This window comes from Zootoca vivipara, chromosome 3, assembly GCF_965207765.1.
Source record: "Zootoca vivipara chromosome 3, rZooViv2.hap1.1, whole genome shotgun sequence".
In the NCBI taxonomy this organism is placed as follows: Eukaryota; Metazoa; Chordata; class Lepidosauria; order Squamata; family Lacertidae; genus Zootoca; species Zootoca vivipara.
This window is the reverse complement of record NC_142586.1, coordinates 15,160,344-15,304,522: the sequence shown is the minus strand read 5'-3', so window position 1 is coordinate 15,304,522 and position 144,179 is coordinate 15,160,344. Positions and strand designations below refer to the sequence as shown.

Below are 144,179 nucleotides of genomic sequence, written 5' to 3'. Positions count from 1 at the left end.
GTCACAGCTAGAAAACCCCTGGCAGATGGCCATCCAACCTTTGCTTTAAAAACTTTAATGAGGGTTATTCTTAATGGAATTTGCTCGCTTTCCATTTGAATCCATTTCCTTGCTTTCTATTTGCATCCATTGATTCAAGTGCTACCTTCTGTATTGCAGTGATAGATAAGGATGCCTGTGGTTTTTGAAGAGAAGTAAATACACACACACACACACACACACACACACACACACACACACACGTAATCACCAGATGCTGCCTGGCTATATTCTGAACCAATAGAGTCACATGAATCTGTGGCTTAGATTACGAGGACAGAAATGGAGATAAGGGGGACCACGTTCGCCACCTTGAGCTTCTTGGAGCAAAGGTGGGTTGGAAATGTAATGAACAAACAAATGAATAATAAATCCGCTACATGAATTGTTAGGGACCTGGTTTTGCAGGTTTAGAAGCCCCACTCTGCACTTGGCATTGATCGGTGGGTAGCAGAACCCCAAGAATTGTCGTATAAAGAGTGTGTGCTGTACAACAGTGTATAATTATTTTCAAGGAACAAATACCTTGCACAACTCTTAGCAATGCCTTTATGGCAAGACTGGTGGAACTTTTTCAGCAGTGCAACAGATCTGTCTCCCTGAACTGCACAGGGTGTTGCATTCCAGCCTGGCAAAAGCCAGTGTTTTCTAACCCCCACCCCCATTTCTCTATCCTCGGTAAGGAAGAGACCTTATAACAGTTCTTTTATTATCTTTATTATTTACATTTCCCTTTTTGCTTCTCTTTTTCCATAGATATAGAAATGAATGTGAGTATCAGCAGATGTTGAAAACTACTCTTGAACGACTTAATAAGGTAAGTTCACAATATCAAAGGCTATCTGCTTCCCCTCGGCCAATGTTTCTTTCATCTGGTGTTTTGTGTTAGCAACCATGGCATGGGCACTGCTCAGTAGCTGCCACATGGCACATGTATCACCATTTTGAAGTTGACATGCTTATTTAAGGTGTAACAAACTGCATTTTTCTAACAATAGTTAGTTTATTTTTCTGAAAAATGCATAAACTGTCCTTTTTCCAAAAAAGGATTCTAGGGCAATAATAATAATAATAATAATAATAATAATAATAATAATAATAATAATAATAATAATTTTTAAACAGAAACAAACTACAAACCAACAATACAGTACAACAAAAATAACGTAACGGAACGTAATCTGAAAATATAATCTTTTAAAATGCTTCATCAAATCAAAAACTTCTAACCTGGTGCTGTTGTTGTTTAGTCGTTTAGTCGTGTCCAACTCTTCATGACCCCATGGACCAGAGCACGCCAGGCACTCCTGTCTTCCACTGCCTCCCGCAGTTTGGTCAGACTCATGTTGGTGGCTTTGAGAACACTGTCCAACCATCTCATCCTCTGTCATCCCCTTCTCCTTGTGCCCTCAATCTTTCTCAACATCAGGGTCTTTTCCAGAGAGTCTTCTCTCCTCATGAGGTGGCCAAAGTATTGGAGCCTCAGCTTCACGATCTGTCCTTCCAGGGAGCACTCAGGGCTGATTTCCTTCAGAATGGATAGGTTTGATCTTCTTGCAGTCCATGGGACTCTCAAGAGTCTCCTCCAGCACCATAATTCAAAAGCATCAATTCTTCGGCAATCAGCCTTCTTTACGGTCCAGCTCTCTCTTCCATACATCACTACAGGGAAAACCATAGCTTTAACTATATGGACCTTTGTCGGCAGGGTGATATCTCTGCTTTTTAAGATGCTGTCTAGGTTTGTGCTGGTGCTGAAAAGAATACAAATTTGACCCTAGGTGCACTTCTCTCCAGAGGCTATTCCATATCTGGAGCCACCACAAAGACCCTCCTCGCTTTTGTACATACATTTTGTACTTCTGTTCTGAATATGAAGCAAAGTTTCTCTCCATTAACTGGTCACACAAATATTTCATCTGCGTGAGATGCTTTTGGAGACTATCTCCAACTTTCAGCTTCAAATTAGAAAACCGATGGAAATGCAACAAAGCGCTTCCTGCTACTACTCTAGGATGAAGGTCATAGTACACCATAAGCTGGTTCAGAAGGAGGCGATCCTTCAGTTATCGGGGCCTTAAGACATTTTAAGCTTTAAAGGTAAGCCCCACACCTTGAATTGGGCTGGGTCATGAACAGAAAGCTAATGTAGTTCATCTGGAACACATGTTTCAGCCCATCGTTCATCCCGGACACTGAGATCCTAGGGCCTTCTGGCGGTTCCCTCACTGCGAGAAGTGAGGTTATGAGGAACCAGGCAGAGGGCCTTCTCGGTAGTGGCACCCACCCTGTGGAACGCCCTCCCAGCAGATGTCAAGGAAATAAACAACTATCCGACTTTTAGAAGACATATGAAGGCAACCCTGTTTAGGAAAGTTTTTTAAGGTTTAATGTTTTATCATGTTTTTAATATTCTGTTGGGAGCCGCCCAACAGGGCGGGGTATAAATATATTATTATTATTATTATTATTATTATTATTATTATTATTATTATTATTATTTGACATGGCTCCATCTAACTAAAGAAGCCAGATCTTTGGCAGCCAAATTCTGCACTGGTTGGAGTTTCCAGATGCTTTTCAGCCCCACATATAACACAATATAGGAATGCAACCTGGATTACTGTAGCCAGGTGGGCTATTTCTACTCAGGAAAGGATGCAGCTGATAAACCAAGTAAAGCTGGCAGAAGCCACTGAGGCATCTTGGGTCTCTAGTGATAATGTCAAGTTTAAAAGCATTGCCCCCAAGCCGTATACCTGCTCCTTCAGAGGGAGCATCAGAAACCACAAACTCATAGTGTTTCCAACTTGTTGGGGCAGTTTATGAGTCTTCCTCCATCCCATTGCCCAGATACTAAAGTAAGGCCAATCGAAGAAGAACTTGTGGATCCCGCAAAAACAAACAAGTAAGAACTGTGCAGGTATTATGAGGGCATGTGCATGCACACAGAGAAGCAAACAAACACACCACCCTTCTGAGTAATACCCCTCCCCACCCTCTGACTATACATAAGGGTCTGGTGACTTCTGTTTCAGTTTATCTGAAGAAGTGTGCATGCACACGAAAGCTCATACCTATGACAAACTTAGTTGGTCTCTAAGGTGCTACTGGAAGGATTTTTTTATATATCCAGAGCTGTACGTAACTAGAGGGTTCACTCTATATATTTATATATTTTTAGCTTTTATAATACAAGTTCCTCTTTAAAACAGGTGACCCACAGCATGACTGGCAACCACCTTCTTCTCTTGGCAAACTGTTCTCATCTCAAAGAAAGTTTTCCACAGTTCAATCCCTCCTCCCCTTTGGCATTTATGTGCACATAAAAATCTCTTGAATCATCAGCTCTCCTCTGAACCCCCCTCATCCAAATATCTGCTATGAGCAGTGCCGCTGTCAGAAGCAGAGGTGCAACGGGGTTGTTGCGCTGCGCAGGTGCAGAGGGTAAAAGAAACATAACAACAAAATTGTGTATTGGACATGTGGCTGTGGCGACCATGGGCTCATTTGCTTGCCAATGTAATTCAATCGAGGAAGTAAACACTTTCCTCTGACATAGGCTGGCCTGTCACAAATAGTAAATATCAAATGCTTAATGCAATTCCCACGATGGCAGTTCACAAACAAGCCATTAGATGAAATTTGCTGCTAGAGAACATTTGTGGATCAGCCTGAATAAATATCAAAAATGCCCAGATGCATTTGCTTCTGGTGCATCTGCAAACACAAAAAGGAGTTGCGCGGTTCAAATTAAAAATCTGTGGTACCAGCTCTTAGAAAGGGCAAAGCAATGAGCATATACTGTCACCTTTTTGAGAGGAAGATCACAAACACATGGCTACATTTGTGCACACAAAGAGGATGGAAGCAAGCCTTCCAGGGTTTTTTTTTCTACCTGTGCATCATACAAAACAGGTGCAGAATAGGCACTAGAGAAGGACAGGATATAAATCTCTCTCTCTAACTGAAATAAGCTGTTTATGTTTTTGCTTGCAAATCTTCAGCTCTTCTTAACCTTTTGTTTTTCTTAAGAGGGGGGGGAATGCTGCCTAATATATACATTTTTACAAAGCAATGTGCCCTAAAACAACACAGTTTCCCCTAAAACAGTGTGTTATTTTCACTAATATGTGGATTCCTCAGTAGGGTGGGTCATAACAAACTTTTTTTGGAAAATGTTTCCTCCCTTGATCTTATATCAGGCGTCTGGTATACACATAATCAAATTTCAAATCTGGGACAAATCAGTTAATATTTAGACCCTGCTCCTACAGATTGAAATTTTGCCTCACTACGAGTGATAAAAACATAGGAATTTGACTCATTTAATTCTCAGTATGTTGAATTGTGAACTAATAAACATAAATTTTAGGTTTTATGTAGAGCAATAATGGTTGCATACTATTATTTTCTGCAACATTTATTTAAGATAAAACATGTTGATAATTTACATGAAAAACCAATGGTTTTGAACAAATTATATGGAACAATTAAGCAAACGGTGTACTAAACAAGTAAACATAAACAATAAACAATAAAACACCACTCATATTATGTGTTGCGTCGAAACATCACATTATACTTAATCATTTAGGTATAAATTGTACTAATAATTTTTAATACCCCGCCCATCTGGCTGGGTTTCCCTAGCCACTCTGTGCAGCACCCAACAGAATATTAAAAACATAATGAAACATCAAACATTAAAAACTTCCCTAAATAGAGTTGTCTTCGGACGTCTTCTAGAAGTCAGATAGTTGTTTATTTCCTTGACATTTGATGGGAGGGCGTTCCACAGGGCGGGTGCCACCACCGAGAAGGCCCTGTGCCTGGTTTCCTGTAACCTCACTTATCACAGGGAGGGAACCACCAAAAGGTCCTCAGAGCTGGACCTCAGAGCTGAATGATGGGAGTGGAAATGCTCCTTCAGGTATACTGGGCCGAGGCCATTTAGGGTTTAAAGGTTAGCATCAACACTTTGAATTGTGCTCGGAAATGTACTGGGAACCAATGTAGGTTTTTCAGGACCGGTGTTATATAGTCTCGACGGCCACTCCCAGTCACCAGTCTAGCTGCCGCATTCTGGATTAGTTGTAGTTTCTGGATCACCTTCAAAGGTAGCCCCACGTAGAGCGCATTGCAGTAGTCCAAGCGAGAGATAACTAGAGCATGCACCACTCTGGTGAGACAGTCTGCGGGCAGGTAGGGTCTCAGCCTGCATACCAGATGGAGCTGGTAGACAGCTGCCCTGGACACAGAATTGACCTGCGCCTCCATGGACAGCTGTGAGTCCAAAATGACTCCCAGGCTGCACACCTGGTCCTTCAGGGGCACAGTTACCCTATTCAGGACCAGGGAGTCCTCCACACCAACTGCTTCCTGTCCCCAAAAACAGTATTCTGTCTTGTCAGGATTCAACCTTAATCTGTTAGCCACCATCCATCCTCCAGACAGGACATTCACCACTTTCACTGGTTCTGATTTAAAAGAAAGGTAGAGCTGTGTATCATCCGCATACTGATGAACACCCAACCCTGATTATCTCTCCCAGTGGCTTCATGTAGATGTCCATATAGTGCCAGTGGGCTCATGAGTTCACTGCTTTGCTGCTGATTCATCTCTCAAAAAAGGGATGGTAAAGAACGCAGAAATGTTGAGCCAATGGCTGGTCGCTGGCTTAGAATGTTCTGGTTGTGGTCTGTACTAATCTCATTTGCTCACAGTGCAGATAACAAGGCCCTGAGCAAAAGCCCATGCTAAGTTTTTATCTTTATCATTCCTGGCACATCAGCAGACCTGGCCAGTTCTGCATTCCATGATATAATGGAAAGAGCAAGCATCTACACATTTTTGAACAGCACAGCAGACACTTTGGATTAGCTTGTTGGGCCATGTCACAAATGCAGTTCTCTTTGAATGGCTCCCCATCACATGTCCTTGCCAGGAATGTCCCTGTTTTGCAACCCCTAAATATGGTGGTTCTGTCTGAACACTGGCAGCTGAGCATTTGAGGCAGATAGCACATCTTGGGCCAATGCTTGCTGCATGTGATTGGCTGTGCATGTGTAAAACTGGAACAGTCATTGATGGATTGATTTTACTTACATGCAACTTTTCCACAGCAAGCTGTGCCCAAAGCGGTTCACAACAATCAGTCAAAACATTAAATCAGGGAACACTGGAAATACAAAAATACAAAATACAGAACGTGTCAGTATTTTTTTTTAAAAAAAATGTTTTTATTACAGGAAGCTGATGAAGCTTTGCTGTGTAATCTGGAACTACAGATTGAATCACAGTTCTTGCAGGATGATGTTAATGCTGCAAAGGACAGATACAAAAAGGTAATTTCTGTGAGCTAACAGTGGAGCTTTGATTTCTTCTGAGTTTTCTTTGCTTGCCAAGAAGTGTAGACAACAGAGAGTAGGCTCTTGACCAGGCACCCCCAAACTTCGGCCCTCCAGATGTTTTGGATTACAATTCCCATCATCCCTGACCACCATAGCTGCTAAGTTCCGGCCTGAGAAATAAGGGACTGGATCGGAAGTAGCAGACCGGAAATAGAGCTGCCGCCATTTTGGAACTGGGCGGAGCATGCTCAGAAGCTACTTTTGATGCTGCTCTGCCCTGTTCCAAAATGGCCACCACACCAGAAGTCACGCTGCAGCCATTTTGGAACTGGGCAAAGCAGCATCAAAAGTCGCTTCTGAGCATGCTCCGCCCAGTTCCAAAATGGCCGTCGCGCCAGAATAAACCGGGAAATCCCTTTTTTCAGCTGGGGACAGCTGGGAAATTGGGGGTTTCCCGGGGAATACGGGAGACTTGGCAGCTATGCTGACCACTGGTCCTGTTAGCTAGGGATCATGGGAGTTGTAGGCCAAAACACCTGGAGGGCTGCAGTTTGGAGATGCCTGCTCTTGACTATGGCTGACAAGGGACCTTCAGCCAATGAACAAAGTTCTATCTCCCATTTTCTTCCCCCTCTATTTAGGGCACCTTCATAGCAGATTAAAAACCATAGTAGATACACGGTTGTGGCTGGTCAGGCCAGGACATTTGGCTACCTGAAGCAAAGGAGAAGATGCAGAGGTCAACCAGATTGGCAGTTGAAACTTGCCTCACTGGGTGACAGGACCTGCAGGCAGCAGGGTAGTTTAGAGGATATAAGGCAGGCGCACACAGCTCTGTCTCCCAGCGGAAAGGTAACACCGGCATTCTCAGTAGCAGAGGTGGAAGGACTGCCACTTCTTCCCCATATACTGCTTGAGGCGGCTGCCTCACTCTGCCTAATGGTCGGGTTGTCCCACCATTGCGTGCCAAGGCCCTGTGACCCACATTTCCCTTATGGACAATAATTACATGGACACAATTATTTTGGCTTATGGGTTCAAATAGGCCACAACTTTATTGGTTACCGATGTGACTGGTTTGGCTTAGGGGTCAGCAAGGTTTATCTTGCCTGGGCCAGATCCGTCCTGCAGAGATCCCTGCATGGGGTGGGGATCGCGTGTGCGCGAGGCCACACACACATACTCCACGCACGATTTCCGGCGCTGCAGAAGTTATTTCCGTTGCCACACTGCGGCGGTTTAGCGTAGTACGAGAGCAGGCAGCTCGGTTCAGGGGCGGCTCATGGGCTGGTCAGACGACCGGGTTGTGGCATGGTCCTAGCCTATATACAGGCATCAGACAGAATCCACACTCCCGTATCCCTTGTACCAGATACTCTTACTGAGGAGGGGCAGGTGAAGGCTACAACCTCCCCTCCATCCAAACAAAGGCTTACTCAATGCCGAACCTTACAAAGTTTTGACGATTGCTACCAGGTAGGCGAAAACCAAACGGCTGGTGCCAATTTGCCAAGTGGAAAAAAAATTCCTGCCCAGCCCCAACAATATGGTGGCCAGCAGCCGTCCATAGCAAGGTCATATTGGAGCACAGCATGAAAAGAGGGTGGGCGGGCCAGGAGATCCGGCAAAAGGGTAAGAGAGGAGGTCCTGCCTAGCTGCGCCGCAATTAAACTCCCACAGCCGCGCCCCCTCCCGGTGCTGATTGGTCAGCGGGGCCAAACAGGGTGTGGCCCCGCCCAGCGCTGGTGACGCAGCTGGGACGACACGGCCAGGTGATCCTGGATGCCTGTCCCCAATGCCGCCCACTGGGAAAGGTGAGCGAACCTAGCCAATAGCAATGTCTGATGATACAGTAGTCTAAACTTTCTCTCATGGCTTCCTAAAGGAGGGGAGGGAAAGAGTTGAGAGGGGAGACCCTCGAACGGAGATCCTGCCTTTGATTCTTTCGAATGTAAATCATTTTGCTCTGCCACAGAACCTCATGGAAATACAGACCTATGTCAGTATTTTACAGCAGATCATGCAAACGACTCCTCGCGTATCCACCATCGCAGCTGGAGCCAGTGAGGTAAGTGTTTTATTTCACTGACAATGTTTGTGGCACGTTAAAAGAAATGATCCGAAGGATCCGATTTTCAAATAGTAGTTAAAGGGTAAAAGAAAAATGGGGTGATCAAGGATTGGTGAAACAATGTTTGGAGGATTACATGGTTATTCTTGGTGGACAACCATTGCACAGCAGTATATTGCTGTTTTTTAAAAAATAAATTTTATCTTTGCATTTTCTGTTTTACATAAAATAATGAATTAAATACATAAATATATAATCCCTTTTGACTCCCCCACCCCCAATTGTGGATCTTAATGTCATGATTTTCCCTTCTGCATCTCTTTCATAACTCTGTTTTTATAAATCCTTTGTAAAGCCATAGCTCAAACTTTTACTACAAGTTTTCCATCAACCCTAACAACGCGCATTATTGTTTACAATAGCTTTTTCAAACAAATTATAGACGTTCCCCCTTCTTTATTAACGACCTCATCTTCCTGGTTTCTCATCTTGTAAATGTTGCCATCTCGGCATAGTTCGTCAATTCTGTCTGCCACTCTTCTTTAGCCGGAGTTGTACAATCTTTCCATTTCTGGGCTAAGAGAGTCCGTGTATCCGTGGTAATAGTTCTGTCTGGTCCTTCAGGATCTCTGGTCCTACAATAACTAATAGAAAAGCTTTTGGTTTGTTAGACTATTGTATATGTATTGTATGTTGTATATTGCTGTGCTTTGATCTCAGCGCCATCGTCTCTCCCTGCCCTCATCTCCCCTCTGAGTTGAGCTTGCAAAAGGACAGCTTCCACCCAGTGGCGGAGGAAGGGGGTGAGGTGAGGTGGGTGACATTGCCTCCCTCCCCCCCTGGGACACTCGCCGTGGGCAGCTCCCCTTGGGACACTAGCCCCACCCCCACGGGTGGCTAGCCACGCCCCCAGGAAGTTAGCTCTGCCTCTGCTTCCACCAGTCCAAGGAAAGTGACACACAGCCAATGTCTCCCAAACCACACCCACCAGCTCCCACCTTTTCCATACAAAAACCAGGTTAATGCAATCCACACGCCCCACCACTGATCATACTGGGGATCCATCTGGATCTTTCACAAAAGTTGGACTTTTTTGTGGTAGAAGAAAAAACAGTGTGCGTGTACACTATTCTGAAATACAAGCTGCATAATGGTAACATTGTGTGGCAGCATGCAAAAAATCAAAAAATCAAAACAAAATTCAAAAAAACGGCAACCCAGAAATTGTAAGTGGCAAACTTGGAAAGGCCCAAAGCTTGCATTGCTTGGCTTTTTCTCTGGCTTCACCTATTGTTGGCCTCTCTGCCTTATGGGTATGAAGGGGCATTCGCCACCACTGTTCATGATGGAGTGATGGAGATCATAGCCAAACAATTGCTTGCAGGGATGGATCAATTATCTGAAGCAAAGGTGCTCAGAAATGTGAACGCCCTTGCTCAAATTTGGGGGCCTCTCTTATGCTGGGTGACCCACCTGCCACAGTGTCATCCTTCCCCAAGGAAGGAATTTTTGGCTTATTTCCTTGTATCCTCCCTTTTCTCCAAGGAGTTCAAGGTGGTGCACGTGGTTCTCCCTCTTTCTGTCTCATCCTCACAGCAAACCCTGTGAGGTGGGTTAGGCTGAGAGACAGTGACTGGTCAAGGCCACCCTGTGAGTTCCATGGCTGTTTGGCCCCTGTCTCCCAGGTCGGTCTGTCCAGCACTCGAATCACTGCACCATACAGGGGGAGTGAGTGGCAGGCATTTTAAAGGGCATATTGTCAATCAGTCAAATATCCCTTCTAGGTTTCCCAAGGGATTGATACAAACAACTGGAAATAAGGCAGTTCCGTGCATCTAAATATGTCCTTCAGTGAAATCAAACTTGTTCTGTTTCACTTTCCAAGAGCTGCCCTTTGAAATCCTGTAAATATTTCTTGCTTGTACATTAATGGTCTTTTGCTATTCTTCATTTTACCATGATGTATATCCCTTCAAATCAAGTGCAATTTCTGAAAACCGCATGACTTTGATAGCATTCCTGCTGGAAGCACATGGCCTAGTCGTGCTCTTTTCATGTCCCTTTCCATGCATAATCAGATTTTCAGTGGTACTTGCACACAATCCGATCCCCCCCCCCAACCCTCCCTCTTTCTGCTTTCATCTTAGGAGAAGCTGATAACTGAGAGGAGGATTCCGATTCTTCAAAGCCAGTTAGAAGAATACAAGAGCATCCTATGTCAGCTCCAGGCTCAGAAAATTAAACTGCAGACTGAGGTACCTCCCCCAGAAATACAGTTGTGTTAGGCCTGTGTACACACTCCAGTTTAAACCACTGAGCCTCTTGGGCTTGCGCATCAGAAGGTCGGCGGTTCAAATCCCAGAGAGGGGGTGAGCTCCCATTGCTCTGTCCCAGCTCCTGCCAATCTAGCAGTTCGAAAGCACCCCATTGCAAGTAGATAAATAGGGCAGGAAGGTAAACAGTGTTTACATGCGCTCTGGCTTCCGTCACGGTGTCCTGTTGTGCCAGAAGTGGTTTAGTCATGCTGGCCACATGACCCGGAAAGTTGTCTGTGGACAAACGCAGGCTCCCTCGGCCTGAAAGCGAGATGAGCGCCTCACCCCATAGTCGCTTTCGACTGGACCTAACCACCCAGGGGTCCTTTACCTTTTTACCTACACACTCCTGTTTATTCTGCATCCAGTATGCCCCCCAAAAAGTTTTGGGAACCTGTGTGTACATGCTGTTAGCCACAAACCATGTCTACCCTGTGGTTTCTTATGAAATACTGTGTTTTCATGCATCCCCCTCCCCACCTCCAAGCCAGTTTTGATCCAAGCCAATAATCTGCACACCATCTGGGATAATTCTGCATCAGTTTGTAAGATGACTGCTTGGGTGTGTGCGACATTTTAACACAGCTGCCTTCACAGGCGGGAGTTAAAGAGCTAAATTCACAGGGTTTCTCCTGGTAGCTTTTTTGAACCAAAGCCAGGTGACATTCTCATCAGAGAGAGATGGGAGGTACAATAAAATTTTAGCTCTTCTCCAGCCCCTGTCTGGAGTGCTCTTCTTCAGGACTGTACCTGGTCTGCAGTGTGAATGAATGAGTTCAGTATCTTTCGTTAAGGCCCCAGTGGAAGAATATACCAAAGTCAATAGCTAGTATGGGGTCAGGGGAAAATTATCCTGTCAAGTGATACATTATTCCTTTCATCCTCCTCCCCACTTTCTCAGCAGACAAATGACCCTGCAAAACGGGGGGGGGGGGTGTATTTAGCCCAGCTTTAATGTGAAATGCTTTCAACATTTCAAAGCACTACACTAGTGGCCAAAATTGTAGAAACCTTTTGGGGAAAGTGTATTTCTGAGGTTTGGTGGCTCACAACACCACTTCTTTTTGGAGTAATACCATAAAATTATATATCAACGGAAATATAATTTAAGGAAGAATGTAATGCAACTAAGTTTGTTCAATGATCTGTATTCCATAAAAAGGAAACACAACTTGCTTAGGTTGATATGCAGGAGCTTTCCTTCATTTAAATGTAGCCAGTGAGTGTGAGTGTTTAGAGCAGGCATCCCCAAATTGCGGCCCTCCAGATGTTTTGGCCTACAACACCCATGATCCCTAGCTAACAGGACCAGTGGTCAGGGCTGATGGGAATTGTAGTCCAAAACATCTGGAGGGCTGAAGTTTGGGGGACGCCTGGTTTAGAGAGTATACGAAAAATTTAACTCATTTACTTAGCTCATGCATTCATACCCAAACATGTGCAAGGAAGGAAAAGCTACTATCAGGGCAACTGGATTTAACCCAGTTCTCCCAATGGAGGGATGTAAAAATTGGAGTCCCCCAAGTATTGCTTCTCAACTTGCTCATAATACCAAATTGTTTGTGGCGTTCAAAACAAAGAGGTATTGCAAGGAACTCCAAATTGTTCTCTCCAAACTTGGAGAGCAGGTAATAAAATGTGAAAGACAATTCAATGTAAGCAAGTGTAAAGTGATGCAAAACAAACAAACAAACACCCCACATCTCCTTATTTCACACATACAGTCCCAGGGTCTGAATTGGTGGTGACTGACCAGCAGTGAGACTTGAGGGTTCAATGAATATACTTACTCAGGGTGCAGTAGCTGTGAAAAAGGCAAATGCCATGCCAGGGATTATTGGGAAATAGATTGAAAATAAAAACAATGTCTATGATGTGGCCACACTTTGGATAATGTGTACATTTCTGGTTGCCTCACTTGAAAATGATATTGTAGAGCTGGGGTGGGGGTGGAGTTCAGAAAAGGGCTGCCAAAAAGATCAAGGAGATGGAGCAACTACCCCCTACGAGGAAAGCTTACAGGCATTTGGGGGTTTTTAATTTAGAGAAAATGTGAGTAAGCGGAAACATTATGAAAGTGTACAGAATTACGTGTGGTGTAGAAAAAGGGGATGGAGAAAAGTCCCCCCCCCCCATCATACTAGAACTCGGGGACATCCAATTGTGCTGAATGTTCTAGACAGACAAAATAGAGTACTTATTCGTTTAGTGCACAATTAAACTACGGAATTTGTGCTCCCGCTTGTGGTCTCTTCATTGGCATCTGGCTGACCACTATGAAAACCAAATGCCAGGCTAGATGGGACACTGGACTGATTTGACAGGACTGTTCTTATATTATTATGAGCTATGAGGGTCCTTTGCTTTGCTTTTTGTTTGTGGGGTTTTTTGGGGGGGGAGTACCCAGCCTCATCCAGCTCCCCAAGTCTAGTGTTTGAAAATATATTCCAAGCTTTTAAAGAGGTACACCTTAAAGTAAAATTAAAGGTGAATTCATCTATGATGTACTCTTCAAGGCTAGCTGAGTGGTGCCCATAGAACCTTTAAAAAAACAAAGAGTTCTTGGAGCAATAAGAAAGGAATAAAATGTGTTCACAGCAGACAAAGTCTTTGCTTTTCAAGTGATTGATCGCCACCTGGTGGCAAATTTATATTCCACCAAAACGCTTTTTGGCGAAGGATTTTTGCTTCACCTGATTGTCACATAACCAATTCTGAAAAATACTTGCTTCCTCACCTGTCCTTGCCTCTAAAATTAACTTTAGTTTTTGCAGTCAGGTCAAATCACTGCATTCTAGAGTTTGTTTTGGTAGCCGTGTTTTCATCAGAACGTCATGTGGCAAAGTTTTGCAATGAAACTCAAACATAACCCGCCTAGTGTAAATAGCCAAAGCACAGCCCCTGTCTTAAAGTCAGTGAATTTATGACTGAAACAGGCCAACAGTGAACAGCTAAGAGGGTACCAGTGCAAGGCTTTCCAGGTGAGAAATGCTCAAAGCCCTCTCTTTCATTTCATTTCTTTTTTTAACAGACAACAATGCTGGAACAGGCTATTAAAAACACCCAGGAAAGCTATGATGATGAGATTCAGTTGTACAATGAGCAGATCGACACTCTGAGAAAGGGCATCGAAGATGCTGAGAGGACCTTGGAAAAATACACCAACGACTGCCGCCAGCTCTCCATTTATAAGCAGTCTCTGGAGAGTGAACTTGAGCGCTACAAACGTATTATTGAAAATGAAGAAAGCAGGTGAGAGATTTTGGGGGAGCTGTTCATGGGTTCAGTATATTGCCGTGTCTTCAAAAAGCCTCTTTCAAACAAACAAACAAACAAACAAACAAACCAAAAATCACATTTGACATTTCCTATGGAATTGGTGGTAGCTTGGTTAATATTAACACCAAAGCAGGACCGGCCCTGCTATTAGGCAGTTAGGTGGTTGCCTCATAGAGATGATGCAAAGAGCAATAGGCAGAGCTGCATGTAGCATGTGCTTTAGGTAAAGGTAAAAGGGAAAGGACACCTGGACGGTTAAGTCTAGTCAAAGGCGACTAAGGGGTTGCGGCACTCATCTTGCTTTCAGGCCAAGGGAGCTGGTGTTTGTCCACAAACAGCTTTCCAAGTCATGTGGCCAGCATGACTAAACCGCTTCTGGTGCAACAGAACACCGTGATGGAAGCCAGAGCGCATCTGTTTACCTACCCGCCACAATGGTACCTATTTATCTACTTGCACTGGCGTGCTTTAGAACTGCTAGGTTAGCAGGAGCTGGGACAGAGCAACGGGAGCTCATCCTGTCGCGGGGATTCGAACCGCCAACCTTCTGATCGGCAAGCCCAAGAGGCTCAGTGCTTTAGACCACAATGCCACCTGCGTCCCATGTGCTTTACCATTAACACATCCACAGACTCAGGTGAGTCTGCTGCCCTCAGGTGTGCAGTCAACTTCTGTGTGCAGAATGGTATTCCATGAGATCCCGTGAAATATTGCTGTGATGAAAGCATCTTCTTCTGTTCCTAATAATTCTAGCCAGTAAGGTGCTCGGGGAAGTGAGCATTGTGGAATGTGATGTCATAATATTCTCCATGTACTCGGCTTGAGGCAACACACAAGAATAAAAATAACTTATTTGGAAGATGCCCATACATTATGTAGAGAAATAAAGATCCATAATTATGTAGATGCTGTACCTGTTTTGTTTGACTTTGCATAGCCTTCATTCTTTTTCAAGGCGTTATTTCGCTAGGCATTTATTATAACTTGTTTCCCTCTGTTCCAGGTTGAATTCTGCCATTGTTGGAACCCCCGTGACACTATTTTCACAAAGCTACAAAACCACACAGACCCCAGCTCTTGGATGGAAAGGTAATGACCTAAGGCTAGGAATGGGGAAGGAATTAGATTCAGGTGCCTTTCAGGGCAAGCCTATATTATTATTATTATTATTATTATTATTATTATTATTATTATTATTATAGATTTTCAGTTTTATACATTTCAATAATTTTACAATCATTTTAACATTTCAAAACTCAACTTCCTCCCCCCTCTTTCTGCGGTTCTTTAAATTTGTTTATATATATATATATATATATATTCTGCATATTCCAAATTAGCTTAATTTACTCATTTATTCATCTACTTTAAATATATATTCTTATATAACTGCAGGCTAGTACAATAATCCTGCCAACATTCCTATCTGTTTACAGTTTATTTGTAAATATTCCATAAACCATTTCCATTCTTTTATAAAAAGTTTGTTATCTTGATTTCTTATTTTTCTGGTACGTTTTGTCATTTCTGCATATTTTGTGTCCATTCTTCTTTTACTGGGACTGCTTCTTTCCATTTTGGGGCAAGTAACATTCCTCCCGCTATAGTCACATACATGAATAAATTTCTATACAGTTTGGATAGTTCTGTCCCTATAATTTCCAAAGTCAGGGCAAACCTATTTAATGTAGTTACCCTCTCACAGTTCCCCAAATCTCTACCCACTCACTGCACATGCATTAAACATCTATGGCCAGCAAAACAAACTGCAGAGCATGACAATTGCCTGGTCTTTGCCTGCAGAGCATGACAATTGCATGTATAGTGCAATGAATGCTTGTGCTATTTGAAATGATGACTGAACATTATTATGGCCTTGGCCCAATATATCTCAAAGAGCGTCTTCACCCCCATCATTCAGCCCGGACACTGAGGTCCAGCTCCAAGGGCCTTCTGGCGGTTCCCTCAATGTGAGAAGTGAGGTTACAGGGAACCAGGCAGAGGGCCTTCTCAGTAGTGGCACCCACCCTGTGGAACACCCTCCCATCAGATGTCAAGGAAATAAACAACTATCTGGCTTTTAGAAGACATCTGAAGGCTGCCCTGTTTAGGGAAGTTTTTAATGTTTGATGTTTTATCGTGTTTTTAATATTCTGTTGGGAGCTGTCCAGAGTGGCTAGGGAAACCCAGCCATATGGGCGGGGTATAAATAATAAATTATCATTATTATTATCTTCTTTCTTCTTCTTCTTCTTCTTCTTCTTCTTCTTCTTCTTCTTCTTCTTCTTCTTCTTCTGTTGGATCTCACACAATGGCTATGTTCATTTCTCCTCCTTTCCCCTTCTCCACAGACATTACGTTGGTTGCTCAAGACATCACCAGTGCAAAGACCAGACAAAGGAGTCTGCCAAAAAAGATCTCAAGGAGGAAGGAGATCACCGCTAAAGACCTCGGCAATGGTGCTCCATCGGAAAAAAGGTATGACCGGCCTTTGGAAGGCCTTGATCACGATCAGCTGGATTTCAAGCACGAGGGATTAATGATCACAAGCGAACATAGGCAGGATGAAGTTGAAGACGCGGAGCAAGAGAAGGCTGCAGAGGATGTGCCTGATGGAGCACAGATAAGCAAAACTTTTGATAAACTGTGCAACATAGTGAGAGAGAGGATCAGATGCTACCAGAGACCGGAACCCAAAAGCGACTTCTATACTAAAGGGCGGTATGTACTTGTCACCGGTGAGGGAAGTTACGATGACCCCTGCTTCTACTCTTCACCCATCCCTTCTGGAGGTGGAATCACTGTCTCTGACAGCGAAGGTACGATGCCCAGTGGAGGTGTTGTAGAACCAATATCAGAGCTACCAGAACCTCTTGAGAGCGACAAAGGTAAACCCGAAGCCCAAGAAACACAAGAGGGGCCCAAGATGCCGGAAGACCTGAAATATGAGTATAAACCAGAAGAGGACAAAGTGAAGGAAGATGTCTTTGAACAGTGGGGGAAGCCTGAAGGGAAACGCGAAGAGCCAGCAAAACAGCCGGGGATCGAGGAATATGGGCCAATGACCCCAATGGGTCCGAGTGACAGAACTGAAGCAGGCGTATACATAGGCAAGGGGTATGGCAGGGCAGGTGGCCTCTCTTTTAAGGAGCTGAGCCCACCAAGCACCATGAGTTACGAGAAAGTGGAAGTGGTGGAATCCATCGAGAAATTCTCGGACGACAAAATTCAGACGTACGAAGAAACCGCCATGATTGTGGAGACCATGATTGAGAAGACCAACAAGAAGAAGCTGGGAGACAAAAGCTCTTAATGAGCATCTCCGAAGCTGCCAGTTTGTCCAACTGTCAGTCATGAATGTGGTGTGCTCCTCAAGGCTTCTTGCTGCATAAAGTTATCACTAATAAGGCCAATGGAACTATTCCAGAGTGAGTGGGTTTGAGGACCGTAGCCTAAAGGCCATATTTTGCTTGCGTTCTTCCCAACCCCTTTCCATCTTTGGATGGAATGATAAAAAATAGTGGGTTTTGTTGCTTGGAATGAAGCTGGCTTGTCCGTTAACAGCAAAATATTGGATTACATTGTTACACTTCTGAGATCTTAAACCCGATTCATGAATTGCCTGCTCTAGTGTGATCTGCTCAGAACAGACCCAATTATTAACCATGGCGGTAAAACATGTACACTCCTGGTTGCACAATGACTTCTCATGCTAACCCTCAACAACAAGAATGGCTCTAACCACAGGAGAAGACAGCCACACCACATAATGCAAGGTATGAACCCCAAACAACTGGGTTTATTTAACTACCACGGCCACCCAGGTCCTAAACAGTTGTTTTGAATTTGGGTCTACTTTTAATTTCAAGCCAAGTTGCCGCCAATCCAGTAAGGGAGAATCAAATGCATCAAGATGGTTGTAATCAAAATGTATAATCAAGGTGCCCACCTAGACTCCAGTGAAGTGGATGAATGCAAGGGGTGCAGTGAGGCAAGCACAGCCGCTTCTATGGATGCCACCAGACTTCTGCAACTGATCTGCACTGGGGCCAGTGCCTTGGTGTCATGGCATCTGTGTGATTGTGAAATGTCCTTATTGGAATCAATTAACTTCCCTACTGAAGTGTTTCTTGCGCCATACTGATATCCGTCTTTCTAATTATATGGTACTCCAGCTATGTACGGTAGGATGGGGACATGTAGCTGAGTTTCATTTAATAAATATTTTGCCTTCCATAGACAGTGTTTTTCAGAGGATGGGTGTTGACATTTAACCACAAAAGGCAGATTGGGGGGGGGGGAATTCATTGAAACTTATTACTAGGCTTCAACTAGGCTTCAAACGGCCTTTGTTGTTAAGAGACACCTAAAATGTAATCACTGGATGTGGATAGAGATGTAATACATTCAGGGGAAGGGGATCAGGCTCCTCTTTTTTCTAGGAAAGGGGCACTCAAACATTTTCAGCTTTAACTAGGTGTCGGGTGTGTGTGTGTCATACAAATGAGACTGACTTGTATGTACATCACAATAGACTCAGATAGACTCACAGCCCTGGTCCAGAGGTGTTTTCACACAATATTGGCAAGGATCTCCCATCAATAAGCAGAGAATTGATGCTGTGAAAGGAGAAGGGAACTTAGATTCAGTTCTTCCTCCTACCTCTTACCTGCCGAACAAGTGATTGGCACACTTAGACAACATCAGTGGACTGTTCAGCAGCGATGATGCAGGAGCATCTCTTGCCTATAGGTGGGTACTAAATGTAGGATTCTTACCAGTGAAGCATCATGAGTCAGTGCTTTTGGGAAGCTGCTGAGGTCCCAGTTCACCAAGAGGGGCCACTCCTGATCCAACATAACACAGCTGTAACAACTAGATTGTGCCGTGTAGCAGTGCAAGGATTAGGTTCTTATTTCTCTGTGTAATGGTGAAAGGATTGGGTCCTCCTGGCAGCACAAGCGAACCTTGGGGGTCCACTCTGGTATGGACACACTATGCCACACTGCCACTTACAGCAGTGACTGCTTTTGAGTTTGAGTTGAGTTGAGTAGTTCAAAACAGCTTGTTTGTGTGTCGAGGCTTCCCAGAAAATTACCTTAAATAACTCACAACTGACAACAGAATTATGGTTTGGTTTTTGGCAAATAATTTAGGGCCACAACTTTATTAAATACACAATTTTTTAATCCGAGTGTTGGCTTAGGCTTTTGGTTATTCCCTCGTCCTTCCTAAAGAAGGACTATCCCCATCTGTCCAACTAGGACAGGACTCAATCAGCTGTCCCCTTAGGACAGGACTCACCTCATCTGCCCCACGTGGCAGGACTCACATCAGCTGTCACCATAGGACAGGACTCACCACTGTCCGCTTGGACAGTTCCTGCTCCGACTTCCGCATGGAAGTCAAGTAAACATACCTGGGAGTGAGGAGGTGGCTGCGCCCAGTCATTCCCTCCTCACCTTCACCAAGAATGTTCCTCAAGGCTCTTGCTCTTAAAATTGGGCCCACCATTCCCGCCAATGGCGGGATGGTAAGGACAAGAGTGTAAGCCCCGAGATTCCTTTAACGGAATACTTCTATATGGAGCAAACGGAGGTGAGGGTAGGCATCCGTGTGCCACCCGCTCTACCAACCGATTAACCAACCAAAAGCCTAACCACCAACCTAACAAGTTGTGACAATTTGCTAGCGCAGTAGGCGAAAACCAAAAGGCAAAGCCAATCAGCCAGTTGGAAAAATTCCTACTGACCCCTGAATACAGGCGGCCCCGAAGGCAATAGCAATGTCGTGCTAACCTGCAAGAAAGAAAGGGCGGGTGGGAGGGGTTCAAACGCCAGGCAAAAATGTGACCAGAAAATGGTGGACGCAGTTTTAAGAGGGGCCCCAACAACCAATCAGATCCTAGGAATTTGCATACGCACGCCCCCCATTACTCAGCATGAGCTGTGGCCTTACACAAACCAAACCCTAAGCTAAATTTCTTAACAGCCCTACCACAATCCGCTTTATATTATATGATATAAAGCGCTTTGTCCTCTGGATGTGTGAGGTGAAAGCTGAAGAGTCCTGTGCCTTTAGATAAGTTTTTTTACTGGAGGCAAAGTGCTGTGTGCACAATTTGGGGTGAATTGTGGAGCACAAGGGGCAAAATGGGGCAATAGCTTCACATGGCAGTTCTCAAACGGTGGATCCAATTTCACCCAGGAATATGTGGCCAAGTTGCTGGCAATAAACATAGGAAACCGCCACATCTAGTTCAGCCTTGTCTACACAATGACTGGCCGTGGCTCTCCATGGTTTCAAACAGGGAATCTTTCCCAGCCCTTTCTGGAGATGCCAGGGATTGGGACCATATTCTGTACGCAAAACAAGTGCTCTACCACTGAGCGATCACCCTTCCCACAGGGCTAAGGAGCCTTCTGTCAGCAAGTAAAATTGACAGGTGGCCCCTGGCTCCTGAGCAGACAAAACAGTTGTGATGATTTCCCTGGAAAGAATTCTTACAATTGTCAGGTTGCATTCCACAGGATTGGACTTGCCCCAAAGCTGCACCCCACAGAGTACAATGGCTAGAAGACTGCTCCCATCTCACCCAATGGTCTAATCCAAGGCTTATTAGTGCACAGGGAAGCTCCGGTGGCATTTCCTGCCTGTGAAAACCTTCTCCACTTCCAGGGAGGCAGTTTATTTGAACATGTTTGTGAAAAGGGCAGTCTACACATGCAAGAACACTGTGCATGCATCTGATCCAATACAGCCCACGCACACAGCCCAAGGAAGTCAATGGGAAAACTCGACTGGAGATTTTGCCCATGTCTTGCCCTTCCAGGTGCTCATATACGAATGAATTATTGAGAAATTCTGAAAACCTGGTCATAGCATTTGCAAGATCACACCATTCGTATTTTGGGTTACCTAGTTACAGTGCTTGGTTTGCCCATTGGGTGTTGTTCTCAATCACTAATTTAACCAGTTTTCTAAACTTACAAGAACTATGCAGCTGAGGACTGCTAGGATTGCTCCCTGTGTTATTTCCTGATCTATAGGTGACCTCCATTAAGCAATGATGTACTAATAGGGACCTCAATGAAGCTGCCTATTGTGTTTTTTCTTATTCTACTGCTTAGACAGAGTTGTCTGTCTGATTTACATTGAAATATATGTCAACAGTGTCTTCAGTGGAAATTAAAAGACTGCATAAAGAACCTGCCAGTTCTCATTTACATTTTTCAGATTCTTTTCCTACGTGCATGAAACTTTGCTCCGAAATGGGGCCAGTTCAAAGCTGGTTCCAGCACTATACACAGTAGGTTTGTGATCATATATTCTTGACCAGAGGTTATAGCCAGTCAAAAAGAACATAGGAGAGAGATTTTCTGGATCTGACCTAGGCCAGCATCCTGTTTCACAAAATGGTCCATTGGACAATAGCCTTCTTCCACTGTTGGGTTTCAGAAGCATGCTTTTTCTGATCCTGAGGGTGTCATACAGTCATCATAATTAGTAGCCATTGGTAGCCTTGAATTTTTATGCCATTCAACTTGCTGGCTATCACCACATTTTATAGAAGGACACTCCATAGACTAACCATGTGCAGACTCTCCTGACTCCCTGGCAAGTCCACATGTGTTTGTTGCAGTCACACCTCGGGTGAACTACATATTACACAAGACCAGGGGTCAGCAAACGTTTTCAGCAGGGGGGCGGTCCACTGCCCCTCAGACCTTGGGGGGGAGGACTATATTTTGAAGGGAGGGGAGAATGAATTCCTATGCCCCACAAATAACCCAGAGATACATTTTAAATAACAGCACACATTCTACTCATGTAAAAACACGCTGATTTCTGGGCCGTCTGCGGGCTGGATTTAAAAGGCGATTGGGCCGGATCCAGCCCCCGCGCCATAGTTTGCCTACCCATGCACAAGACAATCCCAACATAGCCCTTATAGCTGGTCTAAAATTAAATTGCTTTTGCACTCAAATTTCTAATGCAAAATATATAACGGTTTCACCACAGAGACACCAAGAGAGATGATGCTCTATATACAAAAGTGACCAATGAATGATTTTGATGATCCACAGAGGTTTCATATGGATATTTTTTTAAAAAAACCCATAAAGGATGAAATTGAGCCCTCTAGAAATGCATAGGCAAGGGCCATGAGCTCAAGCAGAAACTTCATTGCCACCCTCTGGAACCAACCCTGGAGATAGGAGGGACATCAATGTATCACTGTGCCTCCTGAATCTTTCCCACTGAGTTTGTCCAGCAAGTGATCATGGCTGATGGTAGTAAATGCTGCTGAGAGATCAAGAAGAATCAACAGAGCCACATGCTTCCCAGCTCTCTCCCAGCAGAGGCCACCCTCCTGCAGGGATAGTCAACTTAGTGGTCTCCAGATATTGTTGGACTACAACTCCCATCACCCTTGATCATTGGCCTTGCTGGCTGGGAATCATGGTAACTGTAGTCCAATAACATTGGGGGGGCACTACATTGCCTACCTCTGTGTTAGGGTTATCAACACAGTTTGGACTCAAACTGAAATGGATCCACATAATCAATTTCTATTTAAGTACCTAGAGTGGGACCCACCATATTGTCTCTGTCTCTCCAGGGACAGAATTTGGTGAATTTGGTGTAATATGGCAATGTGTGAGGCCAACATTTGGCTCCCCAAAATGGATCTTCTCCATTATGGATCTTCTCAATTTCGCACTCCCTCAGCTCAGCACCCTGCTCTCTCTCATAAAGGTAAAGGTAAAGGGACCCCTGACCATTAGGTCCAGTCGTGTCCGACTCTGGGGTTGCGCGCTCATCTCGCATTATTGGCCAAGGGAGCTGGCGTATAGCTTCCAGGTCATGTGGCCAGCATGACAAAGCCGCTTCTGGCAAACCAGAGCAGCACCTGGAAACGCCGTTTACCTTCCCGCTGGAGCGGTTCCTATTTATCTACTTGCATTTTGACGTGCTTTCGAACTGCTAGGTTGGCAGGAGCTGGGACCAAGCAACGGGAGCTCACCCCGTCACAGGGATTCGAACCGCCGACCTTCTGATCAGCAAGCCCTAGGCTCAGTGGTTTAACCACAGGGCCACCTGGGTCCCTGCTCTCTCTCATACCTTGCCACAAAAGGGGATAGTTGTGCTTGAATGTTATTACAATACTCTGGATGCAAATAAGTGTTTCTTAAGGAGTGGGTGTGCCACCGCCTCCTTTAAGTCATCGAGGACCACTCCCGGTTTCAAGGAGTCATTAATCATTGGCTAAGACCCCCTGGCTTGCTGGGCAAGGACTGAGAATCCAGGTGTCTCACCAGACCACCTTATGCATCATATCTACAACCCCAGGATAGATCAACCGCATCTGATCCCAGACCACACAATTAGGCTCCAGAACTTCAGTTTTAGATATTGTTTGTTAAAGGACAATGTTTGCTCTGTGCAAAAAAAAAAAAAGCTTGATAGACTTGAAGAGATTGTCTCTGAGCACAGGGAAAGTTTCATAAAGCTTGACTTCCAAACAACCCAAACCAGTACTCATGCATCTGGGCTTCCACACAGCAATTTTCATTCTACAAAGTTAACAAGTGTGATACCACATAGTTTGAGCAATGATGATGATGGGATATGCTGCTGTACAACATCTTTTTTTATTTTACTCATATTATAAAACGTTTGCACGAGGCTTTAGAAGTTAACAATGTTCACTGCCTGTAAACAAAGCCTAGGACACCCACTTTAAAATAAATAAATTAGAATAAATTATTATTCTTTTGCATCAGCAATACAACAAAAGGTACGCATTTTATTCTCGGTTTCTACTCTGATGCAAATAATAAAACAAAAACCATCAAATTAAGTCTGTCATATAGACCATTGTTAGTAATAATATCAAAATGTGCTGTCACTCCTTAGAGTTATCTTTCAGTTCAGGTTTTGAAAATATGTACACCCATTTAGTAATTTTGCTGTTATATAGGATATTTAATGCTCAAACAGAAAAGGGGAAAGTTACATCAAAGCAATGGCATCTATACATTTTCTTAAATGAAGATCCGCTTCATTTAACATTTTGAAGATCATATCTAAGATGCGAATGTGATCTTTGCTTTTATCATAAGTACATGTATCTTAGAAATACATATATATGTATATATATGCAATATATTCTTACTCTTATGTACAATTGAGTGTGTATATATAAATATATAACATATGATGGGTTGATGTGATATTACACATTCCATATATACTATAGCTATTGTTGGTTACTTTAGTTTATATATTTAAATATATATGGCCTCGGCCAGCAAGGGAGATCAGAACAGCTGATGTATCACAATGCCGATCTGGAGGTGCACCCCACTAAACTTGATGGAGATAAATGATGAACATCTCCCTGTGGGGTCTCTGCTTTCGTCCGGAAAAGTGGCACTAGAAGCTGGTCAAAGGCCATAAGAGCAGAAGCAAATTCTGCTTTCAGATTTGCATGTCCATATGCTCATTTAGGTTTGCTTTGTTTTCCCCCAGATTCAGATCAAAATAGGCTGACCCCAAAGGAAGTATTTCATTTACTGGCTCTAGAGTCAGCCTATAACCATTTAACTCAACGAACCCCCTATCCGCACAAAGGCTTTGTCTTGTTTTCCGCCAAGGCTTTGAGCATGTGATTAGAAATAGTCATACAGTGGAACCTCGGTTTATGAACACCTCGGTTTACGAACTTTCGGTTTATGAACGCCGCAGACCCATCTGGAACGGATTAATTCACTTCCCATTACTTTCAATGGGAAAGTTCGCTTCAGTTTATGAACGCTTCAGTTTATGAACAGACTTCCGGAACCAATTACACCCATGCTTCAGGTTAAGTACGCTTCAGGTTGAGTACTCCGCGGACCCGTCTGGAACGTATTAATCCACTTTCCATTACTTTCAATGGAAAAGTTCGCTTCAGTTTATGAATGCTTCAGTTTAAGTACTTCGCGGACCGTCTGGAACAGATTAATCCACTTTCCATTACTTTCAATGGGAAAATTCGCTTCAGTTTATGAACGCTTCAGTTTATGATAGACTTCCGGAACCAATTGTGTTCATAAACCGAGGTACCACTGTATATGAATGGCTGGTGAAGATGATGGACTACGCCGAAATGGCGAAATTGACGGGGAAAATCAGAAGCCAGGAAGAGAAGGACTTTAAAAAGGAATGGGGAAAAATTATAATGTACCTAAGAGAACGCTGTAAACAACTAAAAACTTTGGCAGGATTCGAGTAACGTTTGTAATGTACTAAAAATAAACTAAGGTAAAATGGGCTAATATAAGAAAAATAGAGAAAATAAGTGAAGCAGTGGGAAAAGATTGAAAATGGTAACCATGGAAGGGTGGAGGGGAGTCAAAGGATTCAGGGAATCCTAAAGGAGGATGGGGATATTTATTGTTTGAATTTAAATTTGCAATGTAAAACTCAATAAAAAAGATTTTTTTAAAAAGAAATATTCATGTATATGAAAGGCAAATCTGCTCATAGAAGGGACTGGCAGCCTTTTTATTCAAGGTGTTCTGGTTGTTGATAAGAAGAGTTTTCCTGTGGTTCTTCATGGGATATGGACTGCAGTTATTAAAGCTTGAATGTCCATGCATGTATCTGAGGTTAGAATTAGCCTCATATTATCCTTTGGTTTGTTTTAAGCTTACCAGCTTAAAAGGTTTACACATATCTATGCTTTACCTCTGTAAATGAACAAACAAAAAACTCAGAAGCACTCAAGCAAACATAGCTCTTGTCAATCAGCATACATTTCTGAAACTTATTGTGTTCCTCACTTGTGAAACTCTTTATTGCATTCCATGTATCTCCAATGGCTCCAAGACTTTCACAGAGCTCTGTGCATGCAAGGGCTTTCCTTTTATTTCTGGGAGAATTTTCAGTGTAGAATGTTAAATGCACACAATGGACATTATTAAGCATCACACAAAAAAGAAAAAAAGAATGAGAAGCTTCTATGCACAGATTATGTGCGGTTTCTTCAGCACAAATAACTCATTTGCAGGGCTGGCCCTACAGCAAGGCTGGGTGGCGCAGGGCGTCAGGGCGCCGGGCTGCTAGGGGGGCACCGCGCTGCTGCGCCTGCGGTAGCCACACTGCGCACTGCACCCACCAGACAGCCGCGCTGGGAAACAGGGTGGGGTGGGGCGCCAGAGGGATCTTCTCACCACAGCACCAGGGCGCCAGATATGCTTAAGACGGCCCTGCTCATATGTTTCTTATATTATCTTCCTGACTAAGTTTAAGCTGCACATTTTTACATATACCATAAAGAAACAGTAGAATTCCCACTGCCCAGATCCGAGTAATTCCAAATTTTCTGGTGTACGTATTCCCTGCTTACATGTCTCTACTTATCCTAATCTGGGATCCACAGCCTTCCTAATTTATTCAGACATATATTTAGAGACACCTTTTTAGATATCCAATACAGTCTAAGATAAGTTTGACTGTACTAGAACACATTCTGGAGACTTGAAAGAGAGAAAAAGGAACCACGGTTAACAGCAGCGCTATTTTTCTAGAAAAATAGGTGCCAGAACTCACCATGAACACCTCCCTTGTTTTCTTTGAATGGCAATGGTGCCCATCTGAGAGGTGCCGGAATTGAATTCCGGTGAGTTCCAGCTGAAAAAAAGCCCTGGTTAACAGTTACGAGAAAATAATTCATTTGCAAACTAAGGAGCAAAAACATGCTTAAACTCATGTGATGAGAAATATGCACACAATTCCTTTTGACTCTGAGATACGCCTCTGCATCACACCTAGAACAGCAAGAAACAGCTGTAGGTTTTGCTGGAGTCAAGGCAAATCTCAATTAAGCAATGAGAAAACTGGTTTATTGTCAAGATTGCTCCCCCCTTTATGACACACTGGGCAATAGATATAAGACATAATATAGATTTGAATCTCTGGGGGAACTTTGGAAGAGCAATCTGAATTCGCAGCATGTTTTTCTTCGAAGGAGAACTCCCTGAAAATGATTTATAGATGGTATTTAACTCTAAGCAGACTTGCTAAAATGTAAGTCCGAATCAGATAAGTGCTGGAGATGTAACGAGGTTGAGGGTATGTTTTATCATATGTGGTGGCCTTGTAAAAGGGTAAAAGAGTATTGGGAAATGACATATAATCAACTGAAAAAAAATGTTGAACAGCCTTTCCAAAAACAAAAACAAAAAAACAGAGTCCTTTTTTTAGGATAATTCAGAGGGAAATTCCTAGGTGTCAAAAAAGACTATTTAAGTATGCTACTACAGAAGCCCGTGTTTTGTTAGCCCCAAAATGGAAAACGAGCGAGGTCCCAACCAAAGAAGAATGGCAACTTAAACTGATGGAATATGTGCAGCTTGCAGATTTAACATATAGAATAAGAGAACAAGAAGAACATACATTTAAAGAAGACTGGGAAATGTTTACTGAATATGTGGAGGGAAATTGTGTTCATTTAAAAACGCTGGTAGCATTAAGATAAATCCAACAGTGATAAGTTTTGATGGATGTAACAATGGATTACTGAATGGTTTAGTTCATGTAAAATATGCAGGGATGTACAGTATGCAAAATGAACCATGGAAAGAGGAGAAGAGAAGCCATTGATTTAAGGTTGTCTAAATTAATATTTTGAAATGTAATTTAGAAAAATTAATAAAAATTATAGAAATATTGCTCTCCCCCCACCACCACCCAAAAGAAAGTGTCACAGATGGCTTCTAGTTACTAACACATTTTCAGTAAAATACTTTATGCTGAATCACATCTCTTTGCAGAAGTCTGTTAAAAAGCTAAATTCGAGGAGAGCAGGGATGTGCTTACAGGCCCCACTTCTTCCATGGTGTCTTTGTCACCCTCCAAAGACTGAAGGAGAAAACTTGCAGTGGGGAGCTGGGGAAGTTTTGGCTTTCTGGGGGATTTAGAGGAGAGGAAATTCCATTGTCCAAGCAGAAGTCCTTGCATGAACAGGATGACTTTGTTGGATGCAACCAAATGAGCATAGGCCACCTGGTAATGTACAGATTTGAAATTTTGGCTGTTTCAGAGCAGCTCTTACAAGTTGCTCTTTGCTGGAGTCACCCACCACCGTGGCGACATCTGTGTTTAACTTGCTTTTCCGGAAAGGCCAGAGATTTTAGATGATTCAAGTCAGGCTCTTATAAACCGCAAACACTAATGTAAGTGGCGGCATGATTTTAATTCCAAGGTCATGTGACAGCCAGAACTATGAACTTTTAAGTCTGCTTTGACTCCACAGGAGACATTTAAGCACACGTGTCACTTTTCCCATTTAAATTAATAAGACCCCAAAGAGCTTAAATTTGGTTGAAGGGTGCCACAATTATCCCCTCAGGTTATAAATGAGTTTCCTAATATATATCCCAATCAAAAAGTAACGTTATGAGATGCACCATGATAATGAAATAGTGACAACCAGCCAGCCTCTTCATCGGTGAAGTGTGTCTGTCTTTCTCATTATTAACATTCAGGTGGGATTTAAACACCTTCCTGTCCACTTTCCTGTCCCTTGATGGCTGAAATATACCGTTTCAGTGGCAACCCTGGCATTTTCAGCTCTGAGGATATTTGATTTAAATGTTTTGTATTGTTTTGCTGTTTTATTGGATTATTCCTTCGGCAGCAAATACATTTTAAAATTGCTTTGCATAGCTGCCAAGTCTCCCGTATTCCCCGGGAAATCCCCTTTTCTCCAGCTGTTCCTAGCTGAAAAAACGGATTTTTTGTTTTTCCCCGGTTTATTCTGGCGCGGTGGCCATTTTGGAACTGGGCGGAGCATGCTCAGAAGCGACTTTTGATGCTGCTCTGCCCAGTTCCAAAATGGCTGCAGTGCGACTTCTGGCGCGGCAACCATTTTGGAACTGGGCAAAGCAGCATCAGAAGTCACTTCTGAGCATGCTCCACCCAGTTCCAAAATGTCGGCAGCGCTACTTCCAGTCTGCTACTTCCGGCCTGGTCTCTTATTTCTCCGACAGCAACTTGGCAGGTATGTTGCTTTGTCGTACTGAAGCATCTTTGACAATGTTTTTGGAATTCGGTGGCACCAATTCATTCTTCAGTTCCAAAAAATTCAGATGAAGTTGTGACTTCATGATAATTCCTAGAATGCAGCACACCAGGGACTGTGAGGCTGCTAAGGACCCACAGTCCAATACAAAAGCAGGAGGGAGTGGTTTAAAGGCCTCTCAGCACTGGTATCCCAAGAGCCATTGGGATGGGGGGAAGGGTATGGCACAGACCACCAAACTTTGCTTGGATCTTCACACACACCCCACCGCTGCCACCACCTACAACAGTACGGTCTGGCAGCGAGGGGCTGTGCTTTACCTGTTCCCATGCTGGAGCTGCCCTGCAATGCCCTAGCAATGCCCAGGGGCTGGGGTAAGAAGAAGAAAAAGGAAAAGGACCCCTGGACAGTTAAGTCCAGTCAAAGGCGATGGGGTTGCGGCGCTCATCTCACTTTCAGGCCAAGGGAGCCGGCATTTGTCCACAGACAGCTTTCTGAATCATGTGGCCAGCATGACTAAACCACTTCTGGCACAACGGAACACCATGACGGAAACCAGAGTGCACAGAAATTCCATTTCCCTTCCTGCCACAGCGGTACCTATTTATCTACTTGCACTGGCGTGCGTTTTTTTGAACTGCTAGGTTGGCAGAAGCTGGGACACAGCAATGGGAGCTCACCCCGTCGTGGGGATTCGAACCGCCCACCTCCTTATTTGCAAGCCTAAGAGGCTCAGTGGTTTAGACCACAGCGCCACATGTAGCTCAACAGCCCCATACAGATGTAGAACAGGAGTATCTCAACACCACCCTCTCTGCATCATTCTGGAGCTTTTGTGGAGTGGGCAGTGGCGGACCTACATTTTGGGGGCTCTGAAGCTTGACCAGCAATGAGGTCTGGGTAACCATGGCTATCTTCTTCAATGGGGTTGTTCCTTGGCAGGTCACCAAACCTTTACCACATCTGTGCTACTGAGTCTCAAACTTTGGGATTGTTGAAATATATACCCCAAAAAATTAATTTAAGTCGTGCGACTTAAATTGGGTCTACTAGATCCGAAGCTTTTAAGCAATGTGGGCTAAAGTTGCTTCTGCGGCCCCTCCAGGATTAGGGGCCCTGAAGCTTAAGCGTCATCAGTTTCATGGTAGATCTACCCCTGGGATTGGGGTGGCTTCATAGTGACTCAGCAGTTTTAATCTGAAAGGCATTGAATTGTGTTATGTATATTGGCGACCTTCTGCACAACCTGATCTACCTAAGAGAGCTATGATGAAGCAAGAGGAGACATTGATACTTTACCACCCCTGCCCCTCAAAATGCAGATTGATGAATTTCTCCAGCTGACAGTGCCACTAAAATACATACAAAGATCTGGGAGGAGAATCAGTATTGGGAAACACATTAGAACTCTGGCTTTGTCCTCAGGTTCCAAACTGTTTTTTCCAGTGAATACATGTCTATTCAGAAGTAAGACTCACTGAGTGTAATGGGACTTAGTCTCGGGAAATCAAGTACAGTCACACCTTGGATCCCAAATGCTTTGGTAGTCGGACATTTAGGTTCCCAAACGCCGCAAACCCGGAAATGAGTGTTCCAGTTTGTGAACCTTCTCTGGAACCGAATGTTCAATGGGGGGTTCCATGGCTTCTGGTTGACTGCAGGAGCTTCCTGCAGGCAATCAGAAGCCGTGCTTTGGTTTCCAAATGTTTTGGAAGTCAAACACACTTCCAGAACAGATTCCGTTCGACTTCCAAGGTACGGCTGTACTGGAGTCTTAAGTGCAAAATACCAGTAGCATAAGGCAGGATCTGCACTCTGTAATCTCCTTCAGTTTATGAATCTGTTTTTGTTTTTTAAAACATGTGTTTGAACATATATTGGGCCCAACTACGCTATTCACACTTTTTTAAAAAAAGCATGCTTAAATTACCCACATTTTTGGGGGGAGGAAACAAAACCACCATGAGGCCCCAACCAGCACTTTTGAGGGCAAATGTTCCTCAGCAGAAAATTGCTATGGGTCCCCATTCTGGATCAGAACCCCACCGTTGCTATTCCTTCCAGTCAAAAGTGGTGAATTAAAACATGCTATTATTTTTTTTAAAAAGCACGAACGATATTGCAGGTAATTTGGTCCTGTGACAACTGGTTTTGTTTTGCCACGATTACAGCTGCCGTGGCAGTATTTCCATAAGTCAGAACTGCCAGTTTTGAACATTCCACTATCTAAGCAGATAAATAAAATGCCAAGTGATGTGTTCTCTTCAAAAACAGTAAGAGGAAAGGGGTCACAGCTTGCTTGGTTGGATACTTTTCACATGACATTTAAAAACAAAAAAAGAACACCCCAACCCCAGATAGTTTAGTTACAGTCATTCACACTTACAAAGTAGTTGGTAGATAGTAATAATAGTAATAATAATATATTTGTGGCTCAGAATTCAAAAGTTTTCACTGTAATTAAGTTAGACAATGCAGATAATGGGGGGGGGGGGAGAACCAGGGAGTTAGGATAATGTTCTAAAGACAATAACTGGAATATGCCTAATGTTTAGGGAAGGAAGTGGGGAAAGGATGCTGTCTGACATGCAAAGCAGAGCTAGTTCTTGTTCAATATACTCTTCAAGCTTCTCTCTACAGCTTCATCTAATTCTTCTTCCAACTCTTCCTTCTTGGACATGGCCAATTTAGACTGATAATCTTTTACTATTTGGTCTATGTAGGGTGCACTTTGAGTTCCATGTAGCATTAATGTCCACTCCTTGAGGACTCCCTTCTGAGGCAGGAGACCAACAAACCCAACTTCCAGAACCCAAGTACCCCTGGGGTCTTCTCCCCAAGAATGTGTTGTCATGAAAGGCCATTTGTCAAAGCCCACCTTGGAATCATCATCTCTGGGACGCCGACTCAGCAAAATGGATTTCGTCCCCATCGGGGATGTCATGTTGACATTCAAGTCCCCTCTCCTGGTAGAGTTCACTGTTATAACGGCCTGGACGTGTTCAAGGTATCGGACAAAGTTCTCCTTCCCCTCACAAGCATCAGTCGTAAGAGTCAGAACCAACTTGCCACTGGATGGTATTTTCCTGGGGTGTACAAATAAATGAGATGGTTTTGAATGCCACGTTTTTCATAGCACGTCTGTTTACAAGAGCATATTCACTACGGTTTTGTGCATGAATACAGAAAGTATTGCAACAAGATCATTATTAACCAGAGAGTGGCACAGTTCCATATAGCTAATGGTTAAATCAGGCATCGGCAAACTCAACCCTACAGATGTTTTGGGACTACAACTCTCATCATCCCTAGCTAACAGGACCAGTGGTCAGGGATGGTGGGAATTGTAGTCTTAAAACATCTGGAGGGTTAAATGTTGGTTTTTGAAGACTTCAAAACAGATGAGGTTACGTAATGAAAGGGAATATAATTCCTCCCCCCATACTGGGGCATGGCTCTTGCCAACCCCTAAAGTCATCCATGATTCCTATCCTTGACTTTGATTCAGCCACCCACCCTACACACACATACTGTTGGTGTGGGTGGGTGTCATCTCTGGAACAAGTTTTAGCCCCATAGCCTAGCCTAGCACCATGGACTACATGGTCTGGATACAGTTGTAAGATTGTGTCACCAGCCTGACTGGCTGTCAGAATACTTGGGGGGAGGTGTTGTAGGATAATTTATTTTGCCATTTGCTTTCTCAAAACTTACTTAATATATTTTCTTGTTTCCAGACATAGCAACCAAGGTGGCTAACCCCCGAAAAAGCAAGAAAACAGAAATAGATAGATGACTGATAGGTATGGGCCAGTTTAAAGTTTTTTAGAAAACTTATTCAAATCAAACAGCAATAAAATACAAGAGAGAGAAACCACATCGAAATATTTGAAGATGAGCCATAAATATATCAAGTCAGCTTGACAAGACTGAGGAATGATAGCAAATGGCCAGGAGAGGAGAGGCTATTTAATTCACCCTTAGTGCCTGTTGAGCACTGAAACTACCATGGTAGTTTATTAAGACAAGCCTAGTTGCTTTTACAATAGCTTTCCTTATTCCCAATTTAGGAAAAACATTGCTTGTATGTTTCGTTGTCAATGATGTAATCACATAATCAAATTTGGTTTGCTACCTGGAACCATCATGTAACCATGCTTAATATATGATCCCTGATTGGTTGAAATCAGGACTCCCTGGTCCTGAATGCTGTAACTGGGCCCCTGAAGGACCAGGTGCACAGCCTAGGAGTCATTTTGGACTCACAGCTGTCCATGGAGGTGCAGGTTAATTCTGTGTCCAGGGCAGCTGGCTGGGAGTGGCCACCAAGACAATAAAACACTGGTCCTGAAAAACCTACATTGGCTCCCAGTACGATTCCAAGCACAATTCAAAGTGTTTGTGCTGACCTTTAAAGCCCTAAACAGCCTTGGCCCAGTATACCTGAAGGTGCGCCTCCACCCCCATCGTTCAGCCCGGACACTGAGGTCCAGCTCCGAGGGCCTTCTGGCAGTTCCCTCACTGCGAGAAGTGAGGTTACAGGGAAACAGGCAGAGGGCCTTCTTGGTAGTGGCGCCCGCCCTGTGGAACACCTTCCCATTAGATGTCAAGGAAAGAAACAGCTATCTGACTTTTAGAAGACATCTGAAGGCTGCCCTGTTTAGAGAATTTTTTAATGTTTGATATTTTATTGCTTTTTTATTATTAATGATAATATTCCATTGGGAGCTGCCCAGAGTGGCCGGGGTATAAATAATAAATGATTATGATGATGGTGATGATGATGCAGTAACGAAATAGGAGGGAGGGAAGGAGATACAGACCAGCATCAGGTCACAAAAAACAATAGCTGAGAACAGATGTGGGAAAATGAATGTAAAAGGGGAATATAAAGTTTCCCTGCCCCCATGGGGAATGTTTTAATCCTCTGTCCCACCTCACAAAATGGCACTCTACACATCAGAAACAGAACCTGTTGAAAACTCAGCACAACTCTAATTCTTACTATTGTAAACTTAAGAGTACATCTTTAACAGTTCTTACTTTCATGATATATATGGAAACCCCTAATGAATTTTATATATATATATATATATATATATATATATATATATATATATATATAATAAAGTAGCATGCTAATCAAACTTTTGCAAACCATTAACAGCTTCATGCTAGAGCTAGATCTCTTTTATTTCCTACAAAGCACAACCACTTTGGGAAATAAAACTGAAAAGGTGAATTGCAGCTGTTAGAGGCATAAATTGTCCATCATTAGGTTAGTATTTCAAATAACTCAATTGAACTTTAGCTGTTGCAGTCAATTAGCATTAATTGATTTGCTTGTTGACTCATTCTGTTTACTGCATGAGGATAATCAGAAAATAATTGGACTGCCTGGCCCTTAATTGGAGATATAGTGAACACTGAGCAAACAAAATATTTAGTGCTGCAATGGTACTGCATTCAAACACCTTGTACAGTGTTCTCTGAAGTGTTTTGGAGTTATCACCAAATGGCATAATAAATCAATGAAGGATCTAATGAGGTAGGCCCTGTGATCCCTTGGCCCCTGTAAAAGAGTCCCAGGGGCCCTGGGATGCATCAGATCTCCCCTCCCCCACCTGACATAAAAGAGAGAGGCCTCAGAGTGTGAGATCTACAGGTCCTCCGGCCCACAACTTCTGCAGCCCTGGCATTTAAGCCTGTCATGGGCCCCAATCCAGCACTAGTCCCAGGCAACTTGTTGTTTTTAGGGCACCTGTTGTTTTTAGGGCACCTACTGAGTGCTAAGATGCCCTGGAAAACTACACGTCCCTGGGGACTGGGGCACTGCAATTTCAGTGTCCAAAGAGGAAAGGAGGCTCCACAGAAAGGCTTCCCAGTTGCTACACAGAAAGGCTTCCCAGTTGCTGCTACAGCCACTGCCACTGCCACCATCAGTTAAAAAGCTGCCCTTTGAAACTGATATGGCAGAAAGTATTAAATACATAAAAGTATGATATGCACCCTGATGTTGGGAAAGATTGAGGGCACTAGGAGAAGGGGACGACAGAGGACGAGATGGTTGGACAGTGTTCTCGAAGCTACGAACATGAGTTTGACCAAACTGCGGGAGGCAGTGCGCGAGACAGGAGTGCCTGGCGTGCTCTGGTCCATGGGGTCACAAAGAGTCGCACACGACTAAACGACTAAACAACAACAACAACATGATATGCATAAAATGTAATGTTTGTATGCATTGTTTTTGAAAACGTTTTGCAAAGAGAGGTTTGCGTTAGGCCCGGGAGGTTTCACTCTGGCGAATGCAGGGGGAAAGGTTTGATGTTTCTGTTTCAACCCAGAAGCCCAAACTGCAAATCTGCAGAACAAGCAAGTTACTTAGGTACCAGAAAGAGGAACGTTTTTGAATTGCATTAAGGACTAAAAAGAAGACTAGACCACACTACTACTTTGTTTAAGACCAATGTGTTACTTTGTTCAAATGTTTATTTGTAACTATTTTAAAACTGTTTCCAATAAAGCTTTGGAACTCATTCTTGTGGTGGAGAACATTCATTTCTACTCGCATAAGGTCCAAATAACTCCAACAGACGGCAGGGAAGCCAGCAGTAGGTGGAGTCAGAGCCAACAACAGGAGAAACCAATTCATTCTAGTGTTGCCCAGATTTGTTGCTATTATTCCAAAGGCAAGTTCCTTCACTATAATGCAGCACACAACTTCTTCAAGAAGGAAACTGCCTTAAGTTTTGTGTACCACCTGACAACTCTGGTTTCATACCTGAAGAAAACTGTTGTGTAACTCAAAACCTCACTGCAATATCCACTCCCTTCCAAACAGCTAAAGGTGTCTTCTGAACCACTTTGGGCAATATTTTTCTCTCTGAGACAATATGGCAGGTAATCTTATATTCTGTAGTGACACAATCCCGCTGATTATGATGAGACTACACCTGAACTGAACCTCTCATGTTTGCTATCACTTACTGAGGCTCTTGTATCGACCCGCCAACGCAGTGAAATCTTTCTGGAACCGTCTTCCAGTCTTTAGCCATCTTAACCATTGCCCCAGCATCAAGGACGCCATAGCCGAACAGGTGGTTGAATTCTAGGCCGACACCGTTTCTTCGCCACTGGTGGACCTCGTCATGAAGTTGATTCCTTTTAGAGGTGAGCACTGTCAAATGCTGCATGTCTCTCCATGTCAGATCCAGGCTGCAAGAGAGCAATATGGTAAGAGATTATATCTCTAGGAAGCTCTCTTTTTAAGCTCTCTTAATCATAGAAAAACTTCCAGTGAGCTGTTTGGAGAAATCCACAAGTAATATGTTATGTTTATGAGAATCACAGGTGTAATATGTTACATGTTTATGAGCATCACAGAGAGGTGAGCAAGCTTTGGAGATCATCAGATCTGCCTCCAAATATCTGCTGGCTCTCATATTTCCAGAATGACAGCAGCCATTGCTCTTGCATCCCAGAATGCCTTGCTGCAATGTAAGGTCCTTTTTGCACCAAGCAGAGCACTGTTCTATTATTACCAGCCATGGCATGAGCAGTGGGTCAGAGCTGGAGAGTCACCCTCCCAACATGGACATGGCTGATGCTTAATTGGATGGGGCTCGGGTCAAGCAGGGGCCAGGTCAGGCACCTGAAGTTGTAACAAGAGCAATCAGTTGGTGATGAGAAAGGAATGATCATTCCATCTGGCAAGCTTAATTTCATGCCCTGACAGAACAAATGACATTGTGTGACACTGAATCCAACATAATGCTATGATGTTTTTTAATAAAAAGGGGGGGAAGGACCCCTGGATGGTTAAGTCCAGTTAAAGGTGACTATGGGGTTGTAGCACTCATCTCGCTTTCAGGCCAAGGGAGCCAGCATTTGTCCACAGACAACTTCCCGGGTCATGTGGCCAACATGACTAAAGCGCTTCTGGTGCAACGGAAGCCAGAGCGCATGGAAACACCGTCTCCCTTCCCACCGCAGTGGTACCTATTTATCTACTTGCACTTCGTGCTTTCAAACTGTTAGGTTGGCAGGAGCTGGGACAGAGCAACAGGAGCTCACTCCGCCGTGCGGATTCGAACTGCTGACCTTCCAACCGGAAAGCCCAAGAGGCTCAGTGGTTTAGACCACAGTGCCACCCGCATCCCTGCACATCATGCTATGGCACTCGTTGCATCAGGGCAAGCATTTCAGCTTTCCCAATGGAAATTTGCATTTACCTAAATGCATCATCAGCATATGCAAATCTGTGTTGTCTGGTTTTATGATGCATAAATGGCCAGGAGAAAAAGAGCAACAGAAGATGGTTAGGAAGATGCCGAGTGCATTTACATAAGTAAAATTAATACCTATTCAAGAATAAACCATTTAATGTAACATGGAATTTTGCGTTTTGGCTCATGCAGGCTTAAGAGGTTTGTTTATAGCCATAAATAGGAGTAATTTAAATTTGTAACAGTATAATTGATGGCTGTTTTCACTCACTTTGCCTCCAGCGCCAGTGCAAACACTCCCGCAGCCTCTGGTGCGGCTGCAGATGTTCCAGAGTGGCGCAGCGTACAGTTGCCATATAAATCTGTCGTAGCCTGCAACAAGGATATAGAAAAATTCACATCGGGGAGGGAGAACATTCCATTCTCCTACAAGCTGGATAGGCAGATGAAAATCGTATGAAATATTTTTTGCTTAAAAAGGGGGTTATTTTAATATACTTTGGTTCTTTTCATTTTCTGAACAGACAGTTGAAATATTTATTATTATTTTTAAATAGGAAACTGTAATTAACCAGTAAATACTAACTTTGTTTCAGATTCATTCACCAGTTATTCAAAATTCAGTTAGATTATTTGCTTAGTAACAGAGACACAGAGGCTCCCACTAGGAGACTAGAGTGTCCCCCAACTCAATATAAACTCTGGATCCAACCCACCAGGAGCTAACCTAGGGCTTTCAATTTCCATTGGCTCACTGTTGTAGAAGGCTGAGAAGCTTTGTGTAACACAGTCACTAAAGGTTAACTATAAGTCACAAATAATAATAATAATAATAATAATAATAATAATAATAATAATAATAAATTATTTATACCCCGCCCATCTGGCTGGGTTTCCCCAGCCACTCTGGGCAGCTTCCAACAGAATAATACACAGAATAAAACAACAAACATTAAAAACTTCCGTAAACAGGGCTGCCTTCAGATGACTTCTAAAAGTCAGGTAGTTGTTTATTTCCTGGTAGCAGGGCATTCCACAGGGCAAGTGCCACTACCGAGAAGGCCCTCTGCCTGGTTCCCTGTAACCTCACTTCTCGCAGTGAGGGAACCGCCAGGAGGCCCTTGGTGCTGAAACGATGGGGGTAGAGATGCTCCTTCAGGTATACTGGGCCAAGGCCATTTAGGAATTTAAAGGTCAGGACTAACACTGAATTGCGCTCAGAAATGTACTGGGAGCCAATGTAGGTCTTTCAGGACCGAAGTTATGTGGTCTCGGCGGCGACTCCCAGTCACCGTTCTAGCTGCTGCATTCTGGATTGGTTTGTGGATAGACTTGTGGAAAAAATATCTAAATTAATGGTTCTTATTAGCCTGGGTAGCACCAGCTTAAAAACAAAAGAGGAATGTAAATGTGTAAAATTGATGGTAATTGCAGCTAGACAGGTTATAGCGAGTAATTGGAAAAATGCAGAAGAGCTGGGGTGAACAAATGGAGGGGAAAATTGAATAATATTATAATTTTAGAATACCTAACTGTGAAGATGCATAAAATGAAAGTGTTTAAGGTCAATGAGAAAGAGGAGGATTGGTTTGAAAAGATATTGAATTATTTGGGTGGGTTTGAACAATTTGGGGTAATTAAAATGTTAAAAGTTAAATAACCTTGTGGAGTGTAGAGCTTAATAAATATAGAATTGTACATATGACATTGATTTGAACATGTTTTTATTGTTTATGTACACCCAATGTATTGGCCGCCTGGGGGGGTTTCACTGTTTGTGTTTGGTTGTTGGTGATTTAAATAAAATTTAAAAAAAACAGATGGAGCTGGTAGACAACTGCCCTGGACACAAAATTGACCTGTGCCTCCATGGACAGCTGTGAGTCCAAAATGACTCCCAGGCTGCGCACCTGGTCCTTCAGGGGCACAGTTACCCCATTCAGGACCAGGGAGTCCTCCATACCTCCCCACCCCCTGTCCCCCCAAAACAGTACTTCTGTATTGTCAGGATTCAACCTCAACCTGTTGGCCACCATCCATCCTCCAACTGCCAATTTGATGGTCTAGATAACGCATCAAGCTGTGTTTCAGGAATAATGGAAGCGAAACATTTTGAACTCCTCGCAGCTGCACAGGAGGGCAGGAGGCATGCTGCAGCTTCTTTATGTCATGCTAAGCTATGGTTTCTATATTTTCAATGATTGATTTATTGATTGTATTTCTATACCACCCTTCATCCGAGGATCACAGGGTGGTTTTCAATATAAAACACAAAAATACATACCATAGTAACAAACAAAAAACAATAACTCCCTGCTTCCACAGTTTAAAAGGTTAAATGTGGCCAAAGCGTACCTTCCCTAGCCAGTTTTCCTATAATGAGTCAGTTTTGCAATGATCATAAAAGCAACATAGGCCCAGTCTTCTGAGGACCATGTCAATGAAAACATTTTCAGGTACACCAGTTACCATGGGATTATCACTGAAGGCTGATCCCAATGAAGATTTTTTTTTTGAACTCACTGTGTTTTCTGTTTTGTTTTTAAGATTCTTCCAAATCAGAACTCACTAGGTCCTTTTGAAAATATGGTTTGCCGCTACATGGTGAAGTCTGAACAATGGTAAACTGAACATGACCAGGGTATAACTTGAGACAAAATATACCGAGAAGTTTGTCTATCTTAGGTCAGGCCTACACAGTGTAAAAGCTGTTTCAAAACCACTTTTCTCTCCAGCACCTCCAAGCATTAAATATCTGCTCTAGTCATTAGATGCTTGCTGGGAAGATTTAGCAAGGCCCAGCTGGTCAAAAGATGTAGAGGGGTGTTCCTTTTTGGAAAGGAAGACCCCCCCTAATGTTTTGAAAAGACAGCACTACAATTTGTGATTTCTCTACTCACCACACCAGCTTCGGGATTTCTCTTCCTCCCATTGCTAAAAGTAGAAGCCAAGGTTGAGGAGCAGCTTTCATCATACAAAGCCGTCCGGCCGTCGTTAATAGCCGAATTGATGGAGATGGTCCACATACTCGATGCATAACCATCACAGTTGCAGTCATCGTAGCTTCCTCCATCTCCAGAGGCCCACACATAGATGCTTCCCTTGCCACCTCGGCCCTGTGGGAAAGGGGAACTCAGATTTGTCAGGTTCAGGCTATATACACAGGCTCATGTTATTGTGGAGCTATATGTGGACACGGGTAGTGTTGTGGTCTAAACCACTGAGCCTCTTGGGCTTGCTGATCAGAAGGTCGGCGGTTCAAATCCCCTCGACGGAGTGAGCTCCCGTTGCTCTGTCCCAGCTCCTGCCGACCTAGCAGTTTGAAAGCCCGCCAGTGCAAGCAGATAAATAGGGCAGGAAGCTAAAAAAAAGTGTTTCCGTGCGCTCTGGTTTCCGTCACTGTGTTCCGTTGCGCCAGAAGCGGTTTAGTCATGCTGGCCACATGACCCAGAAAGCTGTCTGTGCACAAACACCGGCTCCCTCGGCCTGAAAGCAAGTTAAGCGGCACAACCCCATAGTTGCCTTTGAATGGGCAACTGTCCAGGGGTCCTTTACCTTTTTTACCTTTTGTATTAATATGGGGAAATGTAGATAAATTCACAGTTACCCAAAGTGACAAATGTATTGAGTCCTACACACCTTTGTCTGGGGCAAATCACAGGCATTCTTTTGTGCTTAGGATGTTCCCCTTTAAATCTCTATTTTCTCAGCACACAAAAGATTTTCCCAGCAGTTAGTAAGACACACATGAGAGAGAATCGATTGCAGGGACAATAGGATCAGAGCCAGCGTTTTGTTGTGACGGACACAAGTCCACTTAACCTGCTCAGCCCTTTGGTTATCTGGCAGTCAGACGCAATTAGAGAGTTTATGCTGGAAAGCGTCCCTGGTTTGTTAAGAAGGCCGAGTGGCTTTGATACACATATGTCTGTTTTGACAAAGAACAGAGATATGATAAAAACAACTCTACAATAGACCAGGAGTGGGGAACAGGATCTGGCTGCCCACCTATCAGCAATCTGACATCACGCTGATGTTTGCTGGCCCACTTTCATCTGCACCTTGAAATTCAACTATGTTGCGTGAGTGACACTTTGAAGCCGTGACAATCAGCTGATCATCAAGGCTTCACAACCCAACTGACAGCTCTCTGCAAGCGCTGATGATCAGCTGTAACTAAGCCTGCAGCCAGAAGTTCCCCAGTGTTGCAATAGACAAAAATGATGGGGCTCTTTAAACAGGGAAGGGTGGGGCAGAGAGAGCTAAGAAGATCAGTAGGATCACCTAGGCAGAAAGAATTTCTGTGTCCTACCAAAGGCTACTTTGGGCAGATTGTCATCATAGACGTTAGGGTCTAATGAGACAAGATGCCCATTCACACAATCAGCAATTGTTATGACCCAAATAAATCAAATATTTCAGACTATTTAAGTTTTTTAATAATATATAATAATATATAATAATGATAATAATAATAATAATAATAATAATAATAATAATAATAAATAAGACTCCAGTTCAATACCGCAGCATGAAGGATGATGGAAGCATTCAAGTTGATCAAATATACATTCCCATGTACCACCAACTGCTCTCGAAGTGGCCTAACTTGATGTATGTTTGAACATATAGCGAATGAAAAAGCACATATACATTTTAAAAAAATCTTAGATCAGGTATGCACAAAAACTCTGGAAAAATAAGAAAAGTTCTTCCACATAGAATCATGCCTGGAGTGTTTGTGTGTGTGTGTGTGTGTGTGTGTGTGTGTGTGTGTGTGTGTATTCTCATCTTCCTAGGTTTTTTGGGGGGGGCATAAGCCAATAGGCCCCTTACAAGATATAATAGGCCCCTTGCAAGAGCTCCTCTGGATTCTAACTAAGAAGCTGTGCAAAAGGGAATCAAAACCTAATTCTGATTTGAAATTGCAAATGGAAGATAAAAAGCTCCTGCTGTTTTTTCTTTAAAATGGCAACATAAAGCATCTGGATCATTTTTATACAATTGCAGGGATGTGATCTGAGTGTGTGAAAGAAATAGAGCACACCGCTTATGTAATGATAAGAGCTTCTAATTTGTCGGGGCTCCTCTGAATAAAGCTTTTTTATATATGAAACTACTCCTCATTCTTGGTGCCTCTTGTTGGACCCAGAAACATTCTGTCTTATATATCAAAACCAACTGATACAGATTCATTTGGTCAGATTTAAGAGTTGGATGGCAGAAACAAGAGCAATTGGTGGCCCAGACTTGCCAGTATTTGATCTGAGACGTGCCAATAGCACAAGTAAGGCGAAAGTGGAGAGGAGAAATGCAAAATAACCTAATTTAACAGATCTTCTGGAACTGTATGTAAAGATGCAGGGTGAAAACTTCCAAATTGAGAGATGTGCTAGTCCATAAGAGCATGAACTTTGCAAAGGCAGGGGTTCTAAGACCTGTTGCCATCCAATCGATAATGGCCAATATTAAAAAATATTCCGGACATGCGTAGAAGCAACTTCCGGTGCCGCTCTACCATCGGTGCCAACTCCCAGATTGAAAAATCCAGGATCAGCACCGGAAGTCGCGCTGCGGCCATTTTGGAACTGGGCAGAGCAGCGTAGTCGCTTCTACGCATGCTCTGTCCATTTCCAAAATGGCCGCAGTACCAGAAATCGCTTCTGCACATGTCCAGAGACTCCAGACATGTGCAGAAGGAGCCTCCCCGGGCCGGTAAGAATCCAGGGGATTTACGGGGTTTTTTAAAATCCAAGCTGCCAGCGGGAAACGGCTGGAAAAACGGGGGGTTCCCGGGGAATACGGGAGACTTGGCAGCTATGCGCTCTACCTGATTTTCGGTGCCCAGGCATGGGCGGAGCGGCACCGGAAGTTGCTTCTACACATGTCTGGACATGCGTAGAAGCAACTTCCGGTGCCGCATTACCCATGTCTGAGCACCGGAAATTGGGCGGCGCCAGGACCCAAAATGGAGCCTCCCTGGCAGGTAGGAAATCCGGGGGATTTATGGGTTGCTTCTCAGTGACTTATTCAGTGACTTGCATAGTTCTATGACATTCCTATTCGTATTTCCCCACTGCATTTTTGTTCACCCACTAACAATGACAAATCCAGTTGCTCATAACTGCGGCTAAAGGAAAATGAGAACAGCCATTTATTTTTTAACACCTGGGTTTTTCCTTCCACTGGAGAACCCAATCACGATGCCTTGATTAGAACATAAATTCTTAATACTTCCCTCCAGGCAATTTCCACCTTTGTAGAATTTTTTGTGCCTTAGGCGCAGCCATGTTACTGAGGCAATATAACATTCACTGGCAATGCAGGAAGAAAGGTACAGATGACATACTGCAAATTGTGATGAAGCTCAGACCACAGCCTTAGTAAAAAAGAAAAACCTTGATCTTTTTCCAAGAGTGACTTCTTTTTGAAAACCCTACTGATATAAAAAGCCAACCACACACACACACAGCAATCGGTTGATTAAGAACGTTTCTCCTTTAGACAACAATATGTTGAAACTGGATAAACACCGCTCATGAAGCCACAAATATATAAACCGACAATATAAGCAAGTTCAAAGATCTTGGGTGTAACGTTAAAATGGGAACAAAGTTGAAGAATCATCATGCTTACAAGGCATGATTATCTTCATTCTTACAGGGCATCCTCCTCTAACTTGGTGTCCTCTAGATGTTTGAATTATGGTGCTGGAGGAGACTCTTGAGAGTCCCATGGACTGCTAGAAGATCAAACCTATCCATTCTTAAGGAAATCAGCCCTGAGTGCTCCCTGGAAGGACAGATCGTGAAGCTGAGGCTCCACTACTTTGGCCACCTCATGAGAAGAGAAGAATCCTTGGGAAAGACCCTGATGTTGGGAAAGATTGAGGGCACTAGGAGAAGGGGACGACAGAGGACAAGATGGTTGGACAGTGTTCTCGAAGCTACGAACATGAGTTTGACCAAACTGCGGGAGGCAGTGCAAGACAGGAGTGCCTGGCGTGCTCTGGTCCATGGGGTCACGAAGAATCGGACACGACTAAACGACTAAACAACAACAACAAGATGTTTTAGATCAGGCATAGCAAACTCTGCCCTCCACCTGTTTGGGACCACAACTCCTATCATCCCTAGCTAACAGGACCATTGGTCAGGGGTGATGGGAATTGTAGTCTCAAAACATCTGGAGGGCCGAGTGTGCCTATGCCTGTTTTAGAGCACATCACCCAGGAATGATGGGAGCTGTCCAAAATATTTGGAGCACAACTTGGCTGAACCTTGGCTTCTTCTGAGCCCCTTCTCGAATACTGAGAAGTATCACTTTCAGTTTAGCAGTGCATTAACATTCCCGGTGTGTCTCTTTTGCTCAGCCAACATTTCAGCTCTCATTATTTATTCATGAGTAATCTCCTTTGTAAATTAAATTCAAGCTCTGGTTGGCAAAGGAAGAGACCCCAATGTTGATTCACGTTGGAGTTATATTAAAGATCCATGACATTTCTGTGGAATAATTACTTTCCTATTCTGAAAATAGTCCTAAATTGGATTTATATTATGCATGTAACAGAGATTTCAACTATGCAGAGAGGGAGAAAGAAAGGGGGGGTCACATAAAACTAGAATGCGAAGGGATAAGGTTCTTAAAATAATAATAAACAAACTTCATAAAAATACACTACTTCAAAAGTGTGCAAAAAAGGACTTGTTTCCAATCAAAGGTCTGGTTAGTCCAGCATCTTACTCCCAAATGAGACCCAACCAGATGATTTTGGGAATCCTACAAACTGATGCCGTTTGCCTTCCCCCCAGCATCTACTATTTATCAGCCTACTGTATCCTTTACATAGAGTTTCCTGTTCCCTCCTGCTCTTTGAGAGCATAAACAAGCATGCAGAGGGAAGTGATCCAGTTGACATAGTGTACTCAGACTTTCAACAAGGTACCTCACTAATGACTCTTGAGTAAGCTTAACAGGAATGGAGGAAGAGGAGAGGAATTGGTTAAGCAGTAGGAAGCAGAGAGGAGGAATAAATGGAGAGTTATCCAAATGGAGAAATGAAGAAAGTGGAGCCCCCTCAAGGACTGGTATTTGGCTTTTTAATTAATTGGGTTTTTAATTGGTGAGCAGCGAGGTGGGCAAGTTTGCTGAGAATGCTAAATTGTTCGGAGTCACAAAGAAATCACAATGAGAGATTGTGAAGAGTTCCAATGGGGCCTCTAAAAAGTGAGCGAATGGGCAGTAAACTGACTTGGACCTGGGAGGCTGAGCCATGAAGCTCACTGAGTCGCCCAGCCAAACATACCTTACAAAGGATATTGTGAGGATACGGGGAGGTGAACAGACATGCATGACAGCTTGAACTCCCTGGAGGAAAGGTGGGATATGAATGTAAGAAGAAGAAGAAAATTAAAAATCATACTTTTAGATCCATTTTGGACTGGGGCTTGATGGTTGTTATCTAGTCCAAAAGCTATTCTGAAGGGGTAAAGGGTAAAGGTAAAGGGGCCCCTGACCATCAGGTCCAGGCACTCATCTCGCTCTATAGGCCGAGGGAGCCAGCGTTTGTCCGCAGACAGCTTCCAGGTCATGTGGCATGACAAAGCTGCTTCTGGCGAACCAGAGCAGCGCACGGAAAGGCCGTTTACCTTCCCGCCGGAGCGGTCCCTAGAAAACTTTAAAGCTAATATCTGAACACCCCTTCCTCGGCCAACATTTCTTTCTTTTCTTTTAAAAAAACTTTTTATTTATACAGTACTTTTCAGATTTATACATTTCACTGATTTTACAATAATTCTGACATTTCAAAACTTGACTTCCTCCCCCCTCTTTCTGAGGTTCCTTAAATTTGTTTTTAATAACTTCTGCATATCCAAATCAACTTAATTTGCTCATTTATTCATCTTCTTTAAATATATACTCTTAGGAAACTGCAGGTTATTACAATAATCCTGCCAATGTTCTTATCTGTTTACAATTTATCTGTAAATATTCAATAAGCCATTTCCATTCTTTTATAAAAGGTTTGCTATCTTGATTTCTTATTCTTCCGGTAAGTTTCACCATTTCTGCATATTCCATAAGTTTCTGTATCCATTCTTCTTTTACTGGGACTTCTGCTTCTTTCCACTTTGGGGCAAGCAGCATTCTTGCTTCTGTAGTAGCTAGCATATGTAAATAAATTTCTATACAATTTAGGTAGTTCTGTCCCTATAATTCCCCAAAGAAAAGCTTCTGGGCTTGTTGTTGTTTTTTTATAAAACTTATTTTGAACATCCTTTTCAATTCATTGTACTGTATATCATTTTCCAGTAAGCTTTAACCTTACTACAAGACCACCACATCTCAGCCAACGTTTCAAACCTCACAGGCAACTGCAGTTATTATTGAGATGTGATTAACTTGATAGCTGACTTTTCCAGATATATGATTATTTTGAGATCAAGGATTATGATCTCCATTTATGAGACTGCTACAAAACTGAGAACATTTTGCAGGTCGTGCTTTTTGTCTTTAATATTTTCCCTCTTTTGCCAAGTTAGTATGTACTGCTGAAGCCTTGAAATGGAACATCGTAGCAGGGGTGCTAATTATCTGGCTTTAGCATCAACCACTGAGAGCTTTCCAAAGAAAAGAAAGGCTTGGATGTTTCTGTGCATAAGTGAAAGGCAGGGAATACAAGGAAACAGAAGAAAAGAGCATCCATGGGAAAATATACAGTCATAGTTCCCGTTTTGAAGAAGAAAAGGCATAGAAGTAAATCCTACATAAATCCAGGGTGGAGTCCTTAAGAGGGTTGGATGGTGTCTTTGTACACCTCCTTCCGGAAACTCCTGAAGCTCAGTGGTGCCAAATGTATTACTCTGCCTTCCTTTGGACCACATCAGAGAGGCCAAGGGTGGGGGTCTTGTCGTCCGGGCAGCCCAGGACCTCCATGCACACTGCCTAGGCTAGCACCCCAGAGAGGTCACTTTGGTGCTGCGAATGCAGCAAAGAAACAATGCTGGAGGAAACCGTTACAGGTTACCGGTCTCTACAGCCACGGCAAGTGCTGTGATTCTCCAGCGGCGTGACTTTGCCCCCGGAAGTGAACTCCATTTTCTCAAGAGACAGACCGATGCCAACAACAATAGTTTTTAAAAGTCCCACATCTGTAATTCAAAAGACTCGTAGCCAGGGGTGTCATTCCCACCCTGGGGTTGAGCTGGGCACATTGCAGCCCCACCTTTCTGGCTGTTCATGAACACAATACAGTTGTACATTGGTTCTCGAACTTAACCTGTTCTGGAAGTCCGTTCGACTCCTGAAACCGTTCAAAAACCAAGGCACAGCTTTTGATTGGCTGCAGGAGCTTCCTGCATTCAATTGGAAGCCACGTCGGATGTTCGGCTTCCGGAAAACGTTCAAAAACCGGGACACTTACTTTCGGGTTTTCAGTGTTCGGGAGCCAAAACGTCCGAGTACCAAGTTGTTTGAGAACCAAGGTACAACTGTAATGGAAGATCTTCCCATGTTTGATTTGGCTGCCAGAACAGGTCACAAGAATCCTAACTGGTTTCAACTGACTAGTTTGTATTCCAGACAATGTGGAGCCCTACTCAAACAGTTGCCTGTATGCTCTACAAAATGGGAGGACAAGACTATGGAATCCTTTCTATGGAATCCTGCACACAATCTTTGTAATCCAAAAGTTGCTGAGTAAAGCTCTTTCAAAATGGACTGGAGTCCAGAAAGGTTTACATTAGCTTGCCTTTTAATACAATTTGCAACAAGCAGCTTGGGGAAGTTCACACTGTGGAAGTTCCCTATGCTTCACCCCTGACACCTCCGTTATCCTGCTTCATCCCTGACACCTCCTTTGTCCCCCTCATGCCCTTGTGGGCTGTGTCAGTACAAAATACCACATGAGATCAGCAAGGAGCATGGAATGGGCTAAGATTTACAACGCATTACGGCTGAGCTATTAAATATATTTCTGCCATGCTTGGATATTATTAGCAGGTTAAGTTCACCGGAAAAGATGTGAAAAGGTTATTAGTGAGAAATCATCACAGACAATAAAAAGAAATTTATTGGGGTGGAAAATGAGCAGTTGTACAACAGTTCTGCTAGATCTCCCTAGATTTACTGTGCAGCCTAAGTCAGTTGATATACTATCACTGTGACGATTGCAGGGAGAGAAGCTACTCTTAACAGCATCCCAGGGACCAAACTAGAATCCCATGTTTAGCAACCGTATAATGATGATGATGATGATGATGATGATGATGATGATGATGATGATGCCAGGCACAGTCCCTTCCCCACCTAATTTTCATTAGGAGCACATAAAGCAGGCAAAAATCCTCCTGTGTGGAAATTAGAATTACAAAAAAGTTCCCATTTGCACCAATGGGAGCTTTCCCCCTCATGTGTGCCCATGGGAGCTTTTCTCCCAGTGCTGTCATTCATGGTGGTGGTGTGATTGTTTTTCAGGATTGCAGCCACGAAGGGTTAAATTTCCCCTCCCTGTGTGTTGCAATCTTAATACAAATTAGGGGCCCTGTTTCTGGTATTTTGACATTTTGATGTAAAACAGATGTATTTGATAATTGTGCTATTAATGTAGCACTTGTTTTAACACTAAGCAAGCAAGTTCATAGAATCCTAGAGTTGGAAGAGACCACAAGGGCCATCCAGTCCAATCCACTGCCAAGCAGGAAACACCATCAAAGCATTCTTGACATATGCCTGTCAAGCCACTGCTTAAAGACCTCCAAAGAAGGAGACTCCACCACACTCCTTGGCAGCAAATTCCACAGTCGAACAGCTCTTACTGTCAGGAAGCTCTTCCTAATGTTTAGGTGGAATCTTCTTTCTTGTAGTTTGAATCCATTGCTCCGTGTCCGCTTCTCTGGAGCAGCAGAAAACAACCTTTCTCCCTCCTCTATATGACATCCTTTTATATATTTGAACATGGCTATCATATCACCCCTTAACCTTCTATTCTCCAGGCTAAACACACCCAGCTCCCTAAGCCATTCCTCATAAGGCATCGTTTCCAGGCCTTTGACCATTTTGTTTGCCCTCTTCTGGACACATTCCAGCTTGTCAGTATCCTTCTTGAACTGTGGTGCCCAGAACTGGACACAGTACTCCAGGTGAGGTCTGACCAGAGCAGAATACAGTGGTACTATTACTTCCCTTGATCTAGATGCTATACTCCTATTGATGCAGCCCAGAATTGCATTGGCTTTTTTAGCTGCTGCATCACACTGTTGACTCATGTCAAGTTTGTGGTCTACCAAGACGCCTAGATCCTTTTCACATGTACTGCTCTCAAGCCAGGTGTCTCCCACCCTGTATTTGTGCCTTTCATTTTTTTTTGCCCAAGTGTAGTACTTCTAAAACCATTTTGGTTATCCTCATGATGGCAATTGCAATGAAGAAGGATAGGTGAAAGGGGAAACAGAAAAACCACTAACCAAATTAGTGGAGCAAAAATTCTCAGTAATTCTTTATTTCTTTATTTAATTCTCAGTAATTCTTTATTTCTTTATTTGGAGCGGCAACGGGGATCTCTCCCTCTCCCTCTCCCTGTCTCTCAATGGCATAGACTTAAATGGAATAAAGAATTAAGTGGGGAAGGTCCTTCAGCCAATTTAGTGATATATAAGTTCAAACACAGAGAAGTTCCAGGTTTGACCTTCTCCATTAGTGAATTCGTTAAAGGACCTTCCCTACTGATGCTTTGTCCCATTTAAACCCATCTCCACAAACAATCTCTTTGGGACATGATAAAACTGTTTTAAACCAGACACATTACCTTATTCACACCATCTGCCATGGCTTGTAAGGTGAGCTCTCTTGGTCCATCCACAGTCTTACCATTATCGGTGGGGCCCCAGCTGGCACTGTAGATATCTATTATTTGAGGCATGTGGCTGATGGAGGAAGCTTCTATGATGTCTGTCATGAACGGCTGATCCAGCATTCGGATGCCTGTGGATTTAAGCAACATACATGTGGACAATGAGCTGAAGAAACAGGTCTCAAGGTCAAGGCCCCTCTTGACACATGTAAACCCTGCAACACCAAACTTGGATCTGCATTATCTTCCACAAAACATGATCTCATACACAACATTGGCAGAGGCAAGACTTAGTTGTTCTAAATGTTCTGAATGCAAAGCTTTGCAATTAAAAAAAAGGTAATCCAAAAGCTTGGCTGGGTCTTAATGGAAGTAAAGGACCCCTGGATGGTAAAGTCCAGTCAAAGCCGACGATGGGGTGCAGTGCTCATCTCACTTCAGGCTAAGGGAGCCAGAGTTTGTCCACAGACAGCTTTCTGGGTCATGTGGCCAGCATGACTAAACCGCTTCTGGTGCAATGGAACACCGTGAAGGAAACCAGAGTGTACAGAAACACCGTTTACCTTCCCGCCGGAGCGGTACCTATTTATCAACTTGCACTGGCATGCTTTTGAACTGCTAGGTTGGCAGAGCTGGGACAGAGCAACGGGAGCTCACCCCATCATGGGGATTCAAACCGCTGACCTTCTGATCAGCAAGCCCAAGAGACTCAGTGGTTTAAACCACAGCACCACCCGCGTCCTTAATGGCGCAGCATAGCCATGGCTCCACCCACAGGCCCATCACTGCAGTATTTAGGTAGTTGGTGTGGGGTGCAATCTGGGGAGGGGGAAATGCTTCTTTGCTATGGCAGATCCTAGGCTGGTGCAGGAAAGAGGACCAGATTGGGCTTATTGCTGTCAAATGTCTGAAGCAGAGTTAGGTCAAGATCCATTGGATCTTTGTGTGAGAGAGAGAGAGAGAGAGAGAGAGAGAGAGAGAGAGAGAGAGAGAGAGAGAGAGAGAGAGAGAGAGAGAAACCACATACACCCATTTGTTTTTCCCACTGGCTACTCTGGCTGCTGGTAGTGATACTGCTGGAGGTAGCTTCTGCCCGCCCTTGGGTGGGCAAATTGGGGAAATCCTCACAGGGAGGACTCCCTTACTGGTCCCCTGCTGGCAGAGGCTGGCAGATCCAGGCACCCCTCATCCACCCCCTAGCATGGCATATTGGATGTTTTGATTGCTGTGCCCAGAATGTTCTTCTGTATTTTTAGAAACTATTTTGATGCACATACTTTACTTCAGATTGATGACAGCAGTAACTGTAGATCAGCATCATGCTGAAATGTGTAAAGTTGGAAAGGAGGTGGTCTCTTTTGACATTGTTAGACTGAGCATATGATCTGAAATGCAGGGAAACCCATTCAACTTGAGGATGGAATGGGAAAGAGCCCAGCGCCCTAGCTTTCAACTGCCATGCTTTTAATTCATTGAACTGATCTATGCAGAAGCAATCAATGGACCAAGGTGACAGGATTCTGGGCTATACCATTTCAGACTCTATAAGCGGAGGTTCTCTTACCTAGAAACCTACCTGCATGTAGCAGCACATCAGAAAGAAGGTTCCACGCAAACTGTCCCTCTGATGCGCTCACTCCCTAAAGAGGTTCCAGCTCTTTTGCTGCCCTCTTCCCTTTGAAATGAGCCTTTCCAACTTCCTTCAAGAACTCACTGCAGGCTTTTACCATTACTGTACAGGCCTGACTGTAAAGAGGGTGAATCATTTGCTCTCATCCTGAAACGGACTTGGAAAAATCTTTCTTTTTCAGATTTTAGCTGGCCACTTGATGGTGCTGTAGACCTCAACAATAACCTGAATGGTGAGCCTGTATATGGCTGCGGTCATTTCCGTCTGACACATTATTGCTCCATCAAAGGGAACATTTGGAAACAGCTTCAGCACTTACTGGCAGCAGTTTTCCGGGCCCTACCTGGAGATGCCAGGGTTTGGACCTGGGGTCTTTTACATGCAAAGCAAATGCTCTACCACTGAGCTATTGTCTACATTCTAGATGAAAAATGCCTGCCAATAGTTGAATCCCAAAGCTATTTGTTTTGGATACATTTTTAAGCAGTGGGGGCCTACGTTTGAGGTAAGTGTGCCACACAACTCAACTCCACAGTGAGACACAATGCCACCACTCGGTTCCACAAACTGCTACTGCCATTTGCGCTGCTAGAGAGATGGTTTACAGCAGGGAAACATGCAACCTTCCAGAAATTGTTGGACTACAACTCCCATCATCTCTCACTACGGTCCTAGCTGGCTGGCTGGGGCAGGGAAGGCGAGGCTTATAGAGAAACTTTGCAAGGTATTTATCAAGCTGCATCTTTCAAGTAACAATGAGAGATGTCGGTCGCTTTGAGCAATGATGTGCAATAAGAGAGCAAGACATATGGTTTCACGTATCATGGGAGGGAGGAAGTGCAGGATGGAAAAACTGGCATGGAGACTGAAACAAATAGTTATGTTGTGTACACACAGAGAGACACAGAGGGATGCACCCCTGCTCCATTCACCAATCCTCTGCCATTCCCCCCGGCATGAACACCCTAGTTTCCGCTTCCCAAACCACCCAATTATGAAGCTCGTTTTTCACCTTTCCAATCACATTTCTGAACTCTCTTCTATTGTTTAGTCCTCCTTTGCAGCCCTGTTTTCACTTTCACATCCATGCCCCCCTTCTGCTTCTTTTTGTACACACGAGCCACCCCCATGGTAGCCTCTTGCACCTTCCTCCTCTTGCATATTGCGAGGGCTAAGCACTTTTCTCACTTTCCACCCAATTCTGAAGACACCATCACCTCCCATCCCATAGTTCCTTTCACGCCCTTGGTTTGATCTCCACACCTCAGAAGAGTCACATATCTGCTCCTCCCCCTTGCCCCGTTTTTAGATAAAATTGCAGTTTTGCCTCCGAGATAAACCTCAATTGTGTGTTCCCTGATTTATCCCATACCTGCCACTTTTGAATTATATGCCACTCCAACACCACAGATATTGTTGTTTGCAGCAGCAGATACTTCCCCAGCACACCTGGTTCCATGACTGTGGAGAAAGACAGAGATTCAAGTCAAGGTTTCGTATTAGCATCAGAATCCACAAAAGCTTGCAAAGGCACTGTGTACTGTAAAGCTTTTTTTAAATCAAACAACAATAAAGAAAATGACTTTTTGTTGTGTTTCCTTGAGCCAGATCCCAGAGATCATGATGCACATTTGGACTGAGCACAGTGAGGGCACTTGCAAACTGACCCCACTGCATCTCACCCATTATATAATGAAAACTGTGCTATGGTAATGAAAGATGTACACTTGTCTGTTTCTGGCTGCTTGCTTTGTTTTGCTCTGCTTTAATTTCCAGAAAATGTATGTGCTTTTTCACCTTCCAACGAAGCAACGGGGCAAGGGCCAAACCAGTTTTTTTTCCTATTTTGTTTTGCAGGAGGAATTTCCCTTGACAACTCTGGGCTTTATGGTAACTCTATTAAAGAACTGTTGGAGAGGCTTCTATGTTGCTAGGCATCTGCGGTCTAGCATCTGTGGACTGCCTGTTAAGCATAACACAGGTTATACTATTGCCTATCATCTTCTATAGATCCTAGGGCAGGAAGGCTGCTGGCATCTCAGATGATCTTTGTCTCCCCCAGATGAGCCATCTATTCAGAACGTACAAACTTTACGGCAAGGTTAGGCTATGTCCAGTCTGGATCAAACATTAATTCTGATAGGTTTATGGGGCAGTTGTATGACAATGAGAGTTCATGCTGATTTTCTTGTGGGGTGTTTTATGTCTTCTTGTTAATCATTCCTTCGTCTCACATTTTTCAGTCCATTTCCCCATTACTTCCCTAAGTAAATGATGATGATGATGATGATGATAATTATATCCCGCCCATCTGGCTGGGTTTCCGCAGCCACTCTGAGTGGCTTACAGCACATAAAAAATGGTAAAACATTAGACATTAAAAATTTCCCCATACAGGGTTGCCTTCAGATGCCTTCTAAAAGTCTGATACAGTCATACCTCGGTTTAAGTACGCTTCGGTTTGAGTACTTTCAGTTTAAGTACTCCGCGGACCCGTCTGGAATGGATTAATCCACTTTCCATTACTTTCAATGGGAAAGTTCGTTTCAGGTTAAGTACACTTCAGGTTAAGTATGGACTTCCAGAACCAATTACACTCATACTTTGGGTTAAGTATGCTTCAGGTTGAGTATTCCATGGACCCATCTGGAATGGATTAATCCACTTTCCATTACTTTCAGTGGGAAAGTTTGCTTCAGGTTAAGTACGCTTCAGGTTAAGTACAGACTTCTGGGACCAATTGTATACTTAAACCGAGGTACCACTGTAGTTGTTTATTTCCTTGACATGGGCTGGGCTTCAGGAGACTGGAGGTTGTGTGTAACTTTTTCCGAAGAATAAAGTTATCTATTTATCTACTTGCACTTTGACATGCTTTCGAACTGCTAGGTTGGCAGGAGCTGGGATCGAGCAACAGGAACTCACCCCGTCGTGAGGATTCGAACCGCCGACCTTCCAATCGGCAAGCCCTAGGCTCAGTGGTTTACACCACAGCGCCACCCGCATCCAATAAGTCTTACCTATTTATTTTTTCACATTTTTGTCTTTATGGATAATTCTTCTGTATGTTTTTATTTGTTTTGTTTAAACAGATCATAATATAATATAATATAATATAATATAATATAATATAATATAATATAATATAATATAATATCATGTGCTGGATCAATGATTTCAGCAGTAACGACCCCTATCCGTACCCCCTGGAAGACTCCCTGGAAAAGACCCTGATGTTGGGAAAGATTGAGGGCACTAGGAGAAGGGGACGACAGAGGACGAGATGGTTGTACAGTGTTCTCGAAGCTACGAACATGAGTTTGACCAAACTGCGGGAGGCAGTGGAAGACAGGAGTGCCTGGCGTGCTATGGTCTATGGGGTCACGAAGAGTCAGACACAACTAAATGACTAAACAACAACAAGCTAAATGTCAGGTGTCATCTCATCTGCAAATATATGAAAACTTCCATTTTATCCTATGCTTCTGGCAGAAATGGCACAAGTAATAACGAGAATGTGCTGACGTGTCAGTCATTCTCAAGAGCAACTGCAGGAAGCTGTGAATGTACATATCAAAGTATATGTTTCCTTTCATCCTTCCAAAGGGCATAGAAATGCAACATGTCACCGCGGCCTGGGAAATGAACTGTGTTGGGAAATCTGTCACAAACATCTCCCTAAGATCACGAAATTCAGGGAAGTGGCAATTCTGAAGGATAGCTGCATTTCAGTTTATGAATTAAGTCCGTTTGCAGCAAAATGTGAGCAGAACCACAATTTCCCCTATCCTTACTTTGGACACAATCCAGCCAAAGTTAAGCATTTAAAATAATTCCACTGAGAGAGTTGAGCATTTGCACAAACCTTTTGGCCAGAAATTAATGTGCCTTTGTGCCTGAACAACCAGGCTTCTCTCAGCCAAAGTTAAGTGTTGTTCAGGCACATGGGCACATTAATTTCTGGCCAAAAGGTTTGTGCAAATGCTCCACTCTCTCAGCAAAGGTCATTGTACAGAAGAACTTTCATCATGCCAATAATGTCACATTAGACATGCGCTCTCCACATGGATGCCCAATTGTGCAAACATTTCATGCACTTGATCTTCCGCCTCTTCCTTTTTCGTTTTGGAAGGGAAGAATCCTGAGAACTGAGAGTTTGCTTGGAGCACCTCCGTCACCATTTTGAATCTGCATTCATTTAAGTGCAGTTGCCACAGCAACTGCAATCTTGAAAGAAAGAAAATGCTCCAAAAGTGCATAATTTTAAAATGCATTTTCCATAAAATACGCACACCATCCAAAATACATACTTTTAGATACATTTTTTTTTTGGGGGGGGGGGAATAAAAAACCAAGAAAGATAAGGCAAAATTTGATGACTTGCACAAACCAAAGAATAATTACGTTCTGATCAGCTTATTAGAACAGGGAGTGAAAATCAGGTTGTTTCATCTGAAGATGTGGACCAAGCAAAAAGGAAAAAGATTGAATTGGATCAGAGATGCTACGAGCAAAGTTTGTAAATTCCCAACAAGGAAAAGGATTAGATGTGCTTCTCACCTGTTAAACCAATCATCTGTGTAGCGGGGGTACGGATAGGGGTCGTTACTGCTGAAATCATAGCTGGCTTGAGCATTCTGAAAAACACAAAAAGTAGCACAAATAAGCATTAATAGATATATAGAGAAATTAATGCACATCAGCCATGCTTATTCATTTATTATCTATTCATCTGAATTTATATCCCACACTTCCTTCACACACACAAAAAGGCCAGAGTGCCAAACACACCTGTCAGGGGAAAAGACAATTAATGTGGTTTTTTAAAAAATAACATAAGTAAATAAAAATGTTAAAAACATATTTGAAACAGAAATTTCTGGAAAAATGGGATATCAGCTTTGTGCAAGGTATGATGGATAACAGCAGCAACTGGGGGAAAGAAAGACATAACATCTTACAAGGACAGGAAGAAACACCACAGACAGAATAATTGCCACACACAGGAAGAACAAGGATATAGTTTGAGTTCCTCAATTGCAGCTTTAATGTGTCAACATGAATAGAAGTTATTAATATTGCAGTTGTTGTATAAAGGATTATTATTATGACTGGGTGTACCTTTGAAGGTGACCCACAAACTACAACTAATCCAGACTGCGGCAGCTAGACTAGGAGTGGCTGCCGAGACCATATAACACCAGTCCTGAAAGACCTACATTGGCTCCTGATATGTTTTCGAGCACAATTCAAAGTGTTGGTGCTGACCTTTCAAAGCCCTAAACAGCCTCAGCCCAGTATACCTGAAGGAGCATCTCCACCCCATCGTTCAGCCCAGACACCGAGGTCCAGCTCTGAGGGCCTTCTGGTGGTTCCCTCAATGCGAGAAGTGAGGTTACAGGGAACCAAGCAGAGAGCCTTCTCGGTGGCGGCGCCCACCCTGTGGAACACCCTCCCATCAGATGTCAAGGAAATAAACAACTATCTGACTTTCATAAGACATCTGAAGGCAGCCCTGTTTAGGGAAGTTTTTAATGTTTGATGTTTTCTTGTGTTTTTAATATTCTGCTGGGAGCCGCCCAGCGTGGCTGGAGAAACCTAGCCAGATGGGCAGGGTATAAATAAATTAGTACTACTAGTAGTAGTAGTAGTAGCAGTAGTAGTAGAAGAAGGTCCAGGGATCCATCTCCGTCATTTCTGTCTGAGATCCTGGACAGTTGTTGCTAGTCAGCGCAGACCATACTAATCTCAACGGACAAGCAATCTGATCTGCTTCAAGGAAGCTTCCAATTAAACCGAAAAGATCAGACAGAAAGTATATCCTTCTGCTGTTTAAATATGTCTGAAGCGCAGACCAGAGTAGCTGTCTTTTAGACCTGCTGCCTTCTTTTGCCTGGGGCAGGGAGGATGCCGATCTTTGCCTCCTCCTTTTGCAGTGCTCTTGAGAAGCAACCTTGCCAAAAGAAGACCAGAGCTTCCCCTACCCTTTTATGAAAATATTGTACCATGGTGTGACCAGTAAGCCCAGCTGCTACTCCACTGTGGCAGTAACAGACAACAGACAAAACAAATGACCAAATGTGGATAATTAAATTTATACATTTGCTTTCTCCAGAGGGAGAAGTGTTTCTGAATAAAGAATTAAAAGAAACCCATGTATTATTCATAGGAAGGATTTGAGCAGATTTGAGAGGAAATTAAATCCAACCTCTAATTCACCGAAATCTCTTTCTCTTAACAAATAACAGATTTTCACCAAACGCCAGACTCCTTGCCTAACACATCACCTTCAGGTGTACCTCTTTCAAGATGTGTTGCACCCATTATTTCTATTGATTATCAGAGGTCCCTTTGCATCACCCTCCACATCTGATGAGACCTATTGCAGTGGTGGGAAATCTGTGGCTACCCCAGATGTTGTTGGACCTCAACTCCCATCACTCTCAGCCAGCATGTCCAATGGTAAGCCCCAGTGTTTTGGCATTTCCCACCACATCAGTCACTGCTAGCGAGGACCACCTGTCCTCTGTGTTAAGCCTTTGAGATTTGCTTACAACTCCACGCTCAACTTGGGAGTGTCTTAGTGGGACTTTCTTCTGAGTATAAACAGACATTCCCTGTGTTTGATGCATTGTTGCATCAAACTTGAACTGGATGTATGTCCTAAAATATCAGACCACTGGACTGTATAGCCCCCAAAGGCCTGTTCCTGGACTTTGAAGATGCTCAAACTCAGGACGAAAGGGAGAAACGTCGCTTGGGAAGACAGGCAAACTAATGCCAGTGTACTGGAAGAAGCAAAGATCACCAGTGTCAAAGCAATGATTCTTCAACATCAACTTTGTTGGACTGGTCATGCTGTGTGGGTGCCTGATGATCGTCTTCCAAAGCAACTACTCTATTCCAAAGTTTTTTAAAAAATGGAAAGCATAATGCTGGTGGTCAACAAAAGAGGTTTAAAGGCTCTCTCAAGGCAAATCTTTAAAAATGTAGTAGAAACACCAACAATTGGGAAACACTGCCCTGCAAGCGCTCAATTTGGAGAACAGCCGTTACCAAAGGTGTTGTGGATTTTGAAGATGCTTGAACTCAGGACAAAAGGGAGAAACATGCCAAGAGGAAGAAACGCTTGGCAAACACTCATCGTTATCAACTTCTGCCAGGAAACCTATGTTCCCCACTGTGGAAGGATGTGTGGATCCAGAACTGGCCTCCACAGTCACTTATGGACTCACTGTTAAAACTGTGTTCATGGCTATGAGTGATCGCCAAAGAAGAATATTCCATGGGTCCTGCAACATGGTACCAACAGTCCACCAAGGCCTTCCTTGGGGCCCGCAAGAGAATGTGAACCCAATGACACAACAACAACAACATGGATATATGCAGGCCACAGACACAAACAAACACATTCTCCATGCCCAGAGCAGTTCCTGCTCCCTCTCTGATCTCTTCACAAAATTTAGACATAACCTCTACACCTCTGATGGGATGCTGTCCCTTCACTGCTTAATTCTAGGTGGAGAAAAGGAGACAATGAGCTGCAATGGATGTGCTTATGAGGAGTAGAAAGGTGGGAACAGGAAATGTGTGAAAGTGGGCAGTGCAGACAGAAGAGGCCTTTCGGGGGCACTAAGGAGGGAGGGTAGTGCTACCATAACACAAAAACATGGGTCCAAGGCTTGGATCCTCATTATGTTCGACAAGGCATGACTCCCAAGCCACCATTAAATGAAAGCCGGGATTAGCTTCCATGGATTGTGAAGTAGAAGCTGCCTATTCCTCGCTTGCCATGGTCACCATGGCCCTTGGATTCATTCCAAAGAATTCATATTTTGTGCCACTGGCAATAATGGATCTGTAATTTTTACAGGCCACTCCACGGAGGCAGATGTGATCTGCAATTTGATGGCGGCTTAAGAGAATGCCATGTAAAAATCATGCAAATGGTACAAGAAGATACATATTCTGTTTTATTTTTTGTTTTAACTTATTTACTTAATTTGCATTGCATACCTCAAACAAAACAGTTAACAATAACAATCCCAAAACAACTGAGGTGCTGAATGGGTTGCATAAATTATTTTAGGGGGTGTAAATATAAGTATGGTTACAAATCATGATTTTCAAATTTCCTTTTGCGGTTCAGATAGTCTTGTTTCCATGTATATGATATGAAGTACCACTGTGTGGCATCATAGTGACTATTCTCCTCTGATTTTTGCGCTCTTCCTTTTCCATGCCCTGTGGCAGCCGTTTTGTGACTGGCTCCCACACCACTTTTTCCAGAATTCCACATGTGCCCACCACCATTCCGATTGGCATTTTGCGTTAAACACCAACAGTATAATAATATTGGAGCAGCAGAATCCTGGAGGTGGAAAGGCATCAACAGCAACTGCTTGAGAACTTAATGGCATACTCATTCCATCACCAACATTTTCAGAATCCTCCTGAAGTTAACAAGATTTGCAACAGATGATTACCCTCGCTGCTTGTTTTTTCACAAAACTCAAAACAACCTAAAAGAGGAAAGCCGACTGCTAAGCTCTGATTTCTAATGTGACCCTGACTAATCTGGAAACATGACTTTTCAGAATAGAAAGGAGGACCGAGGGTAAAAATTGAGGGGTTTATTGTTAAGTACTCGCTGTGAGATCTGCACTTATTTCATTCTAATTGCAGAATGTTCTCTGTGCCAATTTCTTTGCAAGCTGGTTCAGTTATGCAGGTCCCTTTCATGCCCCTCTAACCACCCTTGGATTGTCCAAACACAGGGCTGCCAATATCGTATGCATTTACTTAGGCTGTTACAGTGCATACCTGCTGTTTCCTGAAAGCTCAGAGCAGATCACTCCAGCTTTTCAACTGCCCTTACAAAAAAACCCAAAACCCTGTGTCCTTATCCGTCCCTGGAATCCCCCCACCAAAGCCATCTCCCCACAAAAGGTATGACCTGAAGGTACATGAGGCCACTGCTTTGCTAGGTGAGTTCCTTGGATGAGTGACTGCCTGAAACTCATATGCACACTGCCTAAGATAGATTCAGTGATGGAAGAAAGGCAGGATCTAAATCAGTCGTGGGAAACATTTGGCCCTACAGATGTTGGTGAACTCTGACTCCCATCATCCCTGGCCACTGGCCACCCTTGGTAGGGCAAATAGGTTTTGTATTTCAGCAACACCCAGACCAAATGTTCCCCACATCTGATACAGATGTAAGAACAAAATAAGAATTTCAAAGAAGAGCAGCAGCATGGTCCAGAACTGACATTCATTTAGCATTGTTTCCTTGGTGCCGAGGGCACATTATCATTTCTATTTCTTCGGCAAGAATGTGGCCGACGTTTTACCAGCAATTTACTGAATGTGTAAATTGACGGAATCCCTGCTATCATTAGCTGACTCAATAAGAGCTCAAGAATTACGTTAATCAGATACAGTGGTTTCTGCAACTGATTCGAGCATCATTCAGCTCCTCTTCTGGGGAAACGTTAAGAAAACTCAGCCGTCATTCAGATAAGAAATGTGCAGAAACACCAGCAAAAACCCTATCAAAGTGGCACATGTCAACTGAGGCCAGACTGCATGGTACCCACTGATGACTGGCCCTGTTATTTTAGCATATGCTGCGTCTATTTTGTATTGATGTTTTAATTGGTTTTCAAAATGCGCACAGATGTGTGTGTGTGTGTGTGTGTGTTTGTTTTTTTGTTTGTTGCCTGCCAACAGGGCCAAAGATTGCCAAAGGCTGGTTATTTGCTTCACACCTATATGCTGCAGCGTATTTAGATTTCCTCAAATATAAATTTGGCCATCACAACACCTCCGTCAAGTGCTGGAAAGGAATGAGCATTTTCATGTCTGCAGCTGGCAAATTAAGACCTGCTTGAGGAGGAGTTTAAGTGATGAAGTCCTAAGTAACATTTCTATACCGTACTGGTAACTGAAAAGGAACTATTAAAAGCCCTTGACCTTGAAACCATTGTCAATCAATTTGCAAAAGTGCATAAGCAGTGGTGCATTCAGATTCTTTAGATCTACAAATTTCTCCATTCCCTCTCAGCAAGTGACAATCAGATCCACCAGTGATGGCTATTCAGATGCAAAACATGCACAGGTCCCAGGTATCTCAGGTTGCTATTACTTTCCTTGTGCTGAGAGTCTACATTCCTGGTCCTCCTTGCGCTGCTTTCTGAATCACTTATTTTGTTTGTCTGATTTGTATGTCAAGGAAATGTTTGTAACTCTACAGTGGTACCTTGGTTCTCAAACGCCTTGGTCCCCAAACACTGAAAACCTAGAAGAAAGTGTTTTCTAATGATTTTCAGAAGCCAAATGTCTGATGTGGTTGTTGGCTATTGTTTCTGGGGTGCCTGCACGAATCAGAAGCTGCACATTGGTTTTCGAACATTTCGGAAGTCAAACAGACTTGTGGAAGAGAGCATGTTTGGTGCTATTGTTTCGCGTTTTTGTTTTTGAAGCTTTTTCGGTTAATTTGTTTTTGTGACTGTGTGGAACCCAGTTCAGCTACTGATTGATTGATTGTGTGGCTGCAGAAATGGATAAAAGCCCCCAATCCAAACAATGATTATCATCAGTGCAGGTAAGAATTTTTATCATCTACAATATTGTCTTATTTGTTTTATAGTACAGTACATTGTTTATTGCTTTCACTTTATGGATCAATGGTCTTGTTAGAGAGTAAAATTCATGTTCCCCTCCCCTGATTTTAAATAGCATGTGCTATTTTGCCTGCATTTGTGTCAGATGCTTTTCAGATGAAGCTGTGGGAGTTTCCCCATCATTGGTGTACGACCCATGAGTAAGTCAGGCATTCCTCTCCAGAGGGGATAAAATATTGCCTATAGCCTATTTTACAAGCTATTGGGTTTTTTAAAAATAAAATGTTAATTTTTGTAAACATGAAGCATTGCTAGAAAGCTGTTCTTGTCCATGTCCCCCTTACAAATGTACAAGTCAAATTGTCGTCAGTTGATGGTAAATTGTATTATAAGAGCTTACTGGTGCTCTTCCAAGATAAAACCCACTATCCAGTGGGAAGTGCAATCTCTCTGTTCAATGGTATGTGCCATGGATGGGGAGCCTGTGTCTGTGAGCCTCCAGAAGTTGCTGGACTTAAACTCCCATTATTCCAGACTATTGGTCATGCTGGCTGAGGCTGTCAGGAGCTGAAGTCCTACAACATCTAGAGGATCATAGGTTCTCCACTACTGGTATAAGTACTCATGAACATAAAATGAGAAAGTTTATTGTGTGCCATGTAAATGCCAGCTTGCATTTCTTAGTGCAGAAAGTATTTATCTGAGGTATAGAGATCTTTCCTATTCTACTTAATTCAAGGGGGTTCTGGAAGCTTCTCTGTGTGAAAGAAACAAGCAGAAGGTTCATGATGTTTGGGTTACTCCTTTAGAGTAACTAAGTACAGGACAGCTGGCTTAAACTGGTTCCCTTATCTCTTCTGTCAAGGTCATGCTGACTAATAAAAATAGGCCAGAAGTAATCTGGGTTTCACTTGCACTTTCTATCTCTTTTCCTTCTGGTGTGGTGTTCTGTACATATGGTAGTATGCCATAGTGTTGAGGTTTAGACTTATTATAATTTATTGTAAGTTTAAGTTAAGTCTGCTGCAGGTGGATTTCTTATGGACAGGGCCAATCCTGAATGTATTGGATTTGTGACCATTATGCTCGTTTGCCTTCAGTAGCAGTAAAGCTCTACTGGATGAAATATTAATTGCCTCTGGTCTATTTTTTGGGGGGAAACCTGCAACGTGTTTAAGTTTTTACTCTGCTAACTATACGTTGGAATCTGCTCTGGATCAATATTGAGTAGAATTTTAATGACAGTAAAACGGCAGCCTGACTATGAAATATCTCCTTGGAATATGCTAAAACATGCAAAACAAAACAAAACCCCCACTCAGAGTAGAGTATACTCTGGCTAAACTCTGGGCTTAGTTACTCAGTTACTACTTTAATTTACTGGTTGAAGGCTCCTGGTCCAGTCACTATGCGAAGTAGAACTATAGGGATAAAGACTAATCAGCATGATTCCATTCATTGTCCTCTCCCAAATACTTCCCCCTCTCTCTTACATGTTTTTCCCTCCTTCCACAATTTGTAAACACGAAATCCACAGCTGTTCTGCTCATATTCATCTTTTCAATAGACATCTCTCTCACATTGTGGTATAGCTTTATTATTCCTTCCAGAAGGTCTTTTATCCTGGAGAAGTTTTGCCTGGCAAAATTACCGGCTTTGTGTGTGCAGTCTGAGCTGTGTAGCAAACTGTGGAATACATTATACTTCGTATATTAATTATCAGCTCAGAATGAAAGATCCTCTTGATGGAGAAAAATAATAATAATTCCTTGAAAGTCAAAGCTTCGTGGAGTTTCAGGCTCAGAGAAGAACATTACTTCTTATGTCAAACAAAGCCATCCCTCTGCTCCATCTTGGAGGATAGGTTGGATATAAATCTATCAAATCAATAAATAGATCTCTTCTCTTACTTTGTAGAAAGGAGAACTTTAGATCTTTGAGCAAATTAAGGTGGTGTGTGCTTTTCAGCATGCCCAGCAGCCTTGCAAGTGAAGTTTTAAAAAACGTAATAAGGAGGAGAAGGAGCAGAGGTTCTGGGGTTCAGTACAAACATCTTGGGTGCTTGCCCTCTAACCAAGACCTTGGGAATCCCTATTAGAAAGCAAGAGTTATAACTCAAAACAACGAGGCTTTCTTTATGAACATGAAAAATGTAATACTACAAGGAGAGTAACTATTATTATGATGATGCCAACGTAAGCAAGCCAGACCTTAAAAACCACCCACACCCTGGCAGCAGTATTCCTTTCCAGCAGAAAATGGACACTGGCATTTAAGCCTAATAGCCAAGTGACAAGTTAATGGCTTGATTTAAATATTAATGATCCAGATGCCACTGCAAAAGACCAATTTCTTTACCAACCTCTGAGCCATTGTGCTGGTCATTTTGTTACGTTCTTCAAAAACATAAGAGGACAGAATGGAAGCCATCTGTCCACCAGGTTACAACTCTATAAGTCATGACAAGGTTTCAATGAAGTTATTCTACAGGTTTGGATTCCGGTTTTATATATTTCCACCCCCACCCATACATACTTGGGGGAAAGAATGTAAGTTGGATAGAACTGAACAGATGGTTGGTTTGGTATAATTGCACTAATGGGGGTACAATATCTGCTTCAGAAATGAAACCTATGTGATAGCCAGAGTATCCTCAGCATCAGGGAACCAGCAGATTCCTCTCTAAGAGTCCTTTTGCACTGGGTAGGGTGCATGGAGACTTGCTACTTAGGGTAACCTAATGTCAGTCAGATGCTATTCTGGCCCTGAATTGCCTCTTAGTTCATTCTCAGGCACTGTGAAATGGTTCCCATGGAATACGGAGGTGGCATCAAAGACCTTCAGGTTTCAGAGGTTCCTGTCTCGGAGCTGAGCAAGAAACTTTGAGCACTTCAAAAGTTTGAATGGTCATTACACATTCACCCTGGGGTCATCAGGCACTGAGATTGTCAATGGCAAGATCAGAATATTTGGGGAGAAGTTCCTGAGATCTTCAACCACTGATGATTTCTTCGTTTCCTTTGCTATCTAGGAGCTGAATGCTGAGAACCTTGGGAGAAAGCTTCCTTGTTTGAATAAAAGAGTATCATGTAAATAACACACCCCAGATTACAGCTTGTCTACAGCAGACCAAGCAGCCTGTTAAAATGTGTGGCTGTGGCCAAAACTCTCGTTCTCACCTAGACTTTGTCACACTTTCTGTGGTTTTATATCCCTGGACTTCAGACACCTCTTCCTCTCCTCTCCTCTTTCCTCCCAATCCGCCCATCCTCCCTGGACTATCTCCACTTTATACAAGCAACAGTGATAAGAGTTGAGATGCATCTATTGCCACTCAAAAAATGGAAAGCCAAAAGTCTTTCCCAACAGTTAGGCGTCTCTCCTTGCTGGACGAGAAATGCCAAAGAAAGAGAACAATAAGAACTTCTGCTCTCCTTCAGCTCTGGAATGGTGGTTGCGCAACAGCAGCTGCATCCATGTGTGGTTGTTGCTGCCTTATATGAGGGGTAGCCAACTGTCATGGACTTCCCCCAAGGGAAGAAAGCTAAGAGTTAGGGGATTGGTGGTGGGATAACCATGAGTGGTAAGAGGTAGAATAAGAAGCCAACTGGGAGGAGCAGGTGTCAGAAGCTGAAGAGCTAACAGGGTTTAGTCTGCAGCAGAGGAAAGTCCAGAATCAGAGGCAGAAATGGAGGTTTGGGGTGGGGGCAAGAGGCAGAGATGAGGGCAGGCTACTGAAGAAGCCAGGGGGTCTCCCTGTCCTGCTGTGACCAGCTCCCCCCCCCAGTCTCCCAGAAACTGCAGAGGTATGGAGAGGGCAGAGCAAATGCAGGCAAGATGAAGACGTCTCATATTGCTTGGAAAGGAACTGGGGAAGGAGAAGATTCGCAGAGCTGTGGGAAGGTGGGGACCTTCAATCCTCACAACTGTCTCATTGGGGCAAGATCTACTGGGAAGAGTTGCTGTGCTCACTAGGCCTGATCTGCGTTGTTTCTTTGAATAGAGTCGATTTCACTGACACCTTGCGAGTTCATGCTGACCTGCTCCTGATACCCCCACCCTGACACCAACATATGCCCTCCATGTGTTGTCAAATCCATTCCTGGCCATTTGCCATGCTGACTGGGGCTGACGGGTGGGCACCACTCCATAGAGCAATCCCTGCCTTACACCACATTGTAGATCACCACACTGGCAACACCTGCCTTCACCAAGCCAGGCTTTAAGTCCATCCAGCTCCATAATGTCTAGTTTCATGACAGTAACATTGCTTCATATAGGGGTCTGTCCCAACTGCCTGAGATATTTTGACCGGACATCTCAGGGACTTGAGCCAGAACTTTCAACATGGGAAACATGCCTTCAAGCACTGAGTTATGCTTTTCTAGACTTTGAATATATCCCAGTGGCTACTGAATGCTCTCAGCCACTGGTACCTGTTGTTAAGAACTCCATTCTAGGCATCTCCCGAGTATAATTAAAAGCCATCTTTACATTTCTACATTCTACTGTCATCTTTATTTAGAACAATCTATTGTACATCTCAGCACACCTCCGGTGTTGCTAGAGGGAATTCAAAAGGGCAATTCTAAATGTCACCCATCCTGCACAATATTTCACCAGCTCTATTTCCAATTTTCTTCTCTTGGCTGTGTGTGCCTTTTCTTCCCACTCAACAGAAGGTTTCTCATGGGGCGACTTTGGAGCTGTGTTAAATCATGGCAAGCATGACTCCATCTATCCTCAGCCTGACTCATTGCAGCAGAGAGCCCTACTGTGCAGCTGACATCAAGTTTGGGAGTTTTATATATGGGAATTCATAAACTTTGCAAACTGCTGGACCATCTATCATAGACGAGAGGGTAACCTAATCATGACAGACCATATCCCTTTTCTTGGTACGTTTCTTATCTATTCTATATACCTATTCTGATCGCTTGCTGATTAGAAGGTTGGCAGTTCGAATCCCTGAAATGGGGCAAGCTCCTGTTGCTCTGTCCCAGCTCCTGCCAACCTAGCAGTTCAAATGCACACCAGTGCAAGTAGATAAATAGGTACCACTGTGGCAGGAAGGTAAACGGCATTTCTGTGTGCTCTGGCTTCCGTCACGGTGCCCCATTGCGCCAGAAGTGGTTTAGTCATCAGGGCCATCTTAAGCATTTCTCACCACGGCGGGCGGGCAGGCGCAGCGTCGCTGCAGCGGGCGCAGAGCGCGGCACCCCCTGGCGACCCAGCGCCCTGGTGCCCTGCACCACCCGGGCTTGCCTTAGAGCCGGCCCTGTTAGTCATGCTGGCCACATGACCTGGAAAAGCTGTCTGTGGACAAACGCTGGCTCCCTTGGCCTGAAAGTGAGATGAGCGGTGCAACCCCATAGTCGCCTTTGACTAGACTTAACTGTCCAGGGGTCTTTTACCTTTTTACCTATCACATTTACCCTTGGCTTACATTTTACTTCTTCAGATAGAGTGAGATACAACCTCCAGTCTCCTCAAGCCCAGCCCGCGGTATAATATTTCCTTCCCTAACGTGAAAACATCTTGAAATTGTTCCTATGCAGCAGGCAATTATTCTGCAAGTGTGTATGTACTGAACTGTTGCAAGTTGGCATAGTTCTCTGTTGTATTCAAGTCCCCATATGACTCCACATCTAAAATCAAAACAATCACCCTCTTCAAAGCCTATACAGTATCAATCTGGCATCAATCTAAAGCAATCAGACTTCGCTCAGTATACCTCTGCTCTTGCCTGCAATTACTCAGACTCCAACACTGTTTTGAAGAACTCTTTTGTGATGTCCGTATGCCTTAATTTCCCAAAGTAAACAAAAGCCCTGCATCCCTCTGGGATGAATCCATCTCTAGACGCCTCATTCATTGTGTGCTTGGTCTGAAGCCTAGTGATGCGAGCAGAATGACACAGGCGGACTCTTTTTTGCTTTGCTCCCCACCTCCCTTTTAGCTCAAGAGGCTTTGGAACGGGTTCTTATGTGCCTCAATCTTGTTATCAATGTTATCAGGGCATTGACACTGTAAAACCTATCGAGCCAAGAAGGCCTTGCTTGATTTTTTATGCAAGAAGAAATGACACGGTTGCATCTCAGCTAATGATTTAGGAGAATGAAAAATGGACCGTCCTGTATCATAAGTAAATTTGAATTCTCCCCATAAATATCTATATGCCATTTTAATAATAATATTTAAAAAAACACTAGTAAATTTTGCCAGAAGATTGCCAACTGACAAGAAGGTGTTAGTCTGGGGTGCTCTTGTTTTTTTAACAGAAGCTTAATTTGAGGAAATCAACTTTTCATGTATGAGAGCATGACATCTGTAGACTTAGCATCTGTTGGCAATGCTACCCATATTCCCTTTTTTATGCATAATTTCATTCACTTTCTGAGATTATATCTGCAGCTATTTTGTGCCAAATCATGCCATGGATTCATTAATACTTTCTTCCACCAAAAAGGCTTCCAGAGCAGATGGGAACTGGAGTCCTAAAAATATCTGGAGGACCACAAGCTCCCCACCCCTGTATTAGATCAATAACCAATCTCTGCTCACAGGTTTGCAATCTAAAAGGTATGACCTCCCCACCCCCCACCCCCACCCCCAAAAAATGGTGGTGGAATTGTTGCATACAGTAAACTTGTTTCAACAAAAAGGTTATCTCTGCTGGGTCTCACATAGGCCTAATGACGGCAAATATGAAGAAGCAGAAATTGATAGTGATAGTGATAGCTCAGAAAATTATATAGATGTAATTCCATGTAGTAGTCATAGAATCTTAGATCATAGAGCATAGAATTGCAGAGCTAGAAGGGGCACTGCTGGTTATCTAGTATAACCCCCTGAAATACATAAATAACCACATTCAAAATAAGCTGTTTAAATAATTCCACCCCTCTTTTTCTCAGCTCTTTTTATGGAAACGAGTGCCTTAGGTCGCCTTGAAAATGGAGGACAATAATTTTCAGAATGCATTTTTTTTACTATACTGCTTGTGGTTTCTTTTGTTTCTTTTGAGGGGGGAGCTGCTTCTCAGAAACTGGCAAAACCAATGAGATGCTGAATTCCTTACAGTTCAGCAGCTTGAGGCTCCATTTATAACAAAAGCTATTAAAAAGTGAATTCAATATGGTGACAAATTTGAGCCCCAGTAGGGGACAGGAAAAGACCCACCAATTATGGCAACAGAGTAAAATAGGTAAAGGACCTCTGGACAGTTAAGTCCAGTCAAAGGTGACTATGGGGTTGCGGTGCTCATCTCGCTTTCAGGCCAAGGGAGCCAGCATTTGTCCACAGACAGCTTTTCATGTCATGTGGCCAGCATGACTAAACTGCTTCTGGTGCAACAGGACACCGTGATGGAAACAAGAGCACATGGAAATGCCATTTACCTTCCTGCTGCAGACGTACCTATTTATCTACTTGCACCGGTATGCTTTCAAACTGCTAGGTTGGCAGGAGCTGGGACAGAGCAACAGGAGCTCACCCTATCATGAGGATTCAAACCACTGACCTTCTGAACAGCAAGCCCAAGAGGCTCAGTGGTTTAGACCACAGTGTGACCCGCAATAGGAGGAAGCTTACAGGCAAAGAAGACTGAATCCTTCTTCCTTCTCTTGTAACAATGGCAGTGTTCCCTAGAGGCATAAATGCATCTTGCTCTTGCATGGAAAGTTGTACCGGTAATCTCAGTGTACCACTCAGGACTTGCTTGTCCTCATATCCAGAAATGGTCGTGATCTTATGCTGTAAGTCAGGCTTCCTCAACCTCGACCCTCCAGATGTTTTGAGACTACAATTCCCATCATCCCTGACCATGGGTCCTGCTAGCTAGGGATCATGGGAGTTGTAGGCCAAAAACATCTGGAGGGCCGAGGTTGAGGAAGCCTGCTGTAAGTCTTTATGTTCATATATTCATTCACCCGAAGTGATTCCTAAAACTGCTTTGAGGTTTGGTTATAGACAACTGGTATATAAATATTGAGGAATAAATAATAATAATAAACCCATGTAACAGGAAGACTATTATATATTATTTTCCAAATTGTGACATGATCAATTATTTCCATGTTATTTATTTTCATGAGCTTTTACCATCACTGCAGGTCCATTGAGGACACGTGTCTTTGGTTCCCCAGGAGAAAAACCCTCATCAATTTTCCAGGTTTCTTTCAGATTCCTCACATTTTCAAATTATTCTTCTACCATAGCTTTCTAGTCTTCCTCCACTCTCCTTATTTCTTCCCATTCCTATCACACATGTTGGGGGACTATCACGCTTGCAACCGCATCATGAAAGCTGAATTAGGAAACACTTGTGGATGACACAATTTCTAATGTCGAGAATGAAAGCTCGTTTAGAGCTTGGCAACAACGTAATTTCCCCTGTCAACATATGTCGCTGTTTTGTTCCATGCATCATAAGGTCACAGAGGTGAATTTGTCCGTACCCACCATGGACTTTTACTTGTTTTATGTCCCAGTCTTATTCATCATCGACATCAACAGCATAATTATGTGGCAAACACGCCCAGTGGGTAAACATCTCCTCTAAAAAGGATGCCCAGAACAACATAGAACATTGTGTACTCACGTAGTTTGAAGCCAGATCTGGATGAAGGTAATCAATGCCTGCCAAATAGATAAATAAAAGACGGCAGATAAAACACAATCGGCACATTACAAATGAAAACAGCAAAATAAGAAGAAGTTTTGGATAGCCACAGAATTATACTGCTCTGCATATAAGCATGCTGCAAGGAAGAATGTCATCAGATAAGTGCGTACTTTTAATTCTTTGTTATTTAGACTACTATTAAATGTTACATGTGTGATTGCACGAATCCAGAAATACCTTTGGGATATGAGACAGAGGTTAGGGCTGTAATTGCTACGGATTAGATCAGACATCCCCAAACTTCGGCCCTCCAGATGTTTTGGGCTACAATTCCCATCATCCCTGACCACTGGTCCTGTTAGCTAGGGATCATGGGAGTTGTAGGCCAAAACATCTGGAGGGCCGCAGTTTGGGGATGCCTGGATTAGATTTACCAATGGCCGTAACAACCTCTCAAAGGGACATGTTGACAAGCCACAAACAATTCTATCAAGGCCGTGGGTAATATAATGAATTGAAAAAGATGTTTAAAATAACGCTAGTAAAAACAACAACAACAACAACAACAACAACAACAACCCAAAAGTTCTCCTTTTGGGAATTTTAGGGACAGAACTACCCAAACTGTATAGAAATTTATTCATGTATGCGACTACAGCAGCAAGAATGTTACTTGCCCCAAAAGGGAAAGAAGAAGTCCCAGTGAAAGAAGAATGGATACAAAAACCAGTATACCTGAAGGAGCATCTCCACCCCCATCGTTCAGCCCGGACACTGAGGTCCAGCTCCAGGGGAACTTCTAGTGGTTCCCTCCCTGCGAGAAGCGAGATTACAGGGCACTAGGCAGAGGGCCTTCTCGGTAGTGGTGGCTGCCCTGTGGAACGCCCTCCCATCAGATGTCCCAGGGAAATAAACAACTATCTGACTTTTAGAAGACATTTGAAGGGAACTTTTTAATGTTTGATGTTATATCGTGCTTTAAATATTCTGTTGAGAGCTGCCCAGGGTGGCTGGGGAAACCCAGCCAGATGGTAAACGTAAAGGGACCCCTGACCATTAGGTCCAGTCGCAGACGACTCTGGGGTTGCGGCGCTCATCTCGCTTTACTGGCCAAGGGAGCCGGCGTACAGCTTCCGGGTCATGTGGCCAGCACGACTAAGCCGCTTCTGACGAAACCAGAGCAGCGCATGGGAACACCGTTTACCTTCCCGCTGGAGCGGTACCTATTTATCTACTTGCACTTTGACGTGCTTTCGAACTGCTAGGTGGGCAGGAGCTGGGACCGAGCAAAGGGAGCTCACCCCGTCACGGGGATTTGAACCACCGACCTTCCGATCAGCAAGCCCTAGACCACAGCGCCACCTGTGTCCCAATATTTTGTTGGGAGCTGCCCAGGGTGTCTGGGAAAACCCAGCCAGATGAGCAGGCCATAAATAATAAGTTGTTGTTGTTGTTGTTTGGGGGGAGGGGGGAGTTTCTATCAGCAATGTACTACAGAAGTCATGTTTCATATCTGAAGCAAACAGAATTTAAAAGCTTGCTAGAGCCATGCCCAGGATTTTCTTGTATCAGTGAAATTGGTATAAATCTATGGTTTGATTATTAGATGGCATGAAATACTATGCCTGCTTTAGATTCTGCTTGCTCCCTCCAGTTAGCCAGGTCACATACATACCACTTCTGTGCTCAGTCACTGTGAAACGTGACAAGTCACTCTGTGGGCCCAAGTAAAATAAGCCAGGGAGCTACAAGGCATGTGCAAATGGATGGGGTGATGGGCAGACAAAAGGAGCATCATTACCCCTGTAGTGTGTCTCTATTAACAATGATAGGTCCCTGTGGATCTGTTCCAGCACAGTTACATGGTTACTTATTTTTAGCAGAACGATAGAACACTCACAGCACAAATTTGAAATGCCCTGTAATGTACAGTGAGGCAGGCATTAATATATCTCACACGTTGCAATATAAATGGTAACATGTGTGTTTGTGTGTATAATTCTTCTAAGTTGCCCTAAAAATGCAGAGCAGATTTAATGACAGAATTTCCTCTTTAAGAATCAACTTTCATTTCAGTTCTGCTGGGCAAAACAAAATAAGCTGACAGCTGTTGTACCTGAACAAAAATAGCGCTACCCATAGCACATTTTTGAGAATTATAATTATCCATGAATTGTAACCCAGGGGAGCTTTCTGTAGATTTCCTCTTGGCTGAAGTGAATCTCTTACAAAGTTCTCATTAAAATATCCATGTTTGGAAGTCTTGCCTTATTTTTAAATCAGATTTCACACTGAGAGTCATGATATTTTAGTTCACTTACCATCATCCATAATTCCTATAGTTACACCTTTCCCTGTGTAACCCAGCTCCCAAGCTTCAGCTACATTCAGATCGAGTCCCGGAGTCCCATCTGCTTGCCCAGTGTTGATCTAATGCATCAAAAAAAAATTAGAAAAAGAAAGCACAAGAGAATTATTTGCTTGGCACAAAACAGACTGTTTACATCCACTGAGAGTCTCTTTGATCCATCTGCTGCAAGCTAGCCTTTGTTTGCCTGGGAAGGAGGTACTAAAGCCAGGAATGCTGGCAATAAAATAAGAGGTGTTTAAAAAAAAAAAGATTTGGGTGCAATGGGACTGATGCATTCCATTGCTCAGTCAGAATCAGAGGTTTGCTCTAAAATCTGGTTTGAGTGACAGATCAAAGCTTGTGATCATGCAATAATAAAAATGGTTGTGCCTCTGGACATGTTGAAGGTTAACTTGTATCAAGCCAGACCATTGGCTTATTTAACTCAGTAAGGGACCCCTGGAGAGTTACGTCTGTCAAAGGTGACTACAGGGGTTGTGGCACTCATCTCTGCTTTCAGGCCAAGGGAGCCGGCGTTTGTCCACAGACAGCTTTCCGGGTCATGTGGCCAGCATGACTAAACCACTTATGGCGCAACGGGACACCGTAACAGAAGCCAGGGTGCACAGAAACACCGTTTACCTTCCCGCCGCAGCAGTACCTATTTATCTACTCACACCAGAGTGGTTTTGAACTGCTAGGTTGGCAGGAGCTGGGACAGAGCAACAGGAGCTCACCCCATCACAGGGGTTCGAACCACTGACCTTCCAATCGCCAAGCCCAAGAGGCTCAGTGGTTTAGACCACAGCACCACCTGCGTCTCAGTATTGTCTACATTAACTGACAGCAGCTCTGCCGGGCTATCTCTGTCTAGGCAGGGCTGTCGTTGGCAAACCATCCATTCAAAAGAGCTTAACTTTAGCCTCATCGTGTGATTGCTATATTCTTCCATACCAAGACATGCTTGAGGACTGCAGAAATTTGAAATTGCTTTCCTGATGTGTGCATGGAGAGGGATGGAAGTTCACTGTTGCTTACCAAGTACCACTGCTTTGTAAATAAAGGATCGTTCATGTTGATGTCTATTTCATTGATATCTCTGTATCCTCTCTTCCTCCTCCCAAAGCCTTCTTGCTGCACTGCCTTCTTCACCTGCAACAATAATGTTATTAAAAGGTTATTACCATATCATTGGTATCTGTAGAACAAGAAGGGTATTGCCTTGTTGCTTACCATCTTGTACTTTTGTTTAGTGCAAGGAGGGCAGAGATGGAGCAGGAGCACCTCTCTTCCCCTGGTCTACGCTGCACCCAGGAGATGTGTGGAGGTAGCTTCCTCAGCCCTGACCCAATTCCACCAGGGCGCAGCTCCATTCATGGATCAAGCCTCACCCGGGGGCATAAGCAGCAGAGAGGAGGAACTGTGGCAGCGGCATTGCCGCGCCTCTCCTCTGCTGGAATCCAGCACGCAAGGAAGGCAATGACAGCCCCTGTGGGGAGATCCTCCTCACACTGCTGGCTATGTCGGCAGCTCCTGCAGATGGTGGGCCAAGAGTTGCTGGTTTGGGCACATCACTGGGGGTTGTGCCCAACAACCTCTCCTCTCCAGCCTCTCCTCTCCTGCCCACTGTCCAGCAGCCGCTACAAGCTGCAAAAGGGTGGAGGCCGGCAGTGGTGGCCATGGAGAGGCTCGGCCAGCTCATCGTCCTCCCAGAGCTCAGCAATGGTTCTGGAGGGGGGAAAGCAGGACAATCTCAGATCCAAACAGAAGCCAGGAATGCTTCTGTGAATCTGAGATGTCCCAGTAAAATCGGGGCAGTCAGGGATCTGGTCTTCCCATTTCCTGTTCTGGAGTTATCTCAGTGAGTATTGGTGTCCTGTTCCATTCTGCTACTGATCTACATCCATCCATTCCCAATACCCCTTTCAGGAAGTCAGATTCACACATATTATACCAGTTACACCGTTAAATACTTAGCTTCTGCACGCACACACTTTTACCCTTCCTCTGTGTTTGAAGCACAGGTGGGCTACCATCAGCTCATCAATCCTTGTGTTCAAACACAGGGAGTGAGTGGGAGCAATTCTGGGTAGAAAGGAAACAGTTCCATAGAACAGCAACGGCCATCCTTGTTGTGCTTGGGATTTCCATATTAAGTGTTCTCAGGCTTCGTGCGTTAATAGTCAGCAGAAGTGGGATGGCATAAATAAATGGAGCACCGAATCATTAAGAGGTGATTCATCTACGAGCCCCATGTTTGTGCTCTTTGAAAAAGGGGTACCCAATTGAATTAAAACTGGAAAACCTACAGCTGGCAAAAGAGAACACGGTCTTTTCAGAGTACCTAATTAACCAGCGGAACATTACTATGTCACAAGGCTTTATTGAGGTGGAGCGCTAAGAAGGATTCGGAAAAAGGATTAAAGCTTAACATGAATGAGGATTTTATGACTATGGTGAAGAAGGTATAGAGAGAATGAAAGTGCAGCTGCCAGGTTGGGCAGAAGCCAACTGTGGATGGTTTTAAAACTGAGCTGTATCAGCTTCCTAAGGTAAGCGACGAGGTTAAAGCTCAGGACTTTCGTGTCCATAGCGTATTCATTCTGATTTCTTTCTCACCCTGCCCCAAGGAGTTAATGCTGAGGTGTCAACAGGCACAAAAAAGGGAACATCTTTATAAGCCATGGCAATGTACGGTTGACAAAACTCGAGTTGAGCTCTACCACTGATGGTGCAGGATTGTCCCCCCTCCCCCTCCCCACACACAATGGAATGTCTGGTGAGCCACAAATTCCCGATAAGATTTGTGTCTATTGGCATCTATCCATTTATCTGGTGCCCTCCAGATTATTGAGCAGTACAACTCCCATTGTCCCTGACTAGCCACGTTGGGTGAGGTTGATGAGAGTTGTTATACTTGGGGAAGGCTACTGTCCTATTAAGTGGGAAATCTTTGAAACAACAAGGCCATCCAATTCCCTGGGAAGCTTTCAAGGATAGCAACAGAGCTGGTTTAATTTATTTTTTAAATCTGGGAATTGGTTTTATTGTCTTTCAGATGCTTGCCTTACTGTTTGCATTTTTGTTCTTCTTTTCCAATTATGGTATGTTCTATTATTATTGTTGCTGCTTCTGCTTTAACTATTGTTAGCCAGATGGCAGGATGCATTCATAAATAAATAAATTAAAATTATGCAATGAGATTGGTTCTGTCATTTGAGTTGAATCCTTACAGTGTCGGGGGGGGAGTCTCATACTGTACACATGGCTGCTGGGTTGCGTTAGAAAGTAAGGAGAAAAATGCCTTAGGGATGGAGCCAGTGGAAGGATCTCTTAAGGTATTGGCTCCACTAGGAACTAGCTCTGTCTCTGTGGACTCAGCTATACAGCTGCAAATAAAACATTTTAGGTCCGTTGTAAAGTGCAATATACAAATGTGACACTAGATGGCAATGGTGAGCTATGGGAAATTCAATCTATTTTTCAAAACATTTTTAAAAAAAAGCATTTTCACAGTATTTTTTATATGTGCGTAGATTCCACCTGTATGTATTGTTTCATATTTACAAGGCACGAATTACTGTGAACAAATCAACAGAACAGAACTCAAAAGCACCCTTCAAAGGAATTATGGGGTTGTGTTGACCTTCAAGTGGTTGTACACTTGCAAACTCCCACTGATAATGCAGAGCTTAGGGCAAGATTTGCATGGATGCAAATTGTCTTTTTTTCTGCTTTGGTTGACTTGCGAACCCTATACTTTATTTGATGTTTATGGTTTGCAGATCAGAAAAAATGAAACTGGGGATACATTACTAAGTAATTGAGAGACGTCTGTCACCCAAAACACATGGCTCTGCCCTTGGGGAATTCTCAACAAAGCATTGGTTACATTAGCTATAGCTCCTGGGAGAATATCGTTCATTAGACTCAGCATTTTCTGATAATCCAGGATGATATAGGAATGTTTCATCAAAAGACAGGAGATGTTTACTTGATAGCTAGGAATCTCCCTCTAGCTTTTGGGCTGTGAAACCTGCTATGATCCTGCAGAAAGTGACAATTGGCAGGAGAGGGCTGAGAAACAGCATGGGTCTGGTTTGCAATATGAATTTAAAGAGAACCAAACGAGGAAGCAAGAGGTGTGGGTTGGTTAAAGCATCTCCAGATTTACTTGCTCTCTTTGGGACACAAAAGAAGTATCTGAAGAAGTGTGCATGCACACGAAAGCTCATACCAATGACAAACTTAGTTGGTCTCTAAGGTGCTACTGGAAGGAATTTTTGTCTTCTTTGGGACACAATTCAGGATTGTTTATTTATTTATTTTATTTAAATTTATATACTTCCCAAGGAACCAAGAAGACCAAAACTTCAACAAAGAATGGGGGAAATTTATAATTTATGTTGGAGACCATTTTAAGCAAGATGAAAGCGCTAGCAGGATTGCGATAACACTTGTAACGTAGCAAGAACTATGGAGACAATGGAGTTATATAAAACATGGACTATTGAAAATGAGGCAGCAGGAAAGGTTTGATAATGGGGGGAGGGAAGGGGGGGAAGTCCAGAGATTCAGAGGAATCTCTTAACTGTTGTTTTGTATGGTTGTATTGTTATAATTTTGTATATGTAAAAGCAAATAAAAAATATTTCGCTCTCTCTCTCTCTCTCTTTCTCCCTTCATCCAAATATCAAAGGGAAGGGTTTATGGCATAAAAATGCAAAATGAAAACAAAACAAAACAAGCAAACAAATAGAAAAACCAATAGCCTTGGCAAACACCTTGATGGTTAAGAGCAGTTCCACAATAGAACCAGATTCTTAGAGGGGTGGTGGGCTCACACTTATGGGAGATCTCCAAGCAAAGAATGCACCAGCAACAGACAGGCAGGGCCGGCTCTAGGGGTAGGCTGGGTGGCGCGGGGCGCCAGGGCGCTGGGCCGACAGGGGTGTGCGCGCGGCGCGCGGCGCCCACCCACCAGGGCAGGAGCGCCGGAGTGATCTCCGCACCATGGCGCCAGGGCGCCCGAAATGCTTGAGACAGCCCTGCAGACAGGGGTAGATTTCCAGCATCAAACAGGGGGTAGGACCAGAGGTATGTTTGTTAAGCAGGAGAATGGACTCTAGTGTTTATTAACTCTTTATTCTCACATCAACCCTGTCAGGTGAGTTATTTTACAACATAGCAGCTGACTTCAGATCAGCCGAGTTTGAATGTGAGCCCTGATCAAAGGCCAGTACACTTCCTTGGTTATCGACACGGCTTTGTTAAGAAGAGTACACTTGTATGGTACACAGATGACGAGAAATAGCAAAGTGGATTTGCAAAAATGTGGGGGGGGGTCCTTAAGGCAACAACAATACTACTTTTTAAACACAGTCGTCAAATTCAAGATGTTTAACAATGGACATTGCATACTTGGGTTTCAGGTCTACACTTAAAACATCATATATGTGTGCCTATTCCTATGCCATTTCTGTTTAATAATGTAATCTAATTCACTGTTGCAGTCCCCATATTTAGAGCTCTCCCTCTCATCCATGCCTAGATCATTAACAAACGCCTTGCTGTGACTCCATTAGAGAAAAGGCTCCACATACCTCAGAAGATAGCCTCGTGATTATAAAATACCAACAAGGAAAAAATGACACCTAAGTATTGAGTTTTAATATACTTCCACTTAGGCATGCTGCATAAAATAACTGGGATGCTAATAAACCAGCAGGACAGTGAGGCAGAACAAATTAACAAATTCATCTATCGACTTCATGACTACTCCGGGGGGAGCGCAAGCATCATAACATTGTAAACTGAAAGCATGCTGTGCGCTCAAAGGAGTGGGAAGAAAATAGCCTCTGCATCTTAAGGCAGCAACGTGAGCAGGGCTGATGAGCAGGATTGGCTAAGAGCATGGTCCTTCCTGCCTTCAATGTGCTGCACTAGGAAGGGTGATTCCTTCCCCGCCCCCCCCCCCGCCCCCAGCATTATTCCCTTGGCTATCTTCACCCAAGCACCAAATCCAAATCCTACTCTTTTATTAAGCAAACGACGAAAGAGAGAGAGATCCCCATTAGCACTGTTGCCTGGGATATGTGTGTGAGCTTGCTTGTCAACATATTTGCATTTGCAGACCTTTTTTTTTTGGCCGTAACAGAGACAAAATTATTAATTTGTTTGTTTATTTATTGAATCTATATACTGCCTTCTACCCAGAGGTCTCAGGGTGGTTCACAAAATAAACTCAAGATATAAAAGCACAAAATACATAATAAAAATAAAAGCAACAACCCAATAACAACCTCCCCCCCCCCCAAAAAAAGGAGAAATGTTTTAAAAGGGCATAGGGTGTCAATTAGATCAACAAAAGGCCTGGTTAAAAAGGAATGCTTTTGCCTGGTGCCTAAAGGTGGCACTGTGGGTTAAACCACAGAGCCTAGGGCTTGCTGATCAGAAGGTCGGCAGTTCGAATCCCTGCGATGGGCTCCCAGCTCCTGCCAACCTACCACTTTGAAAGCAAGTCAAAGTGCAAGTAGATAAATAGGTACTGCTACAGCGGAAAGGTAAACGGCGTTTCCGTGCGCTGCTCTGGTTCGCCAGAAGCGGCTTTGTCATGCTGGCCACATGACCTGGAAGCTATACGCCGGCTCCCTCAGCCAATAACGCAAGATGAGCGCCGCAACCCCAGAGTCAGTCACGACTGGACCTAATGGTCAGGGGTCCCTTTACCTTTACCTTTAAAGGTGTATAATGAAGGCACCAGGCAAACTCCCCTGGGGAGAGCATTCCACAGACGGGGAGCCACTGCAGAGAAGGCCCCGTTCTTGTGTTGCCACCCTACGGACCTCTCGAGGAGGGGGCACACTAAGGAGGGCCTCAGAAGATGATCTCAGGGTCTGAATAGGTTCATATGGAAAGAGGAAGTCCTTGAACGGTTTAAAGCTTTATAGTTCAAAACCAGCACTTTGACTTGGGCCCGGAAACTAATTGGTAGCCAGTGCAGTCAGACCAGGATTGGTGTAATATGCTCAAACCGTCTTGCTCCAGTGAGCAACCTGGCCACTGAATTCTGCACTAGCTGAAGTTTCTGAAGCATCTTCGGAGGCAGTCCTACATATAACGCATTGCAGTCATCTAACCTTGAGGTTACCAGAGCATGGACAACAGCAGTTAGGCTGCCCCTGTCCAGATAGGAGCGTAGCTGAGCCACCAGCTGAAGCTGATGGAAGGCACTCTGGGCCATTGAGGCCACCTGAGCCTCAAGCAACAGCAAAGGATCCAGAAGTATCCCCAAGCTATTTATTAAACTTATTAGTTGATTGCTACCTAAAAGGTCTCTGAGCAACTTACATTTAATGCATAAACATAAGCGGATTTTTTTTAATAACAGGGTGAAAATGGCCCTGGGGAATATCTGTTTCACAACACATCAGGAGACTAGGTGAGCAAAGCAGGAAGTCTGGAATGGAAGAAGAAGACACTAAGCTATCTAAGAAAAAGATAGGGTTAATGAAATCAATAATGAAATCTCGCTGGCTTAAAACTTGGCTAATATTCCTGTCCCTCCAGTTCCATTTGCTTCTTCCACTGTTCCCCATTCCCTCCAAACAATGTCCAGGGTCCAGGGAAAGGCTGCTCCCCTCCATCTTTGAAGCCTCTCTGTGCTAAAATAGCCTGGCCTGAACATGCAGCAGATGGCGTAGCAGAACGGAATGTGACTCTTCACACTATGGGTGGAAGAGGCCACTTTTCAGTGCTCCTCATGTGAAAAGAAAACAAAGTCCTCTTGGAAATAGAAAACTAAAATATAAAAGAGAGAACAGTGTTTTTTCCAGCCCTTTCCCTGCTGTCTCTGCACTCAAAAATACAAAAATAAAATTGCCCATGCATTCTATCCTCCCACTGCAAAATTATTATCCCTCATTTCTGCTGCATGGGTAGACCGGGTGGTTCTCTGGGCTCAACATCACCATCAATCCATTTCTGAGAAGGGTAAAAAGCTCCGCAATACCACAAGCATATACACAGACTTTAAAGGAGTGTTCAAGAACTAATCACTTTTATAAACCCATCCTCCTCCCTGATCAATTTTTACTTTGTTAAAAGCCTTGTAAGACCCGCAGTCTTGATTTTCTGCAGTTTATTGGTATGATTGGTTGCGGTGCTCTTTGAAAGGCTGTGCCGCCAGCGAGTCTGCAAAAATCAATACAGATCACAGATGGGAATACATTGGAGGAGCAAAAAGTAAGGTAGCAGGCAGTCACTGTTAAGCTGCTGTATTTGACATCTAGAAATCGGGTGTGTTCACAAACATCCCCCCCCCAAAAAAACACACACAACCGCACTGCATGTAACCTGAGCCAGACTATGGTGAACCATAAATACAGACAATTAGATGTCCGGGGGGGGGGGGAGGAAGTTTGGTAATGTGACCACAAAAAAATAGGATGCCATATTGCTCTGCAAACACAATATCAGTGTTCAAAGTCTGACCAAAAAAAAGCTGATGATTTGCTTTTATTCTTTTAAAGCAGACCTGCAGAAAGCATGACCCACCAAAGGTTTTTTGTTTTGTTTTTTAAGGTGAAGGACCCCTGGATGATTAAGTCCAGTCAAAGGTGACTATGGGGTTGCGACATTCATCTTCCTTTCAGGCCAAGGGAGCCAGCGTTCGTCCACAGACAGCTTTCCAGGTCTTGGTCCTGTATACCTGAAGGAACGTCTCCACCCCCACCATTCAGCCCGGATACTGAGATCCAGTGCCAAGGGCCTTCTGGCGATTCCCTCATTGCGAGAAGTGAGGTTACAGGGAACCAGGCAGAGGGCCTTCTCAGTGGTGGCACCCTCCCATCAGATGTCAAGGAAATAAACAACTATCTGACTTTTAGAAGACATCTGAAGGCAGCCCTGTTTAGGGAAGTTTTTAATGTTTGATGCTGTATTGTTTTAATATTCGATTGGGAGCTGCCCAGAGTGGCTGGGGAGACTCAGCCAGATGGGCGGGGTATAAATAATAAATTATTATTATGTAGCCGGCATGACTAAACCGCTTCACAGCGGAACACCATGATGAAAACCAGAGTGCACAGAAACACCTTTTACCTTTCCGCTGCAGCAATACCTATTTATCTACTAGCACTGGCATGCTTTTGAACTGCTAGGTTGGCAGGAGCTGGGACAGAGCAATGGGAGCTCACTCCGTCGTGAGGATTCGAACCACCAACCTCCCAATCGGCAAGCCCAAGAGGCTCAGTGGTTTAGACCACAGCGCCACTTATGTCCCACCAAAGGAAACACAGCTCACCTTCAGCAACATAAGGCAGCCCTCCAGGAAGATGAATAGACTTCCTCTTTCGGCCACTTGCTTGGGAGTCAGAAATAGATTTATTCAATTTATGTATCCTTTCACACAAAATGAGTCCCAAGGCAATATACAGGGAGAATATGCAATGTACAATACAACAAAATGAATGTACAAATAGTGCTCATCCACACACAAATGCGTGCACACACAAAATCATCCAACATAATTAACACCCCAACCACAGAGGCTGGCTATCAAGAACTGGGAATACCAGAAGAACATGAAAATATAACCACATGGCTAGTGATCACCTGTGACCTGTTAGTACACAACATTTGGAAGCCTGGCAAAAATAGCCCTACACAAAATCTCATCTCCGACTGTGGGCATCTCTCTGGTTTAGAGGAATAAAGTGGGAGGGGGGACATAACATGTTTGCAGGGGTGGAAACCCTATTCATCCTGACTTAAAATACACCATTGAGACATGCAATAAAAATATAACCCATAAATAGGGTTTCTGCTTTGGCATATCATAAGAAGAAAAGAGGCAGGCCAGTCAGGTAGAGGCCTACCTATTTGTCTCCTTGACATAGCTACTGCAGGGAATTGTGAGTTCTTTTGTGACTCAAATTAAAATCTCAGCCTGAGAATAATAGAGGCCAATGTAGGTGCCACGATTCTCACTTTCATATTGAAGGAGTGCATCAGGAGTTGCTGAAGTTCGGAATCAGAGCCAAAATGTTATCTGAGCCAAGATGTTACAAAATTCCATGACATCATTAAAAGCACTGTAGATAGTGCTCATCAATTAGGCAGTAGGGGGGGGGGGACCTTCCATAATAGAAATGCAATTATTATTATTTTAATCAGCTAATGGAAACTAACTAGGGAGAAGGCCAGAATTATTTTTGTGTGAAGGAATGACACTTTCCCCATTATTTTACATGCAGTTACTTGTTACAAAAAGGATGCTTCTCTCTCCACCTCTCTGCTTTTTTCTTCTTAGAGACTGTTCTGACCAGTCTAAGGCTGTTCTAAGGGAGAAAAGTTGCTCAAGAGGAAGTCTGTTGCACAAGGGGAATGGCAGTGTTGGATACAATTGATTGTCGTGTCCTAGAAAAAAAAGGGCTAAGAGCAGGTCCGTCTTAGCCATAGAGGCTAGTGGTGCGGGGAACCACGGCACCGGGCGCTGGAGGGCGCTGGAGGGTGCCACGGAAGAGGTGTGGGGGCCACGGCTCAGTAGGGGCGGCAGCCTGCCCGCCATCAGGGTGAAGGCAGGAGGAGGCGATCGGCGGCGGAGAGCTGGGCGCGCAGCGATCAGCCCTCCATCCATCCCTCCCTCCGCCCGTCCCTCTCCGGCTGGTGTGCGTGCCCCACCCGGGAGGCAGGTGCGATCCCCGGTGGTCGCCCCTCCTCTCAGCGCCGCCATGGGTGGCTGGAGCGCTTCTCCAGCCTGCCACAGCAGCCAGCCCGCTCCCTCAGGGGTCGCCCTGCTGCTTCGCGACGGAGGGTGGGGAGCGCGGAGGCGAATCAGCACCAAACGGCAGAGAGAGCCCCGCTCCTTTCCCCACAGCCCCATGCCTGCTGCTGCTGCTGCCTCCTCCTCCTCCTCCTCCTCCGCCTCCCCATCCCAACCGCCATCTTCCAGTCCCCGCGGCGGTGGCGGCTTCTGTCTTTGTTTCCCTCCCTCCCCAATGGCGCCCTCCACCCCAGGCTAAATTTTGGGAAGGGAGGGGGCACCGGAGGGACCTTTGCACCACGGCGCTGGATGTGGTTAAGACGGGCCTGCCTAAGAGCTACAAATCCTGGAGCTCTTTGGGTAATAGTAGTAGTAGTAGTAGTAGTAGTAATTATTTTATTTTATTTTATTTTATTTTATTTATTTATACATACCCTGCCTCTCTGGCTGGGTTTCCCCAGCCACTCTGGTCGGCTCCCAACAGAATATTAAAAACACGATAAAACATCAAACATTAAAAACTTAACCCTAACCCTAAACAGAGCTGCCTTCATATGTCTTCTAAAAGTCAGATGATTGTTTATTTCCTTGACATCTGGTGGGAGGGCTTTCCACAGGGTGGGTGCCACTACCGAGAAGGCCCTCTGCCTGGTTCCCTGTAACCTCACTTCTCGCAGTGAGGGAACTGCCAAAAGGCACTCAGAGCTGGACCTCAGTGTCTCGGCTAAACGATGAGTATAGAGACACTCCTTCAGGTATACTGGCCATCCTCTACCTCCATCCACTGAAGAACCAAACTGGGAGAATGGTGGCAATTTTGCCTATTGCACTTCAGGGCCTCCCTTCCATTTCTTCTGTCTGCAGGTCAGTGCTATAACTTCTGAACCTCACTTTTACAACATGCCTCTGGATGTGAACCTACATGCAGTATAATTTTATGATTATACCATTCATTCAGGAGAAATGCACTTTCTCAGTTTCTAATGGATTTTTCCTCATGCCTTTCTCAGCAATGTCAATCATGTAAACAGAGGTAGTTTGACATGTAACCAGTTCATATTTAAACAGTGTTGCCTTCCTAACCTTTCTGCAACCTCTCCTTGTGACTTCCCCGAGACTTTATTGCTGCCTGGTAAATTAGAGGAGCTTTCTTAGAAAAAGAAAACAAAAGCTAGGGGAAGAAATCGATATTTTTCTCCATTTAGTTAGCCTCTCACTGTGTTGAGCATAGATACAAGGAATCAATGTGAACTATGCTGCTGAGAGGAGTTTTCATTCTGTTCAACTAAACATCAATAGCATGCACCTAATCATGTCTTTCAAATTCAAAAGAACTGGTTATGCTGGAACCTTCAGAGTGGCTGAAAAAGAGTGGTTTTTCCCACTAGGCCCTCACATTCCTGATGCACCAAAAAAAAAATGTTTTCTCTTTCGTATGATCAAGAAAGTAGATGATTTCATTAAATTGAAGGCCCAGAAAACAAGTGGTTTGTCCAATAACTGCATTGTCCAATAATTCCTCCCAAAGATTTATCCTACTTTATTTATAAAAGTACTTCCATGTCACCATATCACACACCACCAGGGAAGGGGGAGAAACGATAAAACATAAAACACCATTAAAAACAAGACAAGGAATCAGCTTCAAAGGCCTTAGGACATAAAAAATGTCTCCAAGAGAATCTGAAAGCCAAAAGTAAGGATTCCTTTCCTGGTTCTGTGGAGGAGCCCACAGAGCAAAACCGCTGCAAGGCAGGTCAGTTGTCAACAGCACCCTGGAGAGCTCCAAAGAAGAAACTTGCAAGGACCAAGGGCTGGAAATGAACATAGCCTTTTTGAGCATCTGTCTCCAGCACACCTCTGCTAAGCTCTGACCCCTTTTGGAGTTTGGGAGTCTCTTAAAGGACCATCCCTTTGCCTGAAGACACCTACTTTCCAGCATTTCATGGTCTCTCATCCGATGTGCTTCTTGGGGACGTTGAACATGAGAGGTGTTGTGGGAAACATTCAGTTGCTCAGGCCCAATTCTATGGGCCTTTGTGCTGTTGCATTTGGTTCAGTGGACCCCTGTTTACCAGCACCAGGCTCAGGAGTCAGGATCGTGGCCTGCTTCTTTAGTCAATGGTAGTACTGTCTCAGGCAGTGTCCTGGTCTCTGCTGGACTCTGGGGTCATAGCAGCTGGAAGTCAGGGATATGGGGCAATCAAGGCAATCTTGAATAGTGGAAAGGCCAGAGTTTAGGGAAGCTTTTAATGTTTAATAGATTATTGTATTTTAATATTCTGTTGGAAGCCACCCAGCCAGATGGGCAGGGAATAAATTATTATTATTATTATTTAATATAAAATGTCATGCTTTCTCAAGTTATGAACTTTGTTTCCAGCACTTTCAGGCTTTCTCAAGTTATGAACTTTGTTTCCAGCACTGATATTTCCAAATTAATTGTCACAAAATTGGCATTTGGTAGATTTCTGTGGTAGAATCTGAGCAGCAGCACAAACCCACATTTGAAATTGCTCAGAGACTGGGTAATTGGTGTGCCTTTTTTTACATCTGCAAAATCCTGGGTAAAACCCAATTGCTAAGTACCTCAGAAATTGATAGAATTCATAACCCTATCAATTCTCCCATCACATTCCTACCCCATGCTGCTTTCAAAATCAATCTGAAAGCAGCAGGAGGCTGCAAGAGTGCCAAAAAAACCCAGAAAGAAACAAGGGGGAGGCATGGCATTTGGTTGATTAGTCTGAATTTCTACTTTAGATCTGCAGAAATGATCCAGATTGCTATATATACTATCCTGTGCATGGTGAAGAGAAGAGGGAGACGCTCCTTTCCTTTCAAACTCAAACCATGGCTTTTGATCTAAGTGTAACTGCATTCTCATCAGGCCATTAGGAAACCCAAATTTAGCAGAATGCAGCAATGAATTGGACTGTCCAGACCACAGTATTGCATAATCCCAGACTAGCTATTTAGTGAAGATTACAAGAAGCAGATTTCTGCATAGCTAGATGTCAAGCCTTGTTGTTGTTTAGTCATTTAGTCATGTCCGACTCTTCGTGACCCAATGGACCAGAACACTCCAGGCACTCCTGTCTTCCACTGCCTCCCGTAGTTTGGTCAGACTCATGTTCGTAGCTTCAAGAACACTGTCCAACCATCTCGTCCTCGGTCGTCCCCTTCTCCTTGTGTCCTCAGTCTTTCCCAACATCAGGGTCTTTTCCAGGGAGTCTTCTCTTCTCATGCGGAGGCCAAAGTATTGGAGCCTCAGCTTCAGGATCTGTCCTTCCAGTGAGCACTCAGGGCTGATTTCCTTAAGAATGGATAGGTTTGATCTTCTTGCAGTCCATGGGACTCTCAAGAGTCTCCTCCAGCACCATAATTCAAGCCTACCCAAAACTTTACACTGTATTATTTTGCTATTGTACCATTGATTCTTCTTTTATGTGAACATCGTTTATTATTTATTGTGATATATTGTAATCTGCTCTGGGATTATTTGGTGAAGGACTGCCTATAAATACAAATAAATAATAAACAAATAAAGCCTATGGAAAGATGAATGCAAAGGTATTTTGTATTTGACACAGACCCTTCCTCCCAAACTTCTGCCAGCCTTTGTGTTTTTGTTTCATTTTAGTTTGTCTCTTTTTTGTTATGGTTGATTTTGTGGATCTATAAATTAAAAACAAAATTTAGTAGAAATAGTAAGTAAAAAACCCAAGAACAACAACCCTACAAGGAGAAAGCAAACCAGTCAAGGAGAAAGGTTCTGACTCAGCCTTTATTATGGGCAAGTTTTCTTCCTGCATTTTGTGGTGTGTGTATACATTTTAAAAAAATAGAGAGGGAGAACAGCATGCAAAATGATGAACCTGCAGATCTTAAAACTGGTGGCTTTATTATTAAGAGTAAGTGACAAAAAAAAAATTGGAGTACAGTATTCCAGAGTCACAATCAAATGATAAGAATTGATCTCTTTTGTTGGAACCTCTATCCATGTTCTATATTTTCTGTTCGGGTTCCATGTCTCTTAAGAAATTTCTCCAACTCAACTATCACTATCATTTTCTGATCCTGATTTTTAAAATATCGCCCACCCACCCACCCACCCACCCACCCTAACCCCCATTTAACCATGCAAATCTATTATAATGGGGAAACAATGGCTCATCTGTAGAAACTGCAACAGGGGCTGGAGACAGTTGATATGTTTCAGGGAGGAGTGTTGAAGGTGGGATGAGAAAAGTATCCCACAAGAACATTCAGCCAAAAGGCCTAGATCAGGCACCCCCAAACTGCGGTCCTCCAGATGTTTTGGCCTACAACTCCCATGATCCTTAGCTAACAGGACCAGTGGTCAGGGAAGATGGGAATTGTAGTCCAAAACATCTGCAGGGCCGAAGTTTGGGGGTGCCTGGCCTAGATGGTGCTTGTGTGTTGCGCGAGAGAGGCAAAGCGGGAAAATCCTTGGCACCGATTGGTGCATTCCCCCCCCACACACACACACACAATTAAATTTTCTGTTTTACAATTTGAAATACTCATTTAAACATCCTTAAAATATCAATGACTTCCCTTCTTCTCTTTCCATAGTTCATTTTGCATATCATAAATCCCTGCATATTTTACAAAAACGAAACCATTCAGTATGCCATTTTTGCATCCATCGGAACTTATTTACACTGTTGAATTCATCTTAATGCTGCCAACATTTTCAGGTGTACACAATTCCCCCCCCCCATATAGTCAATAAACGATTGGTGGATTCCTAAGACAGTCTGAGGAAAGGGGCAGAGCTTGATCCCTATTTAAGGGACATGCTGACTTCCCTCCAGCCTCTCTGTTTGCAGCAGCGATCCACTGTCCCTCCCTGTCTCCCAGGATTGAAACTAGGGGGTCATGTAGGAATTTTTTTCCAATCCACATTTTGGATCGCAGATTTTATTTTTTATTTTTTGCCTACTTCACCCTGAATAGTGGGACAGAGTGCTAGATGTACTGCAGTGTTGTTTAAAAAGATTGATCTTCTGGTTTTTGTCACTTTGGGCAGTTTCGGCATGGGAAAAGAAAGAGTTTGGTTTAGCCTGGTGACGACCTTTAGGCACCTTGGGGTTGGCCTCGAGGCTCACTTGTCAGATTCCGTGATTCAGAGGATGAGATAGGGGCCTCCTTTGAGGCCAAACTCCTTCATCCACCTGGGGTTCTGCAGTCCTGGGGTGTGTGTGACAAGATAAGTCCTCCATTCTCACCTTCAGTGTGTGACCTGGGAATTGGGGCAGGCTACGAAACCATGCCCTAATTCCTTAGGCAATGGCTATAGTGATACAGGGAAGTTAGTTCCCAACCCATAGTCATCACCCTCTGCTGATTTTAATTTGCGGTTTAAATAAAGGTGGCCCAGTTCAATCCCAGATTATATGTTTGCCTCTTTATTTGTCTAAGATAAAGGTAAAGGGGCCCCTGACCATCAGGTCCAGTCGTGTCCGACTCTGGGGTTGCGGCGCTCATCTCGCTCTATAGGCCGAGGGAGCCGGTGTTTGTCCGCAGACAGCTTCCGGGTCATGTGGCCAGCATGACAAAGCTGCTTCTGGCGAACCAGAGCAGCGCACGGAAACGCCGTTTACCTTCCCACCGGAGCGGTCCCTATTTATCTACTTGCACTTTGATGTGCTTTCGAACTGCTAGGTGGGCAGGAGCTGGGACCGAGCAACGGGAGCTCACCCCGTTGCAGGGATTCAAACCGCCGACCTTCTGATCAGCAAGCCCTAGACTCTGTGGTTTATCCCACAGCGCCACCTGGGTCCCTTTATTTATTTGCCTATCGGGACACAATCACCACCACCAAGGAAGCTGCGCAGTTTTGGTTTCCTTTAGTTTATGGTGTTTGTTTTTGAAAGCCTGCCAAATCAGCTTGACCGTAGATGACAGAATCACCAAAGAAGCAACACTGCAGGATAAAATATTAGGCAAAACATTTATGTCACGAATTTCAGCTCTGTCTGCCAACTCCAACCAGAAACAGGTATTCCTCACATACACAGGATGTTGGTGTGACTCATTTTCAAGACAGATTTTTGTGTGCGCAAAGGATATCAATCAGTTGGCCATGTCAACCTCAGGGAGGCTCCCGCAGTTGAAAACAAAGGTTTTTGTTGCGTCAGAGTTAGTTCTCCATTTCAGAAGACCAAAGGTAGAAGCCAAATAAGCCTTTGCTGATGCTCTTCAGAAGATCCTCCTGCTGTTACTGGTAAGGGCCGTTTGCCAAAAGCTACTCTCTCACATCACAGATGCACAACACTTCAAAAGGACACCAAGCACCGCCAAACATCATTCAATCCTCTCTCAGTCTCATCGGAATGACTCTTGTTTGTTTTCCTGTCTGACTCATAACCGCCCCCTTCTTTGTTTGCAGTCCATCCCACACCATCCAAGGGCCATCTGTCACTCAAGGAGGGCAAACCTTGGTGTGCTACTCAGGCAGGCAATAACTCAAAGAGCATCCCCATTTTTCTCAGGCCTTGGATTTCTATTTCTGCATCTCTGCTACTGCATTGGGCAAGGAAGGGAAACGGAGGCATGGCAGTCCTAAAAATGGACCATGAAGCAAAACAAATATCTCAAGCAGACTCCTTTCGCCCTAACCTTGGCTTTCCAGTCCCTTGTGCTGCTCTCATTTTCCCCATTTTACTCTGTACATAATTCTTCTCCACTTCACTTTCATAGACCATAATTCCTCTTGAAATATACTCTGAATAATAGCATGATGCCCACTGAACATCAGTATGAAACTCCACTGGACCCTGCAGCACTCTCTCTTTCATTAGGAATCTACAGACAATAGCCCTTTCCTGAGGTTTTTCTGGTTCTGCTATAATTGACTGAAACATAATGGGTGTTTTAAAATGTGCATACCTTTTGGAAATGGTTTCTCATAAAAAGCAACAAATGCTTCCATGCAGCCAACGTAAAACATCACAATAGAAGTAAACTGTTGTGGTGGAGCTCATTTCCAATTCATCCTGATCATTTTGGGCTTTAAAGCCCACACTTCATTTCCCAGCATGCTGATGGGTTTCTGTACTACTGAAAGGAATCTACCCATAAATAGAGTTGGGCTCCATTTGCCCTTGGATTTTAGTAGGCTCAACATTCCTTGTCTTCCAATTGCCTTCATTTAGCTGGGACAGTCTTGATTTTCAGAACTCTGTCCAGGAGAAAGCCTTTTCCTTCCTTCCTTCCTTCCTTCCTTCCTTCCTTCCTTCCTTCCTTCCTTCCTTCCTTCCTTCCTTCTTTCTTTCTTTCTTTCTTTCTCCAAACCTTTATTAGGCCACAGGCGCGTAGCAAGGGTGGGGCGGGGGGCAGGCCACCCCTGGCTCCAGTCTGGTGGGGGCAGCGCGTGGGGCAGCGCCGCCGGCCCCTGACCTGCCCCTTGCCTCCTCTGGCTGAGCGCACCACCGCCCTCACCGCCCCAGCGCGCCGCCACCCAAGCCCCCTGAGTGCACCGGCTGCGGACAGACTGCACATGTGTGGACATGCACAGTCCACCCCGGCGCATGCAGCATGATGTCACGACGCATGCATCAGGCCGCGTCGTGACATCACAACGCACGCGCCAGGGCAGACTGCGTATGTGCCGCCCCAGGCAGCCAAGCAGCACCATTCTCCACTGTTAGGCCATCTTAAAACATCCATATACAAAAATTTTCAAATATATACAAAGAAACAGTCATATAAGATATATAGTAACAGAAATTTTCATTGGAGTGTCTTCCTGCTAAATAGTGCCATTTACCACTCTAAGAGATACTATTGACAGAAACACAGCCAACCTTGCAGTTACCTCCAGGTTAATATCAGACAGGTAGAATTTGATACTTTCATTGTGCCATGATCTTAAACTACCCAAAAGGGAGATAACCCACATTTATGTAGCTGGTTGTACAGTGGACAGTAGAAAATAATATGCTCTATAAGTGTCCAGCACATTCAAATAACATCCCCAATGTCTATCATTTCTAGGGATCTTTCAATATCTGCCCTTAACAAAAGCTGAGGGAAAAACTTTCAGTCGAACTAACATAAAGGCCCCTCCATGCAGAAAGCTGAACTATTTGCAGCAATGAGGATAATGTGTGCAAACAAATCATATTTCTACTTCCCCTGATAATTTTGGTAAAAAGAAGAAGTAAATATTGTGTGCAACAGGTGACAAACGAATGGCAGTAATTAGTAATAATGGTTAAAATATCGGATCTGAATCTGCTATTTTATTTTGGGTATGTCAAAGGATTTCTGTCTTAATTAGAGCTTCACAGTGGCACAAAGGCAAAATAAGAAGTCTTGCAGAAAGGCTGTTTGCTAGGATCTATTTACACAACTCCGACCAGAGAGAAGCCTATTATCAACACTTCCACTAAGTTATTTATATTTTATTTATTTGTATCCCAACTGTTCTCCAAGGAGCTAAAGACAGTTTGCATAGCATTGTGGTTCCCTGCCCTCACATTTTTTTGACAGAACACTGAGGTAGGTTAGGTTATGAGATAGTGTCAGGCCCAAGGTCACCCAGTGAGTTTCATGGCTGAGTGGAGATTTGAATCTGAGTTTCCCATCCATAGACTCATTTCAGCACATTTCAGCATCAGTTTGTGAATTTTCTTTTGGAAAAAGAGTCACCACAAAAAATTCTCATCATCATAGTCTGCATTTCTTTCAAATATACACACAGTTTTGTATGCAATTTTGCCTACAGAAATTACCTCCAATATAATGCACGCCTGTATTTTCACCAATATAGGCAATTTTATGCACACATTCCCCTAATGTATACCTAAAGGAGCGTCTCTACCCCCATTGTTCTGCCCGGACACTGAGGTCCAGCTCCGAGGGCCTTCTGGCGGTTCCCTCATTGCGAGAAGCCAAGTTGCGGGGAACCAGGCAGAGGGCCTTCTCGGTGGTGGCGCCTGCCCTGTGGAACGCCCTCCCATCAGATGTCAAAAAAGAAAACAGCTACCAGATTTTTAGAAGACATCTGAAGGCAGCCCTGTTTAGGTAGGCTTTTAATGTTTAAGAAATTAGTGTATTTTAATGTTTCTGTTGGAAGCTGCCCAGAGTGGCTGGGGAAACCCAGCCAGATGGGCAGGGTATAAATAAATTATTATTATTATTATTATTATTATTATTATTATTATTATTATTATTATTTTGCTCACATATTTGGGGAACAGCACTGCAAAAATTGGAGAAGTGCAAAATTCAAAAGATAGTTGCATTTTGTCTTGTATCGGGAAGTGTAAATTAGGTAAGCACGTGTTAGAATGTGAACCAAACCAAATTTCTTTTGCGTTTCTACTGAGAGATGAAATGTGAGTCCAGAACAAAATCTAAGGTAGTGTCCCAAAGAATGAAGACCACATCCCATATCTGGTTCCTCCTCATACTTCTTCATTGGATGATACTATAGATTCTGTAAGGAATACAGAACTTTGTTCAAATGTATCATGAAACCTTGCCTTGCCTTCTTTTTTATTTCGCTTCAGTAGTTTTATGAGTCATGGACAAAGAGAGAGAGAGTACTTTAGGAGAATTCATGTAATGAAAAATTCAAGTTCAAGCAGATAGAAATAGTGGTTGGTGCCAGAAGGCAAGATCCCACCGAGCAGGTTAGTGGTCTGAGATTAAACAGTTGTGTTCAATCATGTCGCTGCTTACAAGTTCAATTTCCCCAAACCCACTCAGATTGCAACTGTCCATTGCCTGTAGTATTAAGTGCAATATATATTGTTATCAATTGTGGGGGCGGGCTCCCCATAAACTCTACATTCAGCGAAGAGTCAGAGTCTGAGCAAACGCATGGATTCCTGAACTTAACAGGGCTAACTGCTTCACGAGGCCAGCCTGGTGATGGCAGGTTGTTGAAGAAACTATGGTGGCCATTGCCATCCATGAAACCCTCCATGGAAGTCATCGACCAGGCAGAAGGCTCTGCCAGACACAGAGGGAGGTTGCCAGGGTGACAGGGGGGGGTTGTCACTGCAGTAAAAGAAGATGCTCTTTTTACAACAGATGTTTTAGGAGCAGGGGTTTCTGGGAAGAAGGAGCAGGAGGTGGGCAGAACTCCATAAAGAGACTGAAGGTTGCCTCTGAATCCAATGCTTCGCTGCACTGCTGAGAAGGACAAGCCCCTCTTGGGCTGTAAATGCTGTGAACTCTCTCTCTCTCTCTCCATGATCTCAGCTGTAAATGTGTGTGGATAAAACATATTTCTAAGACACCGAAGCCTCCACTGTGCCTCATTTTTTTTATTTTTTTTAAAAAATACTTTTCAGGTTTATATATTTCACTAATTTTATACATTTCACTAATTTCACAATCATTCAAATTTACAATCATTTCAAAACTTGACTTCCTTCCCCCTCTTCCTGCGGTTCCTTAAATTTGTTTTTAATATCTTCTGCATGTCCAAATTAACTTAATTTGCTCATGTATTCATCCACTTTAAATATATACTCTTATGAAACTGCAAGTTATTGCAATAATCCTTCCAATGTTTTTATCTGTTTGTAATTTATATGTAAATATTCAATAAACCATTTCCATTCTTTTATTTTTTTAAAAAATAATAATGTCATCTTGATTTCTTATTCTTCCGGTATGTTTTGCCATTTTTGCATATTCCATAAGTTATATTCTGAATATTCCATAAGTTATATTATGGAATACGCCTCATTTCCCCCAAGGAAACACAAACCCTGGTTAAGTGCCAAGACCTCTGGTATCTCTTGTTACTGCTTGGCAGAGACACACACACACACCCGGCCTCAATGATGTGGTCCGAAGGAAAGCAGAGCAATAGGTTTGAATAGTTTTGGCACCAGTTTGACTGCAGGAGGTGTAATGTATGTATATGTGTGTATATATATATGTATATAGTGTATATAGTGTATATAGTGTACACACACACACACACACACACACACACACACACAAAGCAATCAAATCGGAAACAACAATATTGACCAGTAGTGGTTGTGTTTTTGTGTTTTATTTTGTTTTAACTGCTTCAAAGAAACTCAAACTTTAGTTAAAGAAATACTTGCAGATTCTCCCTCAGAGGAAATCACGCATCCTGTTAAAACTGAGAATCAACAAACACCCATAGGGAACATTGCTTTGCTCCAATAGCTTTTAATGCGCGCTCTCTCTCTCTCTCTCTCTGTGTGTGTGTGTGTGTGTGTGTGGCTGTGTGTACAAATTAAAGCACCAGTGGGACACAAAAATGGAGATACTGAGAGCTATGTTCACTCATGGCTCTTAGCCCACAAACTCTGTTTTCAAAAGTGAGCCCAGCTAGCAGAGAAATGCCCAGCTCTGAACTTGCATGACAAGGCAGCAGGTAGAAGGACAATTCAGAAGCACTGGCTGCACCTCTACTGCCCGCTTTTGGTCAGATTAGGGAAGATCCCCATCGTTCTCATTGTCCACTGCAATTTGGCCCATAGGAAACTCCCTCCCCCCACTTGGATTATTTCATCCTTCCAATATAACAGTCAACTGGACTGAAAAATATGTCGTGTTGTCTGCAAAATGTTTCCTGCAACAATAAATGGACCTGGGAGTGTTGCTGCTGCTTTTTCCAGCACTTCCCAAAACATATCACGTGGGCCTTCTTATAAATCAATAAACATTTTCAGACCAAGGGCCACATTCTCTATGGGGGGGTGGGCACACACCAGAGTCAAGAGTGGTGAATTTGACCTTTGTACATTTGGCTAGCTTCTACCGACACCTCCTTCTACATCCAGGCAGCAAAAGGCACTGTCTGAGTTTAATTCCAGCCGGGCAAGACAGATAGAGGTGTCTAGAGAGCCACATTTGGCCCTAGGGACTGATGTTCCATACACTTCTTCAGGGTTTTAGACATGGTGCCTTTTCCAAAACCCTACCTGGAGATACTGAGGATTGAACCTGAGATATTCTGTGTGCAAAGTAGATGCTCTATCACCGGGCTTTGGCCCTTCGCCACCTGTTGTTATCATGAGATAAAATAGCTTGGGTTCTCCTCCCCTGCTTCTGGCCACACAAGCAAATTGAAGAAGCAAGACTCAGGGGTTCCAACTTGAATAAAATATTGGGGGGACTCAGGTAAGCCCCACCCTGCCTAATGATGCAGAGCATCATAAGCCCCACCCTGCCTAATGATACAGAGCACACAAACCATTTGAATGTGAACGCCCATCAACTTTGTAGGGGCCCAACAAGACAACAACAAGAATCAGCCGACAGCATACAAATCAATTTGGCTAACCTGATCCAAAAATACACAGAAACACACACACCCCACTCACACACAAAACCCATTCTCACTACAGCCAACCAACGACAACCAACCACATCCTAGGCCACCCCCAGATAAAGTTGATGGACTATGCCAAATTGGCAAAAATGACCGGAGGAATCAGAAATCAGGAAGACCAGAATTTTAAAAAGGAAATTTTCTTATAAAGCACTGTAAACAGTTAAAACTGTTAGTAGGACTGGAATAACACTTGTAGTTTAGTGGACATGTGATTGATCTGAAAACCAAACAATTTAAATAAAAAAGAAGAAGAAGATAGGAAGCTGCCTTCTCCCAAGTCAGGCAACCATTGGGCCCATCTATGCCAGTACTGTCTACACGGGCTGGCAGGGTTTTATGCAGGCCTCCCTGGATATGTCAGGGATCGGATATGGGACCTTCTGCCTGCAAGCCAGATGCTCTACCATGTAGCTACAGCCTTTCCCCATAACTGCTACAAAGAACATTTTCTGACCAATCCTATCTACAGTATATCCTCCTTCCCTTTAATATAGGTGTGGGTTGACTTGAAAGAATCATGGCTTGCCTAAGGCTCGCTAATGATTCATGGCATAAATTATGGCTTTAAGCTAGAGGGCTTGCTGGCTCATAGCTCTGCTCTGTCCTTTACCCACTTCAGATGCTTCATCTCCTGGGCAGAGATTCTCTGTTTCATCTCCTGTAAATTTATAATCCAAGCATGTGGAAATCTATGAAAACAGTCCCCAACGCCTCAATTATTAACACTTGTCTTGGTGCATCTGCCTGCAATGAGCTTTTTTCCTTTAAAAAATAATCCTGCAAAAACACAGCAGAATCATCATCGTGAGTTTCATCTGTCACAGCATTCAGTATGTTACATCCAGACCAGAGTCCTTATTTTCTGGTCAGGCTGTTCACTCGTGTTGGTTGTAGAAGAACAAGAGAGGAAACAAAGAGTTAGCCCTCTGCTCAAAAGGGATAGGGGGGAGGGACCCAGCGATTCTTCGGCAAAACACTGCAGTGTTATATAACACCCCAGCCAAATAGTCATCTGCTGCCTTATTTTGCGACAAGACCTGTAGCATCCACATATAATTAGACCTGGGGATACTCAATCCCCAAGCGATTTCAGGTTTGGTTTCATCTGCACATACCTTTTTTTGCCATTGCAGAAAAGTAGTGTGAATTGAGTATTTAAGGTCAGGTCCGCAACATTTCAAATTCAGATTGTGGCTGCAGTTTGAGGAGTTTTATTTCTCTCTTGTTCTGCCGTCAGCTTCATGACAATGCTAAGCAGAAATAAGTCACACACACTGACTAATGCCTTCCCGTTCCATGCAAAAGGAAGGTAAACATTAAATATTGAGATTTGGAGCAGCACAAACAATAACACTTTGCATGTTGATTGTATGGTGTGAAGTTAAGACTGCGCTGTCAAGCTTTCCCACACTAGTCAGTGCACCTGACAATAAAATAATCTCTATGATGCTTACTAGCAACAATTCCTCGATCCAGAGCTTAATTGTGGTTTAGTTTGAATTTCTGACTATTTTAGGGCCTGAGCTTGAAATGAAATCAGGACATATGTACAGCAACATTCTACTCATGTAAAAACACCAGGCAGGCCCCACAAATAACCCAGAGATGCATTTTAAATAAAAGCACACATTCTACTCATGTAAAAACACCAGGCAGGCCCCACAAATAACCCAGAGATGCATTTTAAATAAAAGCACACATTCTACTCATGTAAAAAACACCAGGCAGGCCCCACAAATAACCCAGAGATGCATTTTAAATAAAAGGACATATTCTACTCATGTAAAAACACGCTGATTCCCGGACTGTCCAGGGGCCGGATTGAGAAGGAGATTGGGTCGGATCCGGCTACTGGGCCTTAGTTTGCCTACCCATGCTCTAGGGCAGGCATCCCCAAACTGCAGCCCTCCAGATGTTTTGTACTACAATCCCCATCTTCCCTGACCACTGGTCCTGGTGGCTAGGGATCATGGGAGTTGTAGGCCAAAACATCTGGAGGGCCGCAGTTTGGGGGTGCCTGCTCTAGGGGAAGGACCCTGCCAGAACCTCACATCTCCTTCCCAAAGCCCATGCCTCTCTTACCCAGCTTGGGGGGAGGGGCACCTCAAGGGCTGGGGGAGTCAAATTTTGGCTTTCCACAGGGCACTATTTTACCAAGGTGCACCCTGGAGCTAATCTTCCTTTCCTTTCTGACAATTACATTTCATAACAGACCCCATGCGTTGCAACTGTAGAGGAATCTCCACTTTCTACATGTCGAGAACCCGACTTTCCAAAAACGTCACAGGCAGGCCACCATCGCCCTGAGCTCTGTGGGCTATTTGCAGAGGGAACTTGGGTGATAAGGGCTCGAACCACAGTTCTTAAAGAGTACGGATGGAACATGTTGCTAACAGAAAAGGTACCTAAGAGAAAGGGGGAAATAAACGAAACACCACAGAAACAGAGGCTCGGATACACAACACTCCAGTGGCAGCAAAATGCCACACTTTCCCCTCTGAATGCATTGCGCACTGCCGACATAACAAATATGACAGCGAAACAAGTTTTGATTTGATCAGTAGGCTAGCAGTAAACATTATACCACCCTGCAAAGCAAGGCTTTCTGATCTATAGGCAAGCAAGACTGCTCTGCACATAGCTTGGCTCCCACACCCTTATTCAATATTGATTTCAATTACCTTACTGCTTAATTGTCTCTTTTTAGGGTTGCCCCAGTGTACAGTTTGTGCCGCTATTCAGCACTAGGTGGAAATGCGCTCCAAGTCATGCCTGCCTGTGATCACTGTGAGTTGAGCCATCCTAGCGAGACCTGTCTTTGGTTATAGTTCAGACCTGATTCCCAAAATGTACCATTTAAAATACAAAAACAAAACAAGACCGGGGGTGGGGGGGATAAATAAAACTAATGATCCGGGGAAGCAGCAATTGTTTGCTAAGTATGGCTGTATTATCAGAAGCCCACCATTATGGAAGTACAAACCTGTGCATTTTAGGATTAAATGGGTAGAAATCGTTCATGGCAAAATGCATGCATAAATGCATATTTTGTATTTTAAAAGCATTAAATATAGCATGAACTTTCATCTGTGTTTTGGGGGGGGAGATGCGGGTGGCACTGTGGTCTAAACCAGTGTTTCTCAACCAGTGTGCCTCCAGATGTTTTGGGACTACAACTCCCATCATTCCTGACCACTGGTCTTGCTAGCTAGGGATGATGGGAGTTGTAGTCCCAAAACATCTGGAGGCACACTGGTTGAGAAACACTGGTCTAAACCACTAAGCCTCTTGGGCTTGCCGATCAGAAGGTTGGCGGTTCGAATCCCCATGACGGGGTGAGCTCCTGTTGTTCTGCCAACCTAGCAGTTTGAAAGCACACCAGTACAAGTAGATAAATAGGTAGCGCTGCAGCGGGAGGCATTTCCATGAGCTCTGGCATCTGTCACGGTGTCCTGTTGCGCCAGAAGCCGCTTACTCATGCTGGGCACATGACCCAGAAAGCTGTCTGTGGACAAACACTGGCTCCCTTGGCCTGAAAGCGAGATGAGCGTCGCAACCCCATAGTCGCCTTTGACTGGACTTAACGGTCCAGGGGTCCTTTACCATTTACCTTGATGCACATAAGTTGTCAATAGATTGATCAGCCCATGCCTGAATTATACATATACTTCCCAATGCACATAGATTCATGTGAACTGAAAAGTGGGAAAGTCAACATTGCAGATGTACTGAGCCAAGGCGTATTGGGATGTTTTGCATGGATCATCTCCTGAGCCGGTGAATTTACAATGTGGAAGTCGACAGACACAATCCCAAAACATGCTCACAGATGCAGGCTTTCATCTGCACACACATGCAGAGTGTCAGCATAAGGCTCTATCTTTGCCTATGGCTAGGAGGAATGGGAAAGCTGCTTATGAATAAACTGGCTTCAGCTTACTAAAAAGAGAATGATCTTCTGTGAGGCACAAAGAAGGACCATAGTTCTGTGGCAGAGCATCTGCTTTGCATGCAGAAGATTCCCGGTTCAATCCTCAGCATCTCCAGATAGGTTCTGAAACCCTGAAAAACCATGGGCAGTCATTTTGTCGATAATGAATGGTCTGACTTGGCACAAGGCAGACTCCTAGGTTCTGAAGGTCTTTCAAATTGACATTCAGTTCTCAGCTATTTCCGGGAAGATTGTGTTTTCTATCCACACACACCACTAAATAATAAAAAAAAGCAATTTTAAACACATTTGCACATTGTTAACTTTTGTGTACATATAGCAATCATGTAACAATACAAAACAGAGTGTGCCTCGGCAGGAGACTGTTACCAAGCCATTCTAGCTCAAAGAATGTGTATATTAAAAAACAGGGTTTTTTTTCCATTTTACACTTAAGTACGGGTGGGGGGTTATTTGGGCAAAAACGTTTCTATGCAATCAAATTGTAACTCCTTTCCTATTGGCAGGAGTTTATGCTGAGTCACTTTAAACATCTCAAAACACTGAAAAACAAGAAAATGACAAGAAGGGCTCTTGTTAACGGAATTCTTTAGCTTAATAATCCAAATTTGCTTGGCTATTTGTATATCCTGGTTATTCCCCTATGGATGCTTCATACACATGCAGCCTGCTAACTATTTTTTCTACAACTATTTGAATTAAGTTCCAATTCATTTAGCAGAAGACAGATTCTGAATACATACATACACACACACACACACACACACACACACACACACACACACAGTTCTAGTTACAGGTAGGTAGCCGTGTTGGTCTGAGTCGAAGCAAAATAAAAAAATTCCTTCAGTAGCACCTTAAAGACCAACTAAGTTTTTATTTTGGTATGAGCTTTCGTGTGCATGCACACTTCTTCAGATACACTTGAAACAGAAGAGTCAGACCCTTATGTATATACAGAGGGTGGTGGGGGTGGGTGGTGGGCTGATGGGCTGATGGGCTGATGGTCCCCCTAACATGCTACTCACAAGGAAAACCGAAGGATGGAATTCAGTGTAGTCCTAAGTCGAGTAAGTGCCTAAGAATAAGATCCACTTCATAACAGAACTTCCCCCCCCCCCTCTGTTGTGGGGTTTCCCTCAACCATCCTGAGAAGATTAAGGGGGTGTGCAGCACAAAAGGGGGAGATGCCCCATTGTGCAAGCAGACCTTGTGCTATGCATGAAACAACTTAAGTGGGTAATTGCTAGATTTTTAATGCAGAGAATGCCAGGGGCTTAGGCTGGAATAGCTCAGTTGGTAGAACATGGGACTCTTAATCTCAGGGTCGTGAGTTCAAGCTCCATGTTGGGCAAAAGATTGTGGCCCCTTCCAACTCTGCAATTGTTCAAATTATACAATTCAAAGGAGAGAACTAATCTGTGAGAACATTTGCTGACCAAGCTGCAGACATCAGAATTTATGCAATAAAAGTTAGCTCGGGATCTTGAATGATCTAACATAACTGCAGAAATTTTGCTTTAGAATTCTACTAATCTAAGCATCATGTTACTCGCAGGGATATGCTTCATGAACATCCATTGCCCTGGACTCCTTCAGGATGCAGAGTGGGATATCAATTCAATAAATAAGCAAATAAATATAGAATAATTTTGGAGCGCAATAGGCAGAAGCAATTGAAATCTACTGTGTGTAGTTAAACTGTGACAACCTGTTAGTTCCAACAGATTGCTAAATTCCAAAAGACTGCTAAATTTGGCTATCTTTTGCCTTGACTCAGGGATAGCACAATCCTATACAGGTCCACTCAAAAATGAGTCCTACTGAATTCAGTGAAACTTTTCCCTAGGTAATGGTGCATACAGGATTGATGTCCTAACCTACACCAGTTTTAAAAACCCAGTTTCAAAAGCAGCTTGAGGGTTCTGTGGAGGCAGCTAATGAGAGGGAAACTCTCCTTAGGGAACTCTTATAGGGAATCCATGAGCCAAATCCTCCTCCTGCTAGGGTGCGAGTGGTTATAGATCCCGTCACCAGCCCTCCACCAGCTGCCACCATCCGCCTGCTGAACAAGTGAGCCAAAGTGCCACAGGTGGGGTCCTTAATGGCAGCAGAAAGCTCTGAAACACAGGGTTTTGAGGGTGGGAAGAGGATGAGCTGGACCCACTGCCATCACATGCCAGCATCAAGTCTGATCTGGGCCCAATCACTGTGCAAGATCCATACAAATACAGGAATCTACCTGTTCTGTGCTAGCAGTAGTGTACAGCAGGTAGCAATAGGTGAACCTGTCAAATTTGCTTTATTTCAGTTACTCATCCTTTCAGTCTTAAATACAGTTCTCGGCCTTGCCACCTTACTTGGAATTTTTTTTAAAAAAAGTTCTCATGAAAATCCACCAGAGTTTTACTGCAAATTTCCCCTACTATAAACATCTGTATGCAACTTCAGCCTAATACACACATTTTGACAACTTCCCCTACTCTTCATCTTTGTTTGTAATTTTCATGAGTATATGCATTTTTTTAGTGCACACTTTCAGGAGCAGACTTTGGTAAACTTTTGTCATATGGTGCCCTATGCAAGGCCAAATTTGGCACACCCAAATGGATCTTCTCAATTGTGGATCTTCTAAATTTTGTACTCACACTGCCCTAAATCCAGTGCTGCACCTTGCCCCAGTTTCTGTGTTTTTGGACACAGAACTTGGCTGGAAAACTGCATTGCAAAATTCGTAGAAGTCCTAATTTCAAATGATTGGCTGTGTTTCAGTTCTTGCATTGCTTCCGAATGTGAGAGCTGGGTAGGTTCACCTCCCAATGCGAACTGAATGAGATTTCTCCCCCAGCCCTAGAGACATTAGACGCAGTGGGGGCCACACAGCTCCATCAAGTTCCATTGGGCAAGGGGAGGTCTTTGGAACTGTAGCTTTTTAGTTATGTTACGTTTTCAGGCAGAGCAGCCAGGTCTTAACTTTGTAGATTTCCTGGAAAAGAAATTTGGAGAAAAGGTGCAGGAGGAGGCAAACCGGTAATGGACAAGCCAAAGAAGAAAATGAACAATTGATCTTGTAGCATACAGGATCAAATGGCCTGGAGCAAGAGAAAAACCACTCTTGTTAAGAATCATCTACGGAAGCTTGTGGTTCTTTGTGTATTTTGTTGTATTTTCATTTTCTCTAACTCCTCACAGGAATAGAAATGCCAGGTGATATTTAGCTCTTCGCCTCCAATAATGGCTTTTGGTTATTGTAAAAGGAATAGAATGATCTTCTCCTGTCTAGTCCAATATTAAAGCTGTATAAATCAGTGCTATGCAGGCTGGGGTCTCATTGTGCCTCGCTGCTGGAGAAGTGCAATAGTGTGAATTTCTAGCCTTCATTTATTCCCTGTTCCAGCTTCGGCATTGATTATTAGTTTCTTTTTCTTCCCATGGAAGTATCATGTGTAAATTATGGATCCAGTTCCATCATGGCCCTACGGACCTTTTCTCTGTACACTTCATCTATTTTATGCTTTCTTCTTTTCCACGTAAATGTGTTGGAAGAAATGCCAGAGAAAAATTTCTAAGTCTCAAACTCACAGATATCCAACAAAGTCACTATTCCAGCTATTACGGTATATCCCTGACCTCCTCAGAGATATTTCAGTCTGTCTCTGAAGAGGGGTAAAAAAAAAAAACTGGTATAATTTTATATTTATCTTTCAATCTTGAAATTGTTTGTGTTCTTGGGAAAGGATGCAGGCTTCATTAAAACATACCCTGCTGCTATCAAGCGTACCTGCATTTAAGCCAATTTATCTGTGGCTTTCCTTTTTCTGGAATTAATGAATTTAATTGACTGCCAGGGGCTTAGGCTGGTAGAGCAGTTCGTAGAGCAGTTGGGTTAGAGGAGATTCTAAATTTCATGGTTGTGGGTTCAAGCTCCCTGTTGGGCAAAAGATTCTGGCATTGCAGGGGGGTTGATTAGATGATCCTTGTGGTCCCTTTCCAACTCTACAATTCTATGATTGTTCAAATTATACAATTCAAAGGCGATAACTAATCTGTGAGAACATATGAGATCAAGTTGCAGACACCAGAACTTATGCAATAAAGATCAGCTCTGGATCTTGAATGACCTAACATAAATAACCATACGTGAGAATATTTGGCTTCACCTGTCACTTTCCTTTTTCTGGAATTGGTCAATTTAATTGTGCTCAAAGCAAATCTTTAAACGGATGACCAAGTGATAATGAAATAGTAAATTGTTATGAAAGTAAAACGGGTATGTGAAAATAGAATCAATGGCTTCTGTTCAGGAGATTCTTTAAGGGACAAATGCTATGCTGAGCTACCCTTCACAATTCACTTTACACAATTTACACAAGTTCATTCTCAGGGAAAGAGAGTAGTGAGTCTTCAGATCTACTCTATGAAAGGTATTTTAGTATAAACCCAGTTCTCTTGACAACAGTGATCATCCACATCCATGAGCATTCTGCCACAAATCACATTTTGCATCCAGGAGGTGGACTCATGGAACAATTCACACACAGGAAAGTGTTTAATTGGAGTAGCAATTGGCTTACCAATGACCCTCAGAACCATCCAACCAAACCCATTAATGACCCATTCTGTCTATGAGTGATCCATTCTGACAATGGACATACCAAGTTGTAATTGCATAGCATTATGCAGCTTGAACCTTTGTAGAAATAATTACTTAAGATTGTCAAGATCAAGCATCCCCAAACTGCGGCCCTCCAGATGTTTTGGCCTACAACTCCCATGATCCCTAGCTATCAGGACCAGTGGTCGGGGAAGATGGTAATTGTCCAAAACATCTGGAGGGCCAAAGTTTGGGGATGCCTGGTCAAGATGGTCACAATTAAAGGGCAGCTTTCTTAGACCAAGATAGTCTGAGCCAATGCGGTGCAGTGGTTGCAGTGTTAGGCTGGAGAGAGGCAAGACCCCACTCAGCCATGAAGCTCAGTGGATGACCTTTGACCAACTCTCAACAGAACCATCCTCGCACGCTTGTTGTGTGGTTAAAATGGAGGAAAAGATAACTGTGAAAGTTGCCTTGAGCTCCTTGGAGGGAAAGAAAGGATATCAATGTCATAAACGAAAGAGGATACTGTATTTACATAGATGAAGTTGTTGTGGATCACGGAGCAGATTTCCTGAATTATTATTTTTTAGTTTTTTTTATTTCCTTTTAAATTTATACCGTTCATTAGTTTTACAATCAATTTGACATTCCAAAATTTGACTTCCTTCCCCCTCTTTCTGGGGTTTCTTAAATTTATTTTTTAATGTCTTCTGCATATCCAACTTCATTTAATTTGCTCATTTAATTATCTACTGTAAATATACTCTTATAAACTGCAGGTTATTACACGAATCCTGCTAATGTTTTTATCTGTTTACAATTTATCTGTAAATATTCAATAAATCATTTCCATTCTTTTATAAAAAGTTCGCTGTCTTGATTTCTTATTCTTCGGATAAGTTTCGCCATTTCTGCATATTGCATAAGTTTTTGTATCCATTCTTCCTTTACTGGGACTTTTGGGCAAGTAACATTCTTGCTGCTGTAGTAGCATACATAAATAATTTTCTATACAATTTAGGTATTTCTGTCCCTATAATTCATGAATTTGACATGTAGGGTGATATTCCCTCCACGTGGAAATGATGCCATATTTTTCATGTAAAGCTGCCTTATATTGATGGGCCAATTGTCTGACTCTAACCCATCCATTCAAATTGGCAGTGGCTCGTCAAGGCTTTGGGCACAGAGGGGGATCTTTCGCCTCCTTATAGCCCATGTCAAACATTTGATTTCAAATTGTGCCTATAAGATGGGAAACCATTAAGAGACAACTTACCCTGGGGTCTTTTTCTAAGCGAAGATGGTGCTGAAGGCTGCGCCGCCTCCGACCCTTGGACATCCCGTTGTGGAAAAAATGGTACCCATCCTCTACAAAGGGTAGCTGGGGAAGATTTTGAACAGTAAAGTATTAGATAACATGCTCGTACTGACCATCATGATAATCTACAATACAATCTCTATAAGCAATGGGTCGAATGGGGCTGGGCAACCTTAGACCTGTGGGATCTGCCTTTGGGAAGCTCCTCACACTTCCCCGTAGGCCATGACCTTCAATGACCCTGCTTTGAACCCTCCTTGGGTGTTTTTGGCTGGCTGGAATGTTGACCTTGAATTCTGGTCATGCCTCTTGCCCAGTTGTCTGGGGGGGGGAGAATAAAGAGGAATTTATGAGTACAGTGGTACCTTGGTTCTCGAACCTAATCCGTTCTGGGAGTTCATTGGACTCCCAAAACAGTTCAAAAACCAAGGCACAGCTTCCAATTGACTGCAGGAGCTTCCTGCACTCAAGCAGAAGCTGCATTGGACGTTCGGCTTCCGAAAATCATTCACAAACCAGAACACTTACTTCCAGGTTTGCAGCATTTAGGAGCCAATTTGCTTGACAACTTAGCCATTCAAGAACCAAGGTACCACTGTATGTGCAGAAGCTAGCCTGATGCCCAAATGCAAAGCTGGCATTTGTTGTTCTACCACTTTTGTCTCTGGCCCCACCCACAAATGGCATGCGGTTGCTCAGCACCAGATTTTGGGGGGGGGGTATGGGAGCTTCCCCCACATAGTGCACTGAGGTAAAGGTAAAGGGACCCCTGACCATTAGGTCCAGTCGTGACCGACTCTGGGGTTGCGCGCTCATCTCGCATTATTGGCCGAGGGAGCTGGTGTACAGCTTCCAGGTCATGTGGCCAGCATGACAAAGCCGCTTCTGGCGAACCAGAGCAGCACACTGAAACGCCGTTTACCTTCCCGCTATAGCGGTTCCTATTTATCTACTTGCATTTTGATGTGCTTTCGAACTGCTAGGTTGGCAGGAGCTGAGACCAAGCAACGGGAGCTCACCCCGTCACAGGGATTTGAACCGCCGACCTTCTGATCAGCAAGCCCTAGGCTCAGTGGTTTAACCACAGCGCCACCTGGGTCCCTAGTGCACTGAGGTAAGGGGGTGCAAAATTGAGATGACCCATAATCAAGAAGATCCATTTGGAGGCATCAATTTTTTGCCTTGCACAGGGTGCTATATTACAAAAGTCTGCACCTGGGTTGTTTAGGGGCCACCCCAAAGGGAATAAAGCTCTTGGGTTGAGAAGCATTCTCCACCTCCAGAACAGAGCATTAAATCCCTCAAAGAGTCCTGCATATTATAACCCAGAGGGGGAAGCAATAAAGCTAATATCATTAAGACCAAATTGAGCCTTCGACCAAGAATATCACACTTGTGTTATGTGTAGCTGTGGCAACATAAACAGCAGCCTGCTTCTACATATCCACAGCAAATTATGGTTATGTATATCACAAATACAGAAGAAAATGTTACATCCCTGCCTTGAGGAGCTTACAATCTAAAATTAAAAATTAAAGAAAGGCAAGGAAAGCTAATAAAAGTCTAAATCAGTTAGAATTGTGCTTTTAAATGAGTGCCTAGTTCCCGACTATGCTGGAAATATGGCGACATATAAATCTCGCATGGCATGGGCTGTTTCGATTTCCCACCAAAGGAAATGAAATCCTCCTCTATCCCGCTCTGTATGTCATAAAATAATTAATACATGGATCCCACAGGGCACCTTGAGTGTTACAGATCATTGGGAGCCAGGTCTGCCCAGCATTGAACATAAATCTGAAAACTTTTTCGTTCCGCTCACAAAACACAGCTAGGTGCCTGTGAAAAATGGACATTCAGAGTGACTCTCAACAACTTCCTCAGGTGGAAAGAAGTGTTGGCAAGGGCTTTACCTTGACACAATGAGAGACTGGGAAAATGCCTCACCACCCCAATGCAATTTTTAAAGCCTCATCTTCCACAGTCGTAAAGTCAGGACTGATGGAGGTGATGAGGTTGTGCATTCTCCCTGCTTCTGTGCAAGACTAGCATGCAGGAATGAGAACATTTGTTTCGCCGAGGAAAAAGTCCACACAAAAGGTGGCTGTTGCTGCTTAGATGCGCTGTCCAATTTTCACGCAAAAGATGTGGAATTAAATCTGCTGTTCCGCATGCCCCCTTCAGAGCTTGCAGTTCCTCTGTAGTCATGTGGCAAAATATGCCAGCTATATCTATTGCTAGGGGAATTAAAGGAAAATACAGTATTGTAGAGGATCTAGGAAATCCACTCAGAGTAGTTGGATTACCATCTCTCCCACTCACTCGCTGCCCACAATTAAATATGATGTAATGAAAGTCTGTGTTTGTGGAAAGGAATGACAAAAAATAAATAGTTTGAGATAATAATAATAATAATAATTTTTAAAATAATTTTATTATTTATACCCCACCCATCTGGATGGTTTTCCCTCGCCACTCTGGGCGCCTTACAACACATAAAAAATGGTAAAACATTAAACATTGCCCCCCGTCAAATGCCATAAGAAATGCCATAAATCTTCATCTTCTTAGTGAACAGGGCCAGCCCAATATATTTTACAGCCTGAGGCAATGGGCAAGATGTCATTCTCCCCATTGCATGTACAGAAATTAGCCAGCCTGGCAGCTGAAACTTACTTCAACACTGATGGCCTGACAGCTGGCTACTGCCTTTGGGTTTTTATTATTACGATTTCATCATCATCATCATCAAACATTAAAAACTTCCCTAAACAGGACCGCCTTCAGATACCTTCTAAAAGTCAGATAGTTGCTTATTTCCTTGACATCTGAGGGGAGGGCAAGAATCCAGGGGTTCCCAAACTGTGGTCTGAAGACCACCAGCTGTCCATGTGCTTCATTACAAGTGGTCCACAGTGTGTCTACACTAAATATTAATATTGACCATTAATTATATTTTCATTCCTTCTTTTACTTCTTATATTGTATTTTTGTTTTAATTCTTTGGAATTCAAATTGTGAGACAATCAGATACAGTATAAGAAACAAAAGAAGCAATTGAAAACCAAACAGCACATCACAATTGCTACAACAGGCAGTAAAATCATTAAGCGGTCTGCCAACACCCTCAGCGACTTTTAAGTGGTCCGTGGAGGTGAGGATTGGCATGAAACAATGTAACTGAAAACATTCTGGGAAAATGCTAGCCTAGAATACCACACACACACCAAAAATAAACAACAACCTAGCTATCTGTACAAAGAGATTTTTTTGTTCTATGGCAGCCTTCCCCAACTTTGTGACCTCCAGATGTTTTTTGGCTCCAGTTCCCATCAGTCCCAGACAGCCTGGACTAATCTTCAGGGATGATGGGAGCTGTAGTCCAAAACATCTGGATGACATCAGGTTGAGGAATGCTGCTCTGCATTCACAGGATGTATCTTTCTCAACTTGTACTAGGAAAAACAGTTGCACGAACCCACTCTAAGCCAATCTCTCTTGGCTTTTCAGCTATTTAGATGGCTGCTGAAAAAAATACCCTGTCTACCGAGGGACCCTGCAATTCAGCCAGGCTGCTAAGACTGAGACAAATGGCACATATATTCCTCCTCACTGAGGCTGCTCTTGTGGAACATTTTCAATTGCGCTGCACGTCTCCATGCTATTTCTTGCTCAGAATAATTCATAACCATCTGGTTAGCGACTCATCTGCATTTTCAACCCCATTTTTATCGGTGTTATCGTGCTACCCTCTTTCAAATTACAACAATAAAAAAGGACTGTGACCTATTTGGCTAGCTCCTAACAGAACACTTCTGATCTTTTCTGCACAATGAGAAAAGTGGAAGACAGGTTGTAACATGATTGCCTGTGATTGTACAAAACGATTAACCTTGAACGATGCATTCTTACACCCTTCTGGCATGTCTGAAAAGCCACAGAAGCCATTTTAGCATTTCTGTCTATTTCACTGGCCTTCCAATTTCTTTTGAAAGCAGAAATCCTCCTCTTTAAAGGTTTTGTTCTTTTAGGTATAATCCTAAAATAAAAGCTATTGCAACTTACAAATTCCTCTTTGGCTTTAGGTAATACTGTATTTCTAACAACAAGTTTCAGTTAGTAATTCGTACATGCTTGATTTCAATAAACCTGTTGAATAATCAAAAAGTAAAAAGGTAAAGGTAAAGGACCCCTGACAGTTAAGTCTAGTCGCAGATGACCCTTGGGTTGCGGCACTCATCTCGCTTTATAGGCTGAAGGAGCCAGCGTTTGTCCGCAGACAGCTTTTTCTGGGTCATGTGGCCAGCATGACTAAGCTGCTTCTGGCATAACGAAACACTGAAACCAGAGCAGCTCATGGAAACACCGTTTACCTTCCCGCCAGAGCAGTACCTATTTATCTACTTGCACTTTTTGTGTGTGTGCTTTCAAACTGCTAGGTTGGCAGGAGCTGGGACTGAGCAACGGGAGCTCACCCTGTCATCAGGATTCAAACCGCCGACCTTCTGATCGCCAAGCCCAAGAGGCTCAGTGGTTTAGACCACAGCCCAATCAAAAAGTAGCAACTTGCTATACTCAGAAAGGGATAGGCAACGGTACAAATGAGTTAATTGGTACTAATTACTTTAGTCATTTCTATATTACTATATACTTGTATATTTTCTTAAAAAACAGATGGCCTTACAGCAAGCGTGGGGAAATTTTAGTCCTCCAGATGTGACTAAACTACAATTCACACATCCCTGGCCATTGCCCATGCTTGCTGGGGCTGATGGGAGTTGTAGTTCAGCAACATCTGGAATTCCAAAGGTCCGACAAGAACTAAGGCCCAACACAATGAGAAATCCTTAAAAATAACATGGCACAGGAGTCTTGATTCAGCTTTATCACACATTACATTTAAAGAACTCTTTTCCCACTTCAACAGTCAGGGCATCCTGAGGACTGCATTTTGCCAACGGTGCTGGGAACTGTAGCTTCATGACAAACTACAGCTCACAGGATTCCTTAGAGCAGGGGTGTCAAACTCAAATTCATCGGGGGCCGCATCAGCAGTTTGGTCACCCTCAAAGGGCCGGTAGTATCTGTAGGACTATGTGTCCACTCTTTATTATCATAAATTATTGTCACTGCATTCAATTATTACTGTTTTTTGTAATAATGTAAGTAATAACTAACATAGTCAGAATAATGGCAAGTAGATATTCAAATGTACAATTATTGTACAATTTATTGAAAAATGATTTTTTGGTAACTGCACTGGGTGGTGGAGGCTCGCTAGGGTTTCATGCAGGAGCTTTGCAGAGCTACTGGTACCTGGAGATGCTGGGGTCCTTCTGCATGCAGGACAGATGTTCTGCCAGTGAGCCACCACCCTTCACCAAAGGGACTGGCTGAGGTTGACTCACTGGAGCTGTTCTCCTGGTTCCAGGGTTTAAGGGCCAGAAGTATAAAGCAGCATCCTACCGTGTTTCCCCTTTTTTAAGACACCGTCTTATAACTTTTTTTCGTCAAAAAAACACAGGGTGGCTTATTTTCGGTGGGTGTCTTTTTATTATTATTACTGTAAGTGGTTCCAGCAGCACGCACAGAGGTTCATCTGGACCTGAGTCTTTTTTTCTTCTTTTTGGTACCAGGTGAAAACGTTGTATTACCCCAGACTTTTTAGATGTGGTTTTATGACCATGTTACTGCTGATTTTTTTTTAAAAAAAATGTGTTCTCCTTTAAAGTTGGTTTGAATGAGGCTCGGGGTGCTCTGCGTGCGCTGCTGGGTGTCGACCCAAGCCCCTGGGAGCCGGCAGGAGGAGGAGGAGGCTTGCTGGGTCGTCACCCAGCAGCGCGCGCAGAGCGCCCCGAGTCTCCGGCAGCCAGCAGCAGCAACGCTCCCAGAGACTCGGGGTGCTCTGCGCACGCTGCTGGGTGACGACCCGACAAGCCTCCTCCTCCTTTTGCCAGCTCCCAGAGGCTTGGGACGGCACCCAGCAGCACGCACAGAGCGCCCCGAAGTCTCTGGAAGCCGGCAGGAGGAGGAGGAGGAGGCTTGCCGGGTCGTCACTCAGCAGCGCGTGCGGAGCGCCCCGAGTCTCTGGGAGCGTTGCTGCTGCTGGCTGCACTTTAAATCCTCCTGCTCCTCCACGCGGCGCTGCTGGGTGCTTTGTCTGTGCTTCAGCAGCAGCAGCAGCAGCAGCCGTTTCTAGGCGCCGAGCCATGGCAGGAGGAGGAGGATTCAAAGTGCTAGAGAGCACTGCTGCGTCGCAGAGGCTCGGGACTCTCCGTGCCGCGCTGCTGGGCGCTGACCTGGCAAGCTGCCTCTTCCTTCTCCTGCTGTGGCTCGGGGTGCTCCACGCAGCGCTGCTCCAGCTGCCTTTCTACCCCACCCACAGGCCCCAGCTATTTGTCGGTGCTTTGTCGGCGCGGCGCTTCAGCAGCAAGGTCCCGCTGCTGTGTCCCGCTGGCTGGGGCGCTCGGCGGGCCACATGACGAGGTCTGGCGGGCCGGATTTGGCCCCCGGGCCTTGTGTTTGACACCCGTGCCTTAGAGGAAGCCGTGTCTGTTAAATTGGTATAATGCATGGTGTGAATGGGATTTTTTTTGCAGTCGACAGGAAAGCAATCGTGTAGCCTCTGTCGGACCGTCAGTGATGTCACAAATCAGCTTCTCAGTGGGTGATGGAAGCAGAGAGAATGAAACCCAGCACCATGCTCCCTCTGCTAAACAGCTGCTCAGCTTACTCGGCTTCAAAAGACCTATTGCCAAATGTGTGGGGGTTTTTTGTTTTTTAACCATGATCACTAAGTTTCAGAGGCAAAATGTCACTCAATGTCAATCATTTCGGTAGCAGCAGCAGCAGGAAAGGCTATTGGCTGCATCACAGCTGACTGAAAGTATTTGCCTGTCCACTGTGGGTGATGGGAAGCTGGATTCAATGGATCTTTTGTCTGATCCAACAGATTTGGTCTGATCCAAATCTTCGTAGACTTTTATTTGTACCATTGTCGGTTTCTTGACTGGTGGCAACCCTGGCAGCTAGATTGTTGGAGAGTTGCATGCCCAGCCTTCATTTCCCATGCCCTCCCTCAGCTTCTGCATGCTTATACCTCCTTGCCTGATTGCTGTAAGGATATTTTGTACTTCCTTTAACTAAACACAAATAATTTATAGGTTGAAAAGCTTCCTTCAGTGCCTAAAACGAAGAAGACTGAAGATTCATACACATTGTCTGAGAGCGACTCCCCCAGTTTCAGCTGTATTGATTACTCTTTCCTAAGGATGGCAACAATTAAGCTCTAATTGAAATCCACACTTTTTATGATCAGTGGTTAATGGCTTAATTAATCCTGTCAATCAAACGAAAAGCATTTGCTTCATGTTTTAGGTTTGAAGGACTAACTGCCAGGCTATTTATCCCTCAGAACATCGGGAAGCAAGCTAAAGCTCACGCTGAACAAAGCTTTGTGGGTTCTGTTATTCGCCCACGAAAGAAAGGTCACAGCATCTAAAGCATGTCAAGGATTTTGCAGAAGAAGAGAAATATTTTTAGGCACGAACAATGTGGACTTGAAAATGCTTTACATTTCATCATCCTTGTGTACCGCAGATGTTTTTCATGGACGGAACAAGTTGCTCACCCCGGTGAGGAAAGATTTGTGCTTGGCACTCGGCTAGCACTATGAAAAATGTTAGGCAGTGGTGGCAGCAATAACAGATGGCTGCTGGTGCTTTGCAAAAGTCATAAATTCTGATATTATCAACATCATCCATTATACAAGCAAAAATCGGTAATGGCAGAGGAAGAATAACATATTTAGGGTTATTGGGTATGTTTGGGAGGCATTTAACAAAGTCAGGGTGCGGTAGTGCTTACCTAGTCACCTTACTCCAGAAGAGCAACCGTTATAGTGAGAGACAGGACAGTGTTTTGGTTAAAGTGTTGGACTAGCACTAGAGAGACCCAGGTTCAAATTCCCATTCAGACCTGACATTCACTTGACCTTGGGCACTTTACTGCATCTTAGCCTAAACTACCTTGCACAATTTTTATAAGCATAACAGCTGGGGGGGAGAGAAAAAAGGATCTTGTATGCCACCCTGAGTTCCTCGGAATTTTCTAGATCAGGGGTGACCACCTCCCAAGAGACTCTGATCTACTCACAGAGTTAAAAACTGGGAGTTATCTACCCCCTTTTGGGGGGTTCAGGTCAAAGCTGTTGAGTTTTTTCAAGGAAGGGAAGCCCTGTTTTGGGGGGTTAGGTCAAACTTGTTGAGCTTCTTTTAGGAGGGAGGCCCATTTTTGTTTAGGGCTTCAGGTCATAGTTCAGCTTTTTTTAAGGAGGAGGAAATTTTGGGGTGAGCTTTTTTTAGGGGTGCCAGTGATCTGGCAGTGATCTACCACAGACATCCAGTGATCTACTGGTAGATCACAATCTACCTGTTGGACGTGCCTGTTCTAGACATACAGTATATGGAATACTGCAGTCTGGACGAAAATCAATGAAAATGTCTGGGAAAATCCGGGTGCCCGTGTTGGCAGTGTCGTTTTTGCCAATTTCCCATAAAAATAGCTCCAAACTTTACACACTAAAAACTTTACACACACACACACACACCCCAAAAAAGAATTCAACACCTTTGCCAACTTTCTGCCTGGATTTTCAGTGTTTGAAATATGGCAGCCCTGGCTACTGTACAAAGATAACAGCCACCACCATTGCTCCAGCCACATCATCATCTGGTCCAACCAAGTTTTTGCCTCTCACTCTGCTCACCGTGACCCTTCAGCCCCCTGAAATTTGCACACAAAGGAATATGACCCTCGAGCTGCAAAACATTCCCTAACCCCATTTTAGAGATGTGTGTGACGCATGCCTGGGAGCGAAAGTAACCAGCCATAAGAAGAGGAAAGATGTGTGAGCATACGAAGGAGCCATTTTTAGCACCAGCAGCATATGGTTACTGAGAAAAACGAAAATGCCACCCATCGCATTCCCTCTGCCGAGTGGCTCCCTCCCAACAGTGCTGCACAAGGAACATGCTTAATTATTTAGATAACTAAAGCAAATATAATTCCAGCAGCAGATGACATCTTCACTGTTCCCCCAAATGAGACTGATCCTTTTTTATTGGTCTTATGCATCCTCCTTCAAAAGCACCCAGCAGTGAGATAAGAAAGGCTCTGGGTGACTTTGCGCATGATGTTTCTCACTCAGTGATGAGCTGATGGCTTCTGTATACAGGGGGGAAATCATACAGCACAAATTCTGCATGGCATACACACTTTTCCAGCCTGCTCTTCAATAGAAGTGGCTCGTGTCAGCTCCAGGTTTGGGAGGACTCTTGGACAAGACAGAAACCCACCCATTTTCCCCAGCTACTCCTTGCCTTCCTTGTCACTGCTCCCACTTGAGAAGCAGAGAGCCAATCAGCTGTCAGGGACCATGCTGAGAAGGGCTGCACTGAGGAAGAATGGTGGGAGCCACCCCCTCCCCCTGATCCTGATCTTGAATCTTCCAGGAGCAGGAGGACAGTATAGATTTGGAACAGTGGTTTGCAGAGGGGCATAGTTCAGAAGGCAGAAGCTGGGAAGTACAGGATGGGGAACAGCTAGGAGAAGAAACACTGGGAGAGAGAGGGTTAACAGATTCACAGTCTTTGGAAAGCATTCCTCCAGCGCCCTCCCCAAGATCGAGAAGAGCTCAGAACAGAAAGTGCAGAGGGTGCAAGCTCAGATTACAAGACATAGGAGTGACGTAGATTAATAGGGACGGAGGGGGTGTGAGCCTTAATTGGAAGCACTGTCATTCTAGGTAGATGAGTTCTTTGTCTCTCACCGTGATTATTAAAGAATCTAACTGGTAAGACGTTCCTTTCATTTGATCTCTTCTTATTTACTGCCACGGGGGAGGAAGCCGATTCCCCAAAGCCTGACACCAGCAAGCAAGCTGCATCCACTACTACTACTCCCCACCACCACAGTTGCCTAAGTGAGAGCAAGAGACAAGAGAGTAAGCAAACATGGGCAATGGGAAGAGAAGGAGCATGGTCCAGGGGGCTGCTGCTAGTGGCTCTCCTGCTCAGATGTGGGCCCTCAGCAGACACATGATCATGTGACACCAGCCCTTGAAGTTGTTCATTTATTATTTATTTATTTGTTGAATTTATATACCACCCTATACCTGGAGGTCTCAGGGCAGTTCCCAGAATAAAATCACAATCTATAAAATCAAAATCAGAACAATAATAACACCCCCCCCAAAAAAGCCACATTTTAAAAGGGTATAGGATGTCCATCAGGTCAACCAAAGTCCTGGTTAAAAAGGAATGTTTTGCCTGCCACCTAAAGGTGTCCAATGAAGGCGCCAGGCAAACTTCCCTGGGGAGAGTATTCCACAGACAGGGAGCCACTGCAGAGAAGGCCCATTAAAATGCGAGAAATGGGACTCACAGTACTCTCCTGATCTACATCCCTAAACTGGTTTGGGCATTCACAACTCAAAGCTCAAGATGAATTCACTTTCCTAGGCATATCATAATGGGTATCCTGTGAAGAGAGAGCTTGAATACCATAGCCAGAATAGCGCCCACTGGATATTATAAGACAATTCTCATCATCTCATTGAAAGAGGTGGGTTTGCTTAATGTGGAGAAGGGATGTTTAAAAGGGAAACATCAAATACCACATACTAATATTACTATAGAAGAAACATCAGCATGCTGAAGGGTTTTGTACCTTGGCTGTCCTTTGAAAGATGGGCCCTGGGAGGCAGGAAGGGGAGGAAGACAATGCAAGATGTTACCCTCTCCAGAGGGCATGCTTAATGCTCCCATGGTGAATTATCAAGTGACTCTTGTGTCACTAGCCTAAAAAGAATGCCCTTTTCCAAGGCGTGACATCTTATTAGTTTTCCTTTTCCTAAAGTATAAGCAGAATCCACAGTCACTTCCCTTCACTGTTACAAAACAGTGGGTGGAGTCATAAAGATGCCCAGAAGGGCTGGCTGAAGCATTTAAATCATTCCTCATCTTAATCTTTTTAATGTTCCCTAAGACTGTCATGGAGCAATACCAACACAGAATGCAGATGCTGATGAGAAAGTCTACTTACATCTCCATCCACTTTCTCTCTCACTCGCTGAATGATCAAACCAAAGGAGATCGCTATGCCTCTAGAGCCCTAATGACCAAGGAGCCAGCAGAGGGAAGTGTCACAATGAAGGGCGTGTCACAAGGAACTCCGCAACCTAGCAACCACCAGCACTGAACTGACACTACTAAATTGCTAATTTTTAATCCACATTCAGCTTTTTACAAATATGTAAAATGAAATTTATTCCTTTATATTCAGGCTTCCGTTGTTCCTGCACCTACTGAACATTATGTAACCTGCCTATCTGCCTCTTTGGTCCTATATTGCTGAACAGTGGAAAACCAGAAATCCCTTGTGTGTTTATTCATTTTATTACCCTCCTTCACTAGCAGGTCCCAGGGCAAGTTACAACCATCTAAAATTATTGCTGTTGTTTATTATTAATTATACCCACAGATTTCAGAGCAGTTCACAGGATAAGATCACAATATAAAAATACAAAATACATAATAAAAACAAAAACAACCCAACACACATTTTAAAAGGGCATTAGATGTCAATCAAATCAACCAAAGACCTGATTAAAAGGGAATGTTTTTGCCTGGCTCCTAAAAGTGTATAATGAAGGTGCCAGGCAAACTTCCCTGGGGGGAGCATTCCACAGACAGGGAGCCGCTGCAGAGAAGGCCCGTTCTCGTGTTGCCATCCTCCAGACCTCTCAAGGATGAGGCACACAAAGGAGGGTCTCAGAAGATGATCTCAGGGTCAGGTTCATATGAAAAGAGGCAGTCCTTGAGGTATTGCAGTCCTGAGCCATTTAAGGCTTTATAGGTCAAAACCAGCACTTTGAATTGGGCCCGGAAACTAATTGGTAGCCAGTGCAGTCGGACCTGGATCAATGTAATATGCTTAAACCATTTTTGTCCGGTGAGCAACCTGGCCACTGAATTCTGCATTAGCTGAAGTTTCTGAACCGTCTTCAGAAGCAGCCCTACATATAACACATTTAGTTACAAGTCACTGTGTGATGTATGTGCATGTATTATCCAAACTTAAGATGAAAGAAAGAAAGTTCAGGTAAGTTGTGGTTTCTTTGTAGTTCTGAAGGAATAAACAAGACAGGAGAAAAGAAAAGCACTGCATTAGACAACAGCAACACTTCAAAAGAAGTGTACACTGTTAAAATTTGATTCCTGTAGAATCTAAAGGCCTGCTCCTGATCCTCACAAAGATGGTGTCAGACTTAGAGAAACCATATTCCATGCAGGTCAAGACTTCTGTTCCTTTAATGGTTCTGAAGCAGGAGAATATATAGTATTTCCATCCTTTGATGACTGCAATAGAAGGGTTACCACAATACTTATTATCCATGCTACTATTGAAGGAACTAAAATCTTGTCTTTCTTAAAATGTGGCAATCCTTCTCTTAAGATTGGGTGCCTGTCCAACAGCCTGAATCCTACACTATCATAATGCTGTTTTTGCACCCCCAATTTATCCAATAAGGAAAGACCGTCACTCGACTGAACTTTGGTAGCTCTACTTTACAGTGTATTTTTAACACCTCCAAGTAGTTTATCCAGTCCTCTGCATAGACTTCATTATCGTGTTTATCATCATAGCTGTTCTTCAAAGAAAACATGCTTTTCTCCTTCATGGGAATAAAATTCTGTTTGCAAAGGGTGGGGGTGAGCAACAAAGGGACACAATTCTCTGCTGAATACAGTACAATAAAATGATGTTGGTGGGTGAGGATCCCAGCTCCTTTGATGACCACACAATTGTTCAGGTACCAGAGATGCTCTGTAACATATTCAAGCAAGACCCCAGCCCCCAGTCTCCAATGCAACACAGAAGACAATTGCTAGGGCTGGTTAAATGTCCTCACGCCACCCCATTCTGTGATTGTTCCTTACGCTGGCTCTGATTCACCATCTACTTTGTTTGCCTCCCTGTACATCTTGGAGATTTCCTATAATTAATTTCAGAATGGCTACATGTACAGCTTGCTGCCATTTCCAATTTGCGTCTTTCCCCCTTCAGACAGATGAGCAAAAGTGCATACACATATTGCATAAGGCAATTCCTACTTGCTCTGACTTTGATTCAATCAATACAGCTCATGCATGTCTTGTCACTGATTTGATCACGATGCAAAAGGAATCTTTCTGCTTTTGTGCGATCTCACAATGATTCCTTTTGGCTCCAGTGTGACTATGCCTTGTAAGATCACTTGACCACAAGATCAGTTAATCCCCATACCTGGACAGAAAATCAAGTCAGGATTTTTTATTTTTTTATTTTTGTCAGCATCCTTAATGATTTCTGTTTGCATGTGTTGGTTAATCCATTAACACTCTTGTTTTGAAACTAAAGCATATGCAATGGAGCAAAGACCAAATGCTACGAATGGATCATTATTCATTATTCTTCATAGAGTAGCACCCAAGCAGCTTTCCTGCCAGTGAGCACTCAATAAATAATTGAAACAGGCTTGAATAATACATAGGAGGCTTCCCATCTCCTTTGTTTCAGTCACATCAGTCTCAATGGAAATTCGGCAAGTTTATCGTTATGGATCTTAATGTGGACGACTAGTGTACATAACAAAACAACAGCACATTCTCAAAGCAAATTGCCAGACGTTGACATTTCTGTTCCCGGTTTTTACAGTTACAGCCAAACACCTTAAATATTTGCTCAGAAAAGAGAGCTAAATCTGGAGCATATCATTTAGGCTCAGAGATTGCAGCGCCTTACAGGTCTTCAGCTAAACAGTCTTTTTAAATAAATAAAGGGCCAGACATCAACACATTTGCACAAGCCATTTAAAAACATGCCTTCCTTTGCCTTCAGCTGCTGATCCACTGAGAGACAACTGCTCTGGGCTCTTTGTCAACTCTTACCAAGCTGAAGCCATTTCATCTGGCTGCAAAGCAGAGGGAAAGGAGAGAAGCAGGTTGTTCCACTGACTTTGCTGACAGACTACTGACCTTTGCCTCCACCGTAGCCACTCCAGCAAGCTATCTGAATTGTCTCAGTTCCAGCTGTTTGCTATAAGAGCAGCTTTAATAACTGCTGGCCAAGCTTCCTTTCCTCCCATCCTTCCTCCTGTGTCCCGTCTTTAAAAATCTAAGCCTACCTTTTATTAAGCAGCCACACTGGGTGCTGTTTTGGCTAAAGAGCAAAAAGCATTTTGGGAGATTGAAGCTCAATCCGGGGCTTGGGTGGAGTTAAGCACAGTGCTTGCCTCTTGGTGCTGCAACCATGCACAGTTCTCTTTAAATCTACCAAAGTTATGGAGTGGGGGGGGGACAGCATTTGCATCGCTTCATCCATGGCATTTCTATGCTATAACTTTTCGGAGGGGGCTGTTATTTGAGAAAATAGTCTCACACAACTCCTAACAAGCAAGGTAGCTGCTGTAAAATCTTCTGAGGGGCAGATGGGGCTTGTCAACCTGGGAAGGTGGCCCATCTACGAGAAGGAAATACAGTCTTACCTTAGTTCTCAAATTTAATCCATTCTGGGAGTCCGTTCAACTCCCAGAATAGTTTGAGAACCAAGGCGCGCAGGGCCGGCCCTACGGCCAGGCTGGGTGGCACAGGGCGCCATGGCGCCGACCCGCCAGGGGGGCGCATCGCAGCTGCGCCCGCCCGCCGGCTGCTCTTCCGCACAGCAGCACCCTCAGCAGTAGCGCTGCGCGCTGAGCCCGCCCGCCCGTTGCGCAGCAGCGCCCTTGGCAGCCGCGCTGCGCCTGCCCACCGAGCTGGGAAACGGGGCGGGGGGGCGCCGGAGGGATCCGTCGCACCAGGGCGCCAGGGGTGCTTAAGACGGCCCTGAAGGCGTGCCTTCTGATTGGCTGCAGGAAGCTCCTGCAGCCAATCAGAAGCCTTGGAAGCTGCAATAGCTACACCGGATGTTTGGCTTCCGAAAATTGTTGGAAAACTGGAACACTCACTTCCGGTTTTCGATCGTTTGGGAGCCAAAATGTACGAGTTTCAAGGCGTTCTGTTTCAGAAGTTCCACTGTAAAGCAAAGCAAAAAAAAAAAAAAAAAAAGCAGGCAAAAAGAAATAGGCAATTCCATAACAACACAATGCCAAAAAGTTTTTGGTTTGTTTTTTTAATCTGCATAAGGAAAGTCAGGTGAATAGAGGCTGAGAAAAAAAAGTTAACCAGCATTCTGCTGTGAAGCACAGTGCCTCAAGGGATGCATTGTGCTTCTCCTTGTAACACAGATCCTTATTCAGCAGTAGCAGAAAGTAGCAGAAGATTTGAGAATATTTTGCCTCTATTTCAGAGCAGAAGAGCTGCAGCAAAGTATGGATGAGCAGACCAATGATTTAGAGCCTCCACGTCCTGCAACAAATATTTTTGGAGGCACATTTCAAGCAATTATTGGGAATTTGTAGCTGTGGTCACATTGGCTAGGGCTGATAGGAGCTGAAGCCCAACAGAAAATGGAGGGTCACAGGTTTATGGAGAGGTCAGAGTTCATCATGGGTGGAGCTCATACTTGCATTGACCATTCATGCCCTTGCCAGATAAAGGCTTTTGTTTGTAGTTAATGCCAATCAATGAATGGCAGCTGTTTCTTGGCTAGCTATATTAGAATTAATCTCCAGTGTGCTGATAAATCATTGTACCTTTATTACATCAGTCAAGTAAAATAAACACATCATTTTAATGTGTTTCCTAGGCACTAGTTTTTGCATTGTGCTTTGTCTACTGAGATGCTGTGCAATTCATTTGGGAACAATCATGTCAAAAATTGGTAATATTCACTTCAGAGGAACGGTAACATTAAAGGAGGAGATAAATAGGTAGAGGATATTAAAAGATTCTTTACTCATTTCTAATCTCTTTACCTTCATGTAACTACAAACCATAGTCTATTACTACATCTGAATGTAGCCAAAATCTATGCAGACATAACAAAAGCCTATTCACAGATTTAGGTCACACAAAATGAAACCTTTTCTTCACACAACCAATAGTTAACTTCTGTAACCAATAAAGTTGTGGCCTGTTTTAGCCCATTAAGTTAAATACTCATGTCTGTGTGTTCATTAATCAATAGGAAACTGCAGGGCACAGGGCCTTGGCTCATAAAGGCTTTTGACAGCTCTTAGCCCTCCTGGCTAAATGGAACTTCCATGATCAGAGGTTTGGTACTTCTGAATACCAGTTTGAGTGGCAAAGGAGGCCAAGGGAGCCGGCGTTTGTCCACAGACAGCTTTCTGGGTCATGTGGCAAGCATGACTAAACTGCTTCTGGCGCAACGGAACACTATGATGGAAACCAGAGCACACTGCAATGGTTGCTATTTATCTACTTGCACTGGTGTGCTTTCGAACTGCTAGGTTTGCAGAAGCTGGGACAGAGCAATGGGAGTTCACCCCATTGCACAGATTCGAACCACCGACCTTCTGATCAGCAAGCCCAAGAGGCTCAGTGGTTTAGACCACAGCGCCACCTGCATCCCTAGGAGAGAGTACAGAGTGGCAACCCAGCTCCCTCAGCTTCCATGACTCTTGGAGAAGCAGCAGAGGGGGAGAGACAAAGGCAGAGGGAAGCGTACAAAAGGCTGGAGTGGAACTGCAGCTTCGGCCTGTGTCTGGCTTCCTCTCATGGCTATGTCTCCAGGGATGGTGGGAGTTGTGGTTCATGTTCAACAGCATCTGGCAAGTCAAAGATTATGTACCTCTGCCATAGCATCCAGGAGAGCGGTGGGGAAACTCAGGCCTGAGGTGGGAAAAATGCCATCCTGTGGCCATCTCTCTATACATACACAAGCCATACACCTTCACTAGGCCTGCTCTACTCCCTCCTCAAGTGCATAATAGAGGCAATGTCTCTTGCTTGCCCAGATGGAAAGGAGTGTGGACTGTGTATATATAGAAACTTCAGATATTTGCATGGCTGAAATGCCTCTTGTACACAGATAAGTGTTCTGTCCATTGCTCCGCCCCTTTTGCCTCTGGCCCCGCCTACTCAGAAGGTTTCTCATGAGGGCACAGCTGCTTGATTGGCACTCAGAAAGCACCACACCAAAGAGATTTATATTATTGTCACAGCCAAGGACCCGCACAAAGAAACGCCAGTTATTGGCAGCTCTATAGGAGTAGAAGGAAACCATATGCATATTAACACATCACAATCTGTTTTAACAACTGAGATTCTTTTAGCAATTAGCAAAGCATTATTTTGCAGTTAGGATGTACACAAGTGGTTTTCCCCGCTCCCTCCTTAAGAGTGATATTTCTCTCTCTCTCTTTTTAATTAGAATGGAGTGAATCATGCCAAATAATTTGCTTCTTATATTATTGGCTTTGTGAGTAAGCTCCAATTACAGTATCTCAAATGTATTATTTTTTCTTCTTTTTGACATCAAGAAGCCAAAATATTTTTCTCCAAAACCAAATTAGTTGTGTGGTGACTGTACCAGTGTGAAAAATGGGTTCGAATGGGAGAGAGAGAGAGAGAATACAACTTGATAAATTTCTACCATTGGTAGTTGTGAAAGACATGATTTAAGAACTGAACAAAGGAAGACTGGGTTTAATGGCTTGTTGTGGATGGAATGAAACAGGTCACATTAAAGGTCACTTTCCTCCAGATTAATGGGAATCCGGTGGCTCCCACAGAGAAATCCTATATTTGTCTACTCAAAAGTAAACCTCATTGAATTCAATGGGGCTTAAACCCAGGAAGCTGGGTACAACATTACAGTTGGGAAGGGCCATAGCTCAGTGGCAGAGCATCTGCCTTGCAAGCAGAAGGTCCCAGGTATAATAATAATAATAATAATAATAATAATAATAATAATAATAATAATAATAATTTATTTATACCCCGTCCATCGGACTGGGTTTCCCCAGCCACTCTGGGCGGCTCCCAACAGAATATTAAAAACACATTAAAACGTCATATATATATATATATATATATATATATACACATATATGATGTAGTAGTAAATATTGTTTAATATACACAATTAATATATTTAAGGGTAAGCACTCCTAAACATAATGAGACCTACTCATTATGTGCTGAATCAGGTTGCCAGGCTGAGATCCGTACAATAGGATTGCAACTCCGTGTGCACTGACCTGCTCAGGTCAAAATGCTGGGCGAGCCTTACCTGTGCCTACTCGTAAGCAAAGAAAGTTAACTTCATTGAGACTTACTTCCAGGTAAATGCATATTGTACAGGGGTGCAGTCTTAAATATATTCAGGGAGGTATCCAGTTGTCCAATACCACTGTGGGGGAAATACCTCTCTCGCACTGGCACATTATTATTGCTTTCATTATTTTGTTGTTGCTTATATATCTTCTTCTTCTTCTTTGGTGATCACTCATAGCCGAGTAAGACTGTCTTGCATAAACACGATTTTAACAATAGGTCCGTAAGTGGCTGTGGAGGCCAATTCTGGATCCACACGTCCTTCCACAGTGGGGACATTAGTTTCCAGGCGGGAGTTGATCACGATGAGGATTTGCCAAGCGTGCCTTCCTCTTAGCACGTTTCTCCCTTGAGTCCTGAGATCGAGTTTCTTCAAAGCCCATGACACCTTTTGTAAAGGCTGTTCTCCAACTGGAGCACTCGCAGGCCAGTGTTTCCCAGCTCTGGGTCAGTTTAGAGGAAGAGAAGATGGAGAACTGGCCCGTTTCACCTCACAGAGTGTGAGGAAGACACAAGTGCCTTTGCTGTTTGTTTTCATGAATGCCTCCCAGCAACAACAAAAAGCTAGCTACTCAAGCAGCTTTAAGAAGTCCTAAATGTTGCCGAGGGCCACCAAAAATGGCCAAAAGGGCTAAATGTGGCCCCCACGCTACATGTTGGACCATCCTGTTATAGAGGTTGCCAGGCAGCAAGTTCCATCACCCCTGACCATTGGTCATGCTGGCTTGGTCTGATGCGACCTGCAGTTGAGAAACACCTGGAGGGCCACAGATTCCCCCCAGCCCAGCCCTACAAAATCGTGGGTAGGTCTAACAACACTCAGCTGGAAATAAATTGCATCGCTTTGGGTGGAATTGATTTGCACATAATGATATGCTGAGAATCACAGCCTTTGATTCCCCCAAACAAAAGACGTCTTGTGAAAAATACCTCTTTTGTTCCGTATACCAACTGACAAAAGCCCAAAGAATGGGCTTTAGAAACATGTCTCTTTTCTCTGAGGTTAGAAGGAGATGTTCTGATGCTTGCAAGTGACTTACGCATCTCGCATTGGTTCTAGCACATTTCCCAGACCAGCTATGTGCTTGGAATATTTGGGGCGGTACATACGAAAGAAAAGGGCCTGAAAGAGAAGCAGCGTAGAACAGCTCCACTGTGCTTAGAGGGATGGTTGTGACTAAGGGCAGGGGCCTCTATAGGTGGGGCCCAGAGGGACTCCTGTCTGAAAACCGGAAAACCAGTGCCAGTCAGACAGCCTTGAGCCAGATGGACCAATGGTTTGATTGTGCACACATCACCAAAAGAAGGGAGGGAGGGAAGGGAGGGGGGAATGAAGGTACAGATTTGCATAAATAATAATATTATAGGGGTTCCGGTTTCCGCCTGCAGGAATGGCGGACCTGTTTTCCATCCCTCTGACCTTCGTAAGGAATTTGGCGGTTGCTAGGGGAGTAAATGGCAACCCCCTACCCTCTCCGGGGGTTATGGAGAGGGGCCGCTGGCCCGCGATGCCCCCAGACACACTCCGACTGTTTATGGAGTGGGGGGAGCTTGGGCTGAAGCACTTACGAGGGCCAGGACTCCCGGACGCTAATCTGCATGGCGGGGATTTCCATGATTAAAGAAGATAATTAGGCTTAAATCTATGGACATACTTCAGAAGGAGGGGCAGAAGCGCTGTTTACTGCCGAGAAATCTATGCTGCTGAGGGTGAGGAGTTAAAGGCTGTATTTCATCTGGAAGAAGGATTGATGGGGACGGAGCGATAAGGGAAGCGAGTCTTTCTTTTTTATTTTTTTTCATATGAGTTACTTCGTACCTTCCCAGACGTGATGTCCTGGCTTGTTTGGAGTGAAAGAGAAGCAAAAGACTGTGTGAGTTGAACTTTATAAACTGTTGTTATTGAGTATATTTTTTGAAGATGAGGAGTTGCTGACGAGAAAAGCCCCCCTCTAGTTGGATGGGAGGAGTACCTGGACGCGTTCGGAGGATTTATGAGTTGTGACGCACTTTGAATTGGAGCAGCGACCTGAAGCTAAGTTCAGCTATAGGGCAAGGAGATCCATTAATTTACCAAGAGTCTTTGCATGGTGTGAGGTCTGGTTCTTCTGCCTGGAAAAGCTGTAAATTTTATAAAGATCGTTAATCTATGAGAGAAAACGAAAGTGATTTGAGTTTTTTTAAGATGGCGCTGCTTCGTGTTGAGAATCGACGCAATAGGGACGCTCCAGACCAAGAAGATTTATGGGGAGGCTGGACTGATTAACTCACACAGGAGAAAGAACATTTGTGAAACTTTGTTTGACATTTATCTCAGCAGCTGGGAAATAATCGGTTGAAAAAGGAAAACATCTATGTGACTGTAAGGGAAAGATCTGGATTATTATGAACTCGGAGAGACGATTTGAACTTTAGAAAAAAGACGGCAGTGGACGGTTGCGAGGAATCCCCAATTTCTTGAAGCATGGGAACCCAAAAAAATTTTCTAGATGATTTGGCATAACATTCGGTTTGATTGATATATGTGTGTATAATTTGAAATAATGAATGTGATATAATTGGTTTTAATTGGAAAATTAATAAAAATATATTTAAAAATAATAATAATAATAATATAATAATAATACAGTAATTTATTATTTATACCCCAACCATCTGTCTGGGTTTCCCCAGCCACTCTGGGTGGCTGCCAACAGAATATAAAAAATATGATAAAAATCAAACATTTAAAACTTCCCTAAACAGGGCTGCCTTCAGATGTATTCCAAAAGATAGATAGTTGTTTATTTCCTTGACATCTGATGGGAGAGCGTTCCACAGGGCAGGCGCCACTACCGAGAAGGTCCTCTGACTGGTTCCCTGTAACCTCACTTCTCACAGTGAGGGAACCGCCAGAAGGCCCTCAGAGCTGGACCTCATTGTCCGGGCTGAACAATGGGAGTGGAGACACTCCTTCAGGTATACTGGGCCGAGGTCATTTAGGGCTTTAAAGGTCAGCACCAACACTTTTAATGGTGCTTGGAAACGTACAGGGAGCCAATGTAGGTCTTTTAGGACCAGTGGCATATGGTCTCAGTGGCCACTCCCAGTCACCAGCCTAGCTGTGGCATTCTGGGTTAGTTGTAGTTTCCAGGTCACCTTCAAAGGCAGTCCCATGTAGAGTGCATTGCAGTAGTCCAAGCGGGAGATAACTAGAGCATGCACCACTCTGGCGAGACAGTCTGCAGGCAGGTAGGGTCTCAACGCTTGCTTATTCAAATTTATGTGCATAGCTGCAAATTAAGAGTAATCTAATTGTGCATAGCTGCAAAGTAATTGCAATCTAAATAGAAACTGAAGACATCTCACCATGGTGGAGAAGTCTGTGGCCAACTTTGGTGCCCTTGCTTTCCATTTTTTAGAGTTAGAGTTGTCTAAAGGCATCTCAAGGCAGCCCTGTTTAGGGAAGCTTTTAATATTTGATGGATTTCTGTATTTTAATATTTTGTTGGAAGCCGCCCAGAGTGGCTGGGGAAACCCGGCCAGATGGGCGGGGTATAAATAATATATTATTATTATTATTATTATTATTATTATTATTATTATTATTATCATTATTAAGGTTAGAGTTGCATCCCTGGCTCTGTCCACTTTTGCATCCGGCCCCTCCCATTGCTGATATGGGGCTCTCAGAAAGTTGCCTTTGAGGCAGTGGCCCCCACCCCTGATGTACAGGAAGTGATAGGCTCGGTGTAGCTTTATATTTTGGAGTGGCTAAAGATAGGGAGCTTTGCACCAAACTTTCTCCCTCTATTTCCTTAACAATTCAGGTGGGGGGGGGGGCACAGCTGAGCAGTAGGGGACATCCTTTGCCTTTGGGAAGCCTCATCCTTAGTCCCTGACACCTCCAGTTAGGAGGAGGAGGAGGAGGAGGAGGAGGAGGAGGAGGAGGAGGAGGAGGAGGAGGAGGAGGAGGAGGAGGAGGAGGAGGAGGAGGAGGAGGAATGAGAGAGCCTCTGCTGCTGCTAGTCAGAGCACACAGCACAGAGCAAATAGTCTGACCAGCTCCAGGGCAGCTGTTTCTGTTCACCAAGACAACATCCATGAAGCTGAAATAGGAATAAAGGTCATAAAGCATGACGACAAATGAAATGGAAATTAAAAAAACACCATTGCCAATTACATTACTGCTCGGCCTATTGTTCTCAAAACATGACGTCTGTCTCCCTAGGGATGTGAATGGACATTAATAATTGGCGAAGTGAATAGAGAGGCTCTTGCTGGAACCGCTGGACCCTTTCCGCATCTGTTTGTGTTTGCAATGCGATAACTGTGTTGAACATTGCGATAGCAGAAGGAAAGTTGGGGCACAAGCGCTCTACTTTGAAAAGCCAGCTTAGCATTCACATCCATGTGGGAGAGGTATATAGAGAAAAATGTAAAGAGCTTTTCTTCCTTCCTTCCTTCCTTCCTTCCTTCCTTCCTTCCTTCCTTTCTCTGGAAGATGGAGACATTGCATGTGAATATCACATTAGCCGGAAGTACCTCCACCCAATTTGAGAGTACTACAGATATTTTAGGCCACAAGTCCCTTCAGCCTTGGTCAGCATGGCCAATGGATGATGGAAGTGGTCAGCCAAAATGTTTGAAGGACCCCAGGTTAGGAAGGATTGGCATAACTGGCTGTGTGGATGTCATTGGCCCAAAGATGGAAAGAAGATAAAGTCCCTACCGGAGAAGAATGGCAGATCAAGTTCATGGATTATGCCAAAATGGCTAAAATGATCAGAAGAATCAGAAATCAGGAAGGCCAAAATGTTAATGAATGGGGGAAATCTATAACCTATCTTAAAAACCATTGTAAACAGTTAAAATCGTTAGTAGGATTGGAATAACACATGTACCGTAGTTTAATTGTGGAAATTTTGGGACACAGTGGAGAGGTAAAAGATTTGGATTATTATAATAGATGCAGGAGGAAAGGATTAACAATCGGACCCACAAAGGGGAGGAGATTCCAGGAGATTCTCTGGAATCTTGTTTCTATGATGTATATTGTGATGTATATTGGATATGTGACTGTAAATTTTTAATCTGAAAACCATATACAGTACGTATACACACAAACACACACACACACTCCCCATCCAAGAAGGAAAAGGAAAAAGGAAAGATTGGCATAACTATTAATAGCATCTTCAGGTGTTAGTTATGGTAGCTCTATAGCTGAAATGGGGCTAATGAGAATCAAGAGGGAGGTATCAGCAAACTGGCATGAAAGCCAAGGTTTGCATAAGTAGGTGGGGGACTTAGGGGGAACAAACCTAAGCCCACAGAGATTTTAAAAAAATAATAATTCTGAAATGTCCCAAGGACAGCATGAAGCATCAAACCTATCCATCCTGAAGGAAATCAGCCCTGAGTGCTCACTGGAAGGACAGATCCTGAAGCTGAGGCTCCAATACTTTGGCCACCTCATGAGAAGAGAAGACTCCCTGGAAAAGACCCTGATGTTGGGAAAGATTGAGGGCACAAGGACGACAGAGGACGAGATATTTGGACAGTGTTATCGAAGCTATGAACATTAGTCTGACCAAACTGCGGGAGGCAGTGGAAGACAGGAGTGCCTGGCGTGCTCTGGTCCATGGGGTCATGAAGAGTCGGACACGACTAAATGACTAAACAATAACAAGAAGATGTGGTCTAAACCACAGAGCCTAGGGCTTGCTGATCAGAAGGTCGGTGGTTTAAATCCCCATGATGGGGTGAGCTCCTGTTGTTCGGACGCAGCTCCTGCCCACATAGCAGTTTGAAAGCACATCAAAGTGCAAGTAGATAAATAGGTACCACTCCGGCGGGAAGGTAAATGGTTTTTCCGTGTGCTGCTCTGGTTTCGCCAGAAGCGGCTTAGACATGCTGGCCACATGACCTGGAAAAACTGTCTGCAGACAAACATCGGCTCCTTCTGCCAGTAAAGCGAGATGAGCGCCGCAACCCCAGAGTCGTTCACGACTGGACTTAACTGTCAGGGGTCCTTTACCTTTAAGATATATTTTGATATGATATGATTTGTTATTTTTACCTGATGTTTTTTGTTCATGGACTCACAATGTGGCTTGTGAGATTGAGAACAATAAAAGATAAATAGCAATCATGAAAACAAAGAAGCTAAGATGGCAGCAGATCAAAAGCGATAGACTCTTCGCCATCAAAACTGTTGTTGTTCATGGTCCAGCTCAGCCTTGGTTGAGGACTTGCTTCTAGAACTGATGCTGAGTTAAAAGACTTGACAAGACCACCTCCCAGCAACCCACCATTCTAGGAGTAATCAGTGTGGTGCCCTACAGGTGTTTTGGACTACAACAGCCCCATCATAACATGGCCAGTGGTCAAGAAGGATGGGGGCTGTAATCCGCAATGTCTGAAGGGCACCACATTGGCTTCCTTTGAGAAGCATCTTAAGTTATCAAGCTTGCTAGGTTCCCTTTAGCCATTGGATGACTGTGAAACCATCTGTGTCCAATTACACATGCGCAAAATCACACCCTTCATATCTGAGAAGCAACAGCAACTTTTCGTGTTTCCACTGGAAAGGCATAATTGAGAGGTGCTTTTTTTCATATAAAAAAAAGTGTTTTCCTTCTTCCACCAAGCCCTTCTTCATTAACTGGCTGTTCAAGGGAGTCTCTTTCAAAATGGAGGGAATTAAGCAGTGAGATTCCCCCAATGATCTGTATTTGGAGATGTGCGATTTAACTTACGGTGCAATCCCCTACTGTTTATTCAGAAGTTAGGTATCATTGTGTGCTTAGGATTGCAACCTTATTCATACACTATCTGAAGTTACAGGAACAAACAGCCAAAGTTGCTCAAGAAGGATCTCTCCAAACCGGATGAACGGGCAACAAATCAGCAAATGAGATACAATGTGAGCAGAAAGTCAAATATGTTGCACCAGGAAACATCTCCGGACATACACTCATTTGTATGTGTGCATCTATAATGTTTGCGCCTGTGATAAGTTGTGCATTGGGTAGCTACACAGATGGACAAACAGCTATATTTAACATTGTCCACACACTATAAGGAAGCCCATCTCCTTGGAGAAGGTGAGGACAGTTGGATAGGTTGTTCAGAAATTATAGGATGAGCAATTTGGGAAGGAGTACTTGGCATTGATTCAATATAAACAGCATTTGTATAGCTGCACTATGACAGGAGTTATCTGGGTACCTCTCAAAGCAAACTGTACAGCAGTTGGGATTTTACAGATACTTTGTTATATAGAATCCGGATAGTGTCTTGATAAATCAGGAAATGATTTCCCCCCTCTTTTAAATATAGACAAGATTTGTGAATAATTCCTGCCATCCACCTTAAGTCTTTGAAATGAGTTGGACTAAAATTCAGACAGCGAGACCACACACTATTAATTATGAAGTATACTGTGGGCCTACTTATTCTCAGGTGATAAAGTTTGCACACAGCGGCACTTTTCAGGAAGCATTTCTCTGAAACAACCCCCAAGAGAAAACTGCCAATATTGCCGTGGGATAGGGGGAAATGCTAGCTGAAGTGTTTTATAAACTTCAGGAATGTTCATGTGGTAGTAAAGTCCCATAGACTTTAGGATGTCAAAAATAAATGGATATACATCTTGGTCCTTTATTTGTATAAAACAAAGTACCCAAAGCTTTGCAGTATAAACCCACACATTTAAAAAAGGTGCTTTATTATTAAGCATAAATTTCACAGAAACTAAATAAAATCTGAAAATTACTGAGCTTGCCCAACTGCAGCTGAAGTTAAATACATGCTTAAATGTAGGCAAAACAATTCCCTTTTCCAGTGGAAGGTTTTTTATATATATCTCACATACAGTATATCTTTTCTCAGCTTACTCCTATTAAAACCGGTTCAACATACAATGGCAAAATAGCATTTATGAATCATAAAGAAATGGGCTTTTAGATGGTCTCCTTCCCTTCTGGAGTGCAATTCTGAGAATGTGAAGGCAGTGGACAACTTAAGCTTTCAAATATCCAAGCCGTACTTTGGGGGGGAGGAAACTGAGCCTGCTGGGAGGTCCTTGCAGAAACATGTTTCTCAATAAGAACTACTAGAAGATAAAGGAGTAGGAATTTCCATAGGCAGTGAAGCCAGCCCTGCGAAACCATCTAAGCTACTTATTCCCCACAGGGAGGAGAAACCAAAGACTTACTGCTGAATTTATTCTCCTACAGTCGAAGGCAAATGCACATCTTGTAAATAATGCATGGTGGTTTTCTTGTTGTCCTTCAAACAGGGTGTGTGGGGATGGGAAGAAAGGATACATAAGGAAGAGATGTGCTGCTTCCTAGCGATTGCTTTGTAGTTGGGTCTCATGGGGGGGGGGGGGAATCTGCAATTCTAAACTCACCGACTGGGGAGAAAGTGCCACTAAGCTCAACGGGACCAAGTGCAATAAGCTTCATAGAGCATGCCACACATATCTCTGTTGGTGGTTTGCTGTAGCTTTTAACTCAAAACGGTCATCAGCAAAACCCTAAACACGTCCACAGCAAAAATAAGTCCCATTGACTTCAGTGGAGCTCACTCCCAGGGCACAGAGTGGGCACAGAGTTGCCGCCCAACCTTTAAAGAAAAAGAAACTAATTCCATGGCCACCATTCGTTCTGTAAAGAGGAAATGGTGCTCTGATAAGATATTGCTGCTCACAATGGAAGGAAATGAATTTGCACTCCCAGCTCCTTGAGCGAAGGCAAACGGGAAGAGGCTGACATTCACTTGGGGTTACACCCTTCCAATGGGCAGAATAACTTTGTGGATCCAGGTACACATCTGGAGGATAATATTTTACTTATTTATTTACTTATTTATACTTACATACCCCTTCCCAGAGTATTCTCAACATCTAGCTTGCCTCCACTTATTTCACCTAATAGTTTAGAAATCTCCTGCATCTGGTGTCCATTTCATTTACTACAGTGAAGAAAAAGAGTCTCGCAAACTAGCTGTGCAAGGAGCTGCATCTCTGAATCAGGATGTGAAATGAAAGTAAGGGAAGGGCAATCTGGAAAGAATCCGAAATATGCATTTGCCAGAGAAGCACGTCTAAGGAGTCTGACCCAAAGAAACTGGGCTTTTTTAAAACAGGGGAGGATCTCTTCCCCAAAGCTCTAGCAACTGAACCACATCGCTATTTAACAGAAGAGAAACTTTGGCAATGATAAATACCACCTTATCTATCAGACAGCAATGGAATTAAGCCAGGGTCATCATGCATTTTGCCTTCCTTCTCCTAATGACTCCTCTGTTGAGCTGAGGCACCTCTGGTCTCCATGCCACAAGTTAGGCTGACTTATTATGCTACTTTGATATGATTTCCCTCTCAACCTCCCCCACTTGATGCACACACTTTCAAGAGCCTGATACAATTCCCAGTGAACAGGGGAACACCCATTAACCACAATGGAAGTTAGATCAGGTCTTTCTTGCATAACTGCCAGCAGGGTGGTGGAGGGAAAAGCACCAATGGGCTGTCTGCTTCTAGGCACATATTTATTGCTCTATTTTTCTAGGGACTTCACAGGAGCTGTTCTGACCAGGAACGTTTCATAAGACCAAATGCTGGATGTTTAGCAGTCTAGATTAATCAAATGCACAGCAGTCTCCTGATTTACATAAAGAGATTGAGAGCTTGGTTTCAACTTCAGGAGAACAAGAACGGAGGTGTTTGAAAGGCTCTTTGAAGCCATAAATTAGTAGCATGCATATATTCATCAAGCGGATTTTCTTGCCTTAAGGTCCCTTGCTGCTCTTCTTAGACATCACATTTCTAACCTTAGCTTTCAGCTTGTTTCAGCTTGTTTGTTACAGCCTAGCATTTCATTTTATTACATTCACACTGCAATTGCATGAAATTTTAATTTTAATCCCAGGTGCAAACTCTTTGTGTCCAGCTGTTCTTGACAGAAATGTTTTTAAAGCAGGTCCCACAGCTAAGGGCAGCTTTATCTCTGGATTTGCATGCACAAATGAGTTCCTCAGTTATGATTAGCATTCTGGTTACCCAGAAAAATTGCCTCCTGCAGGCATTTCAGCAGGAGAGTGAAACCAGAGGGCGGCTGTGTTTTGCCAGCAATTATAACAGGTTACCAAACTCACCAGGTGAAGCAAGCACCAATTGGCACTGATCTTAAACCCTACAGTGCCATGCTTAGCTGGTAGTGGGGTCTTTGAACCGTCACTATCTGAACCTGCTGCATCTAAGAAACTGAAGAGGCAGAAGAATTAGCCATGAGGATTTCCTCCGCCTCCCCTTCAAACTTGGAGAACATAATCACAGAAGTGCGTGCATTTGGCTGTTAGTGGCTACAAGAACATAATGTGCACCCATCATTCAAAAGACTGCAAAAAATGAAAAATGAAAATCTAGGTAGAGCATTTCGTTTCAGAGCAGCCATCCACCGATAAGAGTTTCGAAGAACTCTGTCTAAAAAAAAATACCCTTTCGCTCCTGAAAAATGCATGTAAAATGCTCTCCAAGTTTGCAAGGTGATTCTATCAGCATCATGCACAATTGCTGTTGCTTTTTAGAGGGTGGGTGTATTTTGTAATAAATAAACAAACAAATAAGCACGAGAGAGAGGACCTACCTTTCTGACCCCATTAAAGCCATATTCTGCAGCAAGTTGCTTGGCTTCTGCTTCTCCCCCTTTGTGAAACTCAACCCAGAAATGATTCGTGTAGATGGGTCTTTCGGAGGCAGAGGCAAAACGAAGAAGCCCTATGAAAAAGAGGCCGGCTGTCTTCCAGTGTGGAGCAGCGTCTGCCTTCATGGCTCTCTCGGACAGGGAGTGCAAGGGAATGGTGGCTGAGTATGAGAACCGAAATAACGGTAAGCAAAAGGACGAGGATATAAATAATATAATGTCGACTTTGGGGTGGGGGAGGCTGATCAACGGGCGAGCTGAAGGCAGCAGATCAACCGGTGCTGTGGCTTAGCATGTCTGTGCCTGGAGAAGAGGGGAAATCCGATGGGCTGGCAGCTCGTGAAATTATGCTGATGTGTGGTGTGCGTGTTTGTGTGTGTGTATGTGTATGTGCGCGCGCGATGCCAGATCTGCATTTTTCAGCTCCTCCTCATCTCTAACACAGCAAGGCGGCTAAAAGAAAGCACCAACCCGAGCGAGGTGGGGCTGCGGGGCTGCCAATCGCGGCCAGGCAAGAGGGTGTGCGCTCCTCCCTCCTCTGCCTCCCAGCTGAAAGCGCTGGCTGAAGGGCTGGCACCCAGTACAGGCAAACCTTCCTAGCGGCGGCGGCGCCTGATTCAGCACCTTGGAGAATTCCTCCATTTCTCCAAGCCCTGCGCCAGAGGAAGGAAAAGCCTAAGCAGGGGAAGGAGAAGCCCAAGGAGAGGGAGATAGATATGCCCTCCAATTAGCACCCGCGCTGTCACTGTTTTGCCTCTGAGGGAGGCGATGCTGAAACAACAGCCACGTTCCCATCCAGAACCTCCCTGAGCTGATCCCAGGCTAACGTTACATTCCTGCGCGTTGAGGGACTCCTCCCGCTCCCTTCCCATTGCAACAAGGGAAGCTCTCTCTCCACAGGGCTTTCCCCGACTAAATGGCCTTTGCCCGTTCTCCTCTTGCAGGGTTGCTGAGCTTTGATTCGGAGGGACAGGGACGTTTCCAGAATCCTCTGCTGATCTTGGCTGGGGTAGGAGATCTCTCTGGATCAGGGGGTGTGGGTCGCTTTCCCACATCACCAGCGAGATAAGAGTGTTGCAGCTCAAAACACTTGATGATTGATTTGTCGCCCATGTAATTTGAAGTTCCCGTTATCTGGCCAAAGAGTGAAACTGATAGGCAAATCAAGGGAAAGCATTTAAAAATCAATACTCTGCTTTCAGATTTTGAATGGAGTGCATGTGTGAGGTGAGAGGCTTCCTGTTTGTCAAGAGGAATACTATGGCAGAACATGACAAGAACCTGCTGGATTAGGCCAAGAGGCAATCTTTTAAATAATAATAATAATAATAATAATAATAATAATAATAATAATAATAATAATAATAATAATATTTTTATTTGATTTTACAAGTGTAGAGTTATAACAATACCAAATACATATCCATATTTAGAGTTTTCTCTGAATCTCCAGACTTCCCACCCTCTCCTCCATGGGTCCTATTGTCAACATTTTCAACTGCATATTATTTCATAGTCCATATTTTATATCACTCCATATTGTCCATAATATTTGTTACATTACAAGTGTTATTAGAATCCTGCTAATGTTTTCATGTGCTTACAGTGGTCTCCTAAATAAATTATATTTCCCCCCCCATTCTTTATTGAAGTCTTTTTCTTCTTATTTCCTGAGCTTTCCAGCCAGTTTTGCCATTTCGGTGTAATCCAACAGCTTGGTTTGCCATTGCCCTCTAGTAAGGACTTTGTCTTCTTTCCATCTCTGGGCTGGCCAAGAGGCAACCTAGTCCAGCAACCTCTTCTCACAGCTGTCGACCAGATGCCCATTTGTAGAACTTTTGTAGTGCAACAGTATTCTCCCCACTTCATACCCAACAAACTGATATTTAGAGGGAGAAAACTGCTCTATCTACAGCACCTTCAAAGCATTTAACATTGTTTCATCCTGCTCTTACTAAATCTCAAAATGTGAACATGGGCAGGAGATGGTATCAGAGGTCTGAGTAGCCAAAGTGGTTGCCATCCAGATATTACTGAACTACAGCTTCCATCATCCCCACCAGCATGGCCAATGGTTGACAAGATAGTCTTGGGTAGTCCCGGAATGGGAAGTGGGAAGGCGTTTAAGCAGTCCTCTGACCATATATTAGGAACACATAGTATCCAGATGTTGGCTAGAACCTGGAGCCATCTTGAGGCAATGCATGGCCTTGGGAGCAGTTGTTTTTAGAATAATCTCCAGGAAGGAAAGGAGTAGGGGACATGTAGATTGGACTGTCTCTTGGAGAGAGAAACCTAGGGGCTTGTAAGAATGCGGCGAGGAGCAAAATTAGTTCCAGGATAGAAAAACTAGAGACCGCTATGCACTCAGTGTTCCTGCAAAGTGGTATTGAAAAGGCTGCTATGCAGCTTCTCTTCAAATAGCAGAATTTTACAACAATACAGAGAACAACAAAGGCAGATGATAGTATTTTTAAGTCAAGCAAATCCAGGGGTAATACAGTGGCAGTTAAAAGCTTACGGGATTGTAGTTTAATCAAAAGCATGAACATAATCCAGCAAAAATTAGCCATGGTTAAAGGCCACATTCACCACCTTATTTGCCTGGGGAGAAGCAAATATACTTATTTGCCTGGGGAGAAGCCCCACTGAACACGTTTGTTTGGTTTTTTTTCTGTGTTAAAAAAAGATGATTGGGTTGCACGTCCTACTGAAAATTTGAAATTCTAATTGAAACAATTCCATTTGTTTACCCAAGACTAGGGATGTGGGAGAAATTTGATTCAGTTCACATTTAAAGGCAAATCTACCTGATTTGCACTTTCTAAAATAATATGTGGACCAAACACAACCCATCATGAAATTCACACTTCTCCAAATTTTGCAGTGCCGTTCTCCAGCCAAGTAATGCATTCAAAAATGCATATAATAGAGCAAAGTTTGCATTAAACTGCATATATTCATGAAAATACTATAGATTATATTTGGCGAGATTGGAGAACTTTGCATCGATGAATTTTCATTGGGCTTAAAAATAATAATTCACAAACTAAAGGGGTAAGGTGAAGTACTGAGCTTAAGATTGGAAAAATGAAAAACTGAGAGTAAAGAAAACTGACAGATTTGCTCACCCCTAGCCGGAAGTAAGTCCCACTGATTACAATGGTTGTTACTCAGAAATAAATACGCATCCAAGTGAGGCCTAAGTCCAATTCCATGGCAATCAGTCATGACAACTTTTTGCTGGTTTGTGCATCTTATATTTTCCCGGAAAAGCCCCTCAACATTCTCAAATCACCCACAACAGAATCAATTGTACTGAGGAATCTACCTAGTCATCCCCTAATTGTTTTGCTGAATTCCTACCTCTCTGAATAATGATGCCTACTAAGGCAGGAGAGGCTTTCTCAACATATCTGCTTACGTTTTGATAGAAATGGACCTATTTAGGTTTTATAGAGTACATTTTGTACTATTTCCCAACAAACATTTTAAGATCTGAAAAAACAGCTGCTAAGTACAAAGCAAAAACAAAACAAAAAACCCTGGCAGATTTTCCATAATCCATTTTTCAAATGGGGTAGAGGTTTTAATCCACTCTGCAGAAAGCCAAGCAAAAGCAATGTGGATTAAAGGAAGAGTGAGCTGCTTAATTTCCCCTAAAATGCTTGATACAGAAACAAAACAGAATCAACAGAGAGGAAACAAAAACTGTGGAATGATGCAAAGCACTGACTGATTTGTTGCAATACTTCATGGTCATTTTTATTTACCCCTCGCAAATAGTTCATGGCTATCAAATGTCTTTTTTGAAAGAATGCAAGCACATCATCACATGTCTGGCCCTGAATCAACCCTATATCAACCATGTTACTCTGGTTTTCAAAATGCTTTTTGGCTGTTAAAGTGGCATCATAGTGCTTTAAATGCCTGGTGTAGATGTAGCCTTCCCCAACTTTTTTTCTAAAGTAACACATCCCAAATTTTGTGACCTTTTCTCGTAGGGTAGTTGCTCCAGCCCCTTGATAATTTTGCCTGCCTTTTTATAAACCTTTTCCAGCTGTGGCACACTGTAATCCAAATTTGTAAACCTCTATAATGGCTCCCCTTATTTGGTCACATTGTAGTACAGCAAAACCCGGAGGGCTACATGTTTCCCATATGTGCCCCAGAGCTTAATTTTTCTGTTATGATCCAGCGAAACTTTCTTTTTCTATCATTTCTTTGGACCTGATATTTCAAGTCACACATTGACTTTTTCCTTCCTAATGGTACAATGACTAGAATACGGGAACTGAGCTGAAGGGGGAAAAAATGACACCCATTCCCAGGACCAGCCTAAGACATTTTGGCCATGGAGGCAAACCACAAAATGTTGTCTCTCCCATCCCACTAGGGAAGAAAGGGTGACTGAATATTTACACCAGGAACAAGAGGGAAGTGTAGGTATACAGTGGGAACAAGCGAGGAATAAAGATATACATCAGGAACAAGGGGGTGCGGGAAGATCTACATCAGGAACGAGGGAGAGGCTTCAACCTTATTTGATGGTTGAAGTGGGAATCACAGGCTATTGTGGTGTGGGGTCCACTGAATTACACCAGGCAGGTGCAGACCCCAGGATACCCCCAGAGGGCAGCCCCCACCATTTCTTCCCTACGGATGGGAAGAGACCATCTGAGATGCTGCTGCAGAGGTTCCATCGGTGGAGACCTGCTGAGGAGGCAACAGAGCTGGCCTCCAAAGGATCATGTGGCGGTGGCAGCAGCATTCCTTGGAGGCCAGATCTGCTGTCCCTCTGGATGCTGCCACCTGAGGCAGTCTTCAAAGTGTTGGTGTTGACCTTTAAAGCCCTAAACGGCCTCGGTCCGGTATACCTGAAGGAGCGTCTCCACCCCCATTGTTCTGCCCGGACACTGAGGTCCAGCTCCGAGGGCCTTCTGGCGGTTCCCTCGCTACGAGAAGCCAAGTTACAGGGAACCAGGCAGAGGGCCTTCTCGGTAGTGGCACACACCCTGTGGAATGCCCTCCCACTAGAGGTCAAAGAGAACAACAATTACCAGACCTTTAGAAGGCATCTCAAGGCAGCCCTGTTTAGGGAAGCTTTTAATGTTTGATGGATTTCTGTATTTTAGTGTTTTGTTGGAAGCCGCCCAGAGTGGCTGGGGGAACCCGGCCAGATGGGCGGGGTATAAATAATAAATTATTATTATTATTATTATTATTATTATTATTATTATTATTATTATTATTCTCACCTTGCCTCATGGGTGGGTTGGCTCTGCCCATTCCCCTCAGTAGTAATCTGTGGCATTCTTCTTCTTCTTCTTCTATCACTTGCCAGTGTGATGTAGTGGTTAAGAGTGGTAGACTCATAATCTGGGGAACCGGGTTCGTGTCTCCGCTCCTCCACATGCAGCTGCTGAGTGACCTTGGGCTAGTCACACTCTTTGAAGTCTCTCAGCCCCACCCACCTCACAGGGTGTCTGTTGTGGGGGAGGAGGGGAAAGGAGATTGTTAGCCGCTTTGAGATTCCTTCGGGTAGTAATAAAGCGGGATATCAAATCCAAATCCAAACTCTTCTTGTAGCCGAGTAAGATTGTCTTCCATGAACACTGTATTAATGATGTGGCCGTAAGTGACTGTAGAGGCCAATTCTGGATCCACACATCATTCCACAGTGGGGACATAGGTTTCCAGGTGGGAATTGATCACAGTACTATGATGAAGGTGGGGATGGGGTGGGTGAGGAATGAGCTTGTGACTGATGGCGCAGGAAGGGTGGTGGTGAGGTATGGCCGAAGATGGAGGAAAGCATCAGCAAGACATGCTCTGGTTCCTCCTTCAACACCATTTCAAACTCTTGTGAAATCAACTCAGTTGGACATTCAGAGAAGGGGGAAGGGGAGCTGGGCCAAGGAGAAGCCAGCCTTGTTTGAAAGGATGGCTTTATTCACTTTTCATAGGCACAAAATTGGATTATTTCAACATCCCTATCCCCGGCTTTTCAGAAAGCACCTTCTCCCATGCTTACCAGTGCTATTAAGTGCTTAAGCAATTTAAATCTCTTCCTCTGAGAGCTCTGAGAGAAAAGAACGCAACGCGTGAGAGCTTCTTGATGACAGTTTGGGCTTTCCTTGGAACGGTGCCCACCCACTTTTACTCTTCTGCGAGTGACTCATGCAAAACTGATTTAAATTTCAGCCCTCTCTTTAGTAATGCCATGTTGATGCTCATCAGAAACAAAGCTGCATGGATCCTGTCTTTGTGACGGTGACGGCATTAGCAAACTTGAGAAAAGTCTAACATTATACATTGTTCTATAAGCCAGAGATCTGCTGTTGCTCAAATTTCAAGCAGTCCACCAAGCCTGTTTGCAGGCTCATAATGTATGGCACCAGCCACTTCCATCTATGGCAAAGCATCTGTCTTTAGTGTTCGCAAATTATATGAGTAATGTGTCATCTGTTTGTGGAGTCAGTGGTTGTTTGTCCTTTTTTTCTTTGCATAGCAACTAATTCGCCCATTACTATGCAGGCTATCTGAGAAGCATTGCAATTATGCAATCAATATTAATAATTATGTTAATATTCATCCATCCTGTCCAGGAAAATGACAGATGGATTTCCCAAAGTGCAAAGAATATCCTGTATTCAGCAACCCTATTTCAGATTAATTGGTTTGAGTGTGTAATGAAACCACAGGAAGCTGCAAAAAAAAGCAAAGCAAAGTCAAGAACTCTTAACAAAGACTAAAGCCACTAACCTTTGTAGGTCTATATCATTAGCAGCTTAAGAAACTAGCATCTTTGCACCTTCAGAGCACAGATGCCACCCTCCTGCTCAAACCTCCATACAGCTTTGGGATAATTTATCGGAGCTATGTTATTTGCAAGGGTCTTCGTTAGTAATAATGGGGCATATTGCCTTTCATGTTGTGAGATAGTAGCAACTGGGTTTCCACAGAGGCAGTGAGAAAAGCTGATGCTCAATTCTGAACTGCAATGACCTGTGAAAGGGAAGAAAACAAAGGTTTCTGGATATTTGTTCATATTTTGTGCTACACACACACACACACACACAGAGAGAGAGAGAGAGAGAGAGAGAGAGAGAGAGAGAGAGAGAGAGAGAGAGAGAGCGCCATGAATAAAACAGCACAGATAAAAAAACTATGTGGTGAGGTATGGCCGAAGATGGAGGAAAGCATCAGTCCAGTATACCTGAAGGAGCGTCTCCACCCCCACTGTCCAGCCCGGACACTGAGATCCAGCGCCGAGGGCCTACCTTCAAAGGTAGCCCCCCGCCACTCTGGGCGGCTTCCAACAAATACTAAAATACATTAAAATATCACAGATTAAAAGCTTCCCTAAACGGGGCTGCCTTCAGGTGTTTTCTAAATGTCAGGTAGTTGTTTATCTTCTTGACCTCCGATGGGAGGGTGTTCCACAGGGCGGGCGCCACTACCGAGAAGGCCCTCTGCCTGGTTCCCTGTAGCTTTGCTTCTCGCAGTGAGGGAACCGCCAGAAGGCCCTCAGCGCTGGATCTCAGTGTCCGGGCTGGACAGTGGGGGTGGAGACGCTCCTTCAGGTATACTGGACTGAGGCCGTTTAGGGCTTTAAAGGTCAGCACCAACACTTTGAATTGTGCTCGGAAACGTACTGGGAGCCAATGTAGGTCTCTTAGGACTGGTGTTATGTGGTCTCGGCGGCTGCTCCCAGTCATCAGTCTAGCTGCCGCATTTTGGATTAATTGCAGTTTCTGAGTCACCTTCAAAGGTAGCCCCACGTAGAGCGCATTGCAGTAGTCCAAGCGAGAGATAACTAGAGCATGCACCACTCTGGTGAGACAGTCTGCGGGCAGGTAGGGTCTCAGCCTGCATACCAGATGGAGCTGGTAGACAGCTGCCCTGGACACAGAATTGACCTGCGCCTCCATGGACAGCTGTGAGTCCAAAATGACTCCCAGGCTGCGCACCTGGTCCTTCAAGGGCACAGTTATCCCATTCAGGACCAGGGAGTCCCCCACACCTGCCTGCCCCCTGCCCCCCAAAAACAGTACTTCTGTCTTGTCAGGATTCAACCTCAAACTTTTAGCTGCCATCCATCCTCCAACCGCCTCCATGCACTCACACAGGACATTCACTGCCTTCACTGGTTCTGATTTGAAAGAGAGATAGAGTTGGGTGTCATCCGCATACTGATGAACACCCAGCCCAAACCCCCTGATGATCTTGGCATCTTGGCAGCAGTTCTCCAGGATTTCAAGCAGTGAGTGTTCCCTGTCCCACCTGGAGATATCTGGGATTGAAGCTGGGAGCTCCTGCATGCAAAACTGATGCTCTACCACTGAATTTTGGCCCTCCCTCTCTGATATGTTGGATGATGCCAAAGTTGCAGGTTCAATCCCCCTATGGGACAGCTGCCTATTCCTGCATTGCAGGGGGTTGGACTAGATGATCCTCAGGGCCCCTTCCAACTCTATGATTCTATGCCTCCTTGTCTGGCAGCAGAGATGGGAAACTTGTGAGCAGACTACAATTCCCATCAACCATGCCCATTGGCCATACTGGCCAGGGCTGATGGGAGTTGTAGTCCAACAACATCTGGGAGCCCAGTTGGGAAAGATTGTTTATATCTTACGGTATCGCCAATGCCTTACCAATGGATACAAACAGGGCTTTTTTCAGCCAGAGCTCACTGGAGCTCAGCTCTGGCACCTCTTTTTCTAGAAAAATAGCGCTGCATACAGGGCAATGCAAGAATATTGTGCATTG

General features: G+C 43.8%; 2 protein-coding genes across 4 annotated transcripts in view; one reads left to right on the top strand and one right to left on the bottom strand.

Moving 5' to 3' along the window:
- BFSP1 (beaded filament structural protein 1) overlaps positions 1-18,314 on the top strand; it is a 19,153-nt gene extending 839 nt beyond the window's left edge. Inside the window, exons 2-9 of one of the 3 annotated variants that reach the window (XM_088667437.1) lie at positions 796-856; positions 6,291-6,386; positions 8,368-8,460; positions 10,611-10,718; positions 13,810-14,030; positions 15,061-15,146; positions 16,409-17,077; positions 17,147-18,314. In XM_088667437.1, coding sequence (XP_088523563.1) covers positions 796-856; positions 6,291-6,386; positions 8,368-8,460; positions 10,611-10,718; positions 13,810-14,030; positions 15,061-15,146; positions 16,409-17,077; positions 17,147-17,370 — 1,558 coding nt within the window. In that variant the 3' untranslated portion in view covers positions 17,371-18,314. Of the gene's footprint in view, positions 1-795; positions 857-6,290; positions 6,387-8,367; positions 8,461-10,610; positions 10,719-13,809; positions 14,031-15,060; positions 15,147-16,408 lie in introns of all 3 variants that reach the window. The other 2 variants (XM_035110731.3, XM_088667438.1) reach the window with 2 other exon arrangements.
- Positions 18,315-31,523: 13,209 nt separating this feature from the next.
- Positions 31,524-135,964, bottom strand: PCSK2 (proprotein convertase subtilisin/kexin type 2). The gene is made up of 12 exons (XM_060272426.2): positions 135,351-135,964; positions 106,394-106,498; positions 74,475-74,588; positions 73,408-73,516; positions 71,063-71,100; positions 56,396-56,472; positions 53,208-53,296; positions 50,161-50,336; positions 40,256-40,471; positions 37,627-37,727; positions 36,118-36,345; positions 31,524-32,216 (listed from the first exon to the last, which is right to left on the bottom strand). Exons 1-12 carry the CDS (start codon positions 135,531-135,533, stop codon positions 31,730-31,732), a joined length of 1,923 nt encoding a protein of 640 aa, XP_060128409.1. The 5' UTR covers positions 135,534-135,964; the 3' UTR covers positions 31,524-31,729.
- Between the last annotated feature and the right edge of the window lie 8,215 nt (positions 135,965-144,179).

Bases quoted from the DNA above. Each gene is read 5' to 3' on its own strand.
- PCSK2 (XM_060272426.2), bottom strand. From the start codon at position 135,533: ATGAAGGCAGACGCTGCTCCACACTGGAAGACAGCCGGCCTCTTTTTC. The intron at 73,517-74,474 runs GTAAGCAACAGT...TTGATGCATTAG, and splicing joins TTACAAAGCAGTGGTACTTG to ATCAACACTGGGCAAGCAGA. The intron at 37,728-40,255 runs GTGAGTAGAGAA...TCCTTGTTGCAG, and splicing joins GAAATCCCGAAGCTGGTGTG to GCTACGACAGATTTATATGG.